At 41.1% G+C, this 113,934-nt stretch overlaps 2 protein-coding genes, 1 long non-coding RNA gene and 1 pseudogene across 5 annotated transcripts; 3 read left to right on the top strand and 1 right to left on the bottom strand.

Moving 5' to 3' along the window:
• Window positions 1-6,723: 6,723 nt before the first annotated feature.
• On the bottom strand, window positions 6,724-10,842 carry LOC148094358 (polypeptide N-acetylgalactosaminyltransferase 1 pseudogene; annotated as a pseudogene).
• Window positions 10,843-10,864: 22 nt separating this feature from the next.
• Window positions 10,865-109,027, top strand: LOC107545716 (fibrous sheath-interacting protein 2-like). 3 transcript variants are annotated; one of them, XM_087825192.1, is made up of 8 exons: window positions 10,865-11,050; window positions 11,576-11,704; window positions 19,529-19,612; window positions 34,970-35,146; window positions 35,856-35,945; window positions 104,985-105,123; window positions 105,918-106,026; window positions 108,915-109,027. In XM_087825192.1, the coding sequence occupies exons 3-6, from the start codon at window positions 19,580-19,582 to the stop codon at window positions 105,021-105,023; spliced, it is 339 nt and encodes a 112-aa protein (XP_087681318.1). In that variant the 5' UTR covers window positions 10,865-11,050; window positions 11,576-11,704; window positions 19,529-19,579; the 3' UTR covers window positions 105,024-105,123; window positions 105,918-106,026; window positions 108,915-109,027. The 3 variants fall into 3 exon arrangements, with proteins under 3 accessions (XP_087681318.1, XP_087681313.1, XP_087681324.1); XM_087825187.1 differs by lacking the exons at window positions 104,985-105,123; window positions 105,918-106,026; window positions 108,915-109,027 and adding an exon at window positions 39,308-39,579; XM_087825198.1 differs by lacking the exons at window positions 104,985-105,123; window positions 105,918-106,026; window positions 108,915-109,027 and adding an exon at window positions 36,502-36,583.
• On the top strand, window positions 70,026-80,594 carry LOC148094357 (uncharacterized). The gene is made up of 4 exons (XR_015714293.1): window positions 70,026-70,103; window positions 71,391-71,425; window positions 77,502-77,602; window positions 80,556-80,594. It is a non-coding gene; the product is annotated as an uncharacterized LOC148094357 (long non-coding RNA).
• On the top strand, window positions 81,875-100,805 carry LOC148094356 (cyclin-Y-like protein 1). The gene is made up of 6 exons (XM_087817649.1): window positions 81,875-82,005; window positions 82,924-82,975; window positions 83,818-83,937; window positions 87,325-87,491; window positions 98,686-98,848; window positions 100,000-100,805. Exons 1-6 carry the CDS (start codon window positions 81,875-81,877, stop codon window positions 100,108-100,110), a joined length of 744 nt encoding a protein of 247 aa, XP_087673775.1. The 3' UTR covers window positions 100,111-100,805.
• Window positions 109,028-113,934: the final 4,907 nt, after the last annotated feature.

Genomic DNA, 113,934 nt, shown 5'->3' with positions numbered 1-113,934 from the left:
TTAAGAGGCTATCTGAGGGAACAGTGTTCCAAGCAGAGGAAACAGCCAGTGCCGAGGCTGTAAGGCAGGGGTGTGCCTGGCGTATTTGGGGGACATGAAGGCCCATGAGGCTAAAGGTAAGTGAGCAGGGAGGGAGTTACAGGAGATGGGGCTGGAGAGGTAAGGGAAAGGGGAAGAGGTGGCAGGTCATATAGGGTCTTGTAGGCCATTTACAAATCTTTCGCCTTTGCTCTGAGTGAAATTGAGGGCCCCTTGTGGGATTCTGAGGAGAGGTAAACCTGGTCCGTCTGACATTTAAAAGGCTCACTTGGACTGCTCGCGGGTAAACTGGCAGGAGCCAGGATGGGAGCAAGAAGCCCATTAGGAAGCTCTGAGAGTCGGCATGTATTCTGAAGGTAGAACCAACCGCATTTCCTGACCGAGTGGACGGGAGGTGTGAGGCAATGAGGAGTCAGAGCTTTGGGCCCAAACACCCGGAATGACGGAATTGCCATTAACACGGGGAGGCGGGAGGGGAGACGATCAGAAGCTCACTTTTGGATACGGATATGAAGCATCAATGGGTAATAACTCAAGCTGTTAACTCTTTGAGAAGATGCTATTATTATTCTCATGTTACAAAATTATAACCTCAGAGCCAGGTTAAACTGGTCCTATCCTTTACTAACGAGATTTGGAACTGAAGTTTAAACCTCGGATGCACCACTTACAACTAAACACCAGTCACGAGTAAAACTTGTGCAGCGCTAACTGCTTCCCACCCCCATGGGCCCAAAGGACCCCTGTGAGCGGAGCCTGAGCGTTGGACCCTTTCTGAAGCGAAGGGCCTGTTGTCCAGGGTGATCCTGTGCTGAAGCCCCTTAAATCTTGCCCCTGGACCGGGGAGACAGATTTGAGGCTAACCTCCTGTCTTCTTGCCAGTAAACTCACAAATAAAAGCTCTTTCTTTTCTTAAAAGCCAATGTCATGGTATTGACTTCTATGCACGTAGGGCAGCAAGCCCTTGCTTGGTAAAAAAAATTAGAAATGACAGTTTAGAGAGTTTAAGAAATTTGCCCAAGATTACACAGTTTAAGAAATGGGACATAAAACCAGATCTTGGGAATCCTAAAGCTTTAACCATTCTTTCAAAAGTTCCTGGAAGGGTTGTAAATAAGAATATAGTCAGCTAATCAGTAATATTCCACCTCCATGGGATTCAAGACAATAAAAATTATTTTTAATAATTTTAATAAGTATTTAACTTTTCTGGGCCTGAGTTTTATAACCTGTAAAATTAAAATGTCACCACATTATAGAATGGTTTTGAGAATTAAATGAGATGCTATAGGTGTCTGACCTATAGTAATTGTTCCATATTTATAACTCCTACTATTCTTATTCTAAAGCAGGTGCTAATACATTTTAATAAGAGATAGCACATATTGAGTTCCAGTGCCAACTATGGTACTATGCTGAGTACTAAGAGGGTTGAGGTATAAATTTTGGCCCTCTCAACATACTTGAGAAGATAAAAAATACATACAAAAAGACAGGTAAACCATAAGGCAGCTTGTGAACTGTGAAATTAGTGATCCTAACGCTGCTGCTACTGGATTTCAGACAAGGGTAGCTCTCTGGGATCCAGCAGTGAGCCCTGAGCTGGCCTTGAGTAGAGGGCAGGACTCATGTGAGTGGAGGAAAAATGGGAGAAACAACAGAGGTGTTACAAATGGTGCGTACAGGGAAGAAAAATAAACCACTTTCACTGTAAGCAAAGGTTTAATGGGAGAAAGATGTTGATGAATTTGGAGTGGTTTGTGCAGGTGGATTGTGGATGAGCTCCATCTAGCAGATGTTTTCTCTGAGCAGCTGTTCTAGCTAGCTGGGGAGGTGCCAGAAGGGCTTGTATGCATCACAACTACAAGGGCCATGGATCAATCATCTAGCCTCTGCTCCTGGACTAGGAGTGCTGGCTTCCTGTCACCCCCTCCTTCACCTCCTGTGTGCCTTTTTCTGATTGCCATGGACTTCCCATAATTGATGTTTAAACACTTTAGACCAAGAGTGCTCAGACACCCTATGGACCTGGTCCTAGAAACTGCCAACGTTCCTGTGGGCTACAGTATAGACCCTGGTCACTTTTGGAAAAGGCCTCGGGGCAGTTGCCCCTGGGGGTTAGTGACAGAGAAGGGTCTTGAATGGCCCTTCACAATTTGACACCACGTTATGAAGGGACAAGAGAATAATTTGTTTTTGGCTGGTAGTTGCTGTAGCAGAACTTCAATCGTGTTACTCAGAAAGCTGCTGGGACTGAGCCAGTGGTGCAGGAGGTTCAGATTCTTTACCAAGAGGCAGACAAATGATAGAAATCTGAGAAAAACAATATATTGCTTAGCTAATCAAAATATAAATGTGGGGCATAATTTAAGTACTGTGAAGGTATCACCATAAAAAAAGTGTTTTGCAATTTTCAGTTCAACTTAGTAAAGCTACATGGTAACAGTTATGTGATACATAAAACACATAAAACATAACACACATGTGCTTCTAGAAGTGAACTTCAATCTGGTGATTCAGCTCTTTGGGGTTCTTGAGGTTTGGGGGGTATTTTGTTTTATTTGTTTTTTTGGTGTCTGTGTGTTTTAAGCCAAGGATTAATTTCCATGCCAGGTTAATCAATAACTTTTCTATGCATCTAAACCAGTTTTGGTGGAGTCAGTTCTTTGCAGGAACAATCATTAATTTACCCCAAATCCATGTGGATTGCTCCTGGATTACAATAGTATAGTACTTGCTGCTACAGTGCCTTTTCTATTTTTATCATAGTGCCTGGCTCACTACTGCTTGCATTTGCACACATGATTCAGTGAGTATATTTTGATTGAATGTGCATTTGGGGGGGTGATCCTTTAGGTCTAAAAAACACTGGTCTCAATAACATCCCTTAAAAAATAATGACTCACACTACACAAAACTAACTCAGAATGGGTCATAGACCTAAATATAAGAGCTAAAATGATAAAACTTTTAGAAGAAAGGATAGGAGTAGATCTTTATGACCTTGGATGAAAGAATAGCTTCTTAGATATGATACCAAATGCCCAATCGAAAAAAGAAAAGATAGATAAATTGTACTACATCCAACTTTAAAACTTTTGTGCTGCAAACATGCCATCAAGAAAGTATAAATTTGGAAACAGCCCTAGCACCCATCAGTAGATGAGTGGCTAATAAAGCTTTGGTACATTTACACAATGGAATACTATGCAGCTGTAAAAAAGTAGGATCTCTTACCCTTTGAGACAGCATGGAGGGACCTGGAGAGTATTATGTTAAGTGAAATAAGCCAGTCAGAGACAGACAAACATCACATGATCTCACTTATATGTGGAATCTGTTGAACAAAATAAAGTAACAAAATAGATCCAGAGATATGTAAGCATGGAACAGACTGAGGAATCTCAGAGGGAAGGGAGAAGGGGGATGGTGGGAAGAGATTAACCAAAGAACTTATATGCATATATGCATAGCCCATGGACACAGACAATAGTGCAGTGAAGGCCTGGGGGGGAGGCACGGGTGTGGGGTGGAGGGTGTCAATGGGGGGAAAGGGGACATCTGAAATACTTTCAACAATAAGGTAATTTTTTTTAAATCCTCACCAGAGGATACTTTTTCCATTGCTTTTTTTTTTTTTTTATTTCAGAGAGAGTAGAGGGGAGAGAGGCAGAGAGACAGAGACACACCGATTGGCTGCCTCCTGCACGCACCCCTACAGGGGCCAGGGATCAAGCCTGCAACCGAGGTACGTGCCAGGGCAACGCTCTAACCACTGAGCAACACCGGCTAGGGCGATAAAGATAATTTTTTTTTAAATCAAATCATACTTAAAAAAATATGGTAGCCCATCCCATGTTGTGTATGTGTGTGTGTGTGACAGTGTCTACACTGTGACAAATTCTAAGGCTTTTCAAAGCACCCTCTTAATGGTTTTAAAATTATTGACATTATGTCATTTTATGATTAACTTTTTATTTTAAAATGTTTTTCCTCTAACTTTGACCATCACAATATTGTTTACCAAAGAACCCTATTGTTTTGGCCATTCCTTTTGCAGTGTCCACACCAGTTTCCCTGTGATTGATTGTTGTGTTGGTCTGAATTATTCATATGACCATGGTTATTATCCTATTAACTTAATAACTGTTTGTTAGTCTATTTCTTAAAATTTTCACTGGTCTCAGATGTACTGAACCAAGAGATTTCTTCATCTTACTTTTCCATTGAGTATTATTTGATATTATGTGTAATTCAGAGATGCTTCTGTTTCCTGTTTCATGTTGCACTGAAGCTTTAGCCTCTCCCCTTCCCCCAACGTTTAACCATGTGCTGTGTTGTTCTGTGAACCACTTTCTCTTGACTAGTGCCTTCATTGCATTTGAAAAAATAAAATAAAAACACTGAAGGAATCAGGTAAAATCCAATATTGTCAAATTATTTTCCAGCCATACCATACTCTAGCTCTCAAGTTACTTCAGTTTCCACAAGTATTTGTGATCGTCTGGATGCTGCACAACATATTTCATGCTGCGTGTGGTCCCTAGCATCAACAGATTTTTTAAAAATTTTCTCTTCTTTTGTATCTGTAGCTGTAATGTGTGGGCTTACTTTTTTCCTCGAAAAGCATGAGTTTTAAAAAATCTTTATTTTTATTTATTTATATATATTTTTCAGGAATAGTTTATATTTCCAAAGTATTTAGGAATTCTTTAATTAGAAAAATAAAGGCAATGGGATTATCTATCAGGTTCTAAAATACCCACGAATTATATATCACTCACATCCCCCTCTTAAAAAACAAAAAACAAAACAAAACCTTAAATCACACCACTATTAAGCTTTCTTACAGCAAGGAAGAAAACCAAGCTATGCTAGAGTACAAAACCTGAAATTTTGAGCATGAAAATAATTTAGTGATTAGACATCTGGTTTACTCAAGCATTAGGCATACTGAAGATAGAATTAACACAGCTCATGGAGCAGGGGAAAAATTTCATCCAGCACTGCTTAATTTCAAATTTCCTGGGTACAAAATTTTGCATTCTGTACTACAGACTCACCTAAAAGCATCCACATGTGCTTGATATTAACTTGAATAGGATATGAAATTTTTCTGTACACTCAACTTGGCAAGTATCGTTAGTGATGCAACTTTCAGAAACATTCTTAGGCACAAGAAATACCATTGCCTACAGTGAAAGTCTTTGATAAAGAAAAGAATATCATTTAAATATAATCTTATAAATAGAAAGGGAAATATATGCACTTTTGCCAATGGATTGCTCTATATATCAGGGAAAATGTCACAATGAGATTAAAACTTAATAAACTTTTAGTCGATACTCAGGTTATTTTTTGCAGTATTAGAAATCAGGAAGAGAAAACTGATTTATCTAAATTAAATTTAGGGCAGAAGTGCTGGGTTAATAATATAGAATAACAGCTGCACTTCTTTGACTAACTCATTAAAAATGACAAACATTTTCAGTCAAATTTTATTTTTTTTAAAAAAGCAGCAGATCAACATTACAGTTCAAGAATCTAATCTAAATGTGCACTTGACAATGAAGCACATCTGAGTATGGAGTGAAAACAGTTTTCAAAAAAAAACATCAAATGTATCATCTCCAAATACCCAAGTAATAAATCACCTCTGCAAGCCTTTTGTTGGGTGGAGTAATAAACCAAAAACTGAAGATTTAGTGCTGTGAAAAGAAATCTGAAGTACAGTGGTATGAATCTTGGGTATTAAGCATAATCAACTGAATCAAGTTAAGATGTTGAAAATCTACTAAGAAATGTGTGTGTGCTACAGTCTATAAGCCAGTTGACCCAAGAGCAACTGAGATACCTAACTGTTCAGTGAGACCAGACATCATTTTAAATCTCCATTTTTGGAAGGCAATTAATTACAATTCCAACAGCCCACAAACCAAATTTTAAAAATTGTAGAAAGCAATTAAAACTACTTTCAAAGAGCCTTTCCCCCAGCCCAGTTTCAGCACCCCAAGGAGAAATAAAAAAGCATCCATGACTATCACAGATGAAAACAAAATGAATGTCATTGGAATCAGTTCTTTTTCCCCACTGGGGTATAAAATCTGTACAGAAATTTGATACTATACTATAACAAATTGTACTTCTCATAGTTCTGTTTTAATTTCCTTTAAACCCTGTTTAATATAGTGGGGTTTTTTAAATTGTAAAAATGTTTCCATGATTCTGAATCTGGTTCCAGTTCTTTTCATATATCTTTATATCAATATTTAATATACTGGCCACCAGTTCTAGTCAGAAAAAAATCTTGGAAATCTCCATCATGACAGCACGTTCAGCAGAAATTACTGATGTGCTAGCAAACCCTAGAAGTTCAGCCTTCCAGAAAGCACATTTTGTTGATTGGTTCATTTTCTGAATAGTCTTTACAATGATTCTTGACTAAAGACTCTTCAGTCTTGTAAATATCAGGGTGCACAGTCTCGCTCCATTGTAGGTGCTGGTCCTTGGACAGGAGGCTGGTTCACAGCTCGTGAGAAGCAAGTCTAAGTTCTAATGGCTGATAAACCTCACATCCTGCAGGAGGAAGCATTGTTCCTTTTTTGCTACTTAAGAATGTGGCAGAAATGTACACTGAGGTAGCCTGGTCAATCCTTATTTTTTTCTTTTTGTGTAAACTTGGTCTCAGAATATTTCTGGAAGGGTGACGTTTCGGAGAAGCCGTTGCTGTGACCGGCTTCCATTGCAGTCTCCGGTGCTGGGCCCCTGGCTATCCTCTTCTGTAGCTTTATCCAGGCACTGATGACTGTTCACATGTTGCAGGGTTAATTTCATGGGATCATACTCCCAAAGTTGGTTGCCTTTTAGGTGGTGGCATTTGAGCATTGTGACTGGGCCATTGAGTTTGGAGACATCCAAGCAGAGGTCATCCGTTCTGATTTCTTTGTTGGCCGTATAAGAGAAAATCTGATTACCTCCCACACCATGACAGTTAAAAATGCCAACTTTGTCATTCTCCTTTCTAGCCATGTTATCCAGGCACTGATTTGTTTCCATATTTCGTATCTCTCCCAAAGAGAAATAGTGATGTGGAATCTGTGAATCAGGATAAATATTCTCTAGGTACCAAGAGAAAGGTTTGCATTGGAGTTTGTGTCTTAGACCAAGTCTTGATGCTATATCTCTGTAATCTACCTTCCTAACACCTGGAGAAATTATATAGAATAAATTCTTGAATTCATACATCCACACTTCTATGAGTCGTCTGTTATTTTTATTAATAATCTGTCCTGTGCCTCCTGGAAACGTGTAAGGTGTAGCTTTCCGAAACACATGTCCAACATGTGAGTAAGTAATGATCTCCAAAGTTCCTCCACATTGCCAAATCCTAAAGGAAATTTCTAGGTTTTCTCCTCCCCAAATATCCATTCCAGCATCATGTTCCAATTTCCTGAAAGTAATCTCTGTCTATTGAAAAAAGGCCTCCTGCCATTGTAGGGGTCCTGACAGGAGAGTCCGATCACCTTGCCTTCTGTCCATTTCTCTTTGGGGAACAGGATACCAGCGAAAATTGAGCTTCCAGTTGAATCCGCCATAGGTCATATCAGGACCTGCCATGTACTCAAAAGTATCATCACTGATCACATCAGTGATGGGACACACCTTTTTCCTGTCTGTCTGATCCTTGCTGAGAGGCTCCAGCCCTCCCACTGCGCACTCACAGTGAGCATCTAAGAAAGGGATCACTTGGCCTTTAGACACAGCAGCCCCTTCTAATCTGGCTCTGATCAACCCAGAACGGTGTTCCATTCGAATTACCTGATCTGGTACTTTTAATTTTTTCACATGACTCTCTAGAGGTCTTTTCAAAAAGTCTCTTTCACTGGCATCATCCACTAGAACAATTTCTTGTAGCATGTGTTTTGGTGAGCGATTAATGACACTATGGACAGTTCGCAGAAGTGTGCTCCGAGCCTCGCTGTGGAAAACAATCACCACACTTGTAGGAAGATCATCTGGACACACCTTTGTTTTACACCCTCCTAGCCCAACATCTGGTAAAGATCTGCTGAGTGCAATCATCTCACTTGCCACTGAATTGAACTGGCTGATTTTAAACATCGCTTTCAGCTTTTCTTGATCCTCTTTAGGAATGAAGACTGGTTTCCCCATTTCTCCAGGATCTTCCTGAGGCTTTTGTCCTGGCTCTGGGACATCCCCAGCAGGAAGGCCTCTCTCCTTCTCATCACATTTGTTGCATTCACTGAAGTACAGCAGCAGGAACATATCCAAGAGCACCCAACTCAAGGAGGTGGCTAGGGCCACCTTGCAATGTGCACATTTTCTCACGGCACTTTAAGTCAAGTGCAAAATTTAAAAAAAAAAAAAAAAAAAAAAATATATATATATATATATATATATATATAAATATACAAAGATCATGAAAAACTTTCCAATCCAGGTTCATCAGCAACCACGGTTATAACCTCTGTCCGGCGGTGGCGGGCGCTCCTCCGAGCAAGCTCGGGGATAGGGCGCGGTCCCGCCGCCGCAGCCCCGGGGCTAGTCTCCCGCCGCCCCCCCCCCCCCCCCCCCCCCCCCCCCGCGCCGCCGCCTCGGCCACTGCGGGCGGCTCCCCAGGCAGGCGAGCAGCTGGAGCACCCCGCCTCCGCCGCTCCCGCTCCCGCTCCCGCCTCCGCCGCTCCCGCTCCCGCCCCCGCGCCGGGCCTCGGGCTGGGCGCGCTGCCCCGGGGGCGCTGCTGCCGCTGTCCCCGCTGTCCCCGCTGTCCCCGCTGTCCCCGCTGTCCCCCGCTGTCCCCGCTGTCCCCGCTGTCCCCGCTGTCGCCGCCGCCTCTCGCTGGGCCGCCTCAGCGCGGGGCCGGCCGCAGGGCTGCCTTCCAGACCGCTCGGGCGTGGTCCTCCCGGCGCCGCGAAAAAGTTTTTACATAATAAAAATCCCAAAGCACAGTGATACTGACAGAGCCTCAAATTTTTCAACCTTTTTTCTCATCTAGTTATATTGGAGCTCAGTTAATCTAGCGATAGACTCAAAACACTGCACCTGCACTAAGAAATACACGATACGAGGCAGGGTAAAATAACAGTCTCAGTGCAAGGATGCAAACATTTTTATTTAAGCAGCTTTAAAATGGAAAGGGGTGTGGTATGTAGGTAAAGTCAGTTCATCCTGAGCACATTTATGAAGAGAAACACAGTTGTGGAAAACCCTCAGAGAAAAAGCTCCCAGAGGTTTGTGGAGGCCTAGCACAGTACCTGGGATCAATAAATATTTGTTGACTGACTTAAATTGTGTAACTTCAGGCAAGTTGCTTAATCTGGGTGCCTTAGTTTCCTCTTCTGTAAAATGGAAATAGAAGCATCCTACCTAAGGAGGCGGTGAGGATGGATTTAATCAGCGGGACATGTGAAGCACAAGGACAGGGCCCGGCTCAGAGTGAGAGCACCTGAGAGTTACTAGTTATTGCTGTCACCAGGCGGAGAGAACGGAGAGAGCTTCCCCCCCCAACCCCCCCGTCTTTCCTTCTCCCCCTCTCTCCCTCTCCCCCACCCGACTCTCTCCCCCCACAGCCATGCTCAGGAGCAACAGAGGACTGCTTTCTCCTTGGTAGACAGGTGGCAACTGTCCCGCTAGAATTTTGAAGATCAATTCTAACACGTCTGAACTTAACTCTCTCTCCCTCCTTTCCTCTCTCTGAAATCAATAAAGATATATTTTTTAAAAATAAAATGAAAATAAAACAACTGGAGATTGATGATATTATATATTGCTGATGTAACTGTGACAGTGGTGGAGAAAAAAAATAAAGCTTTTGCCTAATTGTGCCTGAATTCGGTTGACTGAAGACATCGGTCACTCATTCATTCTGTTAGGGCAATTCCCATGGTCATCGTGGTCAGACATTTAGCCAATAGAGGGATTTTCCCCAAGTGCATCCCTCCCACAACCACTACCACTAAACAGTCTCCCCTGCACTTTTATAGAAAGACTAGGTTAGAAAATTATATAATCTCTAGTGTCTATATACATATTTTTTCTTATAAGATGCAAATGCATAAAATCTTTCTTGCTCTTCACAGGATCATCAGGTGTCAGCCGCTCCATTAGGTAGGAAACTAGCCCTTGCAGGTCTGTGACCTTCCTCCAGGACCTGTGACAGGGTCAAGGGCGGCGGGCCTGGCGCTCAGAGGCTGAGGTCGGGGCTACATTCTCTGTGCCCCCTGCTGCTCCGGGGGCTGCTGCTCCTGCCCCGGCCTCGGGCCTCCTCGGCTCCTCCTGTCCCGGGCGACTCTGTCCTCTCGGCTCCTTCTCTCCAGGGAGCGCTCTCGCCTCCGCCCCGGGGACCGTGCCCGCCTCCGGTCGGGGGGCTTGGCTCTCCTTTGGGGCGCCGCCCGCCTGCCCCCGAGCCCCCCTCGGGTCCCCAGCCGCTGCAGGGAGCGCCGGGCGGGGCGCTGTCCCCCGGCGTGGGGCGCTCTCGCCGCCTCTAGGGGGCGCTCCCTCCGCTGCTCCCTCCTCTCCGGGGGGCGGCGCCCGGGGCCTTCCCGGCGCTTCTCCCCCGCCTGCCGGGCGCTGGCCAGCGGCCGCTGGGCGCCGGGTCCCGGGTCGCCGCCCCGCCGTCGGGGTCCCGGCGGCTCCTTCCCCGGGGCCCTCGGGGCCTGTCTGCCTGCGCCCCGCTGCCCGGCGCCTCCCCCGTGCGCCCGCCTTTCCCGCGGGGGGACTTGTGGGGACCGGGTGGGTGAGGGGGCTCCAGTGGGCGGGCGGCCGGCCGGGCCTCGGGATTCCATGTTTACAGAACAGACTTAGAGAGAAAATGTGTTAATAAGTCACTTTGACCTAATGACTAAATGCGCTGCAGGAATGTTAGCATCGCGATCAACCTTCTGGGGCGGGGACCTGTTTCCACAGAGTTGAGGAGCCGACAGGCTTCCTCCCTCGGACCCTGAACCTCCCGGGCTGAATTTAACTACAGTGCCGGTTTTAAGGATTTAAATGGTGAGCATAATAATTTCTTTCCTTAAGTAAGTAACTTGAAGTAACAATAATGACTGAACTATGTGTGGGACTGTAATTTGAAAACAAAATTTAAGGAACCTTGACATCATGGTAGGTACATTTTTTATAATTCTGGATTTCAGGTTGCATTTTGTGTGTCTGGATTGAGTTGAAGGGGCAAGAAGATATTTTTGTCAGCAATGAAAGGGAACACGATCCTGCATTTGAGTAAAGTCTCAAAACTATCTTATTTTTTGTAAGAAGTAAGGGGAATTTTTTTTATCTAAGCCTTTAGAGTAATAAGGTACAGTAAGTATACAGATATTAATAAGTAAATGTTTCTTCAAAGATAATGTTGAACTGTTTGTTAAATAATGATTGATAATATATGAATGGATGCTTCCAAATACAATATATTTTAATTTCTATAAATGCTTAACATATGATACATTTGCTCTATTTGACATTTTTTTCTCTCCCTGAGATGTCACATTATTTTATTAACAAAACTCTCTTCTTGTTTAGTGCAGAGACAATCTCTGGCCCATGAGCCGTTCAGATTATGAGCCATTATGAGGATGATTTACCACCTCCAGCAGCAGATCCCACGTTAGACTTCCTCTGCCCCCGCCACCTCCCGCACCTCTCTCTCGGGTAAGTGCGTGGGGCCAGAGATGGCAGGAGCTCTGCTACCCATCATTTTGATTTTCTTCAAAGTGAGAGTTACATTCATAATTTTGTACCTGAAAGTTCTGAGATACTAAGAAACAAGAATACTGACTATGTTCAATGCAAAGGCAGAGTCCTCTAAAAATAAGATGCGTAGTGTGTATAAAGAACATGTTAAGACCATAACCAGGCATTATTATAGTTTGGCAAAAATCTATATTTATATGCAGCACTTGTTGACAATAGTTACCTTTGGGGGTAATTTTTTGTTAACTTGGTATGAACTGTGGAACTGATTTCTACATTTCTGTGTCCCTGGTGCTAGCCCAGCACATGAAGAATAGAAAGCTTTCCTTACATATTTCTGAATTGAACTAAGTGGAATTTTGCTGAATTGGGGCAAAGATATATCTAAGAGTCACTTGTAATGTAGTTAGGGAAGGGTGTTGTGGGGCAGGCAGGCCATGAGTGTTTGATATTAGTGCATTTGTGAATACTGGGAAAACAGCTAGAAACTTGATGTGGTCACTATTTGGGACATTAACTAATAACGTGTCTCTCATAAAAGTGAAAAACGAACTTTTAAGATTTTTTTCTCAGAGTAAATCACATTAAAATATTTAGAGCAAGAATATCACTCCATTTCTTGTGGCTTCCACATTTGTTGAACAGTGTGATGATGGTTGGTGTTCATAAATATGACTCTAGTAACCCTGAAAGCTTCTGCAGTGCCTTTTGAATGAACAAATATTAAATGGAAATCAAATATTAACTCATATTCATTGCTATATTGTGTACTTATTGTAGAAAAATTATTTAAAAATTGATGATCCACATAGAGCAGAGGCTCTTTTTTCCATCTATATTGAGCTGTAACTGACATAATAGTCTGTAAGTTACAAGTGTGCACGTGATGATTTGATACACAGGCTGTGAAATGGTTTCCACAGTAAGGTTAGTTAATCCCTCCATCCCTCCACATAGTTACCTTTTTTGTGTATATGTAGTAAGAACATTTAGAACTACTGCCTTAACAACTTTCAAGTACATAATACAGTATTTTTTACTATAGTCACCATGCTGTACATTAGATCCCCCAAACTAATTTACCTTATAACTGGAAGTTTGTAGCATTTCACCAACATCTCCCTATTTCCTTCATCCCCCATGCCCTAGCAACCACCACTCTACTCTCTGTTTCTGTGAGTTCAGCGTTTTTAGATTCCACATATAAGTGAGATCATTCAGTATTTGTCTTTCTCTGTCTGACTTCTCTCACTTAACATAATGCCTTCAAGGTTCACCCGTATTGTCATAAATGGCAGGATTTTCTTCTTTCTTGTGGCTGAATAATACTGTATTTTATATGTGTGTGTGTATATATGTATATACTTTTTTTATAAATATATACATGTTTTTTTAATCTGTTTTTCCATCAATGAACACTTAGGCTGTTTCCGAGTCTTGGCTATTGTTAATAATGCTGCAATGAACATGCAAGTGCAGATCTTTTCAAAACAATGACTTTATTTCCTTTGGATAACTACCCAGAAGCGAAATTGCTGCGTTATATGATAGATCTATTTTTACTTTTTTGAGGAACTTCAATACTGTTTTCCATAGTGGCTGCACTAATTTACACTCCCACCAACAGTGCGCAAGGGTCCCCTTTTTCTCTACATCTTCGCCAACACTTGTTATCTCTAGTCTTTTTTGTAATAGCCATTCTACCAAGCAGAGGCTCTTAATATAGGGTTCATGAAGATGTCAAGGAGGCCATGATTCCTGAAAGTATGTGCAAAGTTTAATGCATCTGTGAAGTTGTATGGGTTTCATCTCTTTCAACATATTCCTTAAGGGGTTTGTGGCTAAAGAAAAAATTAAGGACCACTGGTGTGAAAAGGTATATCTATTTTCAAGTAATTAGAACATAACAGGATAGCTCATTTCCTCATCAGTATAAACATAGGTAGGAGAGCCTTAATAATCCTGTTCTCAGAATATTAACTTGCAAAAATCAAAAGGTTTGGGGCTCATAAAATATTTAATTCTGTTTTCTGCTTGCTCATGTGTGTTTGTCAGTGTTCTTTTGGTGAATTGTAAGTTTAAGTTTGAGCTTAAGTCTTAACTTTGGGGGAAATTAAGGGCTCTTTTAGGAACCTAATGAAAACTAGGGTTCCCAGAAAAGTTCATATTGATCCAACAGTACGCATATAATTTCAACTTTCAAAACCAAAACTCTAAGCCTATATTTTTAAATCCTCACCCAAGGATATGTTTTTATTGACTTGAGAGACAGAGGAAGGGGCTGAGGGAGGAAGAAGGGAACAGATCGGTTGCCTCCCGTGCACACCCTAAGTGAGGAAACACAGCAATGAATTCCCATACTGGTTGCTGTTGGGCCCTGTTCCATTAAAAAAGAGACTTATCAGCTCTTTGGGACACTCATTGTTTTAGCTTCATCCCCAAGAGGCAGGAACTGCTATGAGCCTGACTGCCGAGTTGTGGTGAGGATCTAGGACGATTAGTGGTCCTTCAGAGCCATGGCTGAAGTCTGAGTGCACAGACGCTGCCACAAACTGCCACTGGGGATCGCGTGGTCGTGATAGAAACGGCCCCAATTAGAATTTTTTTCAAAGTGGTTATTGAAAAGATACAGACGAGTGAAAGATAGGAAGCATGACCGGGACTTTCAGGGGCTGGAGCTGGAAGTGGAACATTGTGGGGACCACAGCCAGCAGCATCTTGACCCCGGCCCTCCCCCGGGCTTCTTCTCCCTCTATCACTCGGCCCCTCCACAAGCTCAGTCCTTCCTCTCCCTCTGGGCAGACCCTGATTCTGCTCACTTCCCACATAGAGACCTCAAATGGTGGCTCCTCTGTGAATGGACATCAAACTCCTGTGCTTGATGTCCCCTAGGAGAAGTTCAAAGAACTCTGTACTGCCGCTCGCATTCGTATGTTGACATATACAATTTTCAACACAAGTTTAAATAAGTGCAAAAAATGCAGTGTGCAGCCTATTATACATTTTGACATTTTACAAAGCTAGCCAATGAAAACTAACTACAGTTCCATGGCAGTTTGATTCCCACCAGCATCCATTTAATGGTTTTTTAAAAATACGTTTTGCATTTTAGAGCAGTTTTGGTTGCACAGTAAGCAGGGGAGTGGCTGGCTGAGGGTCCAAACAGGGACCTTCTAAAAGCATGGCATCAGACAGGGGCCCCTCTTACCCGGGTGGCACTGCCTCTTTTGGGTAAACTGTGTTGGGGCAGTAGAACCTTACTACCCTAATAAAAGCAACTTTATTCAAGAAGCAGCTTCGTTTCTCAGTCTGGAAAGTTCTCCTTGACAGCTGATTCTTTGCAGCTGGTCTGCTCCTCCTAACACAGGGCCAGGTGTTCACCTGGCAGTCAGCTGTAACCTAAAGGGTTTCATTTTCCTGGCTGTGCTGGCATGTAGCCCTGCTGTGCAAAGACCAGTGTCGTTGCCTGAAACCCCAAACAGTCCTAAGGACTGAGGACTGTGTCTGGAGAGGGAGCAGCACTCCAGTGTTCACACTAGCCGTTCATTGCTAGACGCCAGAAGAATCTGGTTTATTAGGAAAAATATTGGTAAAATTAATCAACTTCAGGTTGCTTGCTTACTGTATTGCTTTTTATTTCTTTTAGTAACATCTTTTATTTTCCTGACTTCAAATATAATATCAATGTGTTTAAAAAGTTGAAAAACGAGAGAGGAAATTTAAATCATCCATAATGCCCCACTGATATTTTAGGCAATTTCCATTCCTTCATCTGTTCTGTTTCTTAACTGAACTTTGGTGGTGGTTGTGGTTTATTGTTGGCTGCTCGAGGAAGGAGCGGAGAGAGAACACAACTCCATTCCTCCCCTCAGGTGCAGAAGGGCTCCAGCCACTGGGAGAGACACCTCAGGGCCGTCTTTCCTCCGTTCCTTTCCCACCTCCCTCTCCCACCCAGGTTCATCCGTACCACCCAGGGCCAGGCCCAGCTGGGAGAGAAGTCCTACAGTAACCACATTTATGGTCCCCAGGATGGCTACTGTTCTGAAGCAGAGTCAGCCCTTGGCTTCAGCGCAGAGATCCTTTCACCAGCCAGCGTGGGTGTGTGTATTAGCCAGTGTTTGATGCATAAAAGCAGCCTCAGGATCCCAGTGACTTACAGCAACAGATATTTCCCCTCTCCTGTGTCTGCAGGTCAGCTGTCCTAGGCTCCAGATTGTGAGTCAGATTCAGGTAGTTCCACAGGCCTCTCTGGTCCTCGGCCCAGCAGGTGCTTGTGACACAGTCTCATGGTGAATGGCGCGTGCAGGAGCGTGAGTGGAAACACGCCGCCGGCCTCTGCTCACAGTGGGTGCACCGACCCTTCCACCTGCATGCCGTTGGCCAAGCGCATCACGGGGCCAAACCCGGCCTAAGTGGGACAAGGAAGGACGCCCTGCCCATCCCAGGGAGGCCCTGCCCAGGCCCCTGACCAGGGGCAGCGGAAAGGCGGGAAGAATGGGGAGCGGTGGGCTGCATTCGTCGCGTGGGCTGTATGAATCCCCAGCTCCAGCCAGACCGGCTGTTCACTGGTGGTCCACAGAGACCCGATGTTTAGCTGCCTCTGGCCTTTGAACATGATTTTCTTCTTGCCTCAAATGCTCTCCTTTCTCCTTTATTCCTATGTGAATATTGAACATCTTTCAAGATCTAGGTCAGATTTTTACCTCCTCTGGAAAGTCTTCCTTGACCATAGTGATTTCTTCCTCTCTGAAAACCTATCGCATTTGGTTCATTTTGAATTTACACAGTATCTTCTATAGCTCCCCCCATCTATAAATACATACAGGGGTGGGTAAAAGCAGGTTAATCATAATAATTAGAGACAATAATTAGTAAATAAACAATACAAGAATAAACTTTTGTGTACTCACACTGTAAACCTGCTTTTGCCAACCCCTGTATGTAGTCATCTGCCCACCTTTCTATCTATTTATACTTATCTTCTCAACCTGATAGAAAGCTGCTTAAGAACAGGGATATTTTACATGTAAAAGGTGCTCACGAAGATTTGTTCTTGGACTGATAACTGTTTGCTTGATTTACTCTTTATTCCAAAAAGGTGGTATCTGAGTAAGTAATGTATTTGTGCTGTTTCTTTCCTGTCCAGCTGTCCGACATCTTGCATTTTCAGAAGCTATAAGAAAAGAGATCAGGCTGTGATTGAAAGTCTCATTTCTCATTTTATGATTCTCTTATTATGCATCGGATTGCCCAGAGTTTCTTTTTCCACAGATAAGGAGTTAACTTCTGAGTCCAGCTGTTTGCCACAGAGCAGCTCCAAGTGAGTTGGCTGACCTCGTGCCAGGTGGAAGCCCTGGCCCAAGGGCAACCAGTCCTTTCTAGGGACCACCCCTCCCAATCTCCAGCTCAGATTGACTCTTTTTTTTGCATTTTTCATCAAAACAAAAGTACAGTGTAGCACCATCACTTGGGGAGGGGGGGGGGGTGTTATTCAGAAGCTGAAAAAAGAGAGAGGGATCTCAGAGAAAGATGTGGCTGCAGATCCCTATCCTATTCAGTGGGGCCCTTCACAGTTGAGAAGGGTCCTTACCTGTCCCTGCTGAGGGTGACACACACTCTCCTCTTCCCAGATGGTGATCAAAAGCAAACACCTGCTGTGGAGTCTTCCTCAAGTTCTCTTTTCAGCCTTTCAACTCGAACATGATTCACATTTCCAGGACCCCCAGGCAAGATGTGCTTGCTGGTGGCCCTCTTTGCGTTTATTCCTGTGACTAGGTCATCTCAGTTGTTTATTGCGGTAAAATGTACATAACACAGAATTTGCCATTTTAATCACTTGTAGGTGTGCAGTCAGTGGCATTAAGTACACCCACACTGTCGTGCTGGGTTCTCTCCTGTGGGCTTTAGAGCGGAGAAAAATTATGAAAAACCCAAAGCTCTGGCACTGACTGGTCTTGAGCAGACTCCTTAATCCTCCCGCTTCCTGGTCTTTAAAATAGCAATGGCGCCGATCTTATGTGGTTCTTAAATGGATGCAGTGAAAAGCATACCTGTAAGGCCTTAGTGTAGCGTTCTGGCAGGTAGTACACGTTACCTGTCAGGGCTAGGCATAGTCTTCAAGCAAGCATGTAAAATTAAAATAGTTTCTGACCTCTTTAAAAAATCACACTAATTCACAATATGCTATCCTTCTAAATAGCAAGTAAATAAAAGTTTTGAAAACATATCAAAAGATAATTCAATAAGAATTATAGAAGGAATTGTACTTGACCTTTTCCCTCTGTTTAAGTTAGCAAGTCACCCTTCTTTTGCATGATATTTTTAGGAGATACCCTCATCCTGCACATTTTACTTGCAGTTTGCTTCCTTACTCTGTCCAGTATACATTCTGTTCTCGTACTCCAGTATGAATAAAAATCATCCAGGGACAATGTTGAAATGCAGATTTCCAGGCGCATGCTCCACAGATTTCAGTTCAGTGTGTTGGGAGCCCGGGGCCCAGGGGGGGATCAGGGATCACACATGCAGAAACACTCCTCTGGTACAAGTAAGCTTCTGTGTCTATATTCAGGAGGGTCCTTAATTTATTCAGTGTGCTCCAGAGGTATATGTTTTAGTTTTAATACATTTTTTCATGCATTATTTTATAAAACTCTACATTTTCACATAAAATTCCTCAGCTATGACAGTGGTCACTCATACAATCCCTTTGTATATTGATACTTCAGCTTTACTGGTGATGTAAAACTTGGCCGTTGGATGCTCATGAATTTTGGGGGGAATTTATGCATTTAACATTTAGTTTCAGCCACCTCATTGATATTCAGAATCAACAAGATATGATACATAAATTTATACAAACTCTGCTTAGAGAACATGCGCCCATTTAGGAGTGCCGTGATCTTCCCTGCCTTGGTTAGGCTGGCTCTCCTTCAAGAAATGCCCTTTCTGCCCTAGCCAGTTTGGCTCAGTGGTTAGAGTACTGGCCCGCGCACTGCAGGGTCCGGGCTTTCATTTGGGCCAAGGGCATGTACCTTGGTTTCAGGCTCGATCCCCGGCCCCACCCGGTCAGAGCATGTACAGGAGACAACCAATCGATGTTTCTTTCACACTGATGTTTCCCTCTCTCTCTTCCCCATTCTCTCTGAAAAAGCAATGGAAAAAAAATATCCTCGGGTGAGGACTGAAAAAAATGGAATGCCCTTTCTACTTCTGTCTGTCCTTGGGAGTTGCCAAGCAGCCCCCTCTGTGTTGTGATTGACCCGCCAGTTTTTTTAAAATTAAAATTAGTTGCCAACATTTGTAAAACTCCAGACTTCAGGCCTCTCTTGATAATCCAGAACCTCGAGTCTACAGGCCTTGGAATCCTACATGGTGTCCACCAGCCAGAGCAGTCCCCTTCTCGGGCAGGGGACATGCGTTCCACCTTCACTCCAGCCCCAGGCTCTTCCCAGTGCATTGGGGCCTCCCAGCATCCAGCATTTCCACGTGTTCTAGACCATGGAATTACAATCAGATGATGTCATATCCTTTGCCAGTGTTTTCGATCTTATGTTTGTCTCCTCATTGATGTTGCACTTGGGAGAAAGAGAAGGTTTACTTCTGCCCAGTTATGTGGCTGTCAGCACTTGTGAGGCCCTTGGGAAGCACTTGGTTGACAGCATTCGCTGTGGTTCCCAGTTGAATTGCTACAGGTACATCTCTCTCCAGCAGGACCGTGAGTTCCTGCAGTGGCTGGCGTGATGAAGACTAGCTGATCTGATCTTCTAATATTTTATTTAGAATTTTTACCTGGATAACAAAGGAAAAAAAGAAAGCAAGGAAACAAGTGAGATGAATGCTAAGAACAAGGAATGCATACTTGAGGTAAGATTAATTTTGCAGAATAGAAGAAAAAGAGGATGTTAACTGTATCTATTTTTAAATTATTTGCTTCTCAGAACAATGGGTGATTATGAGACACACTGAAATGTTAACTTGGGGTTTTTAAATCACATTATTACTAAATTATAGCTATTTAGATAATTACATTGGCTCTTTGAGTCACTTGTTTAAAAGTATGGCTTTAGACAGTATATTTTACTCTTCATGAAGTTGGATTAGTAATTCTTAACTGAAAGACCTATGAATCTGCATAAAACTTATCTCCTTAGGATTCATTGTTTAAGTGTTCCACAGAAGTCAAATGTCAGGATTTCCAAATCTGCTTTACAGTGAATTCTAAGGTGCTTTCCCAGCAGCCAGGTGTGGTAGGAAATCAAAGGTTTGGAGTTTGAGACCTGATACAAAGTTGGCTCTGCCTGTTGATGTTCCTGTGTTATTGGGCAAGTCCAAGAACCTTGGTTTCCAGGATCATACTGAATTATTTCAGAGACCCAGGAAGGTGGTGGAAGTGCAGTGTGTCCATTACTGTACAGAAATCTGCAATTATCACCATAGGGCTGTCTTCTGGAAGTTCATGTAATGGTTGACTTTTTGAAATTCCTAATGAATTTTCACATAGTAGCTATGCTATGAATCCAGGCTCTGTTCAGCGTGTAATGTAGATGAACGCCAGATCACAGTCACAAATGGGCCAGCATGCTGGAGCCCCAGACAGGTTTTCTTTGTCCTTGACAACCTTTTCCCGAGTTAGTAGATTTTGGATTTCACTTGATAAAACACAAGACCTGGTGATGCCCTGGCCCACATTCCCACCTGGAGTCAGTGTGCTGACGCTGAAGAGCACTGTCTCCCATGCACCAGGGTCTTTCCCAGGTTCCCGCACATGTTTCCATTACCTCCAGGCCTCGCAGCTCTGTATCAGTGGATCAGACCCCAGAACCTTGCTGCCATGCCCAAGGTCCCACATTACAAGTTCTGGTTCTTGGGACCAAGATCACAGTGGACATTTCCCAGGGAGGCCCAATAGTGGGAATGGGGAGGTTCTTTCTGCATTTGCCAGACTCCAGGTTGAGTTGAGGAAGATAAGGCGCCAGGTGTCCCCAACACCAAGCAGATTCAATTTCTGAGCATACATACCTAGTAGTCAGGACTGGCAGACGTGGAGGGCTGTGAGTAATTTCCCCACACAGCCATTTGTTTTCAATCAGTGCTTATACATCAGCTACTGTAAGTCCGGGACTGGCTATGCTTAATGTATGCAATTGCCTAAAGCATTCTGGTTAGAGGACTTCAGCAGTGTTTTAAAAGCTTGGATGTGAACACAAATACAAAGCATGTTCTGCTCTGAAAAACGAGCACTATGCAGCTTTCTAATTTGGCCCAAAAACCTGATTGAATTTAAGAGACATTGACAAGACAACGAATACTAGGTAAATTTGGAGGAAACTAGAGGGAATGTGAACAGAAAAATGTGCCTCAATTCCACTATGTATAAATTTATTTGAAGGATACAAAATTAAAAATTATTCTACCTCTATGAGACTGAATGAAAGGAGGTTGAGAGTTACAATAGAAAGCAAAAAATAAGTTTGAGTATTTGAACTGGAAGATGGAATAATATGCAATTTTACTACATTGCTTTTTAAAAGAAATTTACTAAGAACTGTAAATCTATGCAAGTTTTGACCTTTGAAAATCTACATCTAGAAAAATGTACTTAGGCAGTATCCTTTCAGATATCATCGTATTAATAAGCCTTCTTCATTCTTTGATAAGAAAACCATCCCAAGTTATTAACAGACACATATTTGATGTATAGAATTATACATTGTAGTTTTTCTATTTCCTAGCAGTGAAATAGCAATCTTTTCTGTTTACAGGAAAAGTAATAATTTTTTAATTTACCAACTTATAAGAATAATAGCCTTTAGTACTTTTCTTACAATATACCAAAATTTTACTCACAACCTTCTTTATGAGGTAGGAACTATTATTACTCCATTTTTGCAAGTAAAGAAACTGAGGTTTAGTGACTTGCCCACTGTCATAGAACTAAGTGGTCAAGAAGCCTTGAAGTCTAACTCAGGAGCCAGGACTCAAGCACCATGGAACTCTCCTCTTTAGGCAAACAGCAGGCAATATAAACACACTTTCAATCAGAATTGTAGACAGAAATGACTTTTAGTTTAAAGGCTAGTTTGCCACAGTTTGTTTAAATGTGAACAAAATGTGTTTTATCTTTCATGTGTTTACCATATAACTTCAGTTTTATATCTCAAAGAACTCATGTAAGATATAAAACTGAAAGCAACAAATGAACAAGACAAGCAAAGAAAAACTCAGAGACACAGACAACTGTATGGTGGTTACCAGAGGGAAAGGGGGCTGGGAGAGGTAGTAGAGGGTAAAGGGGGTCAAATATATGGTGATGGAAGGAGATTTATGGGGTGATGAACACACAATGCAGAATACAGACGATGTATTATAGAATTGTATACTTGCAACCTATGCCATTTTATGAATCAGTGTCACCCAAATAAATAAAATTTTTTAAAAGTAAAAAATTTCAGAATTAAAAAGCCCCTCAGCATAATCCAGCTCTTCATTTTACTGAACTACCTCTGTCCCTACATTAGATAATATATGGAAATTATTCACTTCATGATGAGGTTAGAGTGAGAACCTCATTTTGCTGATTTCTGGTAAAATTCACAGACAAATAAGTACACAAGTTATCTTGCTCAGTTTGTGGTAATTGAGCCCACCCTCTTCTTGATTCCTCATTCTGATAGATAAGTGAAAACACTTCATTTTCCCATTAAAAGGTATGTGTCCATCCCTCTTGAGTCATATGCAGGGTCCCCCCCACTCACCCCCAGTGGCGTCTGCACATCTCTTTCTTCCCTTGGTGGCTTCTTGGCACCGACCTGCCTTGTGTCACCTGAGGTGATTGGGGAAGGAGGGCCTGGTTCCTGCTGAAGGTGGGTGAGGTGTCTCGTCCCCCTTGGCCTCTGTCCTCGCTGCCCCGTGCGCTGTGGCTCAACCCTCTTCCCACCACACTTGCGTGCCTTGCTCTGGCCCTTGGTTCTGGCTGTCAGGGCCCTTCTCTCCACACACTCTGCAGATGCCCCCAGGCCTCCCCTGTTTCCAGAGCCAGAATATTCTTTCTGTCTCCCGAGGCGTTCCCTCTCCCAGCCGCCCAGAGGCCTTTTTCTGGCCATGTACTCCCTGTGCAGAATGCTTGTCAGTTATCCAAGTTTTTGTTCTTGATATGTACAAATTCATTTTTTTTTCTATTTCTTAAAATATTAGCTTTCAAAGCTGTCATATCATTGTGGATTTGTTTTAAAAATACTTTATCAAAACTAAGCAGTGACTTTGAAATAATTATTTTGGAAAAGAAAATGAACATGGTATATTTTTTGCTTTTTTCCCTTAATCGTTAGGAATGTTCACTTGAAGTTGAATCTGTTTTCCGTCACCAAAGTTAAAAATTCATACATTTATTCAGCTTTTATTGGCTGTTTTTCTGCTCTGACTATATGAGAGGAGGTTGTAATATGTGTAATATACAAAGATGAATTATAATTAGTAGTATTAAAATCCTTAAGCAAGCCCCTTCTCTTGGTTTTACTTTCCTTACTGACAAAATATGCAATTAATACCTATCTCAAAGGGATGTTGTAAAGCTTAAGATCAAATTTCTAAATTGCCATCTAAGAACTCAGCTCTCCCTCAAAAGCCTACACACCTAGTTTGGGGAAACAACATGCACACAGATACCCGCAGTGCAAGGTAACATGAAGCGTGTTGAAATAAAGTATTACAGAAGCTCAGAGGAAGGAGGAAACTCTCCCTGCTGTGCTTTCATTGGGGTAAAAGAGAGACTTTAAGTAGGAGTGAACATTTGAATGGGCCCAGATGTGAGTGAGAGCATATTTTGGGAAAAATACAGGTTATGTTTCGGGATAGGGAGGCAGATCAGTCTGATTGGAACAGTGGTTCTTTTGTTGTTGTTAATCATCACCCGAGGATATTTTTTCCATTGATTTTTAGAGTGTAAGGGAAGGGGGGAGAGAGAGAGAGAGAAACATCGATGTGAGAGAGAGACATCAACTGTTTACCTCCCACACATGCCCTGACCAGGGCCAGAGATAGAACCTGCAACCGAGGTATGTGCTCTCGGCCAGGAATCAAACCCTAGACCCTTTGGTGTGTGGGCTGATGCTCTAACCACTGAGCCACACCAGCCAGGGTGAAACAGTGGTTCTTAATCCGACTACGTGATCATTTGGGGAGCTTAAAAATGTCAGTGCTTGGGCCCCAGGTGAGAATGAATGAATGAATAAATTCAGGAAGGATGGGAGGGAGGGAGGGAGGGAGGGAGGGAGGGAGGGAGGGAGGGAGGGAGGGAGGGAGGGAGGGGAGAAATAAAGAGGAATTGAGAAAGAAGGAGTCTTGAGGTGGTGAGGCCTGTGCATGATCATCTTAAACTGACTCCTACCTGGATGATTCTAACGTACAGTCGGGTTTGAGAACCAATGGATAAGAGCATTGGACCTGTTAAGGAGAATGGTAAGAGGAAACATCATAAATGTAGAGTTGGGTAAAAACACAGGATTTTAAATGCTAAGAAGTTTTAAACTTTAGTTGGCAAGCACTAGGAAGGGGTCATTGAAGATGTTTGAAAAGAGCACTAACATAAGACATAAAATAAGAACATTAATCTGTCAGTTTGCAGAATGTGTTCAATGGGAAGACATGGTGAAAGTACATAGTCTAGACTGGTAAGAGGTAATGAGATGAAAATGTGCATGGCAAAGAAAGAAAACAGAGACCAGCTAGTGTTTATGTACTCTGTGCTATGCAGTATGTTTTGGATGTTTCTTCCTAACCTCAATATATAGTTATAAAATCGGAAGCTCAGAGAATGGAGTAACTTGCCCTTCATGGAACAGCAGAGGCAGAGCTGCTTTTGACCGCACCCAAGGCCTATGTTCATTCCGCCCTAACACATTCTCCTGCTGTCCCAGTACCTCTGTGAGAGAGAGAGAGAGTACAGAAAAGTAGACTGTAGAGTTCAGCAAGTAGTTACATATGTGAGGGAGAGGTACAGATACCTAGTAGGCTTTCAAATAAGGTTTATTGAGTGAACATATGAAAGAAACATCACTGCAAGTTTGTCTCAAGTGGCTGTGTATGTTTTGGTGGTAGGAAAAAAAATCTTTGTCCTCAAGTTTTTTATTTTTGAAAAGAGCAATTAGTAACTATTGATCAAGACTGCTCACTATGCAGCAGTGGCAAAATCTATTTAACAATGCCTAGCACTATTGGTAGTAACTTAATGATTATGTATATTTTCCATTTACTTCATTCTTATAACTACGCTATGAATGTTATAGAATAGAGCAAACTGAGGCACAGAGTAGCTAAGCATCTCTTTGCATTTTATGCAGCTTAATGAATAGCAAAGCTGAATTTGAGCCACAGTGTCTGACTCCATGTAACCAGCACATTGAGTCATCATAATACACGTCCTCATATGCTACACTTAACAGTCTTTTTCCCCCTTCTTTTTTTATCTTCACCTGAGGACATTTTTTCCATTGCTCTTCAGAGAGAGTGGAAGGGAGAGAGAGAAAAATATCCATGTGAGAGACACATCCACTGTTGCCTCCCGCACGCATCCCAACCAGAGCGGGGGGTCGAGCCTGCAACCAGGGTGCGTGCCCTTGGCCAGAATCGAGCCCAGGACCTTCAGTCCGTGGCCGATACGCCAGCCACTGAGCCAGGCTGGCTCGGGCTGCACTTCACAGTCTTGAATGAGGTGATAAATGCAAGATGATTTGGAAGATGTTTACTTATTAAATTTTACAGTAGCCCTGAGAGGTAATTTGCCTCATTGATAGAAGAGATACTAAATGGGCTCAAGAGTAACAATAATGTTTGAAAGATGCACAGTTCTTCTAAAGCAGGGAGAAAGAATGTGGTGAGAAAAGAAAAAGGCATTTTGAGGTGTAAAAGATTTTTAAAAGAGATATAAAGGTGTGAAAGGGTTTGAGTCCACTGCTTTAAGAAGGGATATAAAAGGTTATGGAAGAAATTTTTAAATGTGTAACCAACAGTAGACTTGAGGTTACAGAGGATTAATTAGAGTGGAAGCACCCAGGAAAGCTTATAGTTAGGTTCTTTTCTTGCACTAATCATGAATCTGGCACTGGGAGGCAAAAAGGATGCTATGTGCTTTTTTGGAAAAAACACCAACAAGTTTCAAATGAAAGACACATGGGGCATTGTTCCCACCCTTATGAAGGATATCAATGCTTATCTGCCATATAATAGACACATTTTTTTGCAGTTTGTCATTTGCTTTGAGTTTACTTATGAACATTTAGATTGTTTCTATGACTTTTAATGAAATTACATATTGTTGATGATATGTATTATATAGTTTCTGAAATCATGTAATTTATTCTACCTTAATTGTTAGAACTGTCTTTTGTTTCCGCAGTAGACTAGAAATAAAACTGCAATGGAACTAGTCACCTAATTTCCTTCTTGTCCACTCCCTCAGTCCTTCACAGTGGTTACTCTCATATATTTAAAACTAAATCATATCATGATACTCTTTTTTTTTTTTAAGAATAGTTTGTTGATTTTTTTAGAGAAAGAAAGAAGAAGGGAGAGGGAGAGAGAGAGAAACAGTGATAGGAGAGTAAAGCGTGAATCTGCTGCCTCCTGTAGGCCCACGACCCAGGGCTGAGCCCGCACTCTGGCATGTGCCCTTGACCTGGGGTCGAACAGGCAACCTCCTGCTGCATGGGACGGTGCCCCACCAACTGAGCCACACCAGCCAGGGCAGATCAGGATACTCTTACTTAAAGTCATTGAATGGCTGGCTCGTCCATACACTTAAAATCCAAACTCCTTACCCAGGCTCTCAGATCCTTTCGTGGTGTGGCCTCTGTCTACCTGCCATCTGTCTGCATCTTGTACCACTTACTGTGTGAGCTTCGAGCTGAGGTTTTCTTTGATCTTGTTTTTCTGTAGATCAATTTTCCCATGGTCTCTTTTCTACAGTATGTATTTGTATGTGTTATACATGTATTCTTTTGTATGTTTATTTTTATATGATTATTTTTTTCCCATTTTAGGTGATTGAAATAGTCAACTCTTGTAAACCAAAAATCTAGAAAAGTATTTGGTTGTTGGAATTTATGTGAGACAAGGTCAAAAGTGCTTATTTTCTTCAAATTTGATTACTTGTAAAAATATATTTAATGAGCTAGAACTAAGTTGCCAGACAGAATATATGGTAGTGCCAGTTAAATTTGCATTTCAGATAAATACTGGGTATTTTTTAGTGTAAGTGTATCTCATACAGTATTTGGAATATACTTAAATACTAAAAACATATTTTTATCTGATATTTAAATTTAACTGGCTGTCTTGTGTTTGACTTGTACACCTGGCAGCCCTAGCTAGATGACAACTCTAGCAACCTGACTTCTTGCGAATCCAACAAACAACCCGTGAATAGGTTTGAAAAGCTCCTCGCTTTCAGAAGTTGATTTCACAAAGGTCATGGCTCAAATGGCATGTCTTTGCCTGTGAGATAGCCAAGCATTTCTTAGTATATTACTGCATTTGATTTTAGCTATTCTAACCTTATTAAAAAGTTAGTTTTCATTTTTATTTTCTCAACTATAGATTCTTTACCTTTCTTATTTAAGGACCTTGCATAATTTTATCCCAGCTAATTTTTCAGTCACCATGAACCTATACTTGAACAAAATTACGCTATTTGCTTTCATGCCTTTGTTCCTGCTGCTCCTTGGACCTGAAGACCTCAGTCCCTCCCCTCTAGGTCTGTCCTGCGCTGTCCCTTCCAGGAGAGCTCCCTCACTGTCAGCTGAAAGGGGTCTCTCCTCCCTCTGAGCACCGTGTTCTCCGTTGTAACCGACTATTTTTATTTGGGGAGGGTGAATTTTTTTAATTGTAGTAAGAATATTTAACATGAGTGCTACGATTTTAATGAAACTTTGAGGTACAGTGTAACTGTAGAGGAGAACTTGTGCAGCTGACTTCTAGAACTTCCTCCCTGCACAGCTGGAACTTTGTATCTTGAACAGCAACCCCCCCCCCCCCCCGGGGCCGCAGCCCCCACTCTGTGCTCTCCAGTGTGACTGTTCTAGATGCCGTATGAGTGGGGCATGTGGGTTCCCTGCTGTGACTGGCGTGTCTCACTCAGCACAGTGTCCTCAGGTCCACCCTGTCGCCAGCTGTGGCGGGACTTCCTTCCTCTGTGGCCTGAGCACCCCCACACCGGGCGCCGCAGTTTCACCCCCACGCGCCTGCCGGGGGCGCTCAGGCAGCTCCCCCGGGGCGCTCGGAACAGTCCCGGCTCTTGCCCTTCATGTCCCGGGGTCAGCGCTGTTCCTCCCAGGACCGGGCCCTCGGGGTGTTTATTACACACAGTTCACGCACCAGGTCTGAAAGGCCAGAGGAGCTGCTGTGGACACCCTGTGACAGCAGGAGAAGTGAGAGCCGAGGATGGGACCCCTTGCTCCTCAGGGGGACCTGCACAGCCAAGGTATCCCTCCCGATTTTTATCCGACACTCATGGGTGTGGGAGCAGCCTGCTCTGTGCCTCTGCTCCTCTTACCAGTCTCCATGGGGCTTCTCCAATTGCACAGTTGTGGGGCTTCCATTCAGCTCACTTTCTGGTGGTTCTGAGTGATGGTTGTTTTGTTGTTTAGTTGTAGTTTTGATGTCAAACCTGGATCATTTTATCTCCTGTAGTTTAGCCTTCCAGTGGGGAAGATGGGCCTTGAAAAGAAAGAGTCCAGCTGGGCGTGGCTCAGCACTGAGCATCACCCTAGGATCCAGGAGACTGCAGTTCGATTCTCAGTCTGGGCACATGCCTGGGTTGAGGGCTGGATCTCCAGTTGGGGGCGTGCAGGAGGCAGCCGATCAATGATTCTCTCATCATTGATGTTTCTCTCTCTCTCCCTCACCCTCTCTGAAATTGATAAAGATATATATATTTAAAAAAAAAAAAAAAAAAGGAAGAAACAAAGTGAATTGCTGAGAAGAGCACATAAAGGGCAGAAGAGAAGACTAGGACCTTTCCAGAGATGGCTGTCAGAGCAGACTTCTGTGGAAATGACAGCAGGGAGGAACATGAAGGGTGAGAAGAAGCGAGCCATGTGACGGGAGAGTGCATGTGGAGCCCGTGTTCAGGTGGAGGGGACAGTAAATACGAAGACTTTGATGAGGGAAAGAACACGCTTGTTCAGGACACTGAGCAGTGTGGCCAGAGCCCGTTGAGTTAGAGGGAGTGTGACGTGAGATTAGGTTGTAGAGAGGCAGGAACCAGATCCTGTCGCCCTTTTGAATGCCATGGTAATGAATTTGGATTTTATATTAGCTGTAGTGAGGAGCTCTTGAAAGATTAGGCAGAGAAGAAAGAAGATCACTTAATATTTTACGTAAAATTGTGAAAATGTGATTAAAAGTAAAAAAGCCCATATTATTTTATGCATAATAATTTTCTAAAATGAAACTGATGAAAACTGAGGTGCTAGATGTTAGCGATTTGGGGGAGATATTGTAGGCTTTTAATCTGAACAGTTACTGTTAGCATGGGCTAACTCTTAAGTGTTGCCTGATCTTGTTGGATAACATGAATATGTTTTGTTGAGCCCCTTGAATGTTAAATTATTTTAGCTTTTAATTTTTAAACTTTTTGATTATAAATTGAGAACTTAAAGCAAGAGAGCCTGAACTGCTACATGGCAATAGTGGACAGCAAAGGCTCAGGATTAAAGGTAGCATTCAGGGACTAACTGGATGTGATAGACTGACCAAAAGTAATGTTATTAAGATCGGGAGTGGGAAGAGGTTGTGGGAGCCTGGGTGTGGTCTTAGTGTCTAGGAGGGGACAGGTGGAAATCCAGGCCTCTGGCCCTAGAATGGGCAGTACAACCACTCTTGGCTTTTTATTTTCTCTGCGACCATAGCTTCTAGGAGACCAGAAGGAATTAGCCAGCTATGCGCCAGCAAAGCTTTCTATGTTGTGACTTTGGGTTTGGTTTGACTGTTCATGCAGCGTTGGTTTCAGAGCAGTTACATTTCCACTGTGGGCCTCTTAGACCAGGCCCCTGGGACTGATTTCCCCAAGTCTGGACACTCAAGCTTCAATCAAGAGGGGCCAGCCCTCTAAGGGCTCTGCCCTTTGGGGCCCCCACATTCCGGCCTGGAGCTCTTGAGACAGTGGGGCCTTGGGGATAAGGGGGTACTTACTGGGCAGTCCAGGTGAGGTCCAGACAAGGGGTGAGGCGGGGAGGGGCCCAGGCCTACAATGGAGCATTACCTAAGCACCAGCTCCAAGGCTGCCAGCATTTCTGCCACCAAGAGGGCCACCAGCAGCCTTGCCAAAGACAGGAAAGCAGCCAGCAGTGTGGAGATGTGAGTGGCAGGAATCCGGGTGTCCTTGTCTTTCCGTGGGACAGCGCAGGAAGAGGCCACAGACAGGTCCTGGGTTTGTAACTGTCGTGCTTGGGGCACCCTCCTGCAGTGCAGCTGGTAGCCACAGCTGGCTGGTGAGGGGCTGGGAGGGCTTTAGGGCTGTCTGGCAGGGTGGGTCCCTTCAACCCTGACTCTGTGACTCTTCACTTCCTTTGGTTAAAGTAGGGGCATATTGGCCTAAATGAAATAAAGCCTAAAAGGAAAGACAAACCTCTCCAATTGTTCATGGCAGGCTGTGCACAAAACCCACTTTCCAGGCACTGGAGCAGCTGAGCTGCCGGACCTGCCTCTTGGGGTCAAGCTGCCTGTGATCCCCGAGAGCAATAATTTATACTATACGAGGAAGTTAAATGAAAAGGTAATTTTTGTCTTGCCATTGGTTGTCTTTGCCTATTTCTACTTGCAGTTAAAGTCAGGGGCTACATTATACAAAGTCCATTAAGGGAATTTGCATTAACATTCAAAGCAAAGGAAAAAAAAGTCAAACCCACGTGTAAGCCAAGGTATTGCTTAGGATTCATGCCAAACAACTTCATCTAGTGCAATTTGCACAGGATCATGGGCTAGAGTTTTGAGTCTTCTCTCTTACGTTTTGGAAGCATATTAACTTTTCTTTATAGCAACACAAGATATACCTATTTAGTGATATTTTATTTACTTAGATATGTTTAGTTCAAAGGTGGAAAATTATTGGTGTTTCCTGGCATTTAATTATGTTATGATTTTAGCCAATAATAACTTGGATAAAACTCTCATACAGAAACTTCTCTGTGATTTTGTTTTGAGAGAAATTCTATTTCATACGCAACAGTGAGGGGAAAATGGAATTAAGGTGAGCTAACATGTTCAGATACTTCAATTTCACTTTAATGGAAGAGGCTCTGTCTCCCTGAAGAGACTCCATGATTTCCCCCAACCTTCCTTTCCAGTCTTTGCTCCAACCCAGCACCTCAGCTGCCTCCAGTTGGGGTCTTTTATAGGTACTCATGCATTCCACATCAATGCCCCTGTGCCTTTATTCACCGTGCCCCAGATCTACGCACCCTTTCCTCTTCTCCTCAACCTGTGAATTTCAGCCATCTTTCCAGATGTTTTTCTGAACCATCATAGCCCCCAAAGAGCTTGTATTTCCTTAGAATTTGCATTGCCCTTGGTTTGTATAATTTTACTCAACACTACAATTCTATAATTGCAGTTTTATAACATAAATCATATTGGGTTTAGTGTATACTTCCTTCAAACCCTTTCTTGTTTTTAGTCTTCAACGCTAGTCCCACCCTCAGACCTCCCCAGCCCTGGACTCAACCACTGACACTGAGGGAGGTTCGGTACGTTCTTTTTGAATGGTTTCTTTGATTAATGTTGCAAAAATTCTACAAGGAAGAATTCCGAGAGACACCCTTCCCCTTTTACTCTATGATGTCAGAAATGAGTAGAGCCCCTTGGTATTTGACACCTGCCTAAGAAACATGATTTCTTAAAGCAAGTTTTGCTTCTGGATATTTGTGTGTGTTTTTTGTTTGGTTTTTTTGGGGGGTTTTGTTTTGGTTTTTAGCTTAATGTTTTATTAAATATGACAGCAAATCACTCGGTTGCACTTATAACACAGAATTTATTTTTACAATATTTAAATGGTCATGTTTACATGTTTAAAACTGTCACATCATTAGTTCTTGCCAGCTTTTGCATTTTTCTCCTTGAAACACCTTCTATAGATAGGCTTAGGAAAAGTAGAAGTATTCTACCTTCATTATCAATAATTTAGCACAAGATACATTATTAAATGCTGGCATTTCCGTGACATTCAAGAACTCGCGGCAGGAATGGGACGGTGGCATTAAGGGATACTGGCATTAAGAATAAAAGGGGGGAGAAAAAAGAAACACAAGTCACCTAGTTCCCAAACCAGCTACAGAGCTGGGATGGGAAGTGCGTGTATTAGTAAACGTTTTAGGAGCCAAAGCAGCTTTCATGCAAGTTAAACCCAAACTTTCTACAGAAGTTTAAAACCGAAGTGAAACACGGGGGTGCTGTGCAGAAGCAAACGGCCCAACACAAAACAAGCCCTTTGGAGCAACTGTTAAGCAGTATGCCCACGGGAGGAACTGCTGTCTCCAGTCGGGAAGCGCTAGGATGGAAAACTAAGTGCCAAAGGGGGAAAAAAGTTACAGCGTGATGCGAGAGGTTTTAAAACGACACTTGGCAGCGGCAAACGGCCTCACTGACTCCAACGGCTGGAAGCGGCTCCATTCCCCCCACCCGCGGAGGAAGCCCGCAGCCCCCAGCCCGCACCCGCACCCGCAGAAGCTGCGGGCAGCGAGGGGCCAGGGAGAGAAGGGAGCACCCACCCCGAGCCCTGGCCTTTCCCCGCATCGTCAGCCCCGTCGCCCCCGATGCAGGGAGGAGGCTGTGGGGGTTGGCGGGACTGCGGAGCCGGGGCGGGCGCCCTCTTTCCCGGTGGCAGAGGCGCGGCCGGGCGGGAGGCTGCGGGAGCGTGTCCGCGACACCCGCGCCCGCGCCTTCCCCCGCCCGAGCGCGATTCCCAGGCCGCTTCTGGAGCCTCCGCCGGAGGACCAAACGGGGGCAAACACCCCACAGCGTGTCTGGAAAAACCGCCGGGCCAGCTGTCATTCATAACCCCGACGACCGGAAAGGCTGGATGTTTGTTTTTAAAAACAAGTCTGTTCCGCTAAGATAGAGCAAGCTAACTGGAAACAGGCCGCCTCGCACAATTTCACTGGGTCACAGGCGCACACGCAGCTTTCCCACAGCCTGGCTCAGCCTGTACCGCTCCTCTTGTGTCTAAACTTAGCCCTGTCTTTCTTTTGTCTGTCTCCTCAAGTGTACTGTTTACTATATTACCATTTTCTGTCAAATATTAATTCCCTTGTCTACTACTTTTCAAAAGATGTTCTCTCTTTATGACATTGGTTCCCCCCAAACTGTCTTCATTTAATTGTAATTAGGCACCAAACTATTTCCTTGAAGACTGAGTTTGTGAGAGCTTTCCTTGTCTTTCAGTAAAAGCTCCTCAATGAAGTAATGCTTTATATTTACAGTTTTAGTTTTTTTAGTTTTTAAAGGGCAACAAACCAATTCTTTTAATTGACAACAAAATGGTTATCCTGGCTCCAGTGAATGGATTTGTTTATAGGTCAGCAGCCCAGGTTTGATCTTGAGAAACATCTCATCACAGCTAAAAGTCAGTATCTAAAAGAAGTCAACAGCTAAATGTCAACATCTAAAAGAAACAGACCAATCCTTGACTCATGATTGTTGGTTGCTTCATATCTGGTTCACTGAGTTCAAGACGGCGCCCTATAGAATTCCTTTCTTTGCCTTCTCAGGGAAGCACTGGCAGTTAAGGAATTATTACACTTTATGATTTAGGCCCTTTGGAAGGGATTAAGTCTGGTGTTAGCAAGAGAACAGAACCTTTCCAAGGAAGCTCTAAATGGAAAAGGAAAGCCAGCGTCCTGCCAGGTTCCACCAGTCTGCCCCTTTGCCCGCGTGTGAAGCATCCTGGCACCGGCTCTCAGGGAGTTCTTTTTAGGATCCCACCCAGCCAGGCTCCTTAGTGTTCAGAATTTGACTGATGTGGCTTCTGCCAGACAGAACAACACAGAGGTCTCAAATAGGTACCTGCAGACAGGTCAGGACTGTGGAGTCTTGTAAATTGTCTTGCCTGCAAACAGGGCCATTGCTCTCAGGTTTGCCATGCGTCCCACACATTCCAGTCGCTTTTCACTTGGGCCAGTTCCTGCTTTGGCATTACTTTAAACCAAAACTTCTGTTTTCCTGCCTAAAAACGCGTAAAGGAAAACAAAAGTAATGTAAAGACATTGGGACAAAGTCCACACCTACTTCTGGCCTCCACTTTTTCCCTCCAGGTTCTCCCCGAATGTGTTAAGCATCCTTAATGCCTCCTGCTGTTGAAAAATGGACTAAGAACTCACACCAAAAAACAAATAAAAAACATCACTTTGGTAATGTTTTAATTTACAAGTGAGATTAAATAACTGAGCTGTTTCCTCTAAAGTAACAGATATAGAAACATGACTATCAGCTGATATTTTTCTTTTATATGCTAATGGCTATTGCACAAGGTTGTATTCGGCCTTTTCACATATGAAGAAATCTCAATTGCTGTCAATATCCTTTATAACTGGTTCTTCAATATGTTGAACTTTATAAACCAGACCTTGAATTTTTTCCTGACTGTAGCACTCAAAGATTCTTGGGTTTCTTGTATTAGATAAGATCCCAAGATACAATAACTCTTTAATCCATTATCTTTAACATCTGAGTTTTACTTGTACTATTTTTGGATAAACTTGTTTCCATGCATCTTGTAAAAAGATTTTCCATTTTCTTCATTTTCAGATTATTGATATATAATAGTCATAGTTCATATGATCTCTTTGTACTCTGAATGCAGTGCCTTGATCTGGAAGAGGGAGGACGGAAATGGAGAAACTTAGCACTAGCTTTATACATGAAAACAAATTTTACCCTATTCTCTTTCTCTCCTCTCCTCCTTCCTCATCTGGCTCAGGGCCAGGGCTGATGGGGATCAGTGGAGGAACTGAGTGAGGGCGGGTGTTTAGAATAATTCAGGTCAGTGGGGGGAAAAGTAGGAGTAAGCAATTAGCACTACTCAGTCCATCTTTCTGTTGCTGGTTCTCCCCACTTCACGTTCTTCTTGCATGCTTTATTTTGAATGAACAGTCTAGCCATTTTAGTATATTGATATTTAAAATGAAATTTATGCATTTTACATTTGTCATCTTTTTAAATCTGTGTTTGCAGCTTTTTCGACCTTTGCATGGCTTTAACCTGACTGATCCTTATTGTCAATTTTTGGACAACCAGTATAAGTCTCCATGCTCCACATTTAAGAGCATACCATTCATGCAAAGATATCCGGAGGAGATTAAAGGAAGGAATAATGAAGTGGGTTCAACCCACATCACCAGGAATAATGAAGTGAGTTGAAGATCATTTCTTTTTAGTCATTGAAGACTTCCAAGACTTGGTATAAGCCTGCTTCTGTACCTCACTGGGGTCGCAGTGGGGATTACCTTTAACTTGGTCATGAGAGATACTTAATGAGAAATTCCATAAATTACTTAGTATATTGGGTCAAGGGAAATCAGGTAACAATTGTTTGTAAATGATACTACTTTTTCCACCTTTTTTTATTTGTAATATCAAAAGATGGTTACCAAATAATTTGAAAATATACAGATAATTTCCCAACTGTATCATGGTTCTCTTTCTCTGTCTCCAGTGGTTCTGTATGCTTGGCAAGGATTATGTTCTATGAAGTAGTTAAAAACTTGAGACAAAATAGGAACACAGCAAAATTAGCCTGATATAATCTTCATAGAACATAAGAATAGTCTTATATTCTAATTTGGATTGAACATTATTATTACATTGGTATTTTATTCTAATAACTCCAGTTGTATGTACTAAATTCATAAGTCATATTTTAAAAAGTAATGAGACTTGGATAAAAATTTCTTGTTGTTTAACAATTGTAGAGAGATACTACTTACAAAGTTGTTAGCAATTTATTACTCTTGATACCAAAATGTAATCAAATTATATATTACTATTTTTCCTCCTGAAAGTGATTGCTGTGATTTTTAAATGTTTACATTTATATTTTTGTTATCATTTTGTTTTTTAGGTTGTATGTAACTTGGTGGAGTTTAACAAGTACAGGCAATATCTTACGAGTCTGAAATTAGACTTTGAAAAAAACTACATAAAAGAACAAGTAAGTTAAATACTTGAACTTTTTTTCTAGCATAGAGTTTGGAAGAAAGGTTTACTTGTATGAAAAGCATTGTCTTATAATATTTTTACCTTTAATTTTGACAGACTAATTAAATATTTTTTCAAATCAAAATTTAGAGCAGGAATAAATAATAATTTGAGGTTGCTTTATTGGGCCAAGAAAGGGAAAGGGACCAGGTCGTCTATTAATATGTCAGTGGTCGTTGGTATATTTTAGTAATTAAATTGCTACTCCAACGTTTTCCTTCTTTCTGAGCTGGGGCCAATAGGAAGAGCCTATTGTGGCAGCAAGATTCTTAAGCAGGAACTGAGAACAGCTTGAGTAAGGAGAGGAAGAGTGTGAATAGTTATAATGTCCTACAGGTGACTCCAGAACATGCACACTGTGTGTTTGTGCCCACGCACATGCAGCTGTGTTCATCCAGTGAAAAATTATAGAGGTAAAGTGGAATGATTGGGTGGACGTAGAGAAAGTGGGTATAAATTGTGACTTCCTTTCAAAGAATTTTTTAAGAATAGTTTTATTGATTTTTTAGAGATGGGTGGAGAGAAAAACATTGACGTGAGAGCGCAGCATGGCTGGGCTGCCGCCTGCAGCCCCTACTAGGGGTGGAGCCCGCAGCACAGGCAAGTGCCCTCATCAGGAAGGAACAGCAGCCTCTCCGCGAGGGACAAAGCCCGGCCCACTGAGCCGAACCAGCCAGGCTGCTTCCAAGTTCTGACTCAGAATTAGTGAGTGTGATGCACATACATGTCCAAGAGCAAATTCAGGTTTTAGGGCCAAGAGCGTTGAATAAAAATGAGAAAGGTATGTGTATGTGTACTTTTACAGATTTATGTTCTAAGGCTGAGAGAGAAATATGAAAATGAGAATAACTTATGTATACCTTTAGTGTTCTATATTTCCCCTCCATGTCTAAAGTTTCTCCTGCCTTTCTTCCGTATTTTCATTTAATTTTTTCAGAATAGATGGAAATGTATGATATTTATCTTTTATTTTCGGAGAGAGACATTTTTTTTTTTTTAATATTTATTGTTGAAAATATTACAGATGTCCTCTTTTTACCCCCATTGATTCCCTCCACCTCTTATCCACCCCACCCCCAGGCCTTCCCCAGACCAATGTTTGTGTCCATGGGCTATGCTTATAAACATATAAGTTCTTTGATTAATCTTTCCCGCCTGCTCCCCCATCCCCACTTTCCCTCTGAGATCCCTCAGTCTTTTTCTGCTTCTGTGTCTCTGGATCCATTTTGTTCATCAGTTTATTTTGTTTATTACATTCAACATATAAATGAGATCATGTGGTACTTGTCTTTCTCTGCCTGGCTTGTTTCACTTAGCATAATACTCTCTAGTTCCCTCCATGCTGTCCCAAAGGGTAAAGGATCCTTCTTTTTTACAGCTGCATAGTATTCCATGGTGTGAATGTCCCACAGCTTTTTTATCCACTCATCTCCTGATGGGCACGTGGGCTGTTTCCAGTTCTTAGCTATTGTAAACTGTGCTGCTATGAATATAGGGGTGCATAAGTTCTTCGTGATTGATGTTTCGAGTTTCTTAGGATATATTCCTAAAAGTGGGATCACTGGGTCAAATGGCAGGCCAATTTTTAATTTTTTGAGGAAACTCCATACTGCTTTCCACAGTGGCTGCACCAGGCTGCATTTCCACCAGCAGTGCACTAGGGTTCCTTTTTCTCCACACCCTCGCCAGCACTTGTTGTTCGTTGATTTGTTGATGGAGCCATTCTGACAGGTGTGAAGTGAGACCTCATTGTCATTTTAATTTGCATCTCTTTGATGATTGGTGATCTTGAGCATTTTTTCATATGTCTCTTAGTCATCTGTATGTCCTCTTTGGAGAAGTGTCTATCCAGGTCCTTTGCCCATTTTTTAATTGGATTGTTTATCTTTTTTTTTGTTACGTTGTATGAGTTCCTGATATATTTTGGATATGAACCCTATATTAGATATGTTGTTGGAAAATATGTTCTCCCATACATTGGGCTCCCTTTTTGTTTTGTTGATGGTTTCTTTTGCTGTGCAGAAGCTTTTTATTTTGATGTAATCCCATTTGTTCATTTTCTCCTTTGTTTCTCTTGCCCTAGGAGATTATCGGCAAACATAGCTACACGAGATGTCTGAGATTTTGCTGCCTACGTTTTCTTCCAGGATTGTTATGGTTTCATGTCTTACATTTAAGTCTTTTATCCATTTTGAGTTTATTCTTGTGTATGATGTAAGTTGGTGGTCTAGTTTCATTTTTTTGCATGTGCCTGTCCAATTTTCCCAACACCATTTATTGAAGAGATTATCTTTACTCCACTGTATGTTCTTGCCTCCTTTGTCAAATATTAATTTGACCATAATGGTGAGGGTCAATTTCTGGGCTCTCTGTTCTGTTCCACTGATCTATATGGCTGTTCTTGGGCCAGTATCAGGCTGTTTTGATTACAGTGGCTTTGTAGTATAACTTGATATCTGGTATTGTGATCCCTCCAACTTTGTTCTGCTTTCTCAAGATTGCCATGGCTATTCGGGGTGTTTTTCGGTTCAATATAAATTTTTGAAGTGTTTGTTCTAGATCTGTGAAATATGCTGTTGGTATTGTAATAGGGATTGCATTGAATTTGCTTCAGGTAGTATGGGCATTTTAATGATGTTAATTCTTCTAATCCATGAATAATGGTATACTTTTCCATTTGTTTATATCTTCCTCTATTTCTTTTTTCAGTGTCCTGTAGTTTTCTGAGTATAGGTCTTTTACATCTTTGGTTAAGTTTATTCCTAGGTATCTTATTTTTTTAGTTGCAATGGTAAATGGAATTTTTTTTTAGTTTCTCTTTCTGAGAGTTCATTATTGTATAAAAATGCGATCGATTTGAGTATTAATTATGTATCCTGCTACCTTGCTGAATTCATTTATTAAATCTAGTGGTTTTTTGGTGGTCTTTAGGATTCTCTGTGTACAATATCATGTCATCTGCAAATAATGACAGTTTTGTTTCCTCCTTTCCAATTTGGGTGCCTTTTATGTGGCGAGGACTTCCAGTACTATTTTGAATAAGAGTGGTCAAAGTGCACACCCCAGTTTTGTTCCTGAGACGTTTTTACTTGTGTTCAGTTACCCATGTCTGCAATTGATTCGAAACAGATTTAAATGCAGTTAAACAGAGTTAGTTATTTAGAAAGTACAGGAATTTTACTAAACACTAAATACAAAAAGGCATATCAAAGGGCAGTTTTATTTCTCTAAATTCTCTCTATCTATATATATGCATATATATACACACACACACCGATATATGCATATATATGATACACACTTTTTTTTAATTAGAAAATGCTTGCAAACCAAATAAATAAACTAGAAGAAAGCAATCAACTACCTGGACTTTCTGCTGTTGCACAGTTCCAAAATTGGTTGTTACAGAAGGACACCCAATCTTATAAGGACCAGGAGGGATTAATAAGGCCCAGGTAAGATTAAGTATAGTTTATATATAGATCATGGACTCAAATAAGTTGGAAAAATACTAGAAAAAAATGGAGTTAGGTTTTTTTTTTTCTTTATATTAAATATATCTTTATTGATTTCAGAGAGAGGAAAGGAGATGGAGAGAGATAGAAACATCAATGATGAGAAAGTCATTAATCGGCTGCAGCCCGCCACCTGGGCATGTGCCCTGACCGGGAATTGAACCCCGATCGCCTGGATCCTAGGTTGACTCTCAACCGCTGAGTTACACCCGGCCGGGCATGGAGTTAGGAATTTTTTTAATGTTCTAGACAGTATTTAACTCAACTATTGCCCTCAGTATAGAGAGGAAGGGAGGCCAAGAGGTACAGAAACTGGGAACTTTGATGCCAAGGGAAGGAAGAGCAGTTTCCACCAGAAACACCAGGGTTTCTGGGAGTCCAAGAGTCACCTCTCCAAACTGATAACTAAAGAATGAATAGATCCAGAATTTTTACTGTAGTCAGAAATAGAGGAAAAGAATCTTTTAGCACAGGCCTCTAGGAGTAGCTTTTTATGATTCATCTTTAAGGGCTAACAGCATTAAATTTGAGGAAGTTAGTTCAGAATCAAAAATGGAGGTTTGATTAAACAATATGTAATGCCAATATAAATATGCATTGTCCCTAAAAGACAATGTGTAAGCTCTTCAGATATTACCTGCGCATGTTCAACCATTACCATTCTGTGGTCAAGCCCATATCTTAGGACTGAAGGGATGTTAGCTTTTTTTCATTCTCTTCTTTCCTCCTTCATTAGGTGAGGAATTGGGCTGCACAGCCTGACTTCTGTCTTCCATGGGCTCATTTGTGGTAGTTCCTTAAGCGCGTTGACATCCCAGAGACCCGGCCTACACATGGAAGATTTGATCAAGGCCTTGGAAGGTGCAGGGGCCCCAGGATATGTCTTTTTCCTAGGAAATTCAAACTTGTTTTTTTTCTAGATCTGAAATCAAATTTCAGTTATTCCAGTCTCCTTTGCAAACTCTTCTCCCTAAGACCACTCAGTTATGAATAATTACTGTGCACAATGTTTTTAAGGAATCTGCTCCACATTTTACCATTGTCTTAGCCATAAGGACAGGTACAGACATGGTAGGGAGATCTGTGTAACAGAATATGGGGAGAGCTGGCTTACAAGTCCATGAGCAGAACTGATGGAAAAACTGAAATTCCTGGAGGTCAAGAAATAAAAAGTGAGCAAGGAGGGGGTTGGGCACATCAAAGCAGCTGATGCCACTAGAAGGGAAGCACCCAACTTACCTTCACTTGCATTCGTGCTTTTATTCAGCTACTTGGACAGGATGAGCAGGAAATTACACCAACCTGAGCTCCCAGCAGGAGCAGCGACCACTGTGGATGGACAGAGAAGACAGACGACAGCGGGACACACAGGAAGGAAACAGTCTTCATAAAAAAATTGAAGAGGTGAAAGATACATTTAAAATATTAAGAGAAAATTTATGTGCAGTGTTTTATTCGTAAATAATTTTAGCTGTCTATCATATTTCTTTTTTTAAAATATATCTTTATTGATTTCAGAGAGAGGAAGCAAGAGGGAGAGAGAGAGATAGAAACATCAATAATGAGAGTCATTGATCGGCTGCCTCCTGCATGCCCCCTGCTGGGGATCTAGCCTGAAACCTGGGCATGTGCCCTGACCAGGAATGGAGCCACGATCTCCTGGTTCATAGTTAGATGCTCAACCGCTGAGCCACACCAGCCAGGCTCTGTTATACTTCTTGAAGTCATTTCAGTTCTAAATAATTTACCCACATTAATCTTTCTTCACAGCTATAATATACAAGTTGTTACATAAAATATTGAGCTGATACCACAAAGAGTATCTGCTCTTAAAGAAATTATTGTGAAATTTACTAGACACCACTTAACCCCTGCATCCCTCAGTGTGAGGAGGAGACTTTTTCAATTTAGCTTTAGTAAAAAATAACTATGCCAAAATAACCAGGCTGCATCTCTAGTCGGAGGGCAGGAAGGAAAGACGCCCATTTGAAAGCCAGGGTGACTCTCATTACCCAGGACCTGGTTTCTGTCGGGCTCCTCACTTGCTCTAACCTGCTTGGTGGTGGAAACACTGCAGAGGCTTCTTGTAAACACCAGTGACAGTGACACTGTGCTCTCTAGGGATGGACGGCACGAGATGCTGCTTCTGGCAAAGGCCACAGAAGATGCTGAAGGAGAAGCTGGGACAGAGGGACAGCGGCGCAGAAGCGGAGGAGAGGGCGCCGAGAAGGTAGGTTTCCCTTCGCCTCTGATCTCGGCTGTTAGAGAAGCTTCTGCTGGTTTTGATTTTTGAAAGTACACTATACAGGATGACGATGGATCAGTTCCCCCAAAGATGTGCATTATACAAAACTGAAAGTTAGGGAAAATTTTACTGTATTTCAGCCATTAGTATATTCTGACTATAATATAAAAACTATTGCCCTATTATTTCATGCAACTACTTTTGATTTTATCTCACACCATAAACTATACTTATAATCCCTATAGAAAAATAAATGATAGAACTGACTTTTTCTTAGAATCAGAATTTCTTGGGAAAAGTTCTCAATTGTTACCACCAGTTAATTTTGGAGTAGGTGCTTTTAATTTTCAATAATATATAATATTTTATGATTTAGAGTCTCAATTTGGTTTTTTGTTTTTGTTTTTTTATCAAATATATTTCTATTGATTTCAGAAAGAGGAAGGAAGAGGGAGAGAGAAATAGAAACATCAATGATGAGAGATTCATTGATCCGCTGCCTCCTGCACGCCCCCTACTGGGGATTGAGCCTGAAACACAGGCATGTGCCCTGAAGGAGAAGCGAACCCCGATCTCATGGATCCTAGGTCGATGCTCAACTGCTGAGCCACCCTGGCCATGCTAGAGTCTAAATCTGTTTAAGAGAAAAATCATCTGTAATCCCAGCACCTATTAACTTATTGGTGTATACACACACACACACACACACACACACACACACACACACAATATTTCTATGAATGTTCATGTATCCCAATAAATAAATAAACTCATGTTGTTATACCTCACAGGCTGTTTTGTAGATTGCTTTTTTTTAATCTTCACCTGAGGATATTTTTTCCATTCCTTTTCAGAAAGAGTGGAAGGGGGGGAGAGAGAGAGAGGAAGAAACATTGATGTTGGAGAGACACATTGATCGGTTGCCTCCCACACACACTCCGACAGGACCAGGGATTGAGCCTCACCCAAGGAACGTGCCCTTGGCCGGAATCGAACCCGGAACCCTTCAGTCCTTGAGCCAGTGCTCTAATCACGGAACCAAACTGGCTAGGGCTGTTCTTCTTTTAAGTTGTTATACCTAATCTAAGCCCTTTAACATAGACATATGAATTTTAGAATCGGCTTGTCAATTTGTACCAAGAAATCTTCCTGACAGTTTTATTGGAAATGTGTTGACTCAATAGGTTTGTTTGGAATCAGTTCATCTATCGATAATACTGAGTTTTCCAACTCATGAACCAAATATGTCTCTCCATTTATTTAGGTTTCCTTAACTTTTCTTATCGATGTTATGAGTTTGTAGTGTACAAGTCTTACACATCTTTTTGATACAATCATCCCTAGGTATTTCATAATTTTCACTATTATTATTTGTATTTTTTTGAAATTAGATGTTATAGAAAAGCAATATTATATTCATCTTGTATTCTGGGTTATTAAAAATAATTTATTAGTTCTAGTCGTCTTTTTTCAGGTAACAACTGATATTCTACACAAGTGATCATATTGTCTGTAAACAAAGGTAGTTTTATTTCTTCTGTTCAAATTCTCATCTTTTTTGTATTTCTTTTCTTGCCTGATAGCGTGGACTAGAACCTCCAGTATAATGTACAATAGAAGCTGTGATAATAAACATTATCAAATACGTCTTTGTCCCTCCTTTCTACAGACATATTAGGCTGCTTGATGCTGTCCGCCAGCTCCCTGAGACTCTTCCTTTTGTAATTTTTTACTCTCTGTCTTTTTCTCTTGGATGGTTTCTGTTCCTCAACAGACATTAATTAATCTCTTCTTTTGAATTGTCTACTAGGCCGTTAATGTATCCATTGTATTACTGTCTCACACATTTAAAATTTTATTTTGGTCCATTTCATACCTTTCATGTCTCTTCTTTGCCTTGTGAATATGTAGGATGTGAATATGTTATCTACATTGATGTTCTTTAATTCTAACATTTGTGTCATTTCTGGGTCATTTTGGATGAATTTACTCATTTTATGGGTCATATTTCCCTGCTTCTTGATATGCTTAGTAGTCTTTGATTGGCTGCCAGATACCATGAATTTTACTTTTTGGGTGCTGAGTATTTTTATGTTCTTATAAATGTCTTTAGCTTTTCCTTTGGATGTAGATAATTTATTTAGAAACAGTTTGATTGTTATAGGTCTTGCTTTTTAAAACCTGTTAGATGGAGCCAGAAGCATGTTCAATCTGGGGCTCCTTATTCCCGGTCCTGAGGCAAGGCCCATTTACTGCTCTGCCCAGTGCACTGTGAGTGGCATTTCCCAGAGTGGCTGTTGAGAATGGACATGATAGGCGGGGGAGGGGCGCTGTTCTCCCTGATCGTCTCGGATGGTCCTGTCCGTGGCCTTGGGTAGTTTTTTTCACACCCATGCACTGATCCATTCTCTTGCTGAGTACACTGGGGAACCCTCTGAGTAGTTCTGGGGTCCTTGCTCTCTGCAATTATATCCTTTCTGGTGGATTCAGGATCAATGTTAGTCCAGAGGTTCACAGAGGGAAGTCACGTTTCATGTATTATATTATGTTTACTTAGAAATCCTCTGGTTGAAGATGATTTAGAAATTCCCTCAGCTTCCCAAGACAGCGGTGGATTAAGAGACCCTTTCTCATCTGAAACTGGGCTAGTTCCCTGAATATGTGCAGTGAAGTAAATTGCGTTACTACATGTTAAATATGTGCATTCATCATGGTTGACCACAAATGGAAATTTACCCCTTAATTACTACTCTCACAAATTTGTACCAGGAGTAATCTTACAAGTACAAGACAGGAAATACTGTTCATTTCCAATGTACAATCATATTATAAATGTGTGTTTTGCATTTCTAAATAGCAAATTGATGTTAACCAATATATTTTCTTTATTGTATTAGAAACAACTGCTTTTAGAGAAAAAAATTGATTATCATTTACAAGAAAATGGCTTCAAAAGAGAAGAGATGGGAAAAAATACATCTGATGACAAAAAGGACAAGATGGAAGACATTGTGAACGCAAGAACATGAAAAGTTGATGTGATTCTGTAGAAAGTGCTTTTCTATGTATTTATGTTAAAATTCTTTTGTAAAACTTTACTTACACTTGTTCTACTTGCTTTGTATCAGGCATCTTTCTAAACATTTCTGTATTTCAGTTCAAGGTGGTAAGTAGACATATATGCAAAAAACAAACAAATAATCTTGCCTAGTGGTTCCCTGGACAAGCCTGCGTATGCTGCAGTTCTAACCAATTTCCCTGTACTTAAAATAATGCATTTTTTTTTCCTACTGAAACTTGAAACAGTTGTGTGTAAGATAATGGCTATTATATATAATTATAGTTTTCTGCTGTGTTGCCAGCCAGAAAGAATAATAGACAGAAGCAGAGAAAAACAAAGGGAAGAAGGGAGGAGGTGGAGGGTGGGAGGAGGGGGTGGGAGGGAGAGAGGAGGGAGGGGAAGACTGGAAGAAAAAAAGAAGGAAATGAAACTTTCAAGGAGGAACCTCAGGTCATGACTTTGCTATGCCTGATCTCTACCACCTTCCTTTTATTTATAAAATACAGGGGATTTTATCAAGTCAATTTAATTAACAATATTAATTAAAATTTCATTGCCAGCATGCAAAAAATGTAGACGTGTTTTAATTATCTGTGACGATGTAGTATCAGGAAGAACATGGTCACCCTCCCTGCGGCTGCCATCAGAGCGTCCCCTCAGTCCCCTCTGTCCCACTGACCCTGTGTCAGGTGAGAGCCTGCCTGGGCCACTCCAGCCAATTACTGACTCCCCTCCACTGGCTCTTAATTTAACCTTCAAATCCATTTTGTAAACTGCTACCTATTGATACTTTTTTTTAACTCTCTTCAAATAATTTCTATTCCTGACCCCAAAACTCAAAGATCCCCAGACGTCTTAGGCCGCCATTCATCATGGTCACCGCCATCTAGAGTCCACACCAAATCTAACTTTCACTTTATTTCACACATTTCCTTGGAGGCAGCTCTGATCTAATCATTATACAGTCAGGCTCTTTAGCCAAACTGCTGGAGTCCAAGTCCTGCTTTACCATTTTCTAACCAGGTAAATAGCTTGGACAAATACCTCTCTAAGCCAGTTTCTTCCTAAATAATTCCCATAAAGTGTTTAAAAGATCTAGCCTTAGGGAGCACTCAGTTTATTTCATTGTCCAATCAAAGGAGACTACTGACCATTCCTCAAACACAAATTACCTTTCATAATTTCTGTGCCTCTTTTCCAATTTTCTCAGCCTGGACTGACGTGCTCACCGACCATCTCTCCAGTCCTACAATTCTTTAAGCTCCGCTGTGAATGAAACTCCAGAAAGTCTTTGGTAATAAACTGAATCGGAACACCCTCTCCTCTGAGTCCCTATAGAACTTTGCATCATTCTTTTTTATTTTTTATATATTCAAAGCCCGCTGTTCTTTTACTTATTTTGATTGATTCTAGAGAGAGGAAGGGAGGGAGAAAGAGAGAAACATCAATCAGTGGCCTCCAGTATTTGCCCCGATTGGGGATGGAACCCACAGCCCAGGTTTGTGCCCTGAGCAGGAATCAAACCCGCCGCCTTCTGATGTGCAGGGCGACACTCCGACCAGCTGAGCCACACCAGCCAGGCCTGCTCTGTGTCATTCCTGACACACTCACACCCTTCCCGTGGCCTGAGTCGCCCGCAGTGCTGTGGCCTCTGTCCTCGGGGCGCCTGGTGCCGTGGGAATCGGGGTCAGTGTAGACTGAGGCGGGTTTGCTGAGTGAACTGCCTCGGGCTGCTCAGCCCCGAGGGGTGACAGCGGTGTCAGGCCCCAGGAGGCCCGTCAGTGCCTGGACATGCCTTACTCTTGTCAACTTTGTCACTTAATAGGAAAAAGTTCCAGCAGACATTTTAAACACCTGTTACCTCAAATCCCCTTCTTTTGAAGAAGGAGAATATAAATTAACATATTATGGAGGTGACAGAGGCTCAGAGCACTTGCTTCACAAGTGAAATGAAGTTGTCCCCGTGCAGGGAGGCTGTCATCCTCCACACAGCAGACGGCTTCAGAGGGACGCGGAGAGAATGGGACAGGAGGGGACACCGTGCGAATCTGCCCAGGGGGGACGATCGCGCCCCGTGTCCCGTCTCCTTCGGCTCAATGTAATGCACAGGGACCCGCAGTGACCGACAGCCACCAGCTCTGTGCGGCGAGCGGTGCGGCTCATGCCCGCGGAGCGGGACAGACACACGGACAGCAAATCTCACCGCCGGTCACGTCATGTTTAAATTACGGAACCTTCACTCTGCGGGAGCCACATAAATCCATTTGTAAAGAATTAAATACAAAATCCTCTGTAATGAAAACTGAGAGCTGTACAACTAATGGAAATGACAATAAAGAACAATAAAGAACTCTGCTACGTCAACATCACGGAAAAGAGTCTGGAAGTCACATAAAAGAACATGTGAAGGAACATTTTTAAAAATCCTGGTATATAAGTAGAAGTCTGGAGGTGCTGTGGGAAATTGAAACAGTGCTATTAGCTCTGAGTAACGTTCTTTTTTCTTTTATAAAATATTATTGAGGTTTAAGTTGGTAAAATCAAATACCTTGTAGAATTCAAATATTCATTTTTTATTATTTGTTTAAATATGAATTTTTCACATTAAATATCACTTATATCTCAGAGTCACAGATTTTCAAGCACTTTTAACCACAGAAATGCTTTGAACAATGGTAAATTTAGCAATGTTACAATAGGAATTATATAAAAGCCCGTATTACAAGCCACCTTTCTTTTACTACATTACATGCGTTTGGGGTAGGGAAGTTCTGAAACATGAATTTCATTTTACTTTTTTGGTTTCCAGGGAAGTGCTTAGTTTCTCAGTTGCATAACCCCTCACTATAGTAGATTATATAATCACATGATGTGAAAAAGTCATCAGATTCTTTTACACATTTCCAGGTTTACAGTCAGGATTTTGTCAATTCTTTTTTTAGTAAACTTTAGAAAAGAAAATAATTTTTAATTGTCTCAGAAATATTCATTGAGTAGTCTAGATATGCTCCTCCAACAATCACATTGCAAACATATTTGGGAATTGCTTAATGCTATGCTGCTATGTTATGTTTTGGATAAGCTGGAGTGCATGTTTAATTATTAATAAAACATATTAGGTAATAATTACATTGTTCTGATGACTATCATAGCACCATAATCAATATAGTTTGCTCATTTACACAAAATGAATTAATTTATTATTGCATTTCACAGAAAGTAAGATGATTAATATTTTTTGGTTTTTGTTTTTTAACCATAAGTTTACTTTAATTTTATTTTTGTTTAAAATACTACAGATGTCCCTTTTTCTCCCCAATAACCGGTCCCACCCCTCCTTTCCCCTCCCCAGTCCCTCTCCCCTCCACCCCCCCGCCCTCCTGCATCCCTCTGACATTCGTCAGTCTCCTCTATGCTTCCATGTCATTGAATCTATTCTCTTCATCAGTTTATTAAGTTCTTTAGATTCCACGTGTAACCGAGATCAAGATGATTCATATTTAAACAAAATGAAGTTTTATATAAGAACAAAAGGTCGTTGTCTATCCTCAATGTCAATCATTTTACAGGTACAGGTCATGTTTGAAAACCCTTTTCTAATGAATTCCTAGTGGATAAGCGGAGGCAGCCCGTTCCCAGACCCTGTAACAATTCCCTGATCAGCGTGAGATGTGTGAGCAGCAGGTCCTCACCCAGCTCTGTCAAATGTTCCATGAATTAGGCACCATCTGACTGGAGAATACGACCTGTTATACAACAATTGTTTCTAAATGATGACTTTTAAAATCTATTAATTCACTCAAAAGACATTACAAGATACCTATTCTGGAACTTTTTCTAATGTGAGAAATAGAAAATAACTGTTAATATATGTGTTTTTATCAAACCAAAACATTAATTCAAATAAATGATATTATTCCATTATGACTGGGACTAGAAAAACAACAGTAAAATATGTACAAAAAACTATATGTCACAAATGCAGGTGAAAGTAGATCCTTTTACAAAGAATATTTACAGAGACTTTTTGTGATGAGAAATATGAAACACATAGAACAAAAGTGAAGGAAAAGGAATCCAAATACAAGGCGAAATGAGCTTTGGGGGAATATTTTCCTGTAACTGGGCACCAGCCACTGTAGTATTACTCAGGATAAAGGACATAAGAGACCATGAAAAAGTGGGAACTTCTTTATTTGAAGCTACATTTACCACCACCATGGTGTAAGAGTGATAAGATATTGGATGAAGCAGGCTGACATGTTGGGGCAGTAGAAACAAAAAGATGAATTGGTATCACTAAATTTATACTGAAATTTATTCCATATGCACATCCCCATGGTAAAGTAAGAATGAACATCAACTCTTACTTCTCATAATACACAAAAACTCATTCTAAATGCATCATAGATCTAAATGTAAAAGCTACAGCTATAAAATTTCTGGAAAAAATATGAAATAAATTCTTTGCCATTTAGTGTAAGAAAAGATTTGTTTAGAAATAGGCAAAATATTTTAACGGACACTTTACAAAAAAAAAAAAAAATCATGGGTGGTCAATAAGCACATGATAAGATGCTCAGCAAATAACTAGGTTAAACGTGATGGTCCACCTACACGATGGGATACAGCTCTGCAATGAAAAGAAAGTGAACAGCTGACACATGCGCACCGTGGATGAATCTAAAAATAATGTTCCTCTGTGAACTGAAATAGAGATTAAAAGGTGTATATTACATGATTCCATTCATATAAAATTCCAGAAAATTAAAACATAGAGTGATAAGGGGCAGATCGCCGCCTGTCTGCAGCCAGGGGCAGGTGAAGGGATGGGCCACAAAGGTGCATAAGGAATCTTTCTGCCATGTTGGATTTAGTCTTTTTCTTAATTGTGGTAATGATTCCACAAGTATATTATTGCTCAGAATTCACAGAATCATATACTTTCAGCCCGGCCGGGCGTGGCTCAGCGGCTGAGCATTGGCCTAGGATCCAGGAGATTGAAGTTCGATTCCCGGTCAGGGCACATGCCCGGGGCTGGGGGCTCGATCCCCAGTCGGGGTGAGCAGGAGACAGCCGGTCAATGACTCTCATCATTGGTGTTTCTATCTTTTGCTCCCTCTCCCTGAAATCAATAAGGATTTATTAAAAAAAATGAATCATATACTTTCAGTGGATTATATGCACAAATTGTAACAAGAATTAGATAAAACAAATATATAAAAGGGTTTTGAACAAAGGTGTGCATTGTGCTACAATTTTAAATAGAAACAATTAAAACATGGTTAATTTTCAATATGAGTTTAATCCAGTTGCCTAAAACAGTTCCACTAAAACCAGAACTTGTTCCTCATGTTCAAAGAGGCATTATCATAACTAAAGTTTATTAGACTGCCAAAATATCTTGGCCCAAGAGATCAGACTGCGTCTTTATGTTTTTAGAATTTGGTTTTGTAAATATTTAGAACAATTACATCAACCTTCCTTTTTCTATTATTGACATTAACCCTCTACTGCTGTGTATTCCTTCTGTTATGAAGCGCATGTCCCGATACATGGCTTTTGGTTGACTCATTCTAAGCATTCCAACCTGGTGGAGTCCACAGAGCTGGGACACAAGTACACCTGGGGCACAGTCACGCTCTGTCAGCCTCTAGCTGTTTTACCTTCGACGGGCTACTTACTCTCACTGTGAAATGAGGCACTAGGAACTCTTATTTCAGAGAGATGTTGTGAAGAATGATTGAGACATGCCAATGATGCTCAGTAATTGTTCTTCTAACTTTCAGTTATTACCAGCTACTGCTCCTGTTTAGCTATTTCATTTTACAGGTGAGAAAACTGAGATCTAGAAAAGTTAATAGGCTGATCCAAGGTCATAGATTGTTGAGTTTAAAGCCTGGTTTACAACCGTTTATTCTAATTGCAGTTACTTTGCTCTACAACATGTTGACAGACTAGCTGAATTCACCATTCCATCCATTTGTTAATAAAACTGATGAATTAAGACATATAATTAACTCATGGATAATTTTCATTCAGATCAAAAACACTCAGCCCCATAATTTAGAACAATGCCTTAATGCTTCTCCACAGGCCAGAAATACTCCACTGTTGAGTCTTGTGCAGAGAGATGTTCTTTACTCTATAGAAATATGAGAAGGTGAAAATCTCACTGACCCCGACTTTACACTCAGAACCCTTCTTGCCCTGCAGTGAGAAAAGGGTTTCTAGGTAATCATTTGGGAAAATTCACAGGACTCACCTTGTAATTTTTCTAAAGCATCACAGATTTATACTGCATTTTGCCCAATGTCAGAGAACAATTATTTCATGTATTTCTTTTTGAAACACCTTTACAGTTTGTTTTTGCATAAAGGAAAGGGGGTAATCCAGTTCATTACTTTGTTGTGGATAAAAAGGGAAGTGACTGTTTTATTTCTATTCTGATTATTTTTTAATTATTTTATTAGTATACCATTAGGTAATTTTAGTTGGAAACTTTCTACCAGGTATATTAAAATATTGGATGGGTTTTTCCAGTGCAAGCATTTCATACACTAGGGTTTTAACATTCGGTCATGATCAAGAGGGTGGTTCATACTTTCCCTTTGCGCACATGAGTTCCCTCTGAGCTTGAACCACCGACTCTAAATATACTTGACTCTAGAAAGCAACTAAGAGTAGTTTAGTTTTTTATCGACTTTAGAAGTGCAGTTCAGATAAATTTTTGATGTTCTAAGCTGATTCATTGTATTCAGGAACAATTAATTACATTTTGTGTTTTCAATTTTCCCTTTGCTAATATGTGCCAAGCTCTGTTATAATTAAATATATTTATAAAATTTTACATCTGATCATCTTCTGTAGATGATTATACAAAGGGTTCCAAATTTCAGAAGCTTCACTTTTCTTTAAACTCTAAAATATGGGTATTTTAACTATGAAATAAAAGTTTGAAGAGAATACTACAACACAATTAGAATAATAGATCACAGTCTATTTTTTATTTTAAATTAAATATTCATTTTCTGAAAATTATATATTTCTAACTTGCTGACAGCCTATTTTAAACACTGAACAAACTATTTTACTCTCTCATGTATTTCTTTTATGTTTTATTTAAATTGTAAAATAGGGGAAAAGAAAGCTTCATTCCTCAGCTCTGACAAAGTGTTTCAATAAATGAGACGAGCAACATCAGTAATAAATGGAGCAGTTTCCTTCTTTACAGCAGTGGCCGCTCACTGTCAGAGCCGCAGCAGCGGTGGAGCTCAGCGGCGGGTGTGGCGGGAGGGCACGCTCCCTGGGAGCCAGGCTGTCGCTGCGCCAGCTACACTGTGCTGACAAGGGCGCACTAAGGTTCCTGCGGGAAACACCTAAAAGCTTTCCTTTTGAATTCAGCACTGAGAAACTGTCTCATTTCACTTGGTCACTGATATCCGCTGAGTGACAGGATGCGGGTCATTGCTGCTACTGCAAAGCAATTAGCTTTTTCTTCCCAGTGTAGGCAGAGTCCAGAGTGTTGTTTAATGATAAATAGGAAGAAATGTCCTATATCCATGAGGCTGATGCAAAACTTAAAAATTATATTAAATTTCCAAAGGTTATTATGTTTCTAGAGCAGCGAGGGGTTGTGGGAATAGAGCATGTTCCAATGTGATGCTCTCAGGTAATTTATCATTTCACACACACACACACACACACACACACACACACACACACAAACACACACACTTCCCTGCTTATCTGCTATGAGAAGTTAGACTACTATAACAAAGTTGAAATTTCCTGAAGTGTTTTCAGAACTAATTGTATTTTCTAGCCACCCTAAATCAATTAGGATCTACAGTTAAGCTGAATTTTCTAATGCCGTTGGTAACTGGAGGAACCACCAACTGCCCGGAAACTATGCGCCGGCTCCCAACCAGGAGCCATGTTCACACTCACATCGGGATATTAGTGATCTAGGCCTCCTCTGCTCATGGCTCCAGGTATGGGACCTGAATTTACATACAACCAAGGAATAGGATTGTGTTCACTTCTCCTGAAATATCCATAGTTTATATCTGTGTATCACCTTACAGTTTACATCACATATTTGCATATATTAATATATTTAATAACAATGTAGGATATGGGAAGAATTATTGCCTCACTTGAGATATGACCATTAATTTCAGAAGGGTAAGTAATAGGCTGACGTTACATATCTAATTATTTGCAGTCTTTGTCTTTGTTAGACTGTGAACAGGGTAAGGTCCACAGAAACTGTCCAAATAAGTCATTATCATAATGTTAATATATAAGTTTGGGAAATAAATTAATGATAGAACTGAAACAAGACCTTATAATAGAGAATTCGTGGAGAAAGCAGATGATTACAGAGGAAGTTCCACATGAACTTGTGTGTTCTCATCAATATTTCATCCTATAGCTTTTTATAGTATGGCTAGAAATACATTTCTACACATGAAAACCCAATTTCTCCCAATATAATTTGTGGAGAAATTATGTATTCTGAGTATACTGAAATTCTTGTCAATTTGCTTGAGCTACCAAATTCTCAGTAGATAATACTGATCAGAATTTGAATATCCCCAAAGTTGGACAGTGAGGACAAATTCGAGAATTTTTCCATAACTGTCAAATGGTACAATAAATGATTATAGCAAAGTAATAGATAACTTTAAAAGGCTGGTTCTTGATTTTCTATATCCCAGGGAATGATCAGTGAGATAAAAGCTATTTTTTTAATAATAAGAATGTAAGTTTGTCTTTTTCATACTTTATGAGTATTCCAGATCACCTGATGGATGAAATTACAAGAGACTAAATAAGATCTCTTCTGTGAAACCAAATACAAAAGAGATTTTGAAATAATAAAGCAATGCCACTCTCCTTGTTATTTTTTTTTCCTTTGGATAAGAAAGTTATTTTTATAGTTCATTAAATTTATAAAATGTTTTATAAATAATTCATAAATATATTTGTATTATATATGTTTTGTTTCATATTATACATAATGCATAATTAAATGCATTACTAAATAAATATTCTAAAAAGCCTCCTTCTAAATTGTTATCATAACTATAGCTGGAACTTATCCCTATTAAGTTTTCAACACCCCCACTCCCTCCCCCAGATGCGGGGAGTGTGGGCGTGGGCGGGTCCACTTGTCACCCCCCACACCATGGTGCCTGCTGGGGTGAGCCTGCGCCCCCTCCCGCTGTGCCCCCCCTGCCTCCCCTGCAAACATTTAGTGCCCGCACCTGAGCCCCTGGAGCGTGCACAGGCCCCGCCCTCACTGCGCCCTCTGGGTGCCTGGAACCCGCACTTGCCCCGCAGCGCGCCCACCGCTCCTCCCGCAGTCGCCCCTCCCCCAGCGGCCGCGGTCGGTTGGTGACCTTAAGGGGCCCGAGCGCAGTCCCGGCCCAGCCCCGCGCGGCTGTGGGCGCCGGACGGAGGGGCCCCGGGCGCGGGAGCCACGCAGGGGGTCGGCTCGCAGCCCAGAGTGCGGGCTTGGTGCGGGGGAGGGGCGCTGAGCTGCACAACCTCTGACCTGAGCCTGGGGGAGACGCCGCGGGGTGAGTCCAGGCGGCTGCACGGGGAGGCGGGAAGGCGCCCCCGGGAGGGGCTCCCCTTGGCCTTCCTGGGGGGGGGGCGGCGGAGAAGGGGCTCCCAGCCGCGGGGGAACCCCAGCAGCCTGCACCTGCTCCTGTGCCTGCCCGCCAAGGGTGCTGGCCAGGGCGGTTTGCGGGCGCCCTGCCTGGGCCCCTGGGAGCTGCGGGAGCCGCACCGGGTGCTGCGGAGGCGGCCCGCCCGCCCCACTCCCTCCTGCAGGGGGGCTGGGGCGCGGGAAGGGGGGCTTGGAAAACCCGCTGCCCGAGGCGCCCCAGGCACGGACCAGCTGGGCCTGTGCCTCTGCCTGGAGACCTGCCTCGCATCCCTGCCAAGTCCGGGTCCCTCAGGGTCGCCCCACACGCCCAGCCAGGCCGGCTTCAGGAATCGGGTAACTCTTGTTCCCGTTCATCCCCCCTAATGAACGTTCCTCTCCATCAGCAGCAACACGGGTACAAAGTCCTTGAGAAGGAGGACAGGGGCTGCCCTGAGTTCACCTCCCAGCGCCAGCTCCGCTGGTGGGGGCGCCGCCTCTCACAGGCAGGGTTCTAGCAGCTCCTGTTCTGTACTTGAGGCTGCCAAGAGCCTTTTCTTCCTGGGACAGTATCGGCAAGAAATTCAGTCCGCTAAGCACACTTCAGTTAGAAACAAAGCTTTGCCTGAGCGGGTTGGATTAAAGTCGAAGAAGCCTATGCAAAGAAGCAATAAATAAGAGGAATCTCAGAGTAAAAGAGTTGGACACAAGTGTGGAGGGAAAAGCCCTGGGGAGATTCATAACATGAGCCATGGCACCACCTGCACCCAGAGCGCCTGGCAGCCCAGGGGTCCTCACAGTCCCACCTTGGGGAGCAGGCCCAGAGCACCTCAGGAGGAAGGTCTCAACTTAGGGAGAAGCATAAGCATGTGGAGACAATATAATGCGTGCCAATGATTGTCAGTGTCATCTGTAGGCACCTACCTTAGGCACACAAGTTTATTGCGTTATTAGTAATAACAGGCAACTTATGGTATAAAACAAGAGTTTTGCCATTTCTCTTTTCAAAGGGAGGAAAAATTGGCAAGAGTAAACATTGACTTGTTTTGCTGGATGGATCGGGGTCCCCAAGACCCCAGGTTTGCTGATTCCTTAGCAGATCCTTGGCTTTGATTTATTACAGGGAAAGGACAAGGCAAAATTTGCAAAGGCTCCAGGGGAGAAGTCCCGGGGTATCAGGCGTTGGCTCCCAAGGTCCCCTCTCAGGGGAGTCACAGGGGAGCACTTAACTCCCAGCACCCAGTTCTGGGACACCTGAAATGCTGCCAGCAGGACTCAGTGGCCCGAGATTTTGTTGGGGGCCCATCGTCTGGGCATCCCATACCAGCATACAGCCAAGTTCCAGAGCCACAAGGAAAGCCCGTGTTTCATACAAACCACATTGTTTGTACAAACCGTTTAGGCACAGGGGGCCCCTCTTGACTAAACGTGGTGGGAACCTTCTGGAAATCTAAGTTCCCAGGTGCCGGCTGGGCCAGCCTCTGGGATGGCCTTCCGAGGGCAGGGCGGCCGGCTTACAAATCTGGCCTGGTTATTTCCAGGGTGTTGGGGAGGAGGAGGTTAAACCTGTTACTTAAGTCAGTTTTTCTGTAGATCTTCTTTCTGTTATTCTGTGTAGAATCAAAAGGTGGCTAATTTTTCTCTCTCACAGCTGGGTTTTTCCAAACATAAAATTAATTAACTTAATCATTTATTTAATTTATTTTTTGAAATATGTTTTTGTTTATTTTACAGAGAGGAAGAGAAAGGGAGAGAAAGAAACTTCGATGTGAGGAAATATCTATCAGTTGCTTCTGTGCATGCCTCAGTTGGGATCTAATCTGCAACCTGGATATGTGCCCTGAGCAGGAATTGACCCAGCGACCTTTTGGTGCATGGGACTACACTCAACCAACTGAGCCACAGAAGCCAGGGCAACTTAGTTATTGAGCACTGTGTGCCAGTTTCTCTTGTAGGCTCAGGAAATTCAGCTGGAGCAAGACAACTACTCAACTTTGAAATTTCAGTTTTGAACTGAGGCGAGTTATTTATTTTTTTTCTTTCACTTTATCTTTATTGTTGGAAGTATTACACATCTACCATTTTTCCCCCCATTGATCCCCCCTGTACCCCTCCCCAGGCCTTTACCCTGCTATTGTCTGACTCCAAGGGTTATGCAGATATGCATATAAATTCTTATGTTAGTCTCTCCCCAGTCTCCCTCCTCCATCTGTTTTCCATCTAAGATTCTTCAGTTTACTCCATACTTCCATGTCTCTGAATCTATTTTCTTTATTGGTTTATTTTGTACAGTAGATTCCACATGAGTAAGATCATGTGACACTTGTCTTTCTCTGACTGGCTTACCTCACTTAGCATAATACTCTCCAGATCCCACCATGCTGTCTCAAAGGAGATCCTTCATTTTTACAGCTGCATAGTATTCTGTGGTGTAAAATGTCCCAGAAGATACTTGATAGGATTTCAGTATTTTTCAACTTGTAGAGACTTGTTTGGTATCCTAACATATGGTCTATCTTTGAGAATGTCCCATGTGTACTAGAGGAGAATGCATATTCTGCAGCTTTAGCGTGACGTGTTCTATAAATATCAATTAAATCCATCTGATTCAGTGTGTCCTTTAGAGTTACTGTTTCCTTGTTGATTTTTTCTCTGGAAGACCTATGCAGTAAAGTCAATGGGGTGTCAAATTCCCCAACTTTGACTGTATTGCTTTTGATCTCTCTTTTAAAGTCTTCTAGAAATTTTTTAGGTTTTTTTCCAGCCTGTGTGAGTCATTGGTTCTTAGTTGGGTGTCAAGTAGACAGCATTTATTTGGGTCTTGTTTTCTTATCCATTCATCTACCCTGTGTCTTTTGCTTGGAACATTTATTCCACTTATATTTGTTATTATTGATAGGTACTTATATATTGCCATGTTATTTCTTTATGCCTGTGTTTTTCATTATCTGTTTCAACTTCTTATTACAACAGTCACTTTAACATTTCTTGCAGTGCTGGTTTGGTGGGGATAAATTCCTTTAGCCTTTTTTTGTCTGGGAAGCTCTTTATTTCACTATTTTGAATGATAGCCTTGCTGGGTAGAGTATTCTTGGCATCAGATCCTTGTTTTGTATTACCTTGAATACTTGATGACATGGAGTTCAGAATACTGATTATAATGATGCCCAACAGCATGAAAAAAGATATAGAGACTATGAAGGAAATTAAGAATGACATAGTAGAAATAAATTTTAAAAAATTGGAAGCAATGAACAGCAGATTAGGGGAAGCTGAGGATCAGATCAGCAAATTAGAAGACAGGGTGGAAAAAAATCACTCAGGTAGAGAACCAAAAAGAAAAAGCAATTAAAAAACAGGAATATAGTTTAAGAGAGCTGTGAAACAACATGAAATGTAACAATATTTGCATCATAGTGGTGCCAGAAGAGGTTGAATGTAAGCAAAGATTAGACAACCTGTTTGAAGAAATAATGGCAGAAAGTTTTTCTAACCAATGAAGGAAACAGTCACACAAGTTCAAGAGGCACAGAGAGGCCCAAGCAAGAAGAACCCAAAGAGGCCCACACCCAAACACATCTTAATTAAAATGCCAAAAATCCAAGGCAAAGAGAGGATCTTAGAGGCAGCAAGAGAAAACAAGCTGTTACCTACAAAGGAGCTCCCATAAGGCTGTCAGCTGCTTTCTCATCATAAACTCTACAGGCCAGCAGGTTATTTCTTTTAAAGGGGGTATATTAAAGCCAGCTAGCCAGCTAGATACCATTAAATATGTGAACTCACCAGAGAGACAAAGGGCATTTTTTCTTGTATTTATTTAATAAACTTACTGAACACCTAAAAAGAAATGAAAGGAAAAAGGAAATGAAAAAGGAGGAAATGAAAAAGGAAAGGAAAGGAGAGGAGAGGGGAGGGGAGGGGAGGGGAGAGGAGAGGGAGGACCCTCCTCTAACACTGCAAGCCTGTCTTACAACTGGTCTCATAAAATGCCCCAAGATTTGGGACTGTAATCACAGTGGATATTTAGGGCTGAAACTGACCTGTCCAATAAATATTAATGCCCTAATGGTATGGCAAACTAACACCCTTATTATTTTTTTCAGAACATCACATCAAATAAATTAAAATTCTCATGTCAATTGACTCACTTGGCAGAAAGAAACCTGCACCCTGTGAGAAAAGAGAAGGTGGGAGAAGAGTTCAGAAGGTGTGGAAAGAGACAGGTGGAAGAGGCACCGGACAGTATACTAAAATGTGAATATCAACACCATCGACTGCCCCACTTCCTAACAAATCCAGATTATAATTTTCTCAATTTGGGAATGAGAGCTGTTCCACATCAAATCAGGTCTATTAATTAGCATTTTTGTTTCCGTATGCCTTAGAGAATATGATGATGATGATCAGCTCAGCTCAGGAAAAATGTGCATATTACTTGCACACAAAATCCTCTTCTGTAAGAACCACTAGTTATAATACTCATTAGTTATAATATTATTAGTCAGAATACCCATATTCTCTGTAATCCTGATCACTTAACAGCTGGAAGATCTTTCTTATGTGTAATGTAGTTTCATTCTATACCTTAAGCCTCTCTCCACTGTTTCTGTCCTGTTTCCTTCAGAAAAGATTATTACAGACCTGCTTGTATAAAATTTTCACATATGATTACAAAGGGCTATGAAATTTTATCATGATTATTCCTGAAGTTGAAACTTGTCTAATCTTTTCTTACAGATTGTGGCATAGAGTGCTAGTTACTTTCCAATAATCAGTTCTCCCTTCTGTGTTACTTACTCGTTATATGATTACATTTTTCGAGCCTCTCTTGCAGCTAGGTGTGGCCATGTGACTAGTCTTTAAGGCAGTAATATGTAAGCACTGTGCTATGTGGATATTCTGAAAAAAATGTCCCTTATCATTTTGCCCTGCTGTCTGGAATGAAGACAAAATAGCTGGAGATTAATAGCCATCCTGAGCCATGAGTTTGAGGTGTGATGGGCAACACTGTGTGTTGACCCTTCTACTAGAAATAAATTTTATGAGACTAGGCACCTTGTTTATCTTGGTCAAAGCAACATCCCCAGCACCTAAAAATGTGTGTAGTATGTGGTATAGGTTCAGGTATTGAATGGATATTGAATGACTGAATGAATGAATTCACACCATACCATGTAAAACACTGATTCATAAAGTCCTTCCAGGGGATATTCAATCATCAGCAGCAAAAGGAAGGTCTCCGTTTCTGTCACAAAATCAAACTTTGCCATAAATCACATCACTCCTATTAGCTTCCCTTTGCTCTCCCAGATTTGCTACTGTTTTAGAAGGAGAGGATTTTTTCTTACTGTTCTGCAATGTTTTCTTCAACCAAAATATTTTAAAATCTACTTTCCTAATAATTTTTTCTATTATTTTTTGGCTTAGCAAGTTTAAAATTTTTTAATATTCTAGGTCATGCATTTCTTTCTGTATGTATCTGTTGTTAAATGCAGGCACTACTTTGTCACAATATCTTAGGTGTCCTCTCAAGTCTACAAGAGTCATCCAGAATGGTATCTAATGACATTCCTAGGACATTAGACAAAAATATTATCACCATGGAATACGGTCACTAGGTCCTAAGGATTTAACTCCATGTTGTTTCCTGAAACTGAACTTCATTGAGCCCTTTCCCACTCCACTGTGGTCCCCACATTTTAATACATTGCTTGTTCTTGTCACCAAACCTTACATATATCTTTTAAACTATTAAATATTAATAATCTCTGCTTCCTTGATTTTTGACCTCAGTTTTCCCTCCTGCTGTCCTTTTAATAAAAGGGAACACTCCCTCTGCTCCTTTTTTGTTTTCTTTTTTGGCACCTATGTGATGTAAATGTTCACACTTTTTTCAATTACATGTCATTGTTGTCCTGATTTTTTTCTCTACTCTTCTCCAAAAGTTGGTGCTATTCCCGTTAATTATTTGGGGAAAATAATTAGCCTGCTTTTCTATTTCTGTGAGATCTATTTATGGTAGAGCCCCTTGGTTTTGCTCAAAGTTCTTTTGAACCCACCCAGCTTTGAGGAAAGATATTATTTGGGTTTTGTTGGATACTTTCAGCTTTTCTGAAGTGCACACTTCTCGACACCTCACCCTCTCCTTCCCAGAGGCTTTCCCTGTAGGAGCCTATTAAAATAAAGACAGACAGAGGTCATCCGACGAGCTCTTCCTAAGTCTCTCCTCTACTAGAAGTGTCTCTGTGGCCGCACAGGCCCTGCTCCCTCCTGGCCTCTCCATCCTTCCAGAGCTCGTCCATCCCTGCTCTGAGTGCATCCCTCCTGCTCACAGGGGCCTTGCTCCCGTCATTCTCCTGGCTCCTCTAACTTCTGTTTTTTTCTCCATTGCCACTTATCCTTTAACATATAAATATACTTGTATTTTTCATCTAAAATTAAAAATAGCAGTGTAGAGGAAAATAGTAGTGTATTTCCTTCTAATTACTGCCACATCTCTCTTCCCAGCCAAATGTTGGGGAAGAGAAGCCCTCAGTTGCTGTCTTCACTTCCTCGCTTCCTGTTCACTGCTTCACCCCAATGCTGTAGGCAATGGCCTTTGTAGCTTTCCTGCCCTCCTAACAACATTGGACTTGGATAGGAAATTATGTATGGAAGCTGAGACCTGGCCAGATCTGTGCCCTTGGTAAGGGGGTGGAGTGGGTGCAGGGCAGGGAGGGGGCATCCTGAACCACTGCCTTCCCTGTAAGGTGGGGGCCTGGAGGGAACTCTGGGCGGAATGGGTCCCTCGTAACCAGGTGACCGCGGAATGTGCTCTGGTTGGCTGGTGCCAACCAGGTGAACTGCCTTCAGTTGAGAAGCAGCTGTGAAAGGAGGAGGAGCTTCGGCTGTGCTCTCTTCTTGCGGTGGCTGTGATTCTCAGCAGTTGTCTGATCTCCACACCTTTGGACTAAGTCAGGCTGCTCGCCGTCCTCACAGACTAGTCAGCTCAGTGGAGGCGGTCACAGCTGACAGCAGGGGGTCAGCAGCAGGGGCACAGCCGGGCCTTGAGCCCTGCCCAGGGCCTGGCAGCCCAGTGGCCCCTGTGCTGTACAGGGCTTTGGCACTGTTGGGAGTTGGGGGGTGGGACTGTTGAGTGAAGGCAGTGACAGCAGCAAGGAGTGAAGGGTCCTCATGGGGAACAAACTGTCCTGCTGCTGCCTGAAGCCCAATGCCAGCCCCAAGCTGGGCCAGCACTCTGGGGGGCGGCCTCGGGAATATGAGACTCCTGTGTATGGGGGGGGCTCCAGGAACTCAGTGGCAGAACCACCAGCCATGGCTGCCATGGAAGTTGACAACTTGCATTCCCTGTTCTGTGATTGCCACCCTATCCTGCGCCTCAGTGACGTGGAAAAGCCCGATGGTAAGGAGGTGGCGGGTGTTCACTGCTCTCAGGAGTAACTCTCTCCTGTGCTGACCCCAGGGTCCCCTAGCAGGGAGCCACCCCCTCAGGCTCCTTGCCTGGAGGCCGCTTTTCTGGAGCTGGCTCTTCCTGGTGTCCCCACCCCTTATTCCCTTCCCGTCCTGTCTGGCCAGTTTCCTTCCCTGTTCAGTACCCAAACGCCCAGTTCTTACTCCAACCCAGCCTGAGACACTCCAGTCCTTGGCCCTTCCTGTTTATGCCTCTGTTTAATGTCTCATGGGCCTCTGTGAAGACTTTTGGGTATATTTTCTCCTTTTTGTCAGTGAAAACTTGAATCCCCCAACTTCAGAGTATCCATCCCATCTCCCTCTCCTTACTTATCCATAAGGTACTTAAATGAAGGAACCAGGTAGAGGCTGGGGATACCTGGCTCCCACCTGTTAAGATAGTTGATACTCAGGACAATTCACCTGCAAAGATGTTAGAGTTTATTATTTCAATTCAAAATAGACAACTGACATGGACTCTATGTGGTGTTCTTAAGTAGGCTGTTTTCAGTTGCCTGCCTAGAAGCTGCTTTATTCCTCCCAACTGTAATTTGAATACACAGGGAAATGGTGGGAGAGGAACTTGAAATTACTGAATGATGTGTAATGTGCAGCCAGTGCTACAGAGAATACTATTTTGTTTGTTTTTTTACACAAAGGAGAAACCTCTGAGTCTGATTAATTTATTTACTTTGACACAAATATATCTTCAGAACGTTCGTCTCCATGGCGCCCTCTAGGTCCTCTTCCCTCCTGCAGGGAGATTCCTGTCTAACTGTAGGAATGTTGAGGTAAAACTTCTGAAGACCAGGTGCCTAAAAGGGGGTGGGGGGGGAGAGGGAGGAGAGAGGGAGGGAGAAGAAGCACTTGCTGGAAAATAAGCCTGATGACAGTGTAGCTAATGGAGACTGGTTTTGAAGTAGAAAACATTCTTTCACAAAGATGTTAAAACCCCATTGGTCCATTTGTCTCATGTAAATGCCAGAGATTATTTCATAGAGCAAATGTACTATAGCTCTTATTCTATTTAAACTTTAGTTGAGCTTTTACTTTCTTTAAATATTAGAATAATTAGCCGTGTGAATTCACCCCGATGGTGCACATGGCTTTGTAACTGAAAAGTACTCGCTTTTCAGAATATTCAAATATTGTGAAATAAATGAACAAATTACGTGAATTAAGTGTACCTTTAAACACAAGGCAAGTAAGTACCTGTGAAAACTTCTGCTCGCTCTGCTTGGCGCTGCCAGGTAAGCCTCTGAGTGATTTTATAAACCAGTTAGTATGGGTAGTGTTGGATGAGAGGCTAAAGAGGACCTTGATTTAATTCTTTTAAGGTGTACAACTCACTTCCATGTGTATCTCCTTTGGCCCTTCTAACTGCAAATAAGGCCCGTGTATACTCTCCCTCCATTGCTGCCGAGGAAACCGAGACTTAGGCTGTGAAGTGACTGTGGCACAGCTGCTGAGCAGAAGAGGCTGACGTGCAGGTGGCAATGTGCCAAATTCAGTTTCTGTGGTGCTTACAAACTCTTTAGATTGCAGCTTATATTTCATATTTCGTCATAAAGTGAGCCCATTTTAACTTCCTCCAGTAGTGATTACTCCCGTTTGAAATCACTGTATACAACTCAGAAGCGACGGCTGCTCCCCCTGTGTCTATAAACTCATCACAGTGGGTAAGAGTCAAAGTAGAAGCCACGGGGGAGCAGGAATTTCCCCGGGTGCGAGTTGCTGTGTTTTAAGGAGTGTGTTCCAACGGCCTCGGATGGAAGCCGACAGAGCTCTGGACGCAGAGGGACCTTGTGAGAAGCTGGTGAGAGGGCAGGTCAAGGACCAGGGAGTGAGCACAAGCCTGTAGTGAGTAATGTAAACCAGAGAAGCTGGAAATACAGGGTTCAAAGTATAGAATTGCCTTTTATGTTTAATGTGATAGATTTCTATTTCAAATTGTTTTTAATTTTGGAGACACATTCAGTAACTTGATATGAGAAAGCTCAGTTTCAGCAATTGCCTGTTATTAAGTTTCCATAGAAACAAGGTGAAAATAGCAAATGTAAAGTCCAAGGACACTGAGAATTTGCTTTTAATGTCTATATTTCAGACAATTTTATATCAATTTCCCTGGAAATAGGAAATACCTACTTAGATGTAAAACATTCTGGCTTTTCTGTGATGGAGAATTGAACCATGTGCCTCTTACACAGAATCACGCTTGAATGATGCTCTGCCTTGTTCTTCTGGAACAGAACGTGGTTTCTTGAAGTCATTTCCAGGGGATATTCTTAAGAGCCTAGTACAGATTTCAGACAGACTTAAAAGAATTTGTGTAGCACCTTGCCTTTATCTAACAGTATATCGACTATAACTGATGGTGGCCTCAGTAACACAAAAAAGACACTAAGGTCCTGTCATCCAGTGTTGTTATTACTCACCAACTGCTCACACAGCCTTTTGTGTCCTGACCTCATGAGCTTTGCTAATTTGCTGGCTCAAGGTGCTCTCTCAGGGGACCCTTCCTCCCGCTGCCCCTGAGGGGTGCGTAGGAAGGAACTGGCAATACTATGAGGAAAAACCTCTGGGCAGCAGATCTTCACTCTTTCCATGAGCTATTTTAAACCCTCTTTTTTTCGTGACAATATTAATAAGCATTTGATGTAAAAGATTAGAAAATATAGAAAAGTCACTTGCTTATGCTGAGAACACCCAGAACGTTTATTAATATTTCGGTGTTTATTCTTCCTAAACCTTTCGTATGCATATAAACATAACATTTGATTCTACAAAAATGAGGTCATTGTTTGTGTGCCACTTTATAGCTCTGTGTTATAAAGAGAAGTAATGACATAAAGCCCCTGGACCTGTGCCTGACCCCTGGAAGGCGCTCCGAGCGGTATTTCTATGCAACTGCGTGGAGCTCTGCTGCAGGCCTTTTCATAACTGTCCCTGTACCTTCAGATGGTTGGAGCATCACTCAGGTGCCCAGTCTTTAGGATGGGCCATTGTCCAAAGTGAAACCATGCACACTCCCATTATAATGCTTTATTCTGGGGACCCAGATAAAAACAGATGCATTGTACTGACCTGTAGACTTCAGATGGTATACTTTCTTATATCTTGATTAGGATGTCATTTTGCAGTTAAGGTATTTTAACAGTAAATGTTCTTATCCCAAAGTAAAGTCACCATTGGTTTTTCACTGGACAGCAGAACTTCTCTTTTAGGTTTTTTGGGGATTTTGTGTCTCTAATTCTGAGTAACTACTACTCTAAGATCTGAAAGAAGTGCTGATCTTAGATGACAAATCAGAAGATTGCATTAGGTAAAATCTTAGGAGTTATAAGAGAATTGGGAGAAACTTAATTGACTTGGGGTACACTGAAATAGTTAGATATTTACTGGGCACCATTCCAGATGCAGGACAAACAGTGATACTCAAGGCCAGGCTCCCACCCTAGCAAAGGTTTCTACATTCTAGAGGATCCTAGGGGCGGACAGCACATGGACAGTCAAGAAAGTCAGGGTTAAAGACGGCTGCTCCCTTTAGTGACACTGAGCCGGTCTGAAAATGAGGGAGCCCTGTGAACACGCTCCAGGCAGGTTCCTCAGGTGGGGGTGCGCAGAGTGCAGGCCACGAACAGCAGGCCCGGGGGGGGGGGGGCTGCGGAGACTGACGGGCGCCGGGAGGAGGAAGGTGGTGCGTTCAGACCTGCATGCCCGTGGGCCTTGACAAAAAATAAGAATTTTAGTCTAGTAATGGGAAACCACTGGAGGATTATATGTAGGGAAATGATGCTAATTGTATAAAGAGGGAGGAACAGCGAGGGAGAGAGAGAAGCTCCCGGGTGAGAAGGGCCGATGCAGGGGTGTCAGGTAGACGGCGGGCAGAGTAGCGCAGGGGAGTCAACTGTGGATTGAACAGAAACTGTAAGGGCCTAAAATGGGCTAAGTTAAGGAAATTAAGTCTAAATGTAGTAACACGATAGGAATGACAAGTCACAGGAAAATAAACTAGTACATCCCCACCTTAGACTACTATGGAGCTATAAAAAATAAAATATCTCTTTCCTGCTGTGTGGTGATCTCCAGGATAAGTTACATGGAAAAGGAAGGAGGGGACATCCAGTGATGTACATGACAAAGCAGGGGAAATATGTATTTGCTTATTTTTTAAAAATGCTGAAATTCCTGCTAATTGTGTGACTTTGGTTCCTTTCCCTTCAACGGGCAGCCAAGGCTCACATTTACTTAAGATGACGTGGGGGTGCTGGTTAATGAGCGGGCACTTCATACACTTCCTCTGAAGTGATGCTAAATGTTCATATTTTGCTTTTGAATTAATTTATGAAAGCTTTTTTGTCATTTCTTGGTGCTCTATATATAGTATATAAATTCCTCTTGCATTTCATTTGACCCTTACAGTGTTTTGAGTTCAGTAATATAGGAATTATATCTGTTTTACATGTGAGTGGTATAAATTGAGTTTTCCGAGGCTTGACCATCAGGCTTGATGGAGCAGGAATGTGAATTTCAGATGGATGGACACAGGGATAGGACTGATAGAGTGACATGTCATGTGATCACCTTTTTTCACACACCCTTTTTCCAGTGTATTAGAGTAATTAAACTTCAGGGTTAAAACAGTAACATTCCATAATTTGAGATGAAATTGAGGTAAATTGTTACTCAGGAATGTTCCTAAAACTCCAAGACACTGAGCAAAGAACCTTTAAAAATACATAATGGAAGAACGGTGTACTTCACTGTGGGAACTGTCACGTCTCGGTCACAGTCACTGACACGTGTTGAGGACTCAAACAAGGCAGCCCTGAGATCCAAGGCGAGGCCGCTGCAGAGGGGGTTTGGAAGCCAGAGCTGGGAGGGGCAGAGGCTTCCTAGGAAGCAAGGCTCAAGGAGCAGCAGCCTGGGGGCCCCAGGAGCTCACCCTGTGCCTTTGGGTGGGGCAGCCAGCTCCAGGCCAGGGGGAAGGAGCCACCTGCCTGGGGGGAAAGTGCAGACTCAGAAAGAGAAAATCATTAGTGTATAATCCACTTGTTAGAGTCTAAATTTTGTGTTATGGGTCAGAAAACTAATACAATGTATAGTAAATACAATGTGTAGTATGGGGGATAGAGCAGTGAGTACATGCAGGAACCTTAAGTAAACAGGTGCCCAGCAGTTGGCCTAGAGACTTCTGACATTTCTATTTAATTGGAATAAATTGAAATCAATGTCTTTCTGAAAAATGCTGCTTAAAACCACACTATAAAATAGTGATGCAGTATTTGTCATTAGCAAAAAGTGGAAGTTATATATATATAAAATTGTTGGAGGCTATAAACAGTAAATATTTTATGAAAGGCTCATGCAAATTAATAACCTTAGGGTTCTCGTGGGCACAATACATACAGTACCTGTAAACAAAAGGCAACTCACCAAGGTGGAAATAACACTGTTAACTGTGGTCAAACTATATAATCAAAGAAATGCAAATTAGAGACACTGTGAGGTTCCTCATTCACATAACTGGGATTTCTTTAAGTATTAAAGCTGGGGTAGAAGCTAAAACTGGTATGTTTGCAGGCATTATACACTAGTGTGCCCTCACCTGTTTTAGAAAGCAACTTAGTTGTATACATTGAGCCATAAAAACAACCTAACCTTTTGGTCTAGTCATTTCATTTTAAAGAGCTTTTCTAAGGAGATTCAAAAGATTGTTTAAAACCACTGACTTGTATGACCAGAGTTCACAGAGTAAAAACCAAGGTGCTCCTTGATTCAGGAATGAAATGAGCTTCTCAGAACTCGTGTCAGTTCTGCTCCTGTGGATTTCTCCTCAAAAGGCTTCCTCCTCATGCTGGTAAAGTCAACGCCCAGAGCTCCAGAGGCCCTAAGGGTCCTAGAGGTCAGCTCTGCCTTTCTCTGAGGTTCCTGGGAGGTGCCAGACCAGCTGGGATTGATCGGCCAGCCCTGGGGCATGTGCCTGCCCTAGAACCGGGTGTAGGGTAGGGGAAGCTTCAGCTTTTTTTTTTGTTACTTGAGCTAATTTTGTTTTTTTCTGCATATTGTCATTTCTTTCATTCCAGCCTTCTTGATTTTTATATTTAGAGCCATAGCAGCACATCTTGTTTTGGGGTGTGTGTGTGTGTGTGTGTGTGTGTGTGTAAGCCTGCAGCTTCCTTGACTGAAGTACATACTTTTCTTGGGCTTTCCAGTGAAATTACTAATTTAGCTATATCATGGCATAGGCACCTATACAAACATGGCTACTTATGCAAATGTGTTATTTTTTATTCAAATTCAGTATATTTGCATTATTTTTGGTAGGAAATAGTCTTGAATTCTCTCAGCAGCTGGAGGTTACAGGCTGCTCTGATAGTCTCTGCCTCTCACTTTGTGCACAACTGAGTTAGTTTATTTTTCCAAATAGCTCACATTGTCTCATTTTTCAAATATGTGGGGAAAATCCTTTAAAATAATTGTATGAGTTTTTTACAAAAAAATGTTGAATAGAATAGTGTCTTCAAAAGCAATTTAATAAACTTGAAATTCAGGGAAGGAGCTTCCTTGAAGCACAAGGCAATTGGTTCAGTTATTTAATTTCTCTGCTGGCGGGACTGTCAAAGCGGACAGCTCAGATGTCTGCTAACCAGCCAGTCCCCAATGATGTTTGGGCAACATTCTAACTGTGTTAGTCGGAGGGGAAAGTCTTCTAGGTAAATACATTTGGACATGACGTTAGACTTTATTCATTACTATAGTTTTAACATATCAGTGAGCATTTTGATTCTCCAAGAACCAGGGCTATAGTCTATTTACATTTGACCTCCAAATGCCCTTTTAAAAACAGGCCCATTATTATGTGACATGGGGAATGTCGCCTGAACCATTATTCCATCAGGACCTTGGTCCACTTTCTTACAAGTTTGGTTAAATGGTTTGAGATGGACATTGCTAAGGCCTATCATAGGGTTTGTTTTTTTAAATGACAACTTTATAATCGCATATAGTGGGGCACTTTGTGTTATTAAAATTCAAGTATGTGTTTGGTATTCTTGCCTAAGTAGAAGATTATCCCACCTCGGTGCAAGGTGCACTGCAGGGGACCTACTTTATGTGGTCTCAGCAGATTTCATGTTTGCAAACAGCCCTATGATCAGGCCGAGAAAGAATTCTTATTGAAGCCCCAAATTAATCATGGGGCATGGAAGGAAGAAGTGAGAGTTTAGCTTTGGAAATTGAGGGCAGAACTAAAAAATCACTTTGTCAAAAGTATAAAAAGTCACTGTCATGAAACTATTCCTGTAGATTAGAGCACTGAGCTCTTATGCTGTCCTTTAAAATGCATCACGATGAACAGCCCCAAGTAAGCCTCAGCTAACTAAGTAAGTTCACTATCTGAATGGAGTTAGAATCAGCCCACGTGTGTAAAGAACATTTTCCAAAAGCAGCTCACTTGATTTGGGCCTATTTGATGTATTAGCTTGCATCTGACGCCAATTGGCCACAGTGTAACTTGCTTCTTGAGACAGTTTCTGGAATGAGCTAGTAATATCAGCATAAAAGAGAGTGACTATATTTCTAATTGATAAGTGGAAGGGGGAAAGCACATATATGATGCCCCAATTTAAATTAGATTGTTTATGTGCAAGTTAAAAAAAAGTCTAAGATATAGCCTGGGTTGATTCCTCATATCTAGGAAGATCTTGCAATTTTTAATAACCCTGGTAGAATTTTTATGTTGTTGCCTTCACTAAAATTGTTTTGTTACCATTACTTAAAAACTTTTTTGCCCGGCTCAGCGTTGCCCAGCAGTTGAGTGTCGAACTGGGATCCAGGTGATCAGGGTTCGATTCCCGGTCAGGGCACATGCCCGGGTTGCAGGCTCAATCAATGACTCTCTCTCATCATTGACATTTCTATCTCTCTCTCTCCCTCTCCTTTCCTTCCTCTGAGATCAATAAAGATATATTTTTTAAAAAATGAAAACAAAAAAAAACACCCCTTTCAACTTCGTTTAAGTGATTAAAATGGATGTATAGCTATTTTTTAAATTTTGTATTTTTCTACTCAACTAAATCAGTATGCTTATTTCTCTTCTTCCTATACAGAGTGGTATTTACAGTTAATCCCTTCCTACCATCCCAGGGCAAGGACAATTTTCCTAAAGAAATATCAAATGCATGGTAAGTCAAGATAGAATTTAGGTTACAGTTAGGTTTTTATTTGAACAAATCAAAAAAATCAGTTGTTTATGTATGAGGATTGAATTTGTGATTTTGGCTTTATTTTACATAGCGCTCAACCAAATGCTCCATCCTCCCCACATCTAGAACTTTCCAGCTCCTCCCAGCTCCCTCGCCTGCTGCAGGGCTGCCCGGGGGCATCAGAGCAGACAGGCCTGTGGGGCCCCAGAAGCTCAGCATCAGCAGGGAAACTAGTGTCAGCTTCCTGTGCCCTGTTTGTTTTAGGAAAAGAGTCAGAACTGTAGGATTTTATCACCCTGCTTGCCTGCTTATTTTCCTTAATGTTATGTTAAATCGTGTTTTCTTGCTTAAAAGGGCTCACTGATCAAGCTTTCAGTTGATTAGACAGCAGAGGCAGGAGAAGGGCAGGCTCCAGTGGATCTGAATTAACGCAGCGCAGTAACAGTGGGGCTTTTTAACATGCCTTTTCATGGTACGTGTGCATTTTGACTTTCTGGAGCTGATCGTTTTCGGTAGGATTGCTGTATTTCTGTTTCTTCCAGAACCATGGGCTGCTCTCATGTAGAGAGGGGGAGACAGTAAAGGAAAAGCTGCCTTCAGTCCTAGGAAGGTGCCTGTGATGCCCCCCCACCTTCCAGGAGGCAGCGGGGGGCACAAAGTGCAGCCCAAGACCCTCTTTGGAGCTTTTGGCTTTTTTATATCTTTTTGAGAGCAAAACAGTTTTGTGTTGTAGGTGTTTAGTTAGGTTAGCCACACTCATTTTACAATTTAAACTAGATGGGATCCTTTGTAAGATATTCCAGGTGGTTACCAGTCAGTGGTGCAGGATGCTTCCAGGGGCCTGGCCAGAAACTGGTTCTTGGAGCCGTCAACTGCTAGATGCTGGTGACTCAAGTAAAGTGGGTGTAAATGCAGAATTAGGAACCAGGGCTGAGCAGTGGCTCAGAGATGCAGCAGTTAAACTTGTTCATTAGCTGACTCTCACCCGGCCTAATTAGCTTTGCCTTTTCTTCAGTACATGGAGCGGCTTTGATTTGTACCTAATACAGAATCTCTCTTAGGTCAAAACAGTAAAACATAGGAGAAAGTTTTATTTTATGGGACTCCTCTTGCCAAGTGATTTAAATTATCAATTGTCAAGAAGTAATAAAGGAAATGGAGTGAAATCTGTCTTATTTTGTGTCTTGGTATCTGTCAGGGAATCATAACTTTTGTTTCCCTGAGACGTTTGTATCTGCATTGATCACTTATTCGTTTTATTCTTAGTGCAAGGAAAGAGGAGGAACAGCTCTTCACACCATGTAAGTAAACACTTGAAAAGTTAAGTAAGAAATTAATAATATGAATTAAATTGTCTACCATGATTTTTAAAAGTATATAATGGACCCAGTGTCATCAGCATGTCCCTTTTTTGGTAGATTTTCTAAATCACTTCTGTTATCTTAATTATCAAACTGTTATCTTAATTATCAAACTTACATATTCAGGAAAGTTTTTGGCTTAGTAATCCCCATTTTTAAAGGGGTTCTGACCTTTAAGTTAAATTTCAATAATATGGTTGTGATAGAAAGATCTGCCTTAAATTTTTACCTTAACTTTTAATCTTGTTTTTTAGCACCATCTATTGACTTATTGTCATAGCAGCTGAAAGCTTAGCTTTCTCAACTCCAGCGTGGCCTTCTTTCCCTCTCCCTGTCCTCTCAACATGGAACATGGTTGTTATTAAATCAGAATCAATGTTTACACTATTATATTATGTAAATACTTTTTACTGCTGAGCCATACAGTTCTGTGGCTGTGCCTCTTCCTTGTATACCCTTCATTCTTTTTCTCAAATACAGGGTGTCCCAAAAGATGTGTATACACATTGAATGATTATAAAGTCAGTGTTTGTTAACATATAGTTCAGTTTCAGAATTTGAAAGAATCTACAGAAGTGAATAATTTTTTGGTCAGTTCCTGTTTTCAAAATGATGACCGTTCTGGTCCAGGCACAGATGATAAGGCAAAGCAATGGAATCGCAAACAGCAAGAATTATTTGGTTCTGTATTTTGCTCCCTCAATTTGTTGACTGTTGCTGGTTCTGTACTGTAAACTTTATCTTTTATGAATCCCTATGAAAGAAGGTCTAGTGGGTTGTTAGGATAAGTTTTCTCTGCTCAAAGCTTAGTCTGTCTCCCCCCATTATTTCAAATCAGTTAAACCTGGAAAGGAGTGGAAATTGAGTGTGTTACCAGCTGTTACAGTGTGTATACAGTTTTGGGACCCCTATGTGACTGAAACTTGAGCACTTCTCCAGGACAATCCCAACGCCTTCTTCCTAGTCACCATGACCTCACACAGCCAGATGCAGCAAGTAGGCTGGTCTCCCTGCTTTCAAAATAAATTTTTTTGTTCCTAACAATCTAGTAATTTGGCAGAGAAAGATGGCTATCAGACAGAAATACTACATTTACGCTACATTAACATAATACCTATAAGTTTTCACTTTTGTGTGTGTGGAATTAATTTTTTGATTATATTCACTTCTTGTTTTCTAACAAATATTTTTTCCCAAAATTCTGTAACATTTGTCACAGGCCTGTCAAAAATATTTTCCATTTCCTAAACAGAGTTCCATGTTTTATTGGAAGCAATCTCCCCCCTCTTGTTATCCTAGTCTAGTAGAGACTTGCTTTCCCTAGGCCTGCTCTGTGTCTGTTTTGTGGCATATTTCTTTAAAGTCATCTGGGAGCTCACATAACTGTTCTCTCGTGTGGGGCCCCCTATGTCTTAGATCAGTGATTTTCAACCTTTTCCATCTCACGGCACACATAAACTAATGACTAAAATTCTGTGGGCCCAACCAGCGTGCTCAGTGGTTGAGCATAGACCTATGATCCTGAAGATCAGGGTTCGATTCCCAGTCAGGGCACATGCCCGGGTTTCGGGCTTGATCCCCAGTGGGGGGCGTGCAGCAGGCAGCTGATCAGTGACTCTCTCATCATGGATGTTTCTATCTCTCTCTCTCTCTCTTTCTCCCTTCCTCTGTCGGAAATCAATAAAGATATATTTTAAAAATTAAAATGAATGAATAAAATAAAATTCTGTGCCACACCAAAAAATATATTTTTTGCCAATCTGACAAAAAAAAAAAAGTTATAATTTTGATTAACTCACACTGGACATCTCTTGTTGTGTTGGCTGTTGTCATTTTTTATTTGACAATCTAAGGGAAAAGAGATTAGTGTCTCTGCCTGAATAGTCAGGTATTGCATGCTTTAAAAATTCTTGTGGCACCACAGTGTCCTGCGCTTACACTGGTTGAAAATCGCTGTCCTAGGTGGTATGTTTTTCTCTGTCCTGGTTTTACTGGAGCACTTTTTCCTGGGAAAGGATACATGGGCAGAAATTTTTTAGAGATCTAGTCTCTCAGAAATGCCTCCTGTTTAATAAAATACAGAATTCTGGGTTGAAATTAATTTTTGCAGTACTAGAGGCATTTCTACTGTTTTCTCACCACAGTTGCTCTTAAGTCTGTTGACATGGGATGATACATTATATATTATTAATTTTAGTGATTTCCCCATCCCTTTCTTCCCTGGAAACTTTTAGAACCCTCTCTGTTCCCGGGGTTCTGGAATTTATAATATGTTTTTGTTTGTAAGTTTCCATTTTATTGTGCCCATCAAGGCTAGAGGTCTGATCTGCTTTCAGGGAATTGTTTTTGATTGTTTCATATATCCTCTATTCCTTTTTTCTAGTATTCCCATTACTAAGAAGTTGGAACTCTCAGGCCAGGATTCCTGCACGATTCTCTAATTTCCCCCTCTCTTTTCCCCCATTTTTTCTTTTTCTACCTTCTGGAGATTTCCTTGCCTTTATGCCCCAGCCCTTTAATAATTCTCTGTTTTGTCCATCTTGTCTTTAATGTACACTGTCTCTTACATCCTGTCTTTCTTTTCTGAAGGATTTCATTCTTTTACCAAGTCCATTTTTTGCCTTTTTGAGGTTAAGAATTACTTTTTTATATTTTCACTTGCTCTTGAATTTTATCAATCCCATTAATTTTCTTTTCTTTTATGCAATAGTTTATTTTACATAGGACAACTCATTTGCTGATACCATAGGTTCTAAGTTGCTCTATTAAAGTAATCACTAAAAAAAGTGATGTTCTTAGCATGTAGATTTTAGGAAATGTTTTCAGCTTTTGTTTATGAGTTCAGATGTTTTTTAATTAAATTCATTGGGGGGACGTTGGTTAATCGGGTCACATAGGTTTCAAGTGTGCATGTCTGTGATGCATGATCGGTATATTGCACTGTGTGCCCAGCCCCCAAAGCCAAGTCACCTTCCCTCAGCATATATCTGGGCCCCTTGCCCTTCACCACCCCCACACCCCTTCCCTCTGGCAGCCACCGTGCTGTTGCCTGTGTCTGTGGGTTTTCGTTTTATATCCCGCACGTGAGTGAAATCGTGGGGCTCTTCGCTTTCTCTGGCTGCCTCGTTTAGCTGAGCATCGTGATCCCCGTGTTGTCGCAGTGGCGGTGCTTCCCTCTGCTGGCGGCCGAGAGCTGTCCCGCTGTGTGTGCCCACAGCTGCTTCACCCAGACCTTCACCGGAGGACACTTTGTTTCCTCCCGTGCCTTGGCCACTGGGGATAATGCTGCAGTGAGCAAAGGGGCGCATCTTTGCAAACGTTATCTTTGCAAATGAATGTTTTCAAATTTTTCAGGTATATAACCAGAAGGGGGGTTGCTGGGTCATATGGTAGCTCTATTCTTAATTTTTGAGGACACTCCCTACTGTTTTCCATGGTGGCTGGACCAGTTTATGTTTCCACCAGCAGCGAACGAGGGTTCCTTTGTCTCCACAGCCTCTCCCACACTTGCTGTTACCTGTCTTGTTCATAGTCACCATCTGTTTTGATCTGTCCTACTTGTTGGCGTCCCTCAGATGTGTGGTGGTCCCTGACCGCCTGTTGCTATCTAACTGGAAGCACTAAGAGTGAGCAGAAGTTTCGCAACTGACAGGGCTGCACTGCAAGAATTTGGGGCGGATTCTGAGCCTGCCTTGGGTTCTGTAAGACACACTGGCTTCCTTACCCCTGTTCTAGCCACTCTCTGTGGGCACCAGGGCTGTGCTTCCTCCCCTTTGTTCTTATAGTGTGTATGGCTTTTTTTATGCCTTTAATTCTCAGGACATGTCTCTGAAAGGAAGGGGAGTGGAAATAGATTTGTGGTGAGTTTACAAATCTCAAATGTATAGGTTCTAACTCAAACTTAGAACCTATATTTAAAGTGTAAATCAAAGTTTAAAGTTTTAATTCAATACAATTAATATTAATTCAGAGAATATTTTTGGGTATGCCTATAATTAGCATACTACACTTTTCTACCAAAGTCTTGGTTAAGAGTTCTATTCAAACCATGCATTTTGCCGTATTGTTCCATTTATGTGCAACATAGATGGAGCAGCTTTCATTAATGCATAAAGTGCTAGAAATTTTCAAGTTAATTAAAAGTCATCAATTCTTAATATCCAAAATGTGTCTTGTGAAAAAGTAGAGAGAAAACAGTAAACTTCAGCTTCATTTTTTAATGGGTTAAGATGAGACAGTGGGCACAATGGGCGGGGGCAGGATTTCAACAGGTACTTGACTTGATAGTAAGGTTGGGGTTGTCACTCCTTAGACTTCAAGGCTGGTTATTTGTCTAGTCTTTGCTATTGAACTTTAAGTCTACTAAGTAACCCCTTCCCTCTCTGGCAAAGATTGTAAAAGTCCATCTGTCCTGCCATTTGTGCTGAGTGAAGGAAGATACAGCAGGATTTTTGTCTCTGTCCATTCTAGTGACCAACCAGGGGTTCAGATACCTGTGAACACTAAGTTTTCCATAGTATTTTGGTGCTTTTGTTTTCTTTGTATTTGCATTTTTTATCTTTATGTTTGTCACTGTAGTTCTTTGAGGTTGTAAGCCATCAATAGTAAGGTTTTAACCATGAAGAACAATTGTTTTAAATTTTCAAGCAAGATGAGGGGAAAGTAACTTGGCAGCCAGGATACCCAGGCTTTGCCAGGAGGCTTAATTCTGCCCCCTCTGGGGGATAGTAGATACTGGATCCTGGGAAGTCTGAATAGTTGGGAGGAGGCCTGGACTGATGGCAGAGTGTTGAGTGTTCCTTTGGTTGGATGAGGCCAGTAGACTGTAAGTTGTTGATTTACTAAATGAACCCCATGGAGCTTTGAGCCCATGCCTAATTAAAAATTTTCAATGTTTTAGCACAAATATTTTCAAATACAAACAATATACATTTATAGTAGAAAAAAATTTTAACTGGAGGAAAATGTGAGCAAATATCACCTAAAGTTTTACCAACTAGTCTATATTTTGGTACATTTTCTCCCTCTTCTTTTTATCCCCCTATAGATAGGTTTTTGGTCATAATTGACTTTTTAAAGGTGTTTTATACACCATATTACACTTGTATAGCAGTGCTCTTAAAAGATGACCTTCCACTTAGAATAAAAGTATTCAAATGAGTTTTCACATTTTATGCTGTATTTGTCTTTTTGAGATCCGAAAAGTAAATTACAGATTAACTACATAGCTTAAGAAACAACAGAGTTTTAGGTATAGTTAAAATATTTCTACTTTGAGCCCGGCCTGGTGTGGCTCGGGGGTAGAGTGTCGACCTAGGATCCAGGCTATCATGATTTGATTCCTGATCAGGGCACATGAAATCAATAGACATATATTTAAATATATATATATATATATATATTATATATATATATATATTTATATATATTTCTAGCTTGAAAAAATTTATTCCTCGAAAGAGTGATTCTTTTCAAATTATGCCCTCTGGAACTTTTGGCTAATGAGGAATAAGTGGCTTTGAAGTAAGATATCTGAAACTGGCAAAATTGTGCTTTAGATAATATAAAGATATTTCTGATTATTGGCTAGTGGCAGTTTTTAAATGCTCTGCATTTTAAAAGATATCAGCTAGACGTTCTCCCTGTCCTGTCTTTGTGTATTTGCGGGAGATCCTGATGGGAAAGTGTGACCGCATGCTGAAAGCTGCTTTATAATAATATGAGAAAGGAAGGCTCATCTGAATTAGTTTATAAAAATACAGCAGCACCGATACAGTAGGCAGTTAGGCAGAGATGAACAGCGTAGGAGCGACAGGCCAGGTTTGTCACCAGGGTAGAACGCTTTTGTTCCTAGAGATGGGGAACTCGCCCCAGGGTGACCTTTCCTTCCCTAGCATATCACAGGTCATGCTGTTTACACCCCCTGAGCTTTCATGTTTGATATTTTAACAAAGAAAAAACACTTTTCTAAGTTTAACTTACTGTGATGTTTTCTTCTATTCCCCTTCCCCTTCAGGTATTTCCAGATCACCACAGAGAAAAATATAGCTCATGCTCAACAATATTTTTAGACAACAGCACAATTTGCCAGCCCGAGACGAGAATCAGTGTGCAATGGTGAGTAAAATAGGCTGCCCGGGCTCAGTGACAGACACCTTATGCTACAGGCGTCCTACCCATGTGTGAGCTCATTTGATTGTTCTTTTCCTTGATCAGGTTAAGAAACTGGTATCAATTATTATTGATTTCAGTTTCCATTTTAATTTGAGAACATGGAAGACGGGAAAGTCAGTGAGCAAATATAAATTTCCCCCCAAGAGTATTCATCTTTACCTGAGGAAATACTGTGGCTGAGACGTTGTTGAACAAAATGCAAGGAGAGGTGCTTCTCATTGACTCTTTCTAGAGAAAAGTATTTCTTTATGAGATAAAGACCTAAAACCACATGTGCTACTCTGCAAGCTGCTCTTGGCAGGAGGACCAGCTCGGCCCCCACTGGCCCAGGGCATCTGCCTTTACACTTAGTTGGATTTGGTCAGATTTCCCCTATTCTCTTTTTCCTGCACCATTTCTATATTAGAATTCACTTCTCCTCCCAGGAAAAATGCACCAAACCAGGGTTAAGGAACAACTTCTCAAGGCTGATTTCTTCGTGGATAAAATGTGTTCAACTGAGGTTTTAACTTTATAGATGTATTAAATTTAGTTATATATGTATATATAGATATATAAATACACTTCTAAGACACCGTATTGATTCATATATAAGAAAATCAAACCAGGAAAAAGTTAGATAAGTGAAGTTTTGGAAACGCAGCCACAGTCAGGTCTATACTTAAGCAAACGTAACAGTGTCATGATGCTGCTGAAAATTATTCAGTAAGTTCTGTGAGCCCTACATAGTTTACAATTGCAGATGCACTTTAAAACATGCTAAGATGAAACTTTAAAGCTACTTAAGAGCGAAATAAAATTAAAATAGGACATAGAGCTTCCTGAATTCCATTGGGGTTTTCCAAGGAGCATTACCAGCATCTCCCTGGGATATGAGAGCTGATTTTCCAGAACAGTTTGGGAAATGCTACCTGAAAATATTAGTAGCCTCATTCCTAATTTTTCAGTCCTAAAAATATAATTTGTTCATAAACCTAATTTTGTTTCTCTTGTACCAGCTTTTTTACTAATTAAATTCTCAGTAACTTCTACTTTATTAAAAACTGGGAGTTCACAATCATAATACTGTAACTTTCTTCTCTCACTTATAACAGTAGTTGAGATCAAATTGTGTTTCATCAAAAATTGAGCCCCAAACCTCTCTAAAGTCCTGAGCTTTGGCACCTATCATATAATCATTTAATCTTTTTATGCAGCCAGGACACTAAATCCAGGAGTAAGAAAACAACTCCACTCTGGCTGCATTCCATAGGTTCTTTGGAATTCAAGGTTCTGATGTTACAGTATATAATTCAAAAGTAGTTGTAAAGACTGACCTTGTTCAGACAAGTATGTGTTATGCTTTTTTTCACCAAATTAGTCTAATTTTTGGAAGTACAGTCAGCTTTAATTTGCTCTCATCAGGTTTTGAAAATGGTCAGTACATTTACTATTTGTAAAATAAAGGTTTTCTGAGAAAATTATTAGGAATGGTTTTGAAAAGATGTCTATTATGGGGCAGTAGCGCATTGTTCCCAATGGGGTGGGGGAGCCTTATTAGAATCACGGATGCAGCTTTTTTCAAAATGTGTGTCTCTAAACACACGCAGCCCCTGTCCCCTCCCCCAGCACACTCCCTCTCACAAGCCTTTGATGAGCTGAGGAAGGATGGGGGGCATCATTACATGGAGAAAAGCATCCAGGGTGATCCTGATTTCAACCCTAATCCATGTGTTCACATTGCAATCACCTGAGAAGCTTTCAAAGCAACCCAGAGTCACACCCAGTGCCGGTTAAGTCAGAGCATCTCAGGGCGGAGCCAGGCGGTTTTTAAAGCCCCTCTGAGGATCCCAATTACAGCCAAGCTTGGGCAGCACAGTGCCTGGTGAGAGGGCAGGAGGGAGAGTCTGCTGCTCACCATTGCCGGGACCTTGAGCAAGTCAGTTTTCACCTTGGTTACCTTACCTGTAAAATGGGTTGTTGAATTAAATGTCATCACAACTTCCTTGGTTCTTTTCAGCTTATGTGCTTCAAATTCTCTGATTTTAAAATCAATTTGAAGATGAAACTGAAGCCCTATAGAAGTACCCATTAGATACTAACAATGTTACAGGCCTTTTTACAAGTGCTCATATTCTATAGACCTAGTTATAAAATTCAACTTTGCTTTCCCTCAGTTATTTTGAGTTTCGTTTTAGAAACTGAGAGCAAAGAGGAAAAGCATGTAACTTAATCTACAGTACTCCTCTGTTTCATATTACATGGAATCTGCGAATACCTTAGGAATACAGTACCTTACACAGTGCCCGAGGACGTACATCTGCTCATTAAAATTGCACTTAAATTAATTTGGAAATAAATGTTATTAATATTATCCTGTATACTGCTATGCTGCGTTGTTAGCACTGCTTGTTTTAGAAGAGTTAGACCTGTTGATTTTGTGGGTTCTTATATATGCCATTAAATTTTCTAACAATTGTGTAAAAGTGATCTTAAATGATTTGGTTTGGTATAGAGAATTTAATTTACCTTTAGGCAAATGATGGAAGATGGGTGGGTGGAAAAACTACTGTATGGCTTAAATTTAAGCATGTGTACAAACAGATCTATCTTGTACAGGATTAAAGATTCTATGAGCAAAGGGCAAATTACAGCAGAGATGTGTAATAACTTCCATACTGAAATAACCAACCAAAACATGCCTTCTAACAGCATACCCCCTAGCATTTTTGGTTTTCCTAATTTTGCTCAAAGCCAGAGAACTGCAACAAGGCAAAACGTGCCCAAGAGCAACTGTTCTGAATGAGGATTTCATGGCCACTGGGCCCTGGGAAAGTCCTTCCCCACCACAATCCCTTTGAAGACATGTCTTCAGACCTAACATGGACTCAGTTCTTCCATTTTTTTCTCTCCACAGCCTGGTATTAGCAATATATTACCACATCAAGAAAAGGTGAGTTTTAAAACCTGTCTTGTTATTCTAACTAATAAACTGATAAGATATAAACTTTAGTGTTAGGGAATATATATGGACATTATTGGAGTAAGCTGTAGAGTGCTTTTATTACATTATTAAAGTGAATCATTTTTGTCTTGGGACTCAACCCTTAAGCTATTGATCCCAAAGGATATTTGTTTATGTGGGCTGTACTGATATTTACTGTATTAGAAATTAGAAATTAAAATTGAGAATTTAGAAGTAACTCCCTTGTATGTTGAACCATGGTTTTTTGTAGCACTGTTGAAATGTTGAGCTGGATAATACTTTTTCCTGGGGGCTGCCTTGTGCGCTGTAGGCTGTTTGGCAGCATCCCTGCCTGTCCTCACTAGATGCCAGCAGCACACTCTCCCCGCGCCACACGGGGACAACAGCATGTCTCCAGCCAGGGCGGGATGCTTCCTGGGGACAAAATCACCCCTGATTGAGAACCGTAGTATGAACATAATATTTCGTAAAAGAGAGTTACTTTGCACAACAAAAACATTGAATGGAAATTGTGTCATTTTTTTATATTTTTGCAAGTCTCTTTATGTCTGGTAATAGACATCAGCTGATCTCATGTATACCCTGTCTTCAGTCATTTGTGATTACTTCAGTTATCTTGATAATTTGTTTTGAAGAAACAATGTGAAGACCATGCCTGATGTAGCTGTATGGCTAGAAAAGGCTGTATTTTTAAATCCTTCAGATAATTGTGGATATCCTTTGATATTGTACCCAAAGTCCACAAGTGCTAGTTTCTTAAAGTAGTTACAATGGAATTTTAAACCATATCTATGAACTTCTAGTAAGGTCTCTATTAAATTAATATCCATTCAGATATCTTATATGCTGAATGAATCTTTTTATTGTAAATAATTTTATGATAATATTATGCCTTGGTCATTTGGAAAGCGTTGGTTCACATTTCTTTATACAGTATTAAAATTCACTTTTGTTAGTTAGCATCATATCACCACCAGTCTTCCCTGAAAATCCCTTAAGTATTCAAAAGCTGTCAGGCTCACACAAAAAAGGTACAAGTTTTCCCCAGTCTTGATTTTTAGCTTGATAGCTTGAATTGTTTCACTGGCAGCAAATATACAAGTTATTTTCCTTGAAGTGACATGCTTACTTTTCAGTTTTGAGAGACTGACAGTTATACTATCAAATAAAGATGTTATTCAATGAAAAAAGTCAATTGTTCAGCTCACAACTAAGTCACAAGTACTTTTCCTTAACAACCACTATTCGATATGCAGAAGTGCTTAATGCATACATTCCCCCTGTCAGATAGAAATAAGAATCAGCGTTTAATAACACCATCCTTACTGCTTTTTCAAGGATGTTCTCCAGAGAAGCAGAATTTGTTTTTCAACCAGTGGCCGTGAGGAATAGAGTGACTCCTAGCACAGGGCGGTTCCCCTGCCTTGACTCAGGCTCAGAAGCCAGTTTTACTGACTTTTCTTTTATACAGTCATTGCAATGTCAGTGTAGACGCAGGCAATGCCTTAGGATTTCTATAAAAACAGTTTTGGCCTCATGTGTCTCCTGAAACTGGTCTAGGGGACCCCACAGGCCTGTAAAACACATTCGGAGAACCACTGTGTGGAAAATTAAACTTAAAAACAGACTGGTTTTCCTGGCCAGTGAGGCTCAGTTGGAGCATGGCCCCAAGGGGGCAGGTTCCATTCCCAGTCAGGGCACATGCCCAGGTTGTGGGTTCGGTTCCATCAGGCCACGTTCCTGGGTTTCAGGTTCGATCCCCAGTTCGGCGTGTGCAGGAGGCAGCCTTTCCATGTGCGTCTTTTCCCCTCACTCCCCCTTCCTCTCTAAAACCAATAACTGGTCATTTTTAAAATAAAAAGGCAAGTTTTAACTCAAACTGTTTAAAAAAGAAGAAACACACAATAATAATATAATATCGGAAACTAACAAGAGAAGCGAAACTGGGAAACATGAGTCTCGTATTCACATGAATGGCCCGGCTCCTGCTCGGTGACGCGCTCCTGTGTGGCCCAGGGCGAGGCAGCGGATCGCGTCTGTCTGGGTGACCAGCGTCGCCTGTCAGGGAGGGTCAGCGCCTGGAGGGGCAGCTCTGGCTGCTCACTGTGGAGGAGATTTCACAGAATTGGATGTGCTGGGTAAAAAGAGGCCAGAAACTTCTTACGGAATCTAAGAATTAGTAGGACTCTGTAGAAGGTTAAGCTTCTCCCTCCAGCCCTCTCTCCACTCCCAGCAGATGTGTTACTAAGATATTCACAATTCCTGGATTTGTTTTTAAAATCACCTTCTTATTTTATAGAGATGGAAATAGATCCAAGGACATTTTTGATGAAAGGCTGCACCCGCTGACAGTAAGTATCAGTTGTACTGAGGCTGTATTTTTTCCCATATAATTATGTGTATTTCATGATGATTTGCTTAGAAATTAATCACTAGAAGAAAATTACTCCCTCCAGCTTGAGTCAAAATTACCTTCCTTTGGTTTCTTTCTCACCCCATGTTGTAGCTAATTATTTTACAAAGGGAATGTTGTATAGGAAATATGTCAGTAAGAACTGAGCTTCAGCTTTGTACAGGTGGTGAGCTAAGGTGAGTAAACATGCCCCCTCCAGAAAAGTATATCATTTTAAAAGATAGTTTTCAGTAGCATCAGACAATATGAATATTTGTAAGTAAACCTAACAGATATGTGAAGATCTCTATGAAGAAAATTAAACAACTATTTAAATTTTGAATAAATTAGAATGGCAAAAAAATTTCCAGTTCCCATCTTCTGATGCCCTAGAGCAATATGTGACTGCTGCCTGCTGTTTAGCACGGCACAGCCTTAGGGCCCTGTGGGTACAGGAAACTGGAAACACATTTTCAGAGTTGGTTGCAGAGAAGTAGGACATGAGGATGAACAAGTCCTTTGAGCCTAAAGATAGTTTACATTTAGGTAGAATTCTGTATGGGGAAGGTGGAAAGGAACATGGAACTTTTCTGAGGTTGTGCCTGCATTTATCTTAAATGAGTGTCAGTATTGAATATTGTTTTTTAAGGTCCCATTGTTTATATTTAAAAGACTAAAAGACATGTCACCCAATCAAAATTATTTTCAGGGGCACGTGGGCACAGGTAGGAGACGGCTCTCAGGAAAGCACTTTTTGTTTTTCTTCAGTGGATAGTGACATTGCATTTTTCCTCCTTTCAGCAGGAAGCGGTTCCAGAGGAAAACTTCGATCGTAATCCTGATCCTGAAACTATTTACGGATTCATTCGGCCTTTTTTCAATGACCTAAATCTAACAGCTGAATTTTCAATAACAACTTTGGTAAGATAGTTCTTTCAGAACTTTATTAAGGGAAACCTATCAAGGGAGGTGAAATACACACATTTGAGCTTAATAATCATTATGATTTCAAATGCCCTTGCTTTTCTCATCCCAAAACACTTGCTATTAAAGGCAGCAGGAGAGGTTTCCTGTTTCTCCCTCCACACCTTAGGAGACATGTGCACACCTACAAGGTATGCTGATGGGGCAGGATGTTGGCAATAACAGAATGTTGTGGGCCCCAGGTAGTGACCGGTTCAGTGTAGGTCTAAGCTGAGTCCCAGGCTGTATTCCCCAGGCAGTCCTGATGCGTGTCCTGATTGGGAACTAAAGCCCTAAATTCTCTGTTCCTTGGATGATGGGTGTTCACCCATCCTTGCTGTCCTCTCGTGCCTGCCTGTGAAGTTGCCCAGGATTGGCATGCAGTGGTGCCTGACAAGGCTTTGCTAGTTGCCTGCTAAGCTACAGCTGTGTGAGGACCTTTGTGTCATTCATACAGAATTCCTATGGTCAGATTTTATCATCTGGAATAAGTGGTCCTATTCTAGTGAGAAGTAATGGGATTGTACTAATTCCTGCTCCAGCAAACCTAAAGGGGAAAGTCTACTGCTTGGCCTGGAGGGAAAGATTCCTTAGGTCAGTGCCGCCTCCTTCAGTATTCAGTTCAAACCTTGGAGAGGCAGCCTGTGCTTCTGAATAGAGACCCCTGAATGGGCAATGGGTCAGATGCAGGACTTTTCATGGAGCTACCAGCCACTTGGAGCGCTTAGCACATGCTGGAGAAAGGCAGGAGTGGGGCTCCCATGAGGGGAGCAAGTGATACAGGAGGGAGAGCATCTGGGTTGGAAGAGGCGAGTTCTCTGTAGACGAGTTAAGCTTGATGCACCTGCGAGACAGCAGAGTGGAGGTCTCTAGAAATCAGTCGAATGCATGGAATTAGAGCATGGGTCTGAGCTAGGGGTAGGGAATTAGGATTAGCTGTTCAAATGCAGAGAAAGTAGGTGAATATAAAGCGTACAGAAGATAGAACAGTGACATGAATAGGTATGCAGTGGATATTTATGGAATAAGCAACTTCTTGGCAGCATTTAGCATTTTGACCACGCTCTCTTGAACCTCACTTATCTTGACTTCTATTTATTATTTTTTCCTTTTGCCACCACTGTAAGCCAGTCCTGGGGCCTTCTCCCTTTAGTGTGATAGTCCTTACAAATCTAAGTGCTGAGGATGGAGAGACCTCACTGAACTATAGAAGATGAGGAGCTCTGGACTTACAGGCAGAGGGGACAAGTGCAAGATTCTGAGACGGGAATGTGTTTTTTGTGACTGAGGAACAGTGAGGTATGGCCATTGTGCTCAGAGAGTGGAATGAGGGAAAGAATGTAGGACATGAGGCCAAAGAAGGGCAAGTCCTATATTTCAGGGCCTTGTAGCTTGCAAGCCATGGGAAGAAGTTACATTTTTATTTGTTTGATAGGAATTCTTTGTCAGATATTGAGCAGGGAAGAGAAGTGTTCTTAGTTAGAGACTGTCCTGGCTACTTTTGGGGAGAAGAGATTGTAGCTGGGAGTCTGACTGAAGACCAAGAAGTCAGGAGGAAATAACAGTGACACAGGTGAGAAGTGACAAATAGAAGAGATAGCAGCCTGATTTCCAATGACAGGTGGAGATGACAAGAATTGCTAACCGATTGGAGCAGGGTAACTCAATTGGAAGTTTTTGGCCAAGGACCTAGACCAGTGACAGTGCCCTATATGATGTTAGGGAGTGCTTGGGGAGTGGGGATGAAGAGCTCTGGTTTGCATGCCAAAGGCACCGATGGCCTTAGCAATAATGCTTTCAGTAGAGTGTCAGTACCAGGGGCAGACTAAAGTGGGTTGAGGAGAGAATGGGAGATGAGAAGCAGCATCAGGGCATTTGCTGTGAGCAACGTGAGGAAGCAGTCTTGGGGTTGCAGGGGGTGGGAGGGGAACAACATAAACACATTCACATTGAGGGCAGTCTCTGGAGGACAGAGGAATTGTCAGAGAGAGGCAATTGTGGGAGTTGTTCTTCAAAAGTGCGATGGGATCGATGTCTCTGATAGAAGAGTTTCAGCGAGAAGAGAAATCTCAATTCCACTGACACAGGAGGGCAAGTGGTATAAATGAATGAATAGTGCCACATAGCACATCTGCCAGTGAAGGTGATGGGAAGTTGAGAGATTGCCAACATTGTGTAAGTGCCTCTAATTATTCCCATAAAGTAGAAAGTTGAACTTTGTAAGGAGGTTCATTCTTAAAGTACCTGACAGCCCTGAGTTTTGGTAGATTGTTGGAAACTTTCACGAAGAACACATAATGTTCAATAACCGTTTGTTTTTTTAAATACAGTTGAATTTGAAGACCTTTGGTAAATCTGAGCTGTCAATCTGATAACCTCAGACAGTAAATATACTCTTTAAAGTGGGACTTTCTTCTTTTTGTCCGATGGCACACATGCTCTTCTGCAAAGCATCCTTTGGGGTAACAAGGCACCGCTTGCCTCTATAGCCTTTATTTAGCTGTTAACTTCACCCAGTTCTTTGTGGAATAGACATAGAATATGTGAAAGAAATCATGAAACCTCACCAGCTACCTGGCAGGTTTAGAGGAGGACCAGGGATAGACACTGGCAGCTCTGTTACCACCTGAAACCAATAGAATTGACTAAGCTTCTGGTTGTGTGAGACAGAGATGAATTTCATGAAATGATAATGGAGATGTGAAGCTTGGGGGATATAAAAGGACTGTTCTTTGTCTGCGTGTGTGTTTCTTTCAAGGACACTAAGTCCAGGAATACTTGACAGCTGCTCGGACCTGCCTCACGCACTCCTGTCTGTCCTGCCTGTCCTGCTGCACCCACAGCAGCCACTGGGGGGCTCTCTTGATGACCAGGTTTTATCTTCTGCTTGTGCCACAAAAGGAGTAGTTACTGTGTAAAGAAGATACAAATGTGCTCAGTGTTACCAGGGATTTACATACTCAAGTGCTCTGTAAAATCGCCCCATAACTACCAGCCAGGTATGAAGCAGTGCGCATGGCAGGCACTCAGGCATCTGCGCCGGGCCTGGGTGTGCTGCCCTTTACCAGTGGGATGGTAATAACATTCCTTCAGGGAGCCCTTTGCCAAGGTGTCCATTCATTCCTGTGACCGAAAAATGGGCTGGGGGAAAATGGGCAAAGTCGGCAACAAAAGTATTTGATTTGCAGCTGTGACTTGGCCTCTGGCTTTGGCTGTCCAAGCAGCCTCTGTAGAACCTAAGAGTAAAAGGCGTGTCAAAAACAGATGAAATCTGTCATTCCTAACGGTTCTTACCGCAGCACTTAAACTGAACTAGAATCAAAGACCAGTGTTCTACTTTTGCAGATTTACTTAGAAAGACTTACAGTTTATGCTGAGATCGACATTTGCCCCACGAACTGGAGGAGAATTGTTCTGGGAGCCATTCTTCTTGCTGCCAAGTATCTGCGCGACTGGGTTGTACGGAATTATCGCTTCTGCCAAATCCACCAGGGCATCACACTCAAGGACATGTGAGTTTGCAAGGTTTTGGTGAACTTTCTAACCATTTTCCAATACCTCTTTTGGCCCCATAATGTTTACATATTAAGAAATATTTTTAAAGGTTCCATTGTGCAGAGAACTGAATGAGGCATACAAGTACATTCATTTTTCTATCCACATTTGCTATAACAATTCATATCCCTCACTAATCAGTAGGCCTTCATGTGCTATTGTTTCAATAATCTTCGTGATAATTTGGAATGTAATTTCCTGATGTTTATTTGCAAATATTTTACAAGCTAACATCCTAAAACAACAGTGCTATTAATATCTTCATGGCTTTCTGAAAGCAGTCTACCAGTTCCAGTCTTTTTCTTCCCCTTTTTCTTTTTTACTTATTTATTCTTTTTTCCCAGTTAGAGTTTACATTCAATATTATTTTGTATTAGTGTTGGGTGTACAGCATCATGGTTAGAAAATCATACACTTTGCAAAGGGAAATGATGTGGTATTTGTATTTCTCTGACTGACTTATTCCACTTAGCATAATCCCCTCTAGGTCCATCCATGCTCTCACAAATGGTAAGATTTCACTCTATGGAAAGATTTCTTTTCATGGCTGAGGAATATGCCATTGCTTTTTCATCCACTCATCTATTGATGGGCACTTGAGTTGCTTCCATAGCTTGAGGATTGTAAATAATACTGCAGTGAACACAGAGGGCATAGATTGTTTTGAATTCGTGTTTTGGGTTTCTTCAGATACATTCCCAGAAGTGGAATCACTGAGTCATAAAGCAGTTCCCTTTGTAATTTCTTGAAGAAACTCCATAATGTTTTCCACAATGACGGCACCAATCTGCATTCCCACCAAAAGTGTGCAGTGTTCCCTTTTCCCCACATCCTCCTCAGCACTTGCTGTTTGTTGATTTATTGATGATGGACATTCTGACAGGTGTGGGGGGAAATCTCATTGTGGTTTAATTTGCATCTCTCTGACGATTAGTGATGTTGAGCATCTTTTCATATGTCTGTTGTCCATCAGTGTGTCCTCTTTAGAGAAGTGTCTGTTCAGGTTCCCTGTCCATTTTTATTTGGATTGTTTTTATTTTTCCTGTTGAGTTATATATGTTTTTTATAAATTGTGAATAATAACCCCCTTACCAGATATATCATTGTCAAATATGCTTTCCCATCAGTAGGTGGTCTTTTTATTTTGTTAATGTTTTGTTTTGCTGTGTTAAAACTTTTTTGTTTGATGTAGTCCCATTTGCTTATTTTTTCTTTTGTTTCACTTGCTTAGGTAATCTATTAGCAAAATAATATTACTAAGAGAAATGTTCCAGGTTTTACTGCCTGTTTTCTTCTAGGAGATTTATGGTTTTGAATCTTAAATTTAAGTTAATAATTCATTTTGAGTTTATTCTTGTATATGGTGTAAGGAGGTGGTCTACTTTCATTTTTTGGAAGTATCTGTCTAATTTACCATTTATTGAGTTGACTGACTTTACTCCATTGACTGATCTCTCCTCCGTTGTCAAGTATTAATTTACCATATAGTTGTGGGTTTCTTTCTGGGCTTTCCATTCTGTTCCATTGATCTATAGGTTTGTTTTTATGCCGTTACCATGCTGTTTTGATTACTATACGCTTGTAGTATAGTTTGAAATCAGGTTGCATGATACCCCCAACCTTGTTTGTTTTTTTCTCAATTGCTCTGAATATTCAGGGTCTTTTGTTGTTCCATATAAAATTTTGGCTTATTTGTTCTACTTCTGTAAAATACATCTTTGGTATCTTGATAGGAATTTCATTGAATCTATAGATTGCTTTGTGTAGTATAGACATTTTAAAGATGTTAATTCTTTCTATCCATGAGCATGGTATATGAGTCCATTTATTTGTATCTTCTTCACCTTCTTTCTTGAGTGTCTTGTAATTTTCCAAGTACAGAGGTCTTTTTACCTCCTTAGTTACATTTATTCTTAGGTATTTTTTGTTGTAATTATATATGCGATTGTTTTGTAGTTTGCCTTTTTGATAGTTCATTATTGGCATATAAAAGTGCAACTGATTTCTTGATATTTATCTTGTATTTGCTACTTTACTGAATTCATTTTTCAGTTCTGGTAGGTTTTTTGGTGTAATCTTTAGACTTTTCTATACATAGTAACATGTCATTAGGAAATTATGACAGTTACTTATTCCATTACAATTCTGTGGCCTTTTACTTTTTCTTACTGTCTGATGGCTCTGGCTAGGACTTCCAGTACTATGTTGAATAAGAGTGGTGAAGGTGGACATCCCTGTCCTGGTTCTGATCTTAAGGGAAACTATTGCAGTTTTTCTTCATTGAGTGTAATGTTAGCTGTTTGTTTGTTATATGTGGCCTTTATTTTGTTGTGATATGTTCCATCTGTTCTTACTTTGCTGAGAGTTGTTATCATAAATGGGTTATGGAATTCATGAAATTTTTTTCTGCATCTCTTGATATGACCATATAGTTTTACCTTTCATTTTGTTCATATTTATGTGTGTCATGTAAATTGATTTGCAGATATTATTCAGACTTTGTATCCTAGGAATAAAGTTCACTTAATCATGGTGTATGATCTTTTTAATGTATTGCTGAATTCAGTTTGCTAGTATTTTGTTCAAGATTTCTGTATCTATGTTCATCAGGGATAGTGTAGTATAATTTTCTTTCTTTTTAGTGTATTTATCTGGTTTTGGAATTAGGATAATGTTGTCCTCATAAAATAAGCTTGGGAGTCTTCCATCGTCTTGAATTTTTTGGAATAGTTTGAGAAGGATTGGTGTCAGTTCTTCTTTGAATATCTGGTAAAATTTACCTGTGACATCATGTCCAGAACTTTTGTTTGTTGGAAGTTTTGTTTTTTATTTTAATTATTACAGCTTCTATTTCATTAGCTGTAATCAGTCTATTCAGATTTTCTATTTCTTTTTTGTACAGCTTTAGAAGATTGTATATTTCTAGGAATTTATCTATCTCTTCTAGATTATCTAATTTGTTGGAATATACTTGTTCATAATCTTTTCTGATAATCCTTTGTATTTCTTTGGTGTCAGTTCCTACTCTTTCATTCCTGCTTTTATTTATTTGAGTCCTTTCTCTCTTGATGAATCTGGCTAAAGGTTTATCATCTTGCTTATTTTTTCAAAGAAAACCAGATCTTGGTTTATTGATCTTTTCTATGATTTTTAAAATTTTTATTTTGTTTATTTCCACTATGGTCTTATTATTTTCTTCCTTCTACTCAATTTGGGCATTGTTTGTTATTCTTTTTGTCATTCCTTTAGGCATAATGTTAGATAGTTTACTAAAATTTTTCTTATTTCTTGAGGAATACTGGTATATGAATTTCCATCTTAGAACTGCTTTTGGTGTATTTAATATATTTTGGGTTGTTGTGTTTTCATTTTCATTTGTCTCAAGGTACCTTTCGATTTCTTTTTTGATCTAATTGTTAACCCATTGATATGTTAGTTAAATCCTACTTAATTTTTTTAAATCTTCACTTGAGGATATGTATTTATTGATTCTTAGAGAGAGAGAGAGGAACCTGGATCAGCTGCCTCCCATACGTGCCCACACCAGGGATCGAATCTACAACCTAGGTATGTGTCCTCATAGAGAATCGAACCCTCAGACGTTTGGTGTATGGGACTATGCTCCAACCAAATGAGCAACCCAGCAGGGCAGTTACATGTTATTCAGTCTCCATGTGTTTGTGTGTTTTTCAGTTTATTTTGTAATTAACTTTTAGTATTATACACTAAAAATTAATCAGAGAAGATGCTTCATATGATTTCAGTTTCCATAAATTTATTGAAACTTGTTTTGTGTCCTAACATGCAGTTTATTTTAGAAAGTATTCTCTGTGCACTTGAAGTATATTGTGCTTCTTTGAGGATAAATTCTCTGAAAATATCCATTGAATCCATATGGTCTAGTGTGTCATTTAAGATGGGTGTTTCCTTGTTGATTTTCTTTCTGAAAGGCCTATCTATTTATGTCAATTGGGATGTTAAAATCTCCTCCTGTAACTGAATTACTGAGGATTCTGTAGCTGCTTTATATATTTAGGTGCTCCTATATTTGTGCATAAATGTTTACAAGGGTTATATCCTCTTGTTGGATTGATCCCTTTATCACTGTGTAGTGTCCTTTTTGTCTCTTATTATAACCTCTTTTTTAAAGTCTATTTTGTCAGATATACGTATTAGTAGCCCAGCTTTTTTTCCCATTTGCATGAAATATCTTTTACCATCCATTTACTTTCAGTCTCCATGTTTCTTTCATCTTAGTTGGGTCTCATGTGGACAGAATATGTATGTCTTATATTCTTATTCAGTCAGCTACCTTTTGTCTTTTGATTCGAGCATTCAAGTAATTGACATTTAAAGTGATGATTCATCGATATGTATTTAATACCATTTCATTCCTTCTAACTATATGTATGTTTTTCCTTTTATATTCTTAAAGGAGATCCTTTACTTTTCCTGTAGTTCTGTTTTGGTATTAATGAACTGCTTTAGCTTTTTCTTGTTTAGGAAGCTCTTTATTTCTTTTTCAATTTTAAATGATAGTCTTGGTGGGCAGAGTAGTCTTGCTTGTAGATCCTCTCTTTTCATCACTTTGAATATGTCCTGCCTGTGCCTGTGGCCTGAAATGTTTCTGTTGAGAAATCAGTTACAGTGCTCAGTTACTAGATATTAGCATGGCCTGTGCACAAGGATGACATGCAAATTTGTGCAGCGTTCCATAATTTTAGTCAGTGAAGCATGCAACAGACTGATGTGTATCAGAGGGAAAGGGGGAGTTTGGAAGAGATTAAGTGAAGAACTTATAGGCATATATGCACAATACATGGACACAGAAAATAGTGCAGTAAAAGTTTGGGGATGGGTGGGTGTAAAGTGGAAGGGGTCTAAGGGGAGGGAAGAGACATCTATAATACTTTAAACAATAAAGATAAAATTAAAAGATAAAAAGGAAGGCTTTAACAGTAAAAAAAAAAAAATCAGTTGCATTCTTTTGGGAGCTAGCATTTAGGTAACTAATTGCTTTTCTCTTGCTGCTTTGAAAGTTCTCTCTTTGTATTTAATCTTTGCCACTTTGTGATTTATCTTGGTGTGAGCCTCTTTGGGCTCATCTTGTTTGGGACTCTCTGCACTTCCTGGACTTCTGTGTCTTTTTCCTTCACCAGGTTAGGGAAATTTATAGTCATTATTTCTTCAAATAAGATCTTAATTACATGCTCACATGGTCGCTCTTTTTTCATTCTGGGATCCCTATGATGCTGATATTGTTATACTGCATGTTGTCCCAGATGTCCCTTAAACTATCCTCATTTTTTACAATTTTGTTTTCTTTTTGCTGTTTTGTTTATTTTCTTCTGCCTTGTTTCCAAATCACTAATTGAGTCCTCTACTTCATGTAAACTACTGTTTATTCTTTAAAGTGTACTCTTCATTTCAGATATTCTTCCTTTTGACTGGTTCTTTTGTTTGTTTGTCTGTTTGTTATCATCACCTGAGAATATTCTTCCATTGCTTTTCAGAGAGAGTAGAATAGAGGAAGGGAGGGAGAAAGGTGGAGAGAGAGAGAGGATCATCGATGTGAGAGAGACACATCGACTGGGTGCCTCTTGCATGCACACAGACTGGGGACAGAGTGTGAACCAGCAACCCAGGTATGTGCCTTTGACCGGGAATCAAACCCATGACACTTCCGTGCTCACAGTGATGCTCTAAACACTGAGCAACACTGACCAGGGCCTGACTAGTTCTATTTTATGATTTCTAGGTTTTTATTCATGCTGTTGAAGTTCTCACCAAGTTTCTTGAGCATCCTTATAACCATTGTTTTGAACTCTGTATCTGGTAGATGGCTTGATTTCATTTTATTTAATTATTTTTCTGGAGATTTCTTCTGTTCTTTCATTTGAGGCATGTTTCTTTGTCTCCCCATTTTGACTATCTCTCTGTGTTTGTTTCTGTGTATTAAGTCATTCTGCTATGTGTCTCTGCCTTGGTAGGGTGGCCTTATCTAGTAGGTATCCTGTGGCACCCATGGCACACTCTGGAATCACATTAACTGGTGCTCCAGGAATGTTTCTTGTGTGAGATAGGTAAGCCCTTCTGTTGTAGTTTAGTCATCATTGCTGTTGGCCCATCTATGTGTGGGATTGATCCTCATGCTGATTGACTGTGAGGATTGACCTTGACCACAGTGTATGAGCTGCTGTGCAGGAGCTTCCACATGAAGCAAAATTCACCTCAGCAGGGTCTTTGCTTCCTGAGATCTCCCTTTGGATGTGCTGCTTATGGAGCTAATTGCTTCCTGTTCTGATGCTTTCTCAAGCTTGCCACTGGGTATATTGGCTTTGAGGCCTTTTGGGGTTGACTCAGTGCAGGTCAGTGTCAGACTCTACCTGTGACTGGCCCTGGGCAATCACCTTGGAGCTATAAAGCGAGTCACAGTTTGCTGCTGCCCTTGCTTTGACTGGGAGTGCATGGGAAGGGCCAAGCTGCTCATCAAGGCCACCTCCCACCAGCAGTGAGCTTTGGTGTAGGTCAGCCAAAGTCCCAAGGCACTTCACAATCCACCTTTACCTGCCTCCACTTGGAGGGTGCCTGTTAAGCTCAGCCACTAAAAGAGCCTCTGGCAGCACCAAGTTACTTGAGTTAGGGTCTCAGTGAGTCATCAGGGAGGGGCAAATGGTGTTCATCGGGCTGATACAAATTCAAACTTGGTGCCAGTGCTGAGTCTCAGGCCACTCAGAAAAAAATTCCCAGGGTACATCAAGGCCAGTTGACAAATGCTGGGTGCACATAGACATTTTTGGTGGAACGGTGTCTCAGAGAGTCATGTAGGGTGAACCAACAGAGTTTATCAGGCCCAAACAGACCAAGATTTGGTGGTTTGAAGGGATGGTTCTGCACCAGTTGAACATGAGAGGGAAAATTGGCCCCTGACTTGAAGCTACGCAATTCAGTCTGTCCTTGATTCAGCCGGGACCTCCTGGAGATCCCCAGCGCAACAGGGCAGGGCTGTTAGGATTCCAGAAGGTGGAGCTAGTGGATCTCTTATGAGGCTGCGGTGGCACTTGTTAAGCTCTAAGGAATGGGGATGGGAGGAAAAGGCCCCTGAACCAAAGCCATACAACTCAGTCTCTGACACACCCTGAATCTGCCCAGACCCCTATACCCTGGACCCAGGTAGCTGAATTTTCTGTTGGATATGATCTCTGCAGAATGAGAGGACAGAGAGTTGGAGGGTGGGGTTATGCATTCTCTCAGGCTGATGTCATAAGAAAAGAGTCCTCAACGGAGAAAGATGATGTCTGTGGGCAGTGGGGGAGAGGGACTCAGCACAGAGACCCTGGCAGCTGTCCCTTAGCTCTTTCCCCAGAGCCACACATCCCAGTTTCTTTTCACTAGTCTGCACTGAGACACCCTCCTTTTGTTTGTGCTTAGGGTAAGTGACCATAAACAAGATTTTGTGTGCTGGCTCTTTAAGAGGGTGCCTGGGTTTCTGTGGGACTCCTGTCTCTCCCTGGAAGGCAGATCCCTGATGATTTTCATAGCCAGATGTTATGTGGGCTCCTTTTCCTGGCTCTGGTGCTCTGGGCTGGGTGCTGGGCGTGGGGCTGAGACCCTGTGCTTTAAGAGGAGACCTTTGTAGCTGAGATAGCCCTCTGGGTGCTTGGCCAGTGCACATGGGAGCCGGGGCCAGCCCTTTTCAAGTCTCTACCCTTCCTACCAGAAGCCTCTCGATGTGGCTTCTTCATAAATCCTTGGTTATGAGACTTCTGTTCAGCTAGTCTTCTATTGGTTATTCAACTTGATGGCTCTATACTTTAGTTGTAGTTCCATTGTTGTCCTGGGAGGAGTGAGGGTAACCTTTACCTGCTCTACCACCATTTTGGATCCCTCTCAACATTTTTCTGTTGTCCCCAGTCCGTGTTTAAGGGGCATACATCTGGCCTTTGAAGTAAATTTTTGGCCACTGCTATGGCCTTAGCGCCACTAGACTATTGAGCAGGTTCTAGCTTAAACCTGAGTCACACATTGTATATTTGCATTTGCTCCTCTTTTCCTCCTTTTATCTAAAGTTGTGTGAAAGAAACCATGATAGAGGATTAGCCACATATACAGGTTTCAGATACCTGTGCTCTCTCCTGCTCTTTAATGAGCATTTCATGTGTTTAAAAATAGATCTGATGATTTAGGAAGGTCCTACCTCTCAGGCAGTTAGAGAAACATCCCTGGCCTCTCCCAGTGCCCACCCCGTTAGAGAATTTTCAGGGGCACTCAGCAACCGCAGCAGTGCTTTGTGGGAGGCCATGGGTTACCCATGAGGGTGCTCCTCAGAGCTGGCATGCAGAGATGGGAGTGGAACCCCAAACATCACAAGGAGTTTTGATCGGGCCACCAGAGCTGCTGTGAAGGGCCCTGAATGCGGTAGGCAGGATGAGCCCAAAAGGTATTTCCAGCAGACAGAGTGCCTGCTTGACAGTGAAAATGTCTTTGTGTAAAGGGGATCCAATATCTGGTGATGAAAAAAGATTTGACTTTGGGGTGGTCTGCACACAATGCTATATACAGATGATATATCACAGAATTGTATGCTTAAAATGTATGTAATTTGATTAACCAGTATGACCTCAATAAATTTTATAACAATTTTGAAAAATATGTTTGTGGGTGGCATTTAAGAAAATGTGAAAGGACCCCTCTAGATTATATTTAACATCATAGGAAATTGAGATGATGGTGGGCAGTAGGCAGAATTTGTTTCTGTTACCTTTGCTCGTTACTCTAGAGAAGACCTTTTCAGAATGACCAAAATGCATATTGAGAACTAAAGTGAGAATAGTTGTGATGAAGAGAAAAGGCCAGGGATTATCAGTAGCTTTCAACGTGGCTTTTGGTAGAAAAGCAGACTTTGATAATCATGTAAACTGAGTAGTCAGAGTGACCTTGCTGGTAGTGATCTTAGCAAAGGGTATGACAGTAAATGATAAATTTGAAACCAATGCAATTACTTTTTGGGGGGAAGTTGCAGAAGCTAAAGTGACTTTGACACCACTGTCATCAGTCTTCCATCTGGTCCCTCAAGGGAAGGATAATTTGTGCTCATGAACACTAGATCCACCATGGTGGCAGCTGAAGTTTTCTAAAAACCCGCGACTCAGCTGGTGGGGCTCTGGTTCTAGTTATAACATCAGAGAACCTGCAGGGAAATGTGTGAGGTGTCATCAATGTGAGCTTCTGGGGAAATGGCTGCAGTGTCTAGGTACAGACCAGTTGTAGAGAATGCTTTTTGAGTATGAACAGAAAACACCAGGAGCTCTGTTTATAACAGACTGCTTTTGTATATGATCTTTGGTAATTGGGAAACACTATAACCTTGTTTCATGTACATTGGTATCATCCACCTGGTGTTGTTTTCTCCTATTGGTAGTGATCTCCTTGGAGTCTAAATTGAAAAATTGGTGTCTATCAGCTTTTTCTTAAAACTTCCCAACATCTATGTGTCTTTTTAGAATATGATTTTCCAGGGACATCTGTAATATTTTAAACAAAAATAAAATTTAAAAGTAAAAAAAAAAAGTAAAAAAAAATATATATGATTTTCCTTCAAAAAAGAAGTTGAACTGAGCAGCTACTACTCAGACAATTTGCTGTGCCTCTAACTAGCCTGCACTTCAGCCATGTAGCCATTGGAAAACTAAAACACAACAAACAAAAAACCAGACACTGCATGATCTGTAGGCATCACGCTTTGCTTCATGATTAATCCCTGTTAACACGCATGGTGACCCTAGGAAGGTGCTATACGTCACAATTAATGTGCAGTTGTGATGAAAATGTAAATGGGACAGTAAAGTGCATCTATTCCTGTAGCAAGTCTTGTTTATCTAATTATCAGAATATTACCTGGTTTACATTTCTATAGACTTATGGCCATTTGAACAGGAAATTAATTTTGGAAGTAGGTTGAGTTAGGTTTGAAGTGTAACAAGTGAGGAAAACCTGATTTCCGCTCATATTCTGACTATTCTCCATACCGGAGAACATCAAGCTTTTGCTGACCTATCCAATGGATAAAATATTAAAGCTTTAAAACTAGGAAAGCAAATATGTTTAAAAAGCTTCTCTTATGTTTGTTGAGGTATTTATCATTTTATTAATGATAATCAAGGGGTGATTGTGAAGTAGTACAGTTTACTGTAATTTTATATTTATTTAACTTCTTGGCAAGTGACAGCAGTGTGGTCACATAGCAAAGGGACTGCTCCCAAATTTCCTTTCCTCCTTTATTGAACGCACCTCACCTGGGAATGTCCCCCTGCTGTTCTGGGAAGGGGCAGGGCAGGCTGAACATTTCGGGATCTCATCCCCAGCGTGGGGAACACTGTTTGAGTTTGACTCTAGTGCTCTCTCAGAAGCCATATCATAAGGTGGGCTTAGTCCAGCCAAGACATCGATCTGTAATCTTCTGCCTTCCAGAGTTTTAAAACTGCATCCAGGTCTGTGAAAGTGACAGTTTCTCCCCAGTAAGGTTCAGGTGAACAGAAACTTGCATGTGCCCTTTGACATTAGCCCCGTGCACTGGGGGCGGGGAGGGTGTCCCTCTCCCCCTGAGTGTGGCATCTTTGTTTATTTATTTACTAGAGGTGATTCCTTGTTGCCTCAAGACTTGTCCCTCTAAGATAATAGTGGCAGCCCTCAGTGGCTCCGTTTGCTGCCGTGGCCATGTGCCCGCTCCTGTGTTGGCACATCTCTCCTTTCATGAGCCCCTTCCTGGCACAGGCCTGGTGAGGAAGCCCGCAGGGTCTCAGAGCTGAGAAACAGCCCCCGCAGCTCCTGCCGCCCGCACCGCAGCGGGGCCTGTGCGCGGGGAGGAGCGGGAGCCTCCAGCTGCGCCGCCGGGACTCTGGGGAACGAGCCCGGGCCAGCAGCACAGGGCTCAGGGGGACGTCCCCTGCTCCCCCTTGTCCCAACTCAAAGTGCTGGGGTGCGGAAGGGCCCCCGCCCTGCGCCCTGGGCGCTGTCTGAGCGTTAGCGCAGCAGCGCAGCGGGGCCTCTGCGGTCTCGTAACTAAGTCAGAGCAGCCTCGGGCTGAGCCGGGCCTGCGGGCGCCCGGGACTGACGCGCCCGTGTGGGTTTTGTGTTTTCCTTCTTCCTCAGAAATGAGCTGGAGACGCAGTATTTATTTCTACTCCGGTTTCGTCTGCACGTCTCTGCCAGTGTCTATGCCAAATATTATTTTGACCTTCGGTCCCTAGCAAGTGACCACAAATTGCCTAATGAGTTTGCTTGTCTGCGAAAAGAAAGAGCACAGGCCCTGGAGGTAAGGCTGCGGAGTCACAGAGTGGGGTTTCCACCAGACACCAGACACCATCTGTGGGTAACTCAGATTATGTAGGACAATGAAAAGCTTTTTCAACTACCAGGGTGAAGAAGACTTACTCACTCTTTCACATATTTCCGGTATCTTTTATGGCTGATAGGAAGAATCCCACTTTATAAGAAAATTATGTTTTCTGTGACTATGATTCAGAGTATTTTAAATCAAATTTAATCTTTGATGGTTTTTTTGAAACTGTGTTCTTTTTTGTAACCATACATGAATAATTTCTTACAATTGAATCACTAATCATATCTACAAACATAACCTACTTACCACCTTAACTAACTTTGCAAGTTCATGCCTTTTCTGTATGTCACAGTTCCGTCCCGTGAGTTTGTTAGACAAGCTCACCTGAGGGACCTGTATTAATTGTGGAATGTGTGTTTCACATACGCTGTTAGAAAGTACATGGGCTTTTAATGGAAATGGTAAAGTACATGGAACAGTCATATTTATGGCTTATGACCTTTGGTGATACAACAAAATTATTCACAACTGAAATGGACACGTTTAAAATGGACACTTTCTGTGGGACTTTGATCGCACTTTAGGAAACGGCGTGTTTCTACCATTTAAATTAAAGTGCAAGTGAAACAGTACCTTGTGGTGCTTCAGTCATTAGATCTTTCCTACCTTTCAGGAAAGTACAGCAGAAGCCTGCCTCATTTAAATTTGCTTAGAGCAGATAATAGCTAATAAAGACTGGGTAGAATTTAAGTAGCTGAGTAACACTCATTTTGCCCCCGTGCGTTTATTATATTTAAGGGACCAAGTGCTCAGGCAACAGGTGATAGTGTTGTTAGGAGCCTGTCACGCCTTAGACGCCATTGAGAAAACCCAAACTTTAAAATAAACCCTCCGTCCCCCTTTCCTCTGGCCATCTAATCACAGCCCCTAAGAGACTCGCCTCAGTGAATTAGCTTAAAGGAGAAGCCCAAGGGCTCGGCAGGGAGCCCGCAGCTGCCCACGGGCAGGAGCCGTCACCCGCCTGAGGAAGCGGCATGTGCGGCTCAGCGGTGGCGCTTTCTGTGCTCAGGCTGCAGCCCTGTGATTTCTAACGTGTCTGTGCTCTCTTTGATTTCTGCTCCTAGGCCATTTCCAGATATTGTGAAAACAAAAACCTGTGCAGGGCGGCTGTAAGAAAATCCCGCAGCTGCGATAACTTTAGTGCTGCGCAGCGGGCCAGTGCCATCTTATCTTAAATGAGGAGTGAGGGGCTGGGACATGGTGAGCCCCTCATGTGCCACGAATGGAGAAATGTCACCGCTCCTGCTCAAACCCAGCTAAGTGATTTCCTTTTAAGGGAGGAATGAGGGGAATTAACATGGTCAGCTTCTCATCTACAGTAACAAGGGCTGTGGAAATACCAAGGTGCCTCTTCCAGCAAGTTTAGTATTTCCTCTTAAAACAAAATGAAAATTTTCAACATCATGAGGAACTCTTTTAGCCTAAGCTTAATCCATGAGCCTTAGTATTTTTCATTTCCCTTTTGATTATTTTAACTACTAGAGGATATTACATTTGTTTATTTTTGCATTCAATTTTTGGAGAAATGGGAAATTTGTATCTTAAACTTTTCAAAATTTCTAGTAACCACCTACATAACATTCTCTTTTGAGCTTTGATGTTCCCATTTAGAAAGTTTAAAGTACCTATTTCTATATACTATAGTTACAAATGCTTTAATGTTTACTTTGATATTGGGGTGAGGGCCTTTTTGGACATCAGAAATTTCTTAAATATTTTTTGTTGCTCCCTAGTTCAAAATGGGCACTTTTTTTCCCATTATGTGTTATTTCCTTTCCTCCTGAACTTTTTAGACATTGTTAGTGTATATGAATTATTTTAAAGTAATTTTAATTATGAGTTTTAATTTCAGTTTTTTAGACTTTGAAGACTTCACTTTTTTTAAAATTGATGTTAGAGGGAGAGGTAAGGAGAGAGAGAGAAATGTAGATGTGGGAGAGAAATATCTACTGGTTGCCTCTCTTACAGGCCCGGAGACCAGGGATCAAACCCGAACCCAGGTATGTGCCGTGATCAGGATCTGAACCTGCGACACTCCAACAACTGAGCCACTTGGCCAAGGGAAAGATCCTCTTTAAAAGAAATTAAGTAACAACTCCTCTCATTATGAAAATCACATATTCTGTGGCCTTTATCCTTTGAATATTCTTATATAATTGGCCTACAAACTGCCAGAATGAACTCGTAAAATGGAGATTTCTGGTGGTACAGAAGCTAGAGGAAAAGAGTGGCTGTTCTCTTTTTCTTTTTAGGAACTATCTTGCTAGCAGGTGGCCTTTGGTAATCGGTAGTTCCATGGGCTTATATTGAATAAGTGACTTATTCTACCTATAATGCATTCCATCGACTATCATCTCTGGAAATTATTTTTAAAGAAATTAGCCAACTGATTTCTAGAAGGTGAATTCTGACTGTCTGTGATATCCATCTCGCTTTCCCCGTGGGACTGTCTATGATGCCCTATTTCCTCCTTGAGCTAAAATGTGTCTGTGACGTCAGAATCTCCTCTCCTGCTCTGCAGTTACAGTGGCAAATTGTAGGAGCAGCACATTGGCAAGGAAGAAATTATAAAATGAGAACAGTTCAATCACATCTCTTTTTCAGGCTTTTCAAGTATAAGCTTTCAGAAAATTTACCATTTTTAGAATTGGTACTACAGTAGAAGGAAATGAGTGGGAAATATTCACAAGGATGATAGTCAAAAATGTCATTAATATTGTTTTAAATATTTTCTGGGTTTTACTGGGTTGCATGTAAGTATGTTTACTAGTTCACTAAGATTATCAAACTTTTGGCAGGAATAGTTGAACAAATTTAAATTTCTTTTAAAGATTAGGTGCTTAAAGCCAGTCTGTATTAAAATGTAAGGAAATAGTTAGGTTTTTCTGTAACATTTTTTCTTTGTATCTTGGAATATACTGCGGACTGACTGTAGACTGTGCTGTACATTCCGTCATGATAGGTTCCATGGCCTCGTAATACCTTAACTTTGGTTCTCCAGTAATTGGTGGGCATACTCTGTTGAATTCCCCTCCGAAAAATATACCTTAGTAATTTTCCAATTTACTTCGCCTTATTTTAAAAGTGGATATGAATAATACCATATTTTAAGTTTGTGTTTTATAATTGTATAAATTTGAAAAGTTTTCTTAGCGGAAAATGTGAGAATTTACCTTACATGTTGACAAGTTAAATGAACTTACATTGACATTTTTTTCCAGGTAACAATCTATTTGACCTCTTTTTCCCTCTCTCCCAGCTGTATTCTTTCTCTCATGTTTTATATGTTCCAGCATCGTGCCTGCCAAGCTTTTTATTTAGGTTCCCTCCTTTCTCTAAATTACTATATTTATGTCAAGTTTTGTAGTGTATGCCAGTAAAATTATTTAATTAATCAGGCACAGAAAAACTAGTATAACTTGGAAAAGGTTAGATAGAATTTTTATTTGATCCTGAAGTTTTCCCCATTGTGAATACTACATTCTGCACAAACACTCATTCCATTGGCTTGTGTGGTGTGTATGGTTTTGGCTTCCAGTAACGCACTTGTTTGCAGTAATGAATCCTCAAGTTCAATTTCAGATTGTTTCCCACACAAAATTAAAACTAGACTTTGAAAGTCTAGAGTACTGTGACCTTTTAAATTGTAAATCAAAAATTTTTCATTTTTAATGCTTACTGAGTCATTTTCTTTCCCTAGTGAGAGTTAATATTTGAAAGTACTAAGATTTGCTTTACAAATGTATATAAACACCTATGAAATTGTTCGTGGTGATAAATTGGAGTAGGTATTTTGATTTATCATTAAAAACTAACTTTGGGAGCCAGCACTCTCTGGGTTGAAATCTCAGCTCTATTTATTGCTGTGTGCTCTTGAGAGGATTCTTCTCTGTGCCTCAGTTTCCTCTTGAGCAAAATGAGGACTGACAGGGTGGTTATGAGGATTAAGCGAGGTAAGACCTGTAGAGCACTTGGGAAGGGGCCTGGCACTTAAAGAAGTGCTAACTAAGCATTACCTTTGACTTAAATGTTCTTTGATTTACTTGGATTTTTTTCAAATTTATAACTGTACCATATTAATAAACATAATCTAAATAAATTACTGAAAAGGTCTCAAAAGTTATATGAATTACTGAGTCAACAAAGCTGTCATTGAACCCATGTAGTTTCAAAGCGCTATGCCTTTTTATACACACTTGTTGAATAATTAAGCATTAAACCTAAAGATTTATATTACAAAGAGAAAGATTAGGTATAATGATTTTACTTGGATCTATGGCTTGAAAGATTATTTAAAAGTGCAGGACACATTACAATAATGTGTGAAGCTCCATGATTGCCAGTATTTTCTCATATTTTATAAAATTTTGTAGCATGACTGAATTGACACGAAGTGTTTGTTATTAAATCACCTGGCAATACTCTCAGTATTCTGTTCATTTAATTATAATCCTCCTAAGTAAGATGTTGAAATATAAATTTATAATAAAATTGAAAGTAAAGTGAGGATTTTAAGGGAATAAGAAAAGAGGGAAAATTTTGATTGCTTAAAGGTGTTTGCAGCCTGCTGTGTGTATCTTGTGTCACTTACTTGCCATGTGTGCTGCTAAAAAGTGTCTTTTATGTAAAGCTGACTTGGCTGTGGAAGAGCTTGTCTTTCAGTGATTTCATGGAATAATTTAGTAAGTAACATTGAAACCCTGAAAATACTTACCTTGTGGACACACTGCCATTTAAATCTCTTCATAGTGGGGAAAGGTGTTTACATTTCTATCCCTGAGTTTTAATCTGTTTTCAAATTAAAAAAATAATTTGTAAATGTGTACTTAAATCATTTAAATTCCTAAATTAACTATCAAACTACACTTTGTATAACACTATTATAGTGAAAAATAATCTTAGCTTAATGTTTCTCTGTCCTGAGTGAGTGTAAAGGTTTCTAGTGGACGTGGCATTAGGTTGTAGAGAGTCGGAAAACAGGTCCTGTTGCCCTTTTCAATGCCATGGTAATGAATTCGGGTTTTATATTAGCTGTAGTGAGGAGCTCTTGAAAGATTAGGCAGAGAAGAAAGAAGATTACTTAATATTATTTTACATGTAATTATCAAAATGTGATCAAAGGTAAAAAAATAAAGTCCATATTATTTTATGTATAACAACTTCTCAAATGTGATTGGTAAACACAGAGGTGCTAGATGTTGGCAATTTGGGGAAAATGTTGTAGGCTTTTAAATTAAACAGATACTGTTTATTGAGGACCTGTTTCCATGAAGCAATCAGGTATGTTCTTTACACATATCTTCACAGAAATTTTCTTGAAAGGATGGCATTATTTTCCCTCTTTTATAGTGGAGAAAATTTTAGACACAAGGAAAAATGAACTAGTATCACAGAGTTAGGATTCAAAACCATGTCTGCTTGGCTTCATTTTCCCAAGGTGTTTTCCATTATGGCTCTTTTCAGGGGGGAGGCGAGAGGGGGAGGCTGAAAATTAGGAAAGGAAAGCAATCTTCTAATCCACTGAGGGGCTGGGCTGCGCAGCCTGACTTCTGTCTTCCATGGGCTCATTTGTGGTAGTTCCTTAAGCGCGTTGACATCCCAGAGACCCGGCCTACACATGGAAGATTTGATCGAGGCCTTGGAAGGTGCAGGGGCCCAGGATACATCTTTTTCTTAGGAAATTCAGATCTGGTTTTTCTTTCTAGATCTGAAATCAGTTTTCAGTAATTGCAGCCTGCTTTGCAAACTCGTATCCCTAAGGCCACTCAGTTATGAATAATTACTGTGCAAAATGTTTTGAAAGAATCTGCTCCACATTTTACCGTTGTTTTGGCCATAAGAGCAGCTGGCATGGTGGGGAGACCTGTGTAACAGAATATGGGGAGCGCTGGCTTACAAGCCCATGAGCAGAACCGAGGGAAAAACTGAAATTCCTGTAGGTCAAGGAATAAAAAGCGAGCAAGGAGGGGGTCGGGCACATCAAAGCAGCTGATGCCACTAGAAGGGAAGCACCCAGCTCACCTTCAGTTGCATTCGCGCTTTTATTCAGATACTTGGACACGATGAGCAGGAAATTACACCAACCTGAGCTCCCAGCAGAGGAGCAGCGGCCACTGTGGATGGACAGAGAAGACAGACGACAGCGGGACACACAGGGAGGAAACAGTCTTCGTAGAAAAACTGAGGAGGTGAGAGATACATTTCAAGTGTGTGTGTGTGTGTGTGTGTGTGTGTGTGTGTGTGTGTGTATTATCCTCACTGGAGGATATTTTTTCCATTGCTTTTCAGAGTGGAAGGGGGTGGGGGGGGAGAGAGAAACAGAAACAGAAACAGAAACATGGATGTGGGAGAGACACACTGACTGGTTGCCTCCCACACCAGCCCTGACTGGGGCCGGGGATCAAGCCTGCACCCGAGCTGCGTGTCCTTGGCTGGAATTGAACCCGGGACCCTTTACTCCACAGGCAGAAGCTGAGGCAAACTGGCCAGGGTGATACATTTAAAATATAAAGAGAAAAATTGTGAGCAGTGTTTAATTTGTAAATAATTTTAGCTGTCTATCATAGTTCTTGATGTCATTTCAGGTGTAAATAATTTACCCACATGAATCTTTCTTCACAGCTATAATATACAAGTTGTTACATAAAATACTGAGACTCATACCACAAACTATATGTATGAGCCAGTGTCTGCTCTTAAGGAGACGATTGTGAAAGTTACAGACACCATTTAACCCCCACAGCCCTCAGTGTGAGGAGGAGACTTTTTCAGTTTAGGTTTAGTAAAAATCACCCTGCCAGAGACAACCAGGCTGCACCCCCAGTCGGAGGGCAGGAGGGAGCCGCCCGTCCGAAAGCCAGGGCGACTCATTACCCGGGACCTGGCTTCTGTCGGGCTCCTGACTTGCTCTGACCTGCTTGGTGGTGGAAACACTGCAGAGGCTTCTTGTAAACACCAATGACAGTGACACTGTGCTCTCTAGGGATGGACGGCACGAGATGCTGCTTCTGGCAAAGGCCACAGAAGATGCTGAAGGAGAAGCTGGGACAGAGGGACAGCGGCGCAGAAGCAGAGGAGAGGGCGCCGAGAAGGTAGGTTTCCCTTCGCCTCTGATCTCGGCTGTTAGAGAAGCTTCTGCTGGTTTTGATTTTTGAAAGTACACTGCACAGGACGACGACGGATCAGCTTCCCCAAAGATCTGCGTTATACGAAGCTGAAAGTTAGGGAAATTTTTACTATAGATCTGTCATTATTATATTTTGACTATAATATAAAAAGTATTGCACTATTATTTGATGCAACTACTTTTGAATTTTTCTCACACCATAAACTATACTTCCAATCCCTATCGAAAAATAAATTATATAAATGACTTTTTCTTACAATCAGAATATCTTGGGAAAAGTTCTCAATTGTTACCACCAGTTAATTTTGGAGTAAGTGCTTTTAATTTTCAATAACATATAATATTTTATGATTTAGAGTCTCAATCTGTTTTTTTGTTTTTGTTTTTTTATAAAATATATTTGTATTGATTTCAGAAAGAGGAAAAAGAGGGAGAGAGAAATAGAAACATCAATGATGAGAGAGTCATTGATCGGCTGCCTCCTGCAGGCCCCTTACTTGGGATCGTGGCTGCAACACAGGCATGTGCCCTGAAGGAGAAGGAACCCCGATCTCATGGATCCTAGGTCAATGCTCAACCGCTGAGCCACCCTGGCCATGCTAGAGTCTAAATCTGTTTAAGAGAAAAATAGCTTGTAATTCCAGTGCCACCCTATTAACTTACTGGTATACACACACACACACACACAATATTTCTATGAATGTTCATGTATTCCAATAAATAAATAAGCTCATGTTGTTATGCCTCAGAGGCTGTTTCGTAGATTGCTTTTTTTTAATCCTCACCTGAGGATATTTTTTCCGTTTCTTTTGAGAGAGCGTGGAAGAGGAGAGAGAGGGGGAAGAAACATTGATGTTGGAGAGACACATTGATCGGTTGCCTCCCACACACACCCCGACAGGGCCAGGGACTGAGCCTCACCCAAGGAACGTGCCCTTGGCTGGAATCGAACCCGGAACCCTTCAGTCCTTGAGCCAGTGCTCTGACCACTGAACCAAACCGGCTAGGGCTGTTCTTCTTTTAAGTTGTTATTCCTAATCTAAGCCCTTTAACATAGGCATACAAATTTTAGAATCGGCTTGTCAATTTGTACCAAGAAATCTTCCCGACAGTTTCACTGGAAATGTGTTGACTCAGTAGATTAGTTTGGAATCAGTTGATCTCTGGATAATACTGAGTTTTCCAACTCATGAACTGAATATGTCTCTCCATTTATTTAGGTATCCTTAATTTTTCTTATTGATGTTATGAGTTTGTAGTGTACAAGTCTTACACATCTTTTTGATGCAATCATCCCTAGGTATTTCATAATTTTCACTATTATTATTTGTATTTTTTTGAAATTAGATGTTATAGAAAACCAATATTATATTCATCTTATATTCTGGGTTATTAGAAATATTTTTTTAGTTCTAGTAGTCTTTTTTTTCAGATAACAATTGATATTCTACACAAGTGATCATAGTGTCTGTAAACAGAGGTAGTTTTATTTTTTCTTTTCAAATTCTCATCTTTTTTTATTTCTTTTCTTGCCTGATAGCGTGGACTAGAACCTCCAGTATATAGAAGCTGTGATAATAAACATTATCAAATACGTCTTTGTCCCTCCTTTCTACAGACATATTAGGCTGCTTGATGCTGTCCCCCGTCTCCCTGAGACGCTCTTCCTTTTTTAATTTTTTACTTTTTCTCTTTTCCTTTGGGATGGTTTCTGTTCCTCAACAAACATTAATTAATTTCTTCTTTTGAATTGTCTACTAGGCTGTTAATATATCCATTGTATTACTGTCTCACACATTTAAAAATTTATTTAGGTCCTTTTTATATCTTTTATGTCTCTTCTTTGACTTGCGAACATGTGGGATATGAATATGTTATCTAAGTTAATGTTCTTTTCTTTAATTCTAACATTTGTGTCATTTCTGGGTCATTTTTGATCAATTTACTCATTTTATGGGTCATATTTCCCTGCTTCTTGATATGCTTAGTAGTCTTTGATTGGCTGCCAGATACCATGAATTTTAATTTTTGGGTGCTGAGTATTTTTATGTTCTTATAAATGTCTTTAGCTTTTTCCCTGGATGTAGATAATTTATTTAGAAACAGTTTGATTGTTATAGGTCTTGCTTTTTAAAACCTGTTAGATGGAGCCAGAAGCATGTTCAATCTGGGGCTCCTTATTCCCGGTCCTGAGGCAAGGCCCATTTACTGCTCTGCCCAGCGCACTGTGAGTGGCATTTCCCAGAGTGGCTGTTGAGAATGGACATGATAGGTGGGGGAGGGGCGCTGTTCTCCCTGATCCTCTCGGATGGTCCTGTCCGTGGCCTTGGGTAGTTTTTTTCACACGCATGCACTGATCCATTCTCTTGCTGAGTACACTGGGGATCCCTCTGAGGAGTTCTGGGCTTCTTGCTCTGTGCAATTACATCCTTTCTGGTGCATCAAAGATCAATATTGGTCCAGAGATTCACAGACAGAAGTCACATTTCATGTATTATATTATGTTTACTCAGAAATCCTCCGGTTGAAGATGATTTAGAAATGCCCTTGGCTTCCCAGGACAGCTGTGGATTAAGAGACCCTTTCTCATCTGAAACTGGACTAGTTCCCCAAATATGTGCAGTGAAGTAAATTGTGTTACTACATGTTAAATATATGTATTCATCAAGTTTGACCGTAATTGGGATTTATCCCTTACTTACTGCTCTCCCAAATTTGTACTCAGAGTAACCTTACAAGTCACAAGACAGGAAATACTGTTCATTTCCAATGTACTCTCATATTATAAATATTTGTTTTGCATTTCTAAGTAGTAATTTGATGTTAACCAATATATTTTCTTTAATGTTTTAGAAACAACCCCTTTTAGAAAAGAATGAACTCTCACAAGAAACTGGCTTCAAAAGAGAAGAGATGGGACAATATACATCTGATGACAGAGGACAAGATGGAAGAAGACACTGTGAACCCAAGAACATGAAGCGTTGATGTGATTCTGTACAAACTGTTTTCCATGTATTTACATTATATTTTGTAAAACTTTACTTACACTTGTTGTACTTGCTTTGTACCAGGCACTGCTCTAAGCATTTCTCTATTTCAGTTCAAGGTGATAAGCAGACATATATGCAAAACACAAACAAAGGTTCTTGCCCAGTGTTTCTGTGGACAGGCCTGCCTGTGGTGCAGCTGTGGGCAATTTCCCTGTACTGAAAATAATGCATTTTTTGCTACTGAAACTTGAAAAAGTTGTGTGTAAGATAATGGCTATTATATATCACTATAGTTTTCTGCTGTGTTGCCAGCCAGAGAGAATAATAGACAGAAGCAGAGAAAAACAAAGGGAAGAAGGGAGGAGGGGGAGGGTCCCAGGAGGGAGGGAGGGAGGAGGGGGAGGGAGGGAGGAGGGGAGAAAGAATGGAAGGAAAAAAGAAGGAAATGAAGAAAGTTTCAAGGAGGAACATCAGGTCAGGACTTTGCTATGCCTGATCTCTACCAGCTTCCTTTTATTTATAATATTATAAAATATAGGGGATTTTGTCAAGTCAATTTAATAATATTAATTAAAATTTCATGGCCTGAATGCAAAAAATGTAGACGTGTTTTAATTATCTGTGACGATGTGGTTTCAGGAAGAACATGCTCACCCTCCCTGCGGCTGCCATCAGAGCGTCCCCTCAGTCCCCTCTGTCCCACTGACCCTGTGTCTAGGTGAGAGCCTGCCGGGGCCACTCCAGCCAATTACTGACTCGCCTCCACTGGCTCTTAATTTAACCTTCAGATCCATTTTGTAAACTGCTACCTATTGATACTTTTTTAAACTCTCTTCAAATTCTTTTCCTGACCTCAAAACTTAAAGATCCCCATGACTTTCAAATGAAGCTGAGACGTCTTAGGCCGCCATTCATCGTGGTCACCGCCATCTAGAGTCCACACCAAGTCTAACTTTCACTTTATTTCCCACATTTCCTTGGAGGCAGCTCTGATCTAATCATTATACAGTCAGGCTCTTGAGCCAAACTGCTGGAGTCCAAGTCCTGCTTTACCATTTTCTAACCAGGTAAATAGCTTGGAAAATTACCTCTCCAAGCCAGTTTCCTCCTAAATAATTCCTATAAAGTGTTTGAAAGATCTCGCCTTACGAAGCGCTCAATTTATTTCATTGTCCAATCAAAGGAGCCTACTGACCATTCCTCAAACACAAATTACCTTTCATAACTTCTGTGCCTCTTTTCCAATTTTCTCAGCCTGGACTGACGTGCTCACCGACCATCTCTCCAGTCCTACAATTCTTTAAGCTCCACTGTGAATGAAACTCCAGAAAGTCTTTGGTAATAAACCGAATCGGGACACCCCCTCCTCTGAGTCCCTATAGAACTTTGCATCATTCTTCTTTATTTTTTATATAGTCAAAGCCTGCTGTCCTTTTACTTATTTATTTTGATTGATCCTAGAGAGAGGAAGGGAGGGAGGAAGAGAGAAACATCAATCAGTTGCCTCCAGTATTTGCCCCGATTGGGGATGGAACCCACAGCCCAGGTTTGTGCCCTGAGCAGGAATCAAACCCGCCGCCTTCTGATGTGCAGGGCGACACTCCGACCAGCTGAGCCACACCAGCCAGGCCTGCTCTGTGTCATTCCTGACACACTCACACCCTTCCCGTGGCCTGAGTCACCCGCAGTGCTGTGGCCTCTGTCCTCGGGGCGCCTGGTGCCGTGGGAATCGGGGTCAGTGTAGACTGAGGCGGGTTTGCTGAGTGAACTGCCTCAGGCTGCTCAGCCCCGAGGGGTGACAGCGGTGTCAGGCCCCGGGAGGCCCGTCAGTGCCTGGACATGCCTTACTCTTGTCAACTTTGTCACTTAATAGGAAAAAGTTCCAGCAGACATTTTAAACACCTGTTACCTCAAATCCCCTTTTGAAGAAGGAGAATATAAATTAACATATGATGGAGGTGACAGAGGCTCAGAGCACTTGCTTCACAAGTGAAATGAAGTTGTCCCCGTGCAGGGAGGCTGTCATCCTCCACACGGCAGACGGCTTCAGAGGGACGCGGAGAGAATGGGACAGGAGGGGACACCGTGCGAATCTGCCCAGGGGGGACGATCGCGCCCCGTGTCCTGTCCCCTTCGGCTCAATGTAATGCACAGGGACCCGCAGTGACCGACAGCCACCAGCTCTGTGCGGTGAGCGGTGCGGCTCATGCCCGCGGAGCGGGACAGACACACGGACAACAAATCTCACCGCGCCGGTCACGTCATGTTTAAATTACGGAACCTTCACTCTGCAGGAGCCGCATAAATCCATTTGTAAAGAATTAAATACAAAATCTTCTGTAGTGAAAACTGAGAGCTGTACAACTAATGGAAATGACAATAAAGAACAATAAAGAACTCTGCTACGTCAGCATCAGGGAAAAGAGTCTGGAAGTCAGATGAAAGAACATGTGAAGGAACATTTATAAAAATGCTCGTATATAAGTAGAAGTCTGGAGGTGCTGTGGGAAATTGAAACAGTGGCATTAGCCTAGAGTAACATTCTTTTTTTATAAAATAATATTGAGGTGAAAAGTGGTAAAATCAAATACCTTGTAGAATTCAAATATTCATTTTTTATTATTTGTTTAAATATGAATTTTTCACATTAAATATCACTAATACTTCAGTGTCACAGATTTTTAAGCACTTTTAACCACTGAAATGTTTTAAACAATGGTAAATTATCAATGTTAGGAAAGGAATTATATAAAATCGCATATTAAAAGCCACCTTTCTTTACTACATTACATGAGTTCGGGGTAGGGAAGTTCTGAAACATGAATTTCGTTTTACTTTTTTGGCTTCCAGTGAAGTGCTTAGTCTCTCATTTCATAACCCCTCACTATAGTAGATTATATAATCACATGATTTAAAAAAATCATAAGATTATTTTACACATTTTCAGGTTTACAGTCAGGATTTTGTCAATTCTTTTTTTTTAGTAAACATTGGAAAAGAAAACAAAATAATTTTTAATTCTCTTACAAATATCCATTGAGCAGTCTAGATATGCTCCTCAGTCACATTGCAAGCATATTTGGGAATTGTTTAATGCTATGCTTCTATGTTATGTTTTGGATAAGCTGGGAGTCCATTTTTAATTATCAATAAAACATATTAGGTAATAAATGCATTGTTCTCATGACTCTCACAGCACCATAATCAATATATTTAGCTCATTTACACAAAATGAATTAAATTATTATTGCATTTCACAGAAAGTAAGATTGTTAATGTTTAAACAAAATGAATTTTTACATAAGAACAAAACGTCATTGTCTATCATCGTCAATCTTTTTATAGGTAAAGATCATTTTTCAAAACCCTTTTCTAATGAATTCTTAGTAAATTAGCAAAGGCAGCACATTCCCAGACCCTGTAACAATTCCCTAATCAGATGTGAGATGTGTAAGCAGCAAGTCCTCATTCCGTTCTGTCAAATATTCCATGAATTAGGCACCATCTGATTGGAGAATACGACCTGTTATACAACAATTGTTTTTAAATGATGACTTCAAAAATGTATTAATTCACTCCAAAGACATTACTTAATACCTATTCTTGTACTTTTTCTAATGTTAGTATTAGAAAATGATAACTGTTAATATATGTGTTTTTATCTAACCAAACATTGATTCAAATAAATAATAATATTATTCCATTATAGACTAGAAAAACAACAGTAAAATATATATATAAAAAATAGTATATGTCACAAATGCAGGTGAAAGTAGATCCTTTTACAAAGAATATTACAGAGACTTTTTATAATGCTAAATATGAAACACTTAGAACAAAAGTGAAGGAAAAAGAATCCAAATACAAGGCGAAATGTGCTTCGGGAGAATATTTTCTTGTAACTGGGGACCAGCCACTGTAGTATTACTCACAATAAAGGATATAAAGGACCATGAAAAAATGGGAACTTCTTTATTTGGAGCTACATTTGCCACCACCATGGTGTAAGAGTAGTAAGACATTGGATGAAGCCGCCTGACATGTTGGGCAGTAGAAAAAAAAAGATGAATTGGTATCACTAAATTTATACTGAAGTTTATTCCCTATGCACATCCCCATGGTAAAGTAAGAATGAACATCAACTCTTACTTCTCATAATACACAGAAACTTATTCTAAATGCATCATAGATCTAAATGTAAAAGCTACAACTATAAAATTTCTTGAAGAAAATATCAGATAAATCCTTTGCCATTTAGTGTAAGAAAAGATTTCTTTAGAAGTAGGCAAAATACTTTAACGGACACTTTACAAAAAAAAAATCATGGATGGTCGGTCAATAAGCACATGATAAGATGCTCAGCAAATAACTAGGTTAAAGGTGATGGTCCACCTACACGATGGGATACAGCTCTGCAATGAAAAGAAAGTGAACAGCTGATACATGTGGCAACGTGGATGAATCTAAAAATAATGTTCCTTTGTGAACTGAAATAGACATTAAAAGGTGTATATTACATGATTCCACTGATACAAAATTCTAGAAAATTGAAACATAGAGTGACAAGGGGCAGATCGCCGCTTGTCTGCAGCCAGGGGCAGGTGAAGGGATGGGCCACAAAGGTGCATAAGGAATCTTTCTGCCATGCTGGATTTGGTCTTTTTCTTAATTGTGGTAATGATTCCACAAGTATATTGCTCAGAATTCATAGAATCATATACTTTCAGCCCGGCCGGGCGTGGCTCAGCGGCTGAGCATTGACCTAGGATCCAGGAGATGGAAGTTCGATTCCCGGTCAGGGCACATGCCCGGGGCTGGGGGCTCGATCAATGACTCTCATCATTGATGTTTCCATCTATCTCTCTCCCTCTCCTTTCCTC

This window comes from Miniopterus natalensis, chromosome 1 (assembly GCF_054644295.1).
Source record: "Miniopterus natalensis isolate mMinNat1 chromosome 1, mMinNat1.hap1, whole genome shotgun sequence".
Lineage (NCBI taxonomy): Eukaryota > Metazoa > Chordata > Mammalia > Chiroptera > Miniopteridae > Miniopterus > Miniopterus natalensis.
This window is presented reverse-complemented; position numbering and strand designations above follow the sequence as displayed.

Coding starts and splice junctions, on each gene's coding strand:
- LOC107545716 (XM_087825187.1), top strand. CDS start 19,580: ATGAATGCTAAGAACAAGGAATGCATACTTGAG. Junction 19,613..34,969: donor ACAAGGAATGCATACTTGAG/GTAAGATTAATT, acceptor CTGTGTTTGCAG/CTTTTTCGACCTTTGCATGG. Junction 35,147..35,855: donor ACATCACCAGGAATAATGAA/GTGAGTTGAAGA, acceptor TTTGTTTTTTAG/GTTGTATGTAACTTGGTGGA.
- LOC148094356 (XM_087817649.1), top strand. CDS start 81,875: ATGCAGAAGTGCTTAATGCATACATTCCCCCTGTCAGATAGAAATAAG. Junction 82,006..82,923: donor TTGTTTTTCAACCAGTGGCC/GTGAGGAATAGA, acceptor CTTATTTTATAG/AGATGGAAATAGATCCAAGG. Junction 87,492..98,685: donor GGCATCACACTCAAGGACAT/GTGAGTTTGCAA, acceptor CTTCTTCCTCAG/AAATGAGCTGGAGACGCAGT.